Raw genomic sequence first — 144,179 nt, 5'->3', positions numbered from 1 at the left:
GGGGCCCACGCCTCCCGTGATACCGACCGGAATTCCAGGACGACGTCAAAGAGGGCAAGTGGCCTTATGACCGGTAAGGCTCCTCACGAACGCCTTACGAGTCCCCTTTGGCGCTCAAGCGATTCCCCATTCCGCCCCTCTTGTGATTCCCTCGGGAGGCCCGGCGGGTCTCCCAGGGTTTCCTCGAAACACAAATCGAAACAAAGGGAGAAAGAGAACTCGAGTTTGGTAAAACGAGAGAACATAGAGAAGAAATCCCCGCCCTTCTTCTCTTTTCAAAATGTTAAGCAAAGAGATCTTCGAGCCTTTGGTAGCTCAAAGTACAAAAGGGGAGGCCCTTGAGGGTTGCAACTTGAAACGCAATAAAGGAACAAGAAAATAGTTGCGTATGGCTCCTAAGATATGCACCGCCTCTGTCTCCCCCCAGCGCAGAGTATAGGGCTTCCACTAGGCGTGGGAGCGACTCCTTCGCGTCCTCGGGGGGGCCTGGGCGTATACAGCCTTGGCTCGTTATTACGTGAGAGTGTCACGGTGGGGGTGTATCTCGGAGGTCATGAGGACGCTTTGGCCTCACGAGTGTCCCTACCCGCGAGGCATAGGCACCTGATTCCTGTTGGGTCGGGCATAGCCATTGGTGGAATGTGTTGATTGCTTCCGTCTTCTCCCCAGCGTGGAGCATACGGCTGCCACTAGGCGTGGGAGGGACTACTCTGCATCCTCGGGGGGGCCTGGCCGTATACAACCTTGGCTCGTTATTACGTGAGAGTGTCATGGGATGAAGTAGGTTCTGGAAGGATTGAAGGACGATGCAGAGATGCTACGGGTTGATGCAGGTCCGGGGGACGCTTCGGGAGCCCCATGCCTCATAGGCGCGTGCCCCTCTTGTGGTCCCTGGGCTCGTAGTGGCGTGGCGTGGTCCGCCTGGAGCGAGCCCTCGAGCGTGGGAGGAGCCCCAAACGCTCGCTGGCCTAAGAGCGTGCCCAGACGATAGGTCCTAAGTCCCTATGGTGTTGCCCCAACGTGCCTCGCTGCCCCCCCAGGTTCCCAAATTGGTACCCTAGGCCATGCCCCCAGGACGGGCTAGCCCAACCTGAGGGCAACGTCGGGTACCCGAACACCCGCTCGCGATTGAACGAAGCACACACCAGCGACATGGGCGTGTGTTCCACCCTCAGTCCCTAGACGGGTGTCGAGCGCCCCGAAGGCAGGGGGATATACCACCCCGGCTTCCAGGTTAGCATTCTCTTGCCCGGGAACATGGGCGTGTGCTCCACCCTCCGTTCCCAGGCTAGGGCCTCTCGGCTGAGACACAAGGCTGCGTCCACCCTGTCCCAGGCGAGAGGTCCCCGGTCCCGAGACCCAGACGTCTGCCCGAAGCATCTCACGGACAGCAGGTGTGCCCCGCGAGGACATTAGCACTGGGTATCCCCGTGAAGCCACCCCCATGGTGCTGTTTATACCTATTTGCATGGGCTGCCAGTAGGGTCGCGCGTGCGCCAACTGCCGCAGTGATGGTCCGTGCTGCTTCCTCCATAACCGGGTCGTTTGCCCGCATAGTATCGTCGAACTGTGCGCGCCTCTTGGAGTTGATGTAGTCAGGCCTCCGGTACTCCCTCCTCGTTCCGTGAAGCATGCCGGGGGACGTTGGATGAAGCCTCCCCAGCACGGCCAAATCTCGTGCCTCCAGCAGCTCCCGCCGAGTCCCTAGTGGGGGCGGACCTGAGAGGGTGTTTGGGACGCACCCGCGTGGTTCCCCCGTGGTAGCCCCTGGCGATGCGGGCTGGCGAGCGTGGTTCCCACGGAGGCGCGCTTTGTTTTCGCTGACGATATCGCGCCCAATAGCACGCCTGAGCCCGCCGACGCAGCGGCGGCGGGCGGCGTGTCGGCGCCTAAGCTCATGCGCCACCAGGAGCGCGACATGTCTGTGCATCGGGTGCTGACAGACTCGAAAGGGGGAAGGGACAGCCTGGACACAACAAAGGGTCAGGCGACGGGGGAATGTCGCGTGGTTGGTGAGGGCGGCAGCCCCTGACGTTTTTATAAGCCTGTCCGTTGTGGATGCCGTCTCCCTACCATGATTGTGACCAGCTTCAGCGGGCCGAGCCCTAGGAGAGACCTTGACACACCACCTACATGGCACGCCAAATGTCGGATTTCGAGATCTACAAAACCCTAAAGATTTGAACTCAGGGGCGTGTACGAAGATCTCTCTCTCGCATGCCACACCTATCTCGCTACTCGCTGGGGATGGCCGAGAAGTCACTCCATGGTGAGGAAGACAAAGAACACGATAGTTTGCCCAGGTTCAGGCCGCTGGGAAGCGTAATACCCTACTACTGCTTTGGTGGATTGCCTCTCGTGGAGGTTGGTGGATGAACTAGTACAGTGTTGGTGGATGAACTAGTACAGTCTTGGTGGATGGCCTCATGGAGGTTCAGGCCGCTGGGTGGCCTTTGTGCTATGCCGATGGGTGAATGCATGAATCGGGTCCCCTGCTACAAAGTAACCTATCCACTATATATAGAAGCGGCCCGGGTCCTCTTCCCTTATCATAAGGGCGGGAAGGGATCCCACAATGGCCAATTTCAAGGGGAACAGGGGAACATGCTACCCTTGTCCAAAGGTGGTCTTTTCCTACAAAGTGGCTACCAGCGCTGTAGGGACAGGTCCAGGGATAACGTCCGTCTTGCTTGCGGGCTGCGATGGCCTTGTTGCACCAGAATGGAAACCTTTGGAAGATGCCTTGTAAACCCGCATACATCCTTCCCTCCTTTGCACGAAAGGGGAAACTGCACCGTCCTGCAATTCGCTGCTCGCATGTCCTTTCCCCGCGTCATCCTTGACTCCTCAGCCTGGGTCTTGCCTCGGAATCTCCGCGACTTTGGAGGGGTCCTGAGGAAGCCCCTTGCGAGTCTTGATGCTGCTCCTCCTCGCGAGGTTTGGCCCTTCGTGAGGACCTTGCCTTCAGTGGTGTCGTGCCTGATTATGCTTGCTTGATGAAGTGGGCCAGCCCTGGGACGCAAGCGGGCTGATCTAGGTACCCCCATTCCTAGAACGCAGACAAAACTGTCAGATGTGCACAACGTGATACATATTTCTCAACTAAGGATGTCTGTAACGAACCCCGATCAATAAGTAGCCCATGACAGTATAGAAGTACAACCAGACCTATCCTATCAGGAACACCCCGTGAGAATATTAGAGGAGGCAGAAAGGAGGACACGACAGAAGGTCACCAAACTATTCAGGGTATAGTGGAGCAACCATTGTGAGGATGAGGCCACTTGGGAAAGAGAGGATTTCCTGCAAAAAGAGCAACCGCAACTTCTTGACGACTGGCTGAAATCTCGGGGATGAGATTTTTTCTTAAGGGGGTAGTTGTTGTAACACCCAAAAATTTTAAATTTGATTTCTTGATTTTTGAGCTATTTTTTATGGATTTTCAAAAATTTGCTTTCATAAAAACTTTAAAGTTCTTTGAAAATCTCTTTAAGAAAACTTTTTAGAGCTTTCTTTCTCAACCTGCCTGGTTTAAAAAGTATTCTTTTGACCTCTTCTCAAAATGAATTGGTTTGGGAGAATATTTTGTTCTTTTGCAAAACCTAGGAATTTATTTCTATAGGTTCAATTATTATTTTTTACCTCAAGGTGTCCTTTTTCCTCCATCCTTTTTAGACCTTTTTGCACTTCTACAACATCTAGGTCTTCATTTTTATTTATTTACCAAAACTTTAGAAAGGTTGAACCACCCTTCATAGTTTATTTCTAATAAAAGAATTTTCTGTAATCAGTTTTGACCCCAGCAAATTTACAAAGGAACTCAGAGACTCCTTTGGAGTTTTGTACCCACACTCCTACCCTTAGAAGACCGTAGTACCCTCAACCTAGTTCACCAAAAACTTTGGAGTCACAAGTTTGAAAATTTCAAATTTCATTTGACTCAAGTTTGACCCAAAAGACTCCTTTTTTATTAAAAACCTGACTAAAACAGTTTCAAAAATCCAAAAAATGGTGTGCAGTCGCCTAATGAGAGACCACCCCAAAAACATTCAACTCATAATATTTTGTGCACGTGGCATTTTCATTTAATCAAACACCTAGCCTCAATTGTTGCCACTGTATATCTCCGAAACTGATTCAGTCAAAGATTCAGAGTTCAGTTCAGTGACAAACACCACAGTACCGACGCAAGAACCGATCGATTCTCTGCCGAAGCTTATCCATGCACCGCGCATCCCCTCGGACGCTTGCTAGCTCGATGGTGAGTTGGCCGAGCCGGCCAAGCTCCGGCAGCAGCACCTGCAACGGCCGCCACTGCTGATGGGGATATGTACCTAGGGTAGGGTCACATGCTTGACCTAAGTGTCCTACCTAAGGGTACCCCATTATTAGCTGGGAGGTCACAAAGAAGATTCTGACTGCATAGCCATGGCATCTAAAAGTCACTTGGTAAGAAGTCACTCGGAATATATTCCCTTTCATTCGAGAACCAACTCCCACTCGGAAGACACCAGTCGACACAGAAGACCAGAAGGCACCTCCAGGGAGGCCAACGGGCGAGCTTTTGGCTGATCATCATGAATAGCATTAATTACATACATACTTATAAGTAACATACACATTTAAACCCTATTGATCGAACCCTTAGATGTTGGGGCCTTGATGAGGGGTAGCGCACTATATATAAGCCACCGCTCCCCTTTGTCACAAGGGTTCGCACCACCTATAACACGCATTCCACACTGCAAGAGATCCCAAGCACTGGGACGTAGGGCGGTTACATCCATGGGAGGGGCATGAACTCATACATCTTGCGTACAAGCTTGTCGTAGCTAGGACTCTACCCTCTCCATTCGTACCCTACACCTGTACTGTCAGGTCCACTCCACCAGAAGTAGCTGCCTTGCGGCACAAGGAAAATTCAAGGGAATGTCCAAAGGACCGTTCCCCCCAAGAAGTCCAAGGGTCAGTCGGATGTTCTGGATCAGCCGTGTGTTGTCCACACGAAGAAAGATGAAGATGGCAATCTAATATTGCCTAAACACACCACTCATCAGTTTACACTTTTGATCCAACAGTTTAAAGAGGATCAGTCGAGTGGAAAAGATCCTGAAAAGGAGAACGACGAAGAAAAAGATGATTTCCGTGAAGTCCAAGCAACTCTGGTGATTTATGCTTACGTAGAGAGCAGGAGTCAACTAAAGGTCATCAACAGAGAAGTCAACTTGGCAGTATCCTCCACCACCACATACCTCAAGTGGTCGCAGACCCCCTTATCATTTGGTCAGTCGGATCACCCAGCTCATGTCCCTACTCCTGTTCGACAGGCACTGGTGGTTGATCCAGTTGTGGGGGGTGTTCGGATTCACAAGGTTTTGATGGATGGAGGAAGCGGGCTGAATATATTGTATGCAGAAAATCTTAAAGTGATAGGCATTCCGACGTCCCGACTCAGCGAGAGCACCATGCAGTTTCATGGAGTCATTCCCGGAAAGAAGTCCAAGTCACTCGGCCAGATTGCATTGGATGTTGTGTTTGGTTCTGATCAAAACTTTCGTAAAGAGAAGTTGACATCCGAGGTGGTTGATTTCTAGAGTGCATATCATGCCATCCTGGGTCGTCCAGCCTATGCTCATTTCATGGCCTGACCGTGTTACGTGTATTTGAAGATGAAGATGCGAGGACCCAAGGGAGTCATCACAGCCTCGGGCAATCAACACAGAGCTGAAGAGTGCTTGCAACAAGGCTCTAAAATTGCTGATCAAGAGATGGTTGTGGTTGAACTCGAGGAATATCGGAAGAATGCCAACCCTGCTGACCTGATGCGTTCCAGGAAGCCCGCTTCTGACTCCACTTTTCAGTCGGCAGGCGAGGTCAAACCAGTGAACATCCACCCGATGGATCCCAATGCTGCTTCGACAAACATATCTACAACACTCGACAGCAAATAGGAAGTCGAGCTCATACAGTTCCTTTGTGAGAACTTGGACATCTTTGCATGGAAGCCTGCTGACATGCCGGGTGTACCCAGGGAATTGGCTGAGCACCGATTGCGAGTGGATCCAAATGCAAAGCTTGTTAGAGAGCATCTGCGTCGGTCCGCAGCGGAAAAGTGAAAAGCAATCGGCCAGGAGGTGGTACGTCTCTTGGAGGTGAAGTTCATATGCGAGGTTTACCACTCCGAGTGGCTCGCGAATGTCGTCATGGTCCCCAAGAAGGACAAGTCCCTTTCGTATGTGTATTGATTTCAAGAAAATCAATAAGGTCAGCCAAAAAGATCACTTTCCGCTCCCCCGCATTGCTCAAATTGTTGATTCGACTGCGGGGTGTCGGCGTTTATCTTTTCTTGATGTTTATTCTAGTTACCATCAGATCCGTCTGTTTGGTCCAGACGAAATAAAAACGGCCTTCATCACCCCTTTAAGGTGTTTCTCTTATATCACCATGCCTTTTGGTCTAAAGAATGCCGACGCCACTTTCATGGGAATGATCCAGAAGTGCCTGCTCGATCAGATCATTCGGAACGTCGAAGCATATATGGATGATATTGTGGTCTAATCACGCAAACATTCTGACCTGTTGACTAACCTAGCCAACCTGAGGAAGTATGACATCAAGCTGAACCCAGATAAGTGCACTTTCGGAGTGCCTGGTGGAATGTTACTTGGTTTCCTCGTTTCCTAAAGTGGGATCGTTATTAACCCCGAGAAGATCGGCGCCATCGTCTCGATGCAAAGCCATGTGCTGGTGCACGATGTCCAGAAACTCACAGGTTGTCTGGCAGCGTTGAGTCGGTTCATCCCTCGCCTCGGTGAGAAGGCATTGCCTTTATACCAACTGATGAAAACATTCAATGTGTTCAAGTGGAATGACGAGGCGGAAGCATCATTTGTCGAGCTCAAAGCTCTGCTTTCCACCTAGCCGGCGCTTGCTGTTCCGCATAGGAAAGAACCTCTCATCTTATACATCGCAGCTAACAACCAGGTCGTCAGCAGGGTTCTGACCATCCAGCGAGAAGAAGGAAAAGCCTACAAGGTCCAGCGCCCAGTCTAATACATCTCTGAAGTATTGACCCCTTCGAAGAAAAGGTATCCTCATTACTAGAAGCTCCTTGATGGAATATACTTATCGGCGAAGAAGATGGCGCATTACTTCCAATATCATTCTATATCAGTCGTCAGGGATGCTCCACTATCAGAGATTCTTCACGATCGAGACAGCAAAGAAGATGGCGCATTACTTCCAATATCATTCTGTATCAGTCGTCAGGGATGCTCCACTATCAGAGATTCTTCACCATCGAGACGCATTGGGTCGTGTGGCTAAATGGGCCATTGAGTTGTCATATTTTGACATCAAATTTGAGGCAAAGAAAGCTATCAAGTCTGAGGCCCTTGCTGATTTAATGGCCGAGTGGGTGGAACAACAGGAACCAGCTCAAGTTTACTCGGCACACTAGACTATGTTCTTCGATGGCTCCAAAATATTTAATGGGTACGGTGCTGGTGTGGTATTGGTATCCCCAAAAGGCAACAAGCTCAATTATGTTCTCTAGATTCACTTCGATTCCTTCAACAATGAGGCCGAATATGAAGCCCTCCTCTACGGGTTGCGTATGGCCATCTCACTTGGCATCCGTCGCCTGATGGTATACGGCAACTCGGATTTGGTGGTCAATCAAGTGCTGAAGGAATGGGATGTCAGCAACCCCACCATGACTGGATACTCCAATGCGGTAAGGAAACTTGAGAAGAAGTTTGAAGGTTTGGAGCTTCATCCTGTTCCCCGAGTGAAAAACCAAGCACCTGATGAACTGGCTGAGATTGGATCCACTTGGAAACCTGTCCAGAGCAATGTGTTCCTGGAGCATTTGCATACTCCGTCGGTGCAAGAGGATCGTTTCACTGAAGAGCCCCCACAACCGGTGAGCACCTCCAATCCGACAGAGATTAACATCCTAGCAGTGGTTGATCTAGTTATGGAAATCCTGGTGATCACACCCGAATGGACAGTACCATACATTGCATACATCCTGAGAAGAGAACTCCCTAAAGACGAAGCTGAAGCTAAGCCGATTGTCCGCAGATCAAAGGCTTTTACTCTGATGGGTGATCAGTTCTACAGAGAAAGTATTGCCGGCGTAGCTCAACAGTGCATCTCCCCTGAGGAGGGCCAATTGATCCTGGAAGAAATCCACTCATGGACCTATGGCCATCATGCGTCCTCTCGCACTATTTTTACCAAAGCATACCGAGCTAGGTTCTTTTGGTCGCGTGCTAATGAGATGGCCAATGATATCATTGATTGCTATGAAGGTTGCCAATTCTATTCTAACCTGTCTGCAAAGTCTGCGTCTACCTTGAAGACCATCCCACTCATGTGGCCATTTGTTGTTTGGGGTCTGGATATGGTCGGCCCCTTCCAAACAGGTTGGAGTGGATTTACACACTTGCTTGTTTTGCAGTCGATAATTTTACTAACTCGATTGAAGCCAAGCCGATAAAGAAGTTGGACTCACACACCGCCATCAAGTTCATGAGAGAAATAACATTTTGGTACGGAGTTCCTCACAACATCATAAAGGACAACGGCTCTAACTTCGATTCAGAAGAGTTCACGCGCTTTTGATCTGCTCAAGGCACTTGGGTGGATTATGCGTCCGTCTCATACCCCCAAACCAATGGACAAGCTGAGCGGGCAAACGGCCTTATCCTTCAAGGGCTGAAACCGTGACTCATGCGGTACTTGGAGCATGTAGCTGGAGCCTGGGTAACTGAACTGCCATCTTTTTAGTGGGGCTTGAGAACAACCCCCAATTGGTCATTGGGACGCACACCCTTCTTCCTGGTGTATGGAGCTGAAGTTGTCTTGCTGAGTGATATCCTTCACAATTCGCCCCGTGTGGATTTGTACTCGGAAGCTAAAGATGAACAGGCACGGCAAGACGGAGTGGACCTCTTGGAGGAAGAGCATGAGATGGCCTTAATTCAGTCGACTGCGTATCAACAGGATTTTCGTCTCTTTCATGCAAGACATGTTAGGAGTCGAGCGTTCCACGAAGGCGATCTGGTGCTCTGAGTGGATCAATAGAGACCTCACAAGCTATCCCCTACATGGGAAGGACCATTTGTCGTCACCAAGGTACTGAACAATGGACCTTACAACCTATACAACCTCAAGAAGAGAGTCGACGAACACCGAGCTTGGAATGAAGACTTGCTCCGACGTTTTTATGCTTGACAACTAGTTGGATTGATGTAATGAAAGAGTTTACTGACCAATGTTGCTTGTTGAAGTCATAATTTCTACAATTTGTGTCGATTCCGATCGAGCAGTTTCACACCCAAAATATACTCCGAGTGAAGAGCAATCCTCTCACTCGGGGGCTTAGTTGCGAACATGTTTTCGCCTAAGTTAATCTTCTTCCGAGTGAATAACAATCTATTCACTCAGATGCTTAGATGCGAACCAGTCTTCGCCTAAGTATAGAAACTACTCCGAGTGAAGAGCAATCCTCTCATTCGAGGTCTTAGCTGCGAACATGATTTCTCCTAAGTTAAAACCCTTTCCAATGAATAACAATCTATTCACTTGAATGCTTAGCTGCGAACAAGTCTTCGCCTAAGTACAGAAACTACTCCGAGTGAAGAGCAATACTCTCACTTGGGGGCGTAGCTGTGAACATGTTTTTGCCTAAGTTAAAACCCTTCCGAGTGAATAACAGTCTACTCATTTGGATGCTGAGCTGTGAACCAGTCTTCGCCTAAGTATAGAAACTACTCCGAGTGAATAACAATCCACCCACTCGTGGGCTTAGCTGCGAACATGTTTTCGCCTAAGTTAAAACCCTTATGAGTGAATAAAAATCTATTCACACGGATTCTTAGCTGCAAACCAGTCTTCGCCTAAGTATAAAAACTACTCCGAGTGAAGAGCAATCCTCTTACTCGGGGGCATAGCTACGAACATGTTTTCGCCTAAGTTAAAACCCTTTCGAGTGAATAACAACTATTCACTCAGATGCTTAGCTACAAACCAGTCTTCGCCTAAGTGTAGAAACTACTCCGAGCATAGAGCAATCCACTCACTCGGGGGCTTAGCCGCAAGTCAATCGCCTAAGTTAAAATCCCAACGAGCCAACATCAACCAATTAACTTGGATGCTTAGCTGCGAACAAGTCTTCACCTAAGTATAACATATACTCCAATTGAAGGGCAATCGTTTCACTCGGGGGCTTAGCCGCGAATAAATCGCCTAAGTTAAAAACCCTTTCCGAATGAATAGCAACCTATTCACTCGAGAAATTGAAAAATCAAGCAAATTCCGAATGTAGATAAATTCAAAGGAATCCAATATGGATCAAAAGTCGTCCATGCTGACGAAAGGTACTCGGTTTGAACACGTGAACGAAGTTTTAACGATACAGAAACACTCGTCATTTCGAGGGGAATTAAAGTTTGGCAGTGATCATAGTTTCATCTAAAGTCTCACGAGGACTTGCAGGCTCAACGAATGTATCAAGGTCGATCCCATCGGGCAATGCGAGTCGACGCGTTGATGAAGGTCTCCATGAAATCTTCAAAATGGAGCTTCTTCGTATTTTCCACCTGGAGTGCCTTCAGCTTGTCTTCTCCTGCTTCCTTAGAATGGACTGTGATGAGTTAAAGGGTCACATCGGCTCCGCATCGCGCAACAGACTTCTTCCATGCCTCCACTCGATCGGGAATCTGACCCACGCGGCTCATCATAGATTCGAGATGAGTCTGTAAAGTGTGTTCAGGCCACAACTTCTTGTCAATCTTCCCCACAGCAGCTCGCAGTCGTGCAATGTACCCCTAAACATTCAAGAAGCGAGCCTTGAGACAGAACATGTCTACGGCCATAGCATCTTGAATAGGTGACTTGGTGGGATCCAGATACGGGTCCACCTCTTCAGTCTCCTTGTCAAAGTCCAGGCAGAATTCTCTGCGAGTGGGAAAATGAAAAATCAGTCACAATTCATTCGGTAAAGTTCGTCAATATTCACTCGATGAAAGAAGCATACCAGTAAGCATCGTGAGCATCTTGGTCAGGGAGTCCGTCAGAAACTTTTCCATAGCATTTCCCCTCTTCGCCATTTTATCATGCTTTTTTCCCATTCGAGTCATTCTTTCTTCAACTTTGTGATTCCTTCTTCCAACTTACCAATGTCCAAGAGCTTTTTCTCAGCAGCCTCGGACCTTTCCTTAACCTCTGCAAGGACCTTCTCCTTGTCTTCGAGCGTCTTCTTCAAGGCATCAAAGTCATTGGTCTTCACCACCAAATCCAGCTGAAGTTGGTTCTTCTTTAATTTCATCTTCGCGTACTTAGATCCAATCTCACATGCTTTCTGAGAAACATCAAGGGAATAATTCAGTCGACAATAGTATTTGTTGTACTTCCGAGTGGAGAAATACAGTTCATTCGACAAAATAGCGGCCCGCCTCACCCACCCAAGTTCTTAAGACTAATACCCTTCGTAAACGATCGACTTTAGTCTCGGGGACTACACCTAGTGGGTGCACTTAGCGTGACCCCACAGGATATGACCCACTCGACCAGGTCCGTCCTGGCCGAGTCATGAAAAAGAAACAAAGCGTGTTTTCCAATTAGCCCCTCCCAAGGCAAGCACTCGACAGCGGTCTGGGGGACTATACCGAGTGGGTGCACTCAGCGTGCGCCCACTAGATACAAAACCTGCCGACCAAGTCCGTCCTGGCCGAGTCAAAAACGGAGAATAACTTTTCAAATCAGACCCCTGCCGATGCAAGCAATCGATAGCGGTCTCGGGGACTACACCCAGTGGGTTCACTCATCGTGCCCCCACTTGAGTAAAGACAAACAACCACACAGCATACCCAGTGTGGGTGTAACATTAAGATTGACAATACTCAATCAGAAAGCAAGATTGACAAGATTCAATCGGAAATTAACTTACAATTGCACTTACTCGGATGTTCGCTTGAAACACCGAACCGGCATCATGTGCCAACTTACTAGCCTCGTATGCCTCTGTGGTCTGTTGCATCATCAGTCCAGCTTGAATCATAGCTTCTTTTGCGGCTCTAGTTTGATCCTCCAGAACATGTTGCATAGAATATGCAAGTGTTGACGGAGTCGGTATCGCAGCAGTGGTAATGGGATTTACTGGAGGAGGCACAGTCAACACAGCTGTCACAGAGTTGAACCAGTCGGAGGAGCTGTAATTAGAGTAGTCGAACTGGCTTGAGGAACACTCGACACAGGTGTTGTAGGCATAGCCTGGGTTTGCTCGGCAGCCGTACGCTATGGTTCTTGCTCATTATCCAAGAGAATGACGTCTGAGGCTATCAATCAACAGTGTCGGTTAGTTCAGTCGATGGATTCAATCTTGAAAACAGAGTAAAACAAATACTTATGATACCTTGTTGGGGAGCAGGCATGTCCACAACGTCTAAGTCCATGGGATCTTCTTTGGCCCCAACAGGCATCATCACCGAGGTAGTAGCTCTGGCAAGTAAATTTCACTCGGTCGTCAGAGACACAAAGAGTCACAATGACAAAACAAAGAAGGAGATGAATATTCACATTGAAGCAACTGGCACAACAATCTTCATTGGGAGCAGGGCCTTCCGAGGCTTAGGAGCATTAGGCTTAGGTTGCTTGGCAGCTTTTTGTGCATAGTCAGTCGCAACAGCTCTGTCGCGCTTCACTTTCCTGCTGCTGGATGCTAAGGTCTTGCTTGGAGCAGTCGTTGGATCACGGCGATGCTTGCACCATGATTCACGGCATGGAGGAGACTGATTTTCTTCCTCACTATCATCCGAGTCATCTTCACTCTCCTCGCCATCGTCAGTGTAGTCACCGTCAATGCTGTCACCTTCGCTTTCCCCTCCGATCTCATACTGATCCCCATTGGGTACGAGAGAATGAAAGTTTGTCCACTCCTATCAGGAACAAAAGCAGCAGAATCGGTCAGTCAAAGATTCAGCCAATCGACGAAGACATGAAAGTAATTATAAAGGATATAATGTAACAGGTTACGTGGTTTGTTCTCAGAAGAGTAAGGTGCAACCCGCTTGGATCCTATGGGATTGTCCTAGGGTCCCAGTGATGCTCTTGAGTCACTGGGCCACGGTTTCTTCCGAAACCTCTTCCGGGTGCAATTGAGTGGAATCCTCAGGGCCCGAGTAGTACCACATGGCATGGTCCCTCGCTTGGAGAGGCTGAATATGTCAAGCAAGGAATGCCTAAAGCACACCCATTCCCATCACTTCGCTTCGAACCAACTTAACCACCTCGTTCACCACCATCCCCACCTCAGTCTTCTCATCCTCGAACACGTTTATCGACCTAGGAGCAGTTGGACGCTCCAAGGTAAACGGAAGAAGGCCAGTCGACTTGTTCGGAGACGCAATATCATTGTAGTAGAACCTTGTCGACTGCCAGTTTCAGACTGACTCAGGAAGGATCACCTGGGGATACATACTTGTACTCCTTTTTTGGATCCCCAAATCTGCACATAACTAGGTTACGTGAGTCCTACTGTCACTCGGGTTCGCTTTCTTCACTCCTTGGGAGCGCACAGAGAAGATGTGTTTGAACAGTACGTAGCGAGGTGGACATCCCAGGAAGCATTCGCACAGCATGGCGAATACGGAGTGATAAGAGATGGCATTGGGAGGAAGATGGTGAAGTTGTGCTCCAAATAATAGAGAAAACAACGGATAAAAGGATGCGGGGGTACAGAGAAACCTCACTCAACGTGATTTAGGAGGAGGACTCGTTCCCCTTCACGGGGCTCCGACTCGACTGCTCCTTCTGGCAGCCTCCAAGACTTCTCGGCCACTATTCGATGCTCAACAAGCTCCAAGACGTCGTCCTTCCGTATCGTGGACGGGATAAAGTCTCCCTGGATCCACCCCGGCGGCAGGGCAAATAGGCCGTCTTGCTTCCTCGATTTCCCACCCTTATTCGCGCGCTCGAGCTTAGTTGTCTTGCTATTCGTCATTGCTGCGGTGACGGAGACGAACCAAACAAGAACCTGTGAGACGGAAGTGGGGGAGAAGCAAGGAATAATCAGATGGAGGCGCGGCCTCAACCCTAACGGCGGACAGATTTATATAATTGCCCGATTGAGTCACTGACTGGTGGACCCCAAGATATTTGCCTATCCAGATAAACGAGGAGATATGATGCGTGGTGATAATGACGGTGCAATAATCGAGGCATCGTTGCCCCACTTGCCCTGGTTGTTGTGTCATCCGCATGCAGCGCGCGGAACCCAAAATTTCGAATCCCGTGAAACCCGGACCTGACGAAGTGATTCGTCACATCTCAAGATCTCGTCAGTCACTCATATCAACTTCAAGTACTTAAATTCACTCGGACGTGCTTCGCAACAGAATGGATCAAGGTGATGACGAATACTTTAGTCGACATGAAGTTCTATCGAACCCGGAGGTATGTTCAAGATCAGTATGGCTCGGCAGAATCGGCATCGACCCCTTCCTCACTCGAACCCCGATCCATTCGGGGGATAATGATGGGGAGATGTACCTATGGTATGGTCACAGGCATCACCTAAGTGTTCTACCTAAGGGTACCTCATTATTAACTCGGAGGTCACAAAGAAGATTCTGACTGGATAACGATGGCATCTAAAAGTCACTCGGTAAGAACTCACTCGAAAGATATTCCCTTTCACTCGACAACCAACTCCCACTCGGAAGACACCAGTCGACATAGAAGACCAGAATCCACCTCCAGGGAGACAAACAGGCGAGAGTTCAGCTGATGATCATGAATAGCATTAATTATATACATACGTTATCAGTAACGTACACCTTTAAACCATATTGATCGAACCCTTAGATGCTGGGGCCTTGATGAGGGGTAGCGCAATCTATATAAGCCACGCCTCCCCTCTGACATAAGGGTTCGCACCCCGTGTAACACGCATTCCACAATGCAAGAGCTAACGAGCACTGAGACGTAGGGATGCTACCACCATGAGAGGGGCCTGAACTCATACATATTGCGTACAAGCTTGTTGTAGCTAGGACTCTGCCCTCTCCAGTCGTGCCATACACCTCTACTGTTAGGTTCATTCCCATGACAACGACAACAACATCGCCCCTGGTGCAGCCATGCACCGTCCGGCACCGCCCATTGCACAGGAGCCCTCCGCGTGTCCCTAGACCCAGATCGCGCCGCGTTTGCCGTTGCCATGCACGGGTAGCACAGAGCACGAACTGTGCTACCGTAGTGCACAGTGAGCACCGCTCTGTCGACCTGAGTCCTCCGTCGACGATCGATCAGCTTTAGGCCAAAAATGGATTCCTCTCGATGAGTAGGTACGAGCCGACCACCTAACCACCTGCCTAACACACTAGATCACCGAAATTGCTCGCCGGAATTAAAACCCATGGCACCTCTCTCGGGCGTCTATAAATAGAGCCCCTTCGAGCTGCCGAACCCACCACTCACCTCACCACACTCCACATCACTCTGAAACCTTGTCCAAGACAAAGGAGGGCCTTAGAGGGGCATTCTTCCCCAGCTCCAGCTGCCCCGATCCGCTTAGGGTTCCAGTTGGGTTCGATAAAGGTAATAAGAGGTAGGAGCCCCTGAGGCGTTCACAAGCTTCCTGGTGACCTCCTCATACTGAGCACCCCTTCGATTTGATTGCAGGCGAGTCCCTCGGTGAGTTCCGGAGGTGCCCGAAGCTGCCGTCCGCCGGAGCAAGGTCGCCATCGAGGTAGAGCCCCCCTTTGACCCCATCCACCTCTCACCGAAGCGCAGGAACATGGTGAGTGCGTATGTGCCCTTGGTTGGCTCTCTCCCTCCGTCAATCGCCGCTGGCGATCACCGCAATGCCTCTGGCGTCGGTAAGTTCGAACCTGACAGAGTGGACCCCATTTCAGGGTTCTGTCTTTTTAAAGGTTTTCCCTCAAAGGCGCCTTCGCGAGGAGCCGTCTTCGAAGCTGGTTAACGTATTTTCCTTTCATGCACTTTGAGTTTCTCAAACTAGCCCCTGGACAGATTATGTTTCATTAAAGAATAGTCCCTGAACTTGTTTTACTTATAACTATTAAACTACAACAACTTTTGAATTGATTGTTTTTGAACAATATTGCTCTAAGGGCCTAGTTTATTTTCAGATTCATTTAGAAATTATTAGGAGAAAGTAGCTAGGCCTCAAGTATTACGATGGTATTTGTTATATGACGTAAATTCCAACGAAGGAAACACTGACGTTAACTTCACCGAGCTTGATCTCGACTACGTGGAACCAACACAGCATGTTTGAACTTCTGATGTGTTGTTTTCTCACTAAGAAAATTTTAATATTCATCTATTGCATTATTCAAGCATATTGCATATCCTATAAATAATGTTAAAAAATATGACTATGGCAAGTGATGGTTCTGAGAGGTCGTGGATAACCTAGTCACGCGGAACGTGAAAGGTTATGGCCTGGTCATGACAAGTGCATAATTGTAATGGTAAGAAAGTGATAACTCCTGTACGACCTAGATCGAGTCTTGTCCGTGTCTTACTTTCTTTAACATGCTGCCACAATTTCCTGGATCAGGATTCGGTATAGTCGGTCGAAGGCCTTTTATCAGTCACACACCAAGTAGAGGGGCCGGGATGAAGGTATCCATGGCCCTAGACAAAATCCAGTCATCCACCCAGGTGCCATGGGCGTTTCAGGTCTTGGGTCGAGTGGGAGGGCACTTCCTTGTAGCGCCCGGTATAAATTTGATCCCATGCTAGTCGAGGTCGGGGCCTCCCCGTCTTATGGTTTTACCCTAGTAGCATAGTCCGGGTGAAGCCGGACTTCACCGGGGTAAAATGGGTGTGTGTTGGTTGTGAGTGTCTGCTTCTAAAATACCGTACGTGTGATTAGTCATATGGCCTATCGGAACCCGTGAGCTATGGGTAAAGAGTACATCCTCTGTAGAGTCAAAACTATTCGAGTAGTCTTGTCCACAGTTAGGGACAGTTGTTTGACAAGTCAAGTGTCGGTCTTAGAGTTGGTCCTTGGAGTACAAGTGGAGGAACAATAATGGTTGTGGATATCTAACAGTATTGTGGGAAAAAATTATTAACATCTTGGTTCTGAAATTATCCCGAAGGTTGGTTGTACCACCCGGATAATTCTTATTTTTTCTACGCCCTCTCCGTGGTGTCGCTAAGAGGCCCGACTGTGGCTTGTTTTTTTATTTTAATGCCCTTTCTATGGTGTCGCTAAGACACCCGACTGTGGGTTGTTATTTATTTTTATGCCCTCTCTGTGGTGTCGCTAAGACGCCCCACTGTGTCTTGTTATTTATTTTTATGCCCTCTCTGTGGTGTCGCTAAGTCGCCTGTTTGTGCCTTGTTATTTATTGTATGGCATGTATGAGGTGTCACTGAGACGCCCATCGATCGTAACTAACCCTTGTTGACCCGTGTCGAAAAGAAAAGTAAAAACTGCACCAATCTGATGTCTGCAGTTTTTACTTTTCTTTTCGGATATCTTGGGAGGATTACCGCCCAATTTATCCACTAACGTAATTTATTTCTAACGCATCCATTGGATAGATTATGACCAGAACCATGCATATTAATAATTGACTGCATGCATGTCATCTTTTGTACAAACTATTTGCGTGTACTTTTGGAAGTACTCTCTGGCTTGTTGATGTGGCCACATATTGATGAAGGAGACCTCATGGATGAGGAGTTCAATAGGGAGTCCAATGTATAGAGGAGTCCCAGTCAGTCATGCGATCCTGGAGTCTCTTGCTGTATTATTTCACCGCTTCCGCCACCACAAAATAAATTGCCAAGCCTCACTCTGATGCTTGGTGGATAGTAGTACTTGTCATGTCACATTACTCTGATGTGACGTGCGCACTACAGGAATCTGAGAATTTGTCGTCTGCCATGGCTGACAGCAAAGGGGGGAACCACGGTCGGCAAAGGCTTTGTCGTCCATCTGTAGACGACAAAAAAATATCCGGTGAAGAGTTTATTTGTCGTCTGGTTTAGTAAGGCGGACAACAAAGAATCTTTGCTACGAGGGGGCAGACGGCAAATTAAATGGGACGGCAGATCCACAGACGGTCCCGTTCAGTGTTAACGGCAGGCCTCCCCTCTTTGTCATCTGCCCTACTCCCTTTGCCGTCAGCCCCCTCATGGCAAAGGGGGCACCCAGCCCCTCTCTCTCCCCCCTTTGCCATCTGCCCTCCCCCTTTTCCATGAGGGAGGTGACGGCAAAGGGGGCACCCAGCCCCTCTCTCTCCCCCTTTGCCGTCTTCCCTTCTCCCTTTGCCATGAGGGGCTGACGGCAAAGGGGGCGCCCAGCCCCTCTCTCTCTCCCCTCTTTGCCATCTGCCCTCCCCACTTTGCCATGAGGGTGCTGACGGCAAAGGGGGCACCCAACCCCTCTCTCTCTCCCCTCTTTGTCGTCTGCCCCCTGATTTCAAAGGCTGAAAACATCCCTTATTTTTTTTTAATTATATCCAGCAATTTTCACAATAATCAGGATATATATATATTTGACAAAAATAAATTTGTTTCCGTACTCATAACCATATTAAAATAACTTTCATCCATAGTACATACATATTATGCAAGTTGCATCCGTACCAAACCATATATTACACAAGTTTTTATGAGGAGGAGAAGGAGGAGGACAAGGAGAAGTAAGAGGAGAAGAAGAAGAAAAGAAGAAGGACAAGAAGATGGAGACGGCGGAGGAGAAGGAGAAGGAGCTTCACTCCTCCTTCTCCTTCTTCTCCTTCTTCTTCCTCCTTGTCCTTCTCCTTCTTCTTCTCTCTTCTTCTTCTTCCTTTTCATTTTCCTCTTTCTTCTTCTCTTGTCCCCTTCTTCGGGCTAAATAGCTAATTATGCCTTTTTGTAGCTAACTATGTCATTTTGGAGGATAATTAGCTAAGTATATGTCATTTTTTATTAAATAGGCCATTTTGGAGGTAACTAAGCTAATTATGTCATTTAGGTGGAAGCCAAGCTAAGTATAGGCCATTCTAGAGCTAACTTGGGTAAAATATGTCATTTTGGAGCCAACTATGATTATTAAGACAGTTTGGAGCTAAATTGGCTAAATATGTCATTTAGATGGAAGCCAAGCTAAGTATATAATATTCATGAGCTAACCAAGGTTCTTATGCCATTTTGAGCTTATTATTTCATTTTTCGAGCTAAATTGGTCATTTTAATGAACTAACCAAGGTTCTTATGATGTTTTCACCTAACTAAGCTAATTATGTCACTTTGTAGGATAATTAGCCAATTTAGTTTTTGTTGGATGAGTCTAAGCTACGTAGAAGAAGAGAAAGAGAAGAAGCAAGAAGAGAAGAAGAAGGAGAACTAAAAGAAGAAATAGGAGAAGGAGGAGGAGAAGGAGAAGGAAGAGGAGAAGAAGAAGAAAAGAAGAAGGACAAGAAGAAGGAGAAGAAGGAGAAGGAGCTTCTCTCCTCCTTCTCCTTCTTCTCCTCGTTCTTCATCCTTCTCCTTCTCCTTCTTCTTCTCTTCTTCTTCTCTTCTTCTTCTTCCTTCTTTTGATTTTTCCTTTTTCTTCTCCTCTTGTCCCCTTCTTCGGGTTAAATTAGCTAATTATGCCTTTTTGGAGCTAATTATGTCATTTTGGAGGATAATTAGCTAAGTATATGTCATTTTTATTAAATAGACCATTTTGGAGCTAACTAAGCTAATTATGTCATTTAGGTGGAAGCCTAGCTAACTATAGGTCATTTCGGAGCTAACTTGGGTAAAATAGGTCATTCCGGAGCAAACTATGCTTATTAAGCCATTTTGGATCTAAATTGGCTAATTACATCATTTAGGTGGAAGCCAAGCTAAGTATATAATATTCATGAGCTAACCAACGTTCTTATGCCATTTTGAGCTCATTATTTCATTTTTGAGCTAAATTGGTCATTTTAATGAGCTAACCAAGGTTATTATGATGTTTTCACCTAACTAAGCTAATTATGTCATTGTGTAGCATAACTAGCCAATTTAGTCTTTGTTGGATGAGTCTAAGCTACGGAGAAGAAGAGAAAGAGAAGAAGCAAGAGGAGAAGAAGAAGGAGAAGTAAAAGAAGGAGGAGAAGGAGGAGGAGAAGGAGAAGGAAGAGGAGAAGAAGAACAAAAGAAGAAGGACAAGAAGAAGGAGAAGAAGGAGAAGAAGGTGTTTACCCATTTCAAACTCTCTCTGCTTTTTCCAGTTGTCGCAGTTGGGACAGGGGCACCATGTTTTTTGCTGGCGATTTGCAAATGCGACTCTCACAAACCCCCTGGTTTTTGTTAATCATTCATTGGTCATGTATTTCTGACTAGGGTGACCAGTGTACATCCAAGGATGATCACCCATGTTGCCTAGCTACCTATGGGCGCACAAGAAATAAATATATAATTCATCATCTATATTCATCTTCTAATCAAGTTTGTCAGTTTTATTACGTCCATGCAACCTACACGCTAATAGGTAAAGATAGGTCCTAATCCCACCCGAGTATGTGTAGATTGGGTTCGTTTTCCCATGCTCTGATCCAGATGCGACGTAGAATTTCGGCAGAACCTCCCCGCTGTTCTCCTGATACACGCCTCGGCAATAAGCAGAGAGGATGTGTACCCAGAGAACAACAGGGAGGCACTGACGAAATTCCTCATCGGATCTGGAGCACAGCATACGGGAAAACAAACCCAATCTACACATACTTAGGCTGTCCATGGATAACGTTGGACAATTCGAAAGGATGGCAGGTATAAATATGCAAAGACATGCATATTTATAGATGTCGCCCTTTCGAATGGGAGACGCATACTGGTCACGCATACTCATGATTGAAGAAACCTATAGCTAGCAAGTTTCATCAGCACGAAGACCGTAACAGAGAAAATTAAGGGGGTAGGAGGAGAAGTCATTTGTGCTCACCAACAAACGCAGGGGCGGAGCTCGTCCAACGCACGTGGAGGTCGTCGAACAACTACACATTGAAATTCACACGATCAACACAAATATGATGTTTTTATAATTAACATAATCGGAAAATATGTGGCCTAACTCATAATTTACAAAACTATGACCCCCGGCGGCTTAGTGGTGTCGATGGTCGGTGGTGTCGGGTGTCGGTGGCGTCGATGGTCGGTGGTGTCGGGTGTCAGTGGCGTCGGGGGTCACGGGTTAGGTGTGTCGGTGGTTGGGGGTCAGTGTCGTCAGGAGTCGAGGGTTACTAGCGTCGGGGGTTGGGGTCTTTTCGGTCAACAAGAGATTGAAGAGGTGTCGGGGGTCGTTGTTGGGGGTCAGTGGCGTCGGTGGACAGGGGTAGGGGGTCGGGGGTCGAGGGTTAGTGGCGTCAGGGCTCGGGGGTCGGGGGTCTACGGTCAGTGGCGTCGGGAGTCGACGGTCAGTGGCGTCGGGCGTCGGGGGTCGAGGGGTCAAGGGTCAGTGGCCTCTGGAGTCGAGGGTCAATGGCGACGGGCGTCGGGGGTCGGAGGTTAGTGGAGTCGAAGGTCGGGGGTCGGGGGTCAGTGGCGTCAGAGGTAGGGGGGCGAGGATCGGGCGTTGGCGGCGTCGGGCGCCGGGGGTCGGGGGCCGGGGGTCGGGGTCTTTTTTTTCTTCTCGTCTCTCCTCTTTTTCATCATCTTCTTCTTCTTGATCATCTTATTATTATTATTCGTCTTTTTTCTCCTCCTCCTCCTCCTCTTCTTCCTCTTCTTCTTTCTTTCTTTCTTTTATCTTTCTCCTCCTCTCCTCTTTCTACTTCTTCTTCTTCTTTCATCTAGTTTATTATTATCTTATTTTCTTCTAAGTTTTTTCTATCTATTTTTTCTTTTCTATCTACTTTTTCTATCTAATAAACTAACTATCTAATTTAACATAAAAAACAGAAAAAAAAACTAAACCTAGCACTAAACTACATATTCTTCTTGTACCTTTTCTGATTTTTATTTTATTATTCGGACATTCTAGCAAAAAAGAAGAAGAAAAAACAGGAACAAAATAAATATGAAAAACGGTACTAACCGGAGGGGAGGGCGCCAGGGTTGGGGGTTGTGGAGTCGGGGGTCGGGGGTCGGGAGTGAGTGGCGTCGGAGGTAGGTAGCGAGGATCGGGGGTTGGTGGCGTCGGGCCCCGGGGGTCGGGGGCCGGGGATCGGGGTCCTCTTCTTTTTTTCTCCTCTCTCCTCTTTTTCATCTTCTTCTTCTTCTTGATGATCTTATTATTATAATTATTCATCTTTTTTCTCCTCCTCCTCCTCCTCCTCCTCTTCTTCTTATTCTTCTTTCTTTTATCTTTCTCCTCCTCTCCTCTTTCTACTTCTTCTTCTTCTTCTTCTTCTTCTTCTTCTTCTTTTTTCTTATTTTTTCTTCTATTTTATTATTCTCTTATTTTCTTCTAAGTTTTTTCTATCTATTTTTGCTTTTCTATCTACTTTTTTTACCTAATAAACTAACTATCTAATTTAACATAAAAACAGAAAAAAAACTAAAGCTAGAACTAAACTACATATTCTTCTTGTACTTTTTATACTTTTCTACTTTTTCTTTATATTATTCGGACATTCTAGCAAAAAAGAAGAAGAAAAAACAGGAAAAAACAAAAAAATATGAAAAACGGTACTAACCGGAGGAGAGGGCGCAGGGGTCGCCGGCATAGGGGAGGTGATGTTGGGGCGGCGACCGGGAGGGAGGTGGGAGGGGGGCGGCGGCCGGGACGGTGGTGGGAGGGGAGGGGGCAGCCAGGAGGGAGGTGGGATGTGGGGCGGCGGCCGGGAGGGAGGTGGGAGGGGGGCGGCGGCCGGGAGGGAGGTGGGAGGGGGCGGCGGCGGCCGAGAGGGAGGTGGGATGGGGGCGGCGGTCGTGAGGGAGGTGGGATGGGGGGCGGCCGGGAGGGAGGTGGTGTTGGGTAACGTAGCATAAATTCAAAATTTTCCTACGCATATTCAGATCTTCCTATGGAGAGACCAGCAACGAGAGAGGGGTAAGAGCATCTTCATACCTTTGAAGATCGCTAAGCGGAAGCGTTGCTAGAACGCGGTTGATGGAGTTGTACTCGCAGCGATTCCGATCTAGTGCCGAACAACGGCACCTCCGTGTTCAACACACGTGCAGCCCGGTGACGTCTCCCGCACCTTGATCCAGCAAGGAGGAGGGATAGGTTGGGGAAGAAATCCAGCAACACGACGGCGTGATGTTGATGGAGAGACGAGGTCTCCCGGCAGGGCTTCGCCAAGCACCGGCGGAGAGGAGGAGGAAGAAGAGCAGGGCTGCGCCGAGAGAGAGGGAAAAACCGTGTGTCTCAATGGACAAAATTGTCCGATATATATAGGGGGAGGGGAGAGGGGGTGCCACCCCTAGGGTTCCCACCCTAGGGGGTGCGGCAGCCCCCCCCAGATGGGAGGTGCGGCGGCCAGAGGGGGGAGGAGGGGGTGGCGCACCATCTGGTGGGCCTTAGGCCCACCTGGCCTAGGGTTTGCCCCCCTTTTCTCTCCCTTGCGCTATGGGCTGAGTGGGGAGGCGCACCAGACCACCTAGGGGCTGGTTCGCACCCCCACTTGGCCCACCTTATCTCCCGGGGTCGTTACCCCCCTTCGGTGGTCCCCCGGGGCCACCTCCGGTGGTCCCGGTACGTTACCGGTGATGCCCGAAACACTTCCGGTATCCGAAACCATCCGTCCTATATATCAATCTTTACCTCCGGACCATTCCGGAGCTCCTCGTGACGTCCGGGATCTCATCCGGGACTCCGAACAACTTTCGGTAACCTCGTATAACAATTCCCTATAACCCTAGCGTCATCGAACCTTAAGTGTGTAGAGCCTACGGGTTCGGGAGACACGCAGACATGACCGAGACACCTCTCTAGCCAATAACCATCAGTGGGGTCTGGATACCCATGGTGGCTCCCATTTGCTCCACGATGATCTCATTGGATGAACCACGATGTCAAGGATTCAATCAATCCCGTATAGGATTCCCTTTGTTTGTCGGTATAGAACTTGCCCGAGATTCGATCGTCGGTATACCTATACCTTGTTGAATCTCGTTACCGGTAAGTCTCTTTACTCGTTCCGTAGCACGTCATCGTGTGACTAACTCCTTAGTCACATTAAGATCATGATGATGTTCTACCGAGTGGGCCCAGAGATACCTCTCCGTCACATGGAGTGACAAATCCCGATCTCGATTCGTACCAACCCAACAGAAATTTCGGAGGTACCCGTAGTGCACCTTTATAGTCACCCAGTTACGTTGTGACGTTTGATACACCCAAAACACTCCTACGGTATCCGGGAGTTGCACAGTCTCACGGTCGAAGGAAAAGATACTTGACATTAGAAAAGCTTTAGCATACGAACAATATGATCTAGTGCTATGCTTAGGATTGGGTCTTGTCCATCACATCATTCTCCCAATGATGTGATCCCGTTATCAATGACATCTAATGCCCATGATCAGGAAACCATGATCATCTATTGACTAACGAGCTAGCCAACTAGAGGCTTGCTAGGGACACATTGTGATCTATTTGTTCACACATGTATTACTGTTTCCTGTTAATACAATTATAGCATGAACAATACACGATTATCATGAACAAGGAAATATGATAATAACCATTTTATTATTGCCTCTAGGGCATATTTCCAACAGTCTCCCACTTGCACTAGAGTCAATAATCTAGTTACATTGTGATGTATCGAATACCCATAGCATTACGGTGTTGATCATGTTTTTCTCGTGGAAGAGGTTTAGTCAACGGGTCTGCAATATTCAGATCTGTGTGTACTTTACAAATATCTATCACTCCACTCTAGACATGGTCCTGGATGGAGTTGTAGCGGCGTTTGATGTGCTTCGTCTTCCGGTGAAACCTGGGCTCCTTGGCTATGGCAATGGCTCCAGTGTTATCACAGAAGAGTGTCATAGGACCCGACGCGCTTGGAACCACTCCAAGGTCGGTGATGAGCTCCTTCATCCAAATTCCTTCATGAGCCGCTTCTGAAGCAGCTATGTACTCCGCTCACATGTAGATGCTGCCACGACTTCTTGCTTGCTGCTGCACCAGCTCACTGCCCCACCATTCAACACATATACGTATCCGGTCTGTGACTTAGAGTCATCCGGATCTGTTCGAAGCTAGCGTCGACGTAACCCTTTACGACGAGCTCTTTGTCACCTCCATAAACGAGATACATTTCCTTAGTCCTTTTCAGGTACTTAAGGACATTCTTGACCGCTGTCCAGTGTTCCATACCTGGATCACTTTGGTACCTCCATACCAAACTTATGGCAAGGTTTATATCAGGTATGGTACACAGCATGGCATACATTAGAGAGCCCACGGCTGAAGCGTAGGGGACAGAACTCATCTTCTCTCTATCTGCTGTCGTGGTCGGCGACTGAGTCTTGCTCAATCTCATACCTTGCAAAACTGGCAAGAACCCTTTCTTCGAGTTTTCCATATTGAACTTCTTCAATATCTTGTCAAGGTATGTACTTTGCGAAAGACCTATGAGGCGTCTCGATCTATCTCTATAGATCTTGATGCCTAATATGTATGCAGCTTCTCCAAGGTCCTTCATTGAAAAACTCTTGCTCAAATAGGCCTTTATGCTCTCCAACATCTCTATATTATTCCCCATCAATAATATGTCATCCACATACAGTATGAGGAAAGCAATAGAGCTCCCACTCACTTTCTTGTACAGACAGGCTTCTCCGTAAACCTATATGAAGCAAACGCTTTAATCACCTTATTAAAGCGAATGTTCCAACTCCGAGATGCTTGCACCAGCCCATAGATGGAGCACTCGAGCTTGCACACTTCGTTAGCACCCTTAGGGTCGACAAAACCTTCTGGTTGCATCATATGCAACTCTTCCTTAAGGTTCCCGTTAAGGAACGCTGTTTTGACGTCCATTTGCCAAATTTCATAATCATAAAAGGCGGCAATTGCTAACACGATTCGAACTGATTTCAGCTTCGCTACGGGAGAGAAAGTCTCTTCGTAGTCAACTCCTTGAATTTATCGAAAACCCTTTGCGACAAGTCGAGCTTTGTAAACGGTTACATTACCGTTTGCATCAGTCTTCTTCTTGAAGATCCATTTATTTTCTATGGCTCGCGGGTCATCGGGCAAGTCCACCAAAGTCCATACTTTGTTCTCATACATGGATCCTATCTCGGATTTCATAGCCTCAAGCCATTTGTTGGAATCCGGGCCCGCCATTGCTTCTTCATAGTTCGAAGGTTCACCGTTGTCTAAGAACATGATTTCCATCACAGGGTTGTCGTGCCACTCTGGTGCGGAACGTGCCCTTGTGGACCTTCGCGGTTCAGTAGTAACTTGATCCGAAGCTTCATGATCATCATCATTAACTTCCTCTTCAGTCGGTGTAGGCGCCACAGGAACAACTTCCCACGCTGCGCTACTTTCCTATTCGAGAGGGGGTGTAATTACCTCATCAAGTTCTACCTTCCTCCCACTTACTCCTTTCGAGAGAAACTCTTTCTCTAGAAAGGATCCGTTCTTGGCAACAAAGGTTTTACCTTCGGATCTAAGATAGAAGGTATACCCAATAGTTTCCTTAGGGTATCCTATGAATACGCATTTCTCCGCTTTGGGTTTGAGCTTTTCTGGTTGAAGTTTCTTCACATAAGCATCGCAGCCCCAAACTTTAAGAAACGACAACTTAGGTTTCTTGCCAAACCATAGTTCATACGGTGTCGTCTCAACGGATTTAGACGGTGCCCTATTTAAAGTGAATGCTGCAGTTTCTAATGCGTATCCCCAAAATGATAGCGGTAAGTCGGTGAGAGACATCATAGATCGTACCATATCTAATAAAGTGCGATTATGATGTTCAGACACTCCGTTGCGCTGCAGTGTGCCAGGCGGCGTCAGTTGTGAAATGATTCCACACTTCCTTAGGTGTGTGCCAAACTCGTGACTCAAATATTCTCCTCCACGATCAGATCGTAGACATTTAATTTTTCTGTCACGTTGATTCTCAACCTCACTCTGAAATTCCTTGAACTTTTCAAACGTCTCAGATTTGTGCTTCATCAAGTAGATATACCCATACCTACTCAAATCATCGGTGAGAGAAAGAACATAACGATAACCACCGCGAGCTTCAACGTTCATTGGACCACACACATCAGTATGTATTATTTCCAACAAGTCGGTTGCTCTCTCCATTATTCCTGAGAATGGAGTCTTAGTCATCTTGCCCATGAGGCACTGTTCGCATGTGTCAAATGATTCAAAGTCAAGAGACTCTAATAGTCCATCAGTATGGAGCTTCTTCATGCGCTTAACGCCGATATGACCAAGGCGGCAGTGCCACAAGTATGTGGGACTATCATTGTCAACTTTGCATCTTTTGGTACTCACACTATGAATATGTGTAACATCACGATCGAGATTCATCAAGAATAAAACATTCACCAGCGGAGCATGACCATAAAACATATCACTCATATAAATAGAACAACCATTATTCTCTGACTTAAATGAGTAGTCGTCTCGCATTAAGCAAGACCCTGATACAATATTCATGCTTAAAGCTGGTACTAAATAACAATTATTAAGGTTTAAAACTAATCCCGATGGTAGATGTAGAGGTAGCGTGCCGACGGCGATCACATCGACCTTTGAACCATTCCCGACGCGCAGCGTCACCTCGTCCTTGGCCAGTCTCCGCTTATTCCGCAGTTCCTGCTTTGAGTTGCAAATGTGAGCAACAGCACCAGTATCAAATACCCAGGAGCTACTACGAGCGCTGGTAAGGTACATATCAATAACATGTATATCACATATACCTTTAACGTTGCCGGCCTTCTTGTCCGCTAAGTATTTGGGGCAGTTCCGCTTCCAGTGACCCTTTCCCTTGCAATAGAAGCGCTCAGTCTCAGGCTTGGGTCCGTTCTTTTTCTTCTTCCCGGCATCTGGCTTACCGGGTGCGGCAACAGCTTTGCCGTCTTTCTTGAAGTTCTTCTTACCCTTGCCTTTCTTGAAACTAGTGGTCTTGTTGACCATCAACACTTGATGCTCTTTCTTGATTTCTACTTCTGCAGACTTGAGCATCGAGTACAACTCGGGAATGGTCTTCTCCATTCCTTGCATGTTGTAGTTAAGCACAAAGCCTTTGTAGCTTGGTGGGAGAGACTGGAGGATTGTGTCAATTATAGCATCATCCGGAAGTTCGACTCCAAGTGAAGTCAGACGACCGTGTAAGCCAGACATTTTGAGTATGTGGTCACTGACAGAACTGTTCTCCTCCATCTTACAGCTGAAGAACTTGTCGGAGACTTCATATCTCTCGACACGGGCATGAGCTTGAAAAACTAGCTTCAGCTCCTGGAACATCTCATATGCCCCGTGTTGCTCCAAACGCCTTTGGAGCCCCGTTTCCAAACTGTATAACATGCCACACCTGACCAGGGAGTAGTCATCACTCCGCGTTTGCCAGCCGTTCAGAATGTCCTGGGCTGCTGCGGGAGCGGGAGGGTCACCTAGCGGCGCATCAAGGACATAAGCCTTTTTAGCTGCTTCAAGGATGAGCTTCAAGTTGTGAACCCAGTCCGCATAGTTGCTACCATCATCTTTCAGCTTGTTTTTCTCTAGGAATGCGTTGAAATTGAGGTTGACGTTGGACATCTACAATATTTATAAAGACAACTTTTAGACTAAGTTCATGACAATTAAGTTCATTTAATCAAATTAAGTATGAACTCCCACTTAAATCGACATCCCTCTAGTCATCTAAGTGATACATGATCCATGTTGACTAACCCGTGTCCGATCATCACGTGAGACGGACTAGTCACCATGGTGAGCAACTTCATGCTGATCGTATTCAACCATACGACTCATGTTCGACCTTTCGGTCTCTTGTATTCGAGGTCATGTCTGTACATGCTAAGCTCATCGAGTCAACCTAGGTGTTTCGCGTGTGTAAATCTGGCTTACACCCGTTGTATGCGAACGTTAGAATCTATCACACCCGATCATCACGGTGCACACTTAGGGGAATACGTTCTCGAAATTTTAAGAGGGATCATCTTATTATGCTACCGTCGTTCTAAGCAATAAGATGTAAAACATGATAAACATCACAATGCAATCATATAGTGACATGATATGGCCATTATCATCTTTGCTCTTTCCATCTCCATCTTCAGGCATCGCATGATCATCATCGTCACCGGCGTGACACCATGATCTCCATCATCATGATCTCCATCATCGTGTCTCCGTGAATTCGTCACGCCAACTACTACTATCACTACTACTATAGCTAACCGTTAGCAATGAAGTAAAAGTAGTAAGCACATGGCGTTTTATCTCATACAATGAATTAAGACAACTCCTATGGCTCCTGCCGGTTGTCATACTCATCGACATGCAAGTCGTGAAACCTATTAAAATAACATGATCATCTCATACATCATACATGCAAAATCACAACTTTGGCCATATCACATCACATGTCAAACCCTGCAAAAACAAGTTAGACGTCCTCTAATTGTTGTTGCAAGTTTTACATGGCTGATTTGGGTTTCAAGCAAGAACGCCTTCTTACCTACGTGACAGCCACAACGATGATATGCCAAATCTATTTACCCTTCATAAGGACCCTTTTCATCAAATCCAATCCGACTAGAGTAGGAGAGACAGACACCCGCTAGCCACCTTTATGCACGGTGTGCATGTCTGTCGGTGGAACCAGTATCACGTAAGTGTACGTGTAAAGTCGGTCCGGGCCACTTCATCCCACAATACCGCCGGAAAAGAATAAGACTAGTAGCGGCAAGCAAATTGACAAATCATCGCCCACAACTTTTGTGTTCTACTCGTGCATAGAACCTACGCATAGAAAACCTGGCTCGGATGCCACCGTCTGGTAACGTAGCATAAATTCAAAATTTTCATACGCATATTCAGATCTTCCTATGGAGAGACCAGAAACGAGAGAGGGGTAAGAGCATCTTCATACCTTTGAAGATCGCTAAGCGGAAGCGTTGCTAGAACGCGGTTGATGGAGTCGTACTCGCAGCGATTCCGATCTAGTGCCGAACAACGGCACCTCCGTGTTCAACACACGTGCATCCCGGTGACGTCTCCCGCACCTTGATCCAGCAAGGAGGAGGGAGAGGTTGGGGAAGAACTCCAGCAACACGACGCGTGATGTCGATGGAGAGACGAGGTCTCCCGGCAGGGCTTCGCCAAGCACCGGCGGAGAGGAGGAGGAAGAAGAGCAGGGCTGCGCCGAGAGAGAGGGAAAAACAGTGTGTCTCCATGGCCAAAAGTGCCCAATATATATAGGGGGAGGGGAGAGGGGGTGCCACCCCTAGGGTTCCCACCCTAGGGGGTGCGGAAGCCCCCCCAGATGGGAGGTGCGGCGGCCAGAGGGGGGGAGGAGGGGGTGGCGCACCATCTGGTGGGCCTTAAGCCCACCTGGGCTAGGGTTTGCCCCCCCTTTTCTCTCCCTTGCGCTATGGGCTGAGTGGGGAGGCGTACCAGCCCACCTAGGGGCTGGTTCCCACCCCCACTTGGCCCACCTTATCTCCCGGGGTCGTTACCCCCCTTCGGTGGTCCCCCCGGGCCACCTCCGGTGGTCCCGGTGGTCCCGGTACGTTACCGGTGATGCCCGAAACACTTCCGGTATCCGAAACCATCCGTCCTATATATCAATCTTTACCTCCGGACCATTCCGGAGCTCCTCGTGACGTCCGGGATCTCATCCGGGTCTCCGAACAACTTTCGATAACCTCGTATAACAATTCCCTATAAACCTAGCGTCATCGAACCTTAAGTGTGTAGACCCTACGGGTTCGGTAGACAGGGAGACATGACCGAGACACCTCTCTAGCCAATAACCATCAGCGGGGTCTGGATACCCATGGTGGCTCCCACTTGCTCCACGATGATCTCATTGGATGAACCACGATGTCAAGGATTCAATCAATCCCGTATACGATTCCCTTTGTCTGTCGGTATAGAACTTGCCGGAGATTCGATCATCGGTATACCTATACCATGTTCAATATCGTTACCGGTAAGTCTCTTTACTCGTTCCGTAGCATGTCATCGTGTGACTAACTCCTTAGTCACATTGAGCTCATGATGATGTTCTACCGAGTGGGCCCAGAGATACCTCTCCGTCACACGGAGTGACAAATCCCGATCTCTATTCGTACCAACCCAACAGACACTTTCAGAGGTACCCGTAGTGCACCTTTATAGTCACCCAGTTACGTTGTGACGTTTGATACACCCAAAGCACTCCTACGGTATTCGGGAGTTGCACAATCTCACGGTCGAAGGAAAAGATACTTGACATTAGAAAAGGTTTAGCATACGAACAATACGTTCTAGTGCTATGCTTAGGATTGGGTCTTGTCCATCACATCATTCTCCCAATGATGTGATCCCGTTATCAATGACATCTAATGCCCATGATCAGGAAACCATGATCATCTATTGACTAACGAGCTAGCCAACTAGAGGCTTGTTAGGGACACATTGTGATCTATTTATTCACACATGTATTACTGTTTCCTGTTAATACAATTATAGCATGAACAATAGACGATTATCATGAACAAGGAAATATGATAATAACCATTTTATTATTGCCTCTAGGGCATATTTCCAACAGGTGGGAGGGGGTGGCGGCGGCTGGGAGGGAGGTGGGAGGAGGGGCGGCGGCTGGGAGGGACGTGGGAGGGGGCGGCGGTCGGGAGGGAGAGGGAGGGGGGCGGCGGCCGGGAGGGCGGCGACGCGGGTGTCTGGGGAGGGGAGCTACGGCAACGGCGGGTGGGCAGACGACGGCGCGCGTGAGAGAGAGAGGGGGGTAGGCGGGCAGGGAGGGGTGCGGGGTGGGAGCCGTTAGGGCCATGCCCCCTTTGTCGTGTGCAAAGGGAGGGTGGCGGACGACAAAGGGGCGGGCTAGGTGGGGGTGCGGTTTCGGCCGTTTGGGGGGGGCTTTGACGTCTGCCCACCCTTTTGCCGTTCGCATAGGGCTGCTTTGTCGTCCGCCAGCGGGCGGCAAATAGGTGACCGACGGCAAATTAAACGTGTGCCATCAGCCACCTCTTTGCCGTCAGCACTATGACAGCTGACGGCAAAGAGTACCTTTGCCATGCGTCAGCAGACGGCAAAGGCAAGGCAGACGGAAAATTATGAATTCCAGTAGTGTGAGACTTGGACATGTTGTAATAAATTGTAGAGCAACCTCTACTCTACCTGTTTAACTTTAAGTACTACTGGTTTTATGTATCAAGATGAGTCTATCAGTGGGAAATATGTTTCTACACACGAGACACACATGGCTGATTTCCAATAAATTATTTTATTTGGAAACATGTCGTGACACATGGCGCATCCGTGGGCCGCCTGGGGAAGGAACTCCTAGATGGGGGCGCGCAGGTGCAGCACATGCGCCAAGCCTGTGTCGGGGCTGGAACGATGATCTATGGGACCAGCGAGGCCCCTTATGGCATAGGACGGCGGCGCGCTTGCACAAAGAGCATCAACAATCACATACAGAGGCATGGGTTTATATAGGTTCGGGCTGCTCAGGAGCATAATAGTCTAAGTCATGTGTTTGTCGTTTATTTGGGTGGAAGTCCAACTTACAGGTGAGCAACACCCTGACAAGGAGGCACAGGGAGTGCGGCTATGTGTGCAAATCGATAAAGTGTTGACGTTTCTAAAGGTAGCCATGTCCCTCCTTATATAGTGCAAGTGGTTACTACACTGGCAAAAATGTTCTTTTTGGAAGAGGGAATAGTGGCTTCTATAGCTGCCAAAACTGCTAACGGGAGCTACAATTGCGAATACATAACCCTGGCGGATTAGGACATGATCTTTAAATACACCATGAGGTGTCACACTAGTGGGGTCTCGCGGCAAGGACCATCTCTCCTTGTGTGTCGTTTGCCCAACTACCTCTTATTTTCTTGACATACCGCGGGACGGGTGTCATTAAAGTTGTTGCATGTCCGAGACTGCCGCTAGAGGACTCACACTAGACTCACCTAACTGCGTGCTCGCTCGATACCTCACTGATATTGACAACCAGACTGATGAGGTGGAGCGGGAAATATTTGGAGGGGTCTTGCCGGGCGTGATGGTAGTCGGGTCTTCTCCCTCCCGACAAGGTGGCTTGTCGGGGGCCTTATCTTGTAATTTCTTGATCATGGGCCTTGGTACCCTTCTTGTCCTTCCTTACCAAATAGTAGATGCATATTATCGCTATCACGATGAAGGCTCTGCATCGGAAGGGTATTCGAGCTGCCATCGTCGTGTCCGCTCGTATCCTATCCAATCTGCATCACCAGGATCCCTTCCTCTAAACGAGCGTCATCTTAGAGGACCTCGCCCTTGTAGTTCAAGAAAGGGAGCTGAGAACAGTGGCGTCAATGGTTGAGGTCGTGGTGCATTTGGAGAAAAGGAGGGATTTTCCCCCTCGTAAGCACATCTGGTTGACCGGTCGGTTCTTTTGCCCTGATGATGTGATAAGACAAAAGCAACTAATTGTTTGTAAGTAGGGTTCAGAGTGGAAATATGTGTTAAACGTGCAAATTTCTGCTCCTCTTAGCAGAATGAAAAGTTGTAATCCGATGATATTATTCCCGTGGTTACCCTTCTTGAAATATTTGCTTGGTCGAAGAATGCTTATTTCTCGACCTCTGCCCAGTTGCATCCATACCCTCAAAGCTGAGGCAGAATAGATGATGACTCTGTACTAGTCCTAATCGGGGTGAGCCTTCCAGAATAAATTTCTTATCTCGCAACGCAAGCTCTTAAGGGACCATTTTGAGGGGTAGTACTATAACAAACATTAGTTTGTTTCTTCTTGTCGGATTTCGGGCTCCGCAAAACCCTAAAGATTCGAAACCAGGGGCTAGTGCGGAGACCTTCCGCAACTTGGATTCGCCTAACTTGCTACTCGTCGGGGATGACAAAGAACTCACTCGATGGTGAGGAAGACATAGGACATGGCAGTATACCCAGGTTCGGGCAGCTAGGAAGCGTAATACCCTACTCCTGCTTTGGTGGATTGCCTCTCTCGGAGGAGGGCGGATGAACTAGTATAGTGCTCAGGAGCCTCCGGAGGCTGGGTGGCTTTGCATGGTGCTAGTGGGTGAATGAATGGATCTCGGGGTTCCTCTAAGAAGCAACCTATCCTCCATATATAGTGGTGGACCCGGTCCTCTTCCCTTATCATCTCTGTGGGAAGGGATCCCACAGTGGCCAATTTTTAAGGGGAACACGGGAACATGCTCTCCATCCCAAAGATGGTTTTTGCGTGCAAAGTCGGTGCCAATGCTGCAGGGATGGGCCCAGGGGTGACATCTGCCCTACTGGCGGGCGGCGACGACCTTGTTGCACCGGAATAGAAACCTTTGGGAGATGCCCTCGGAACACCAGTACGTCCATGCTCCCTTTGCACTAAAGGGGAAACTGCAGTGCCCTGCTGTCCGCTGCTCGCTTGTCCTTCCTGTGCGTCATCCTTGACTCTTGAGACGGGCCTCGCCTCAGAATCTCTACCACTCCAGAAAGGTCGTGAGGAGGCCCCGTGTGGGTCTTGATGATGTTCCTCCTCGCGAGGCTTGGCCCCTCGCGAGGGCCTTGTCTTGAGTGGTGCCGGGCCCGCTAGTTTGTGGTTGATGAACTGTGCCAGCCATGGACCGTAGGCAAGCAGGTCTGGGTACCCCCATTCCCAGAACGCCGACAGTAGCCCCTGGGCCCAAGGCGCACCTCGGCTGGCTTCTTGGCGAAGCCTTGGGGTGACCTGAAGCGTCGCGGGCCCAAAATGTCAGCGGGCCAGGCTTCACACGTGGCGCACAGCCATGTGGCTACACTCCCAGTTCATGAGGCGCTCGGAGAAGCGCCTGGTCAAACTGATGCGACATTAGAGTGCTGCTCCAGCCATCATTGCTCCTTGCAGACGCCTCCTCTTCGCACGCCACGTTGGCATTCTTCCACATGAACTACGTGGGCCCAAGAATGTGGAGGGGCACCAGTCTGCCCTCTGCGTATATTTAACCTCGCGAGGGTGATAAGGTCCACATTGCCTTCCTCTTCTTCATCTCCTGCCTCGAGCCCTGCACCCTCTCAGCATGGTGCCGGTAAAGAGGTTCTCCACTATAGAGAAGGGAAAGGCTTCCGCGGAAGGTCTCGCCGCTTCGCCATCCAAAAGGCGTAGCGGCCGCCCTGAGAAGTATGCGGCAGTGTCGATAGCGGCCTCCGGCGGGCGCGGCCGTGGTTCCGTCCGTCCTGGAATCACCATCGGCGGCGTCGGAGGTGCGCCGGTGAGCGTGAGCATGCGCGGTTGCCGGGTTGGGAGGTCGGCGGTGGCCACCCGACCGCCATGCCCGCGGCTCAATTCGACTGACACGATGAGGGAGTTCGTGACGTGGGTGGATATGCCGGAAATTGCGTCGCTCCACCTCCCAAGCTTCTTCGCAAAGGCGCTGCCGACCGGCGGGCTCCCATGCCTTTGGTTGTAGGCCGACGGCTGCTGCGGCGGGGCGTCCTGGGTGGAGGTTGAGGTCACCGCCCGCGGCTACGTGTACCTGAACCGTGGATGGCACATGCTTGCCTACGCTCGAGGTCTGAAGGGGAGGCGTTGCCTCCACTTCATGTAGGGAAGCGACGCTCTTTGTCAAGATCTTCGGGGGCGAGGGCAAGCATCTAGGCTGCTTCCTGGAGGACGCCGGCCGCGGCGATCCTGTAGATAGGCCCGCCTCCGGCGGTGTGGGTCGTGCCTCCGGTAGCGGCGGCACCACCTCTAGAAGGAGCCCGAGAAGCAGCAGCCCGAGCGGCAGCAGCGACAACAGCTATGACGAGCTGCATCGCCGCCACGCCCGGACCATGTGGGAGAGGACCCAAGCGCGGCGCCGCCCATCTGCTCCCATGAAGGAGGAGGAGTACACGTACTAGGCGTCCGCTCATGGGCGTCAGACGCCTGCAGCGGCAGAGTCCCTCTAGGACCGTCATCGCTAGTTGTCACCTCATTACTCCTGATCCTGCGTCCTTGAAAACAAGGGTAGGTCATTCAGGCATGTAATGGATTTGGGCGAACGCCCCTTTTGTTAGTACTGTTGCATCTAATAGGTTTGGATACTTAGCTGAGTGTGCTTGCAGTGAACCTCGTTGGTTGAGAGGCGTGATTATGGCTCCCGAGGGGCTTGTCGCTCGGTTGGCTCCTCCTCCTTGCGGGCGAAATGGGTCGATGCTCTATGTCGGTAGGCCCCAGTCCCGCACATTTCCCTGCCGCCGCGTGGTGCGACCCATTACCAAGGTTGTTCCTCATGGGGAAAGTCCCTGACACCCTAATACCGACCGAATGTACCTGGATAGCACCATGGTGGCCAAGTGGGTTTGCAACCGGTAATGATCCTGAGGCGCGATGCTCAGTAGCCCCCTTACACATTCAAGCGACTCTACATCGACAGGGCCCAGTCCTGCACATTTCCATGCTTTCGTGAGGCATGACCCGTTACCAAGGTCGTTCCTCATAGGGCCAGGCCTGAGCCCCCTAACACCGACCAAATGTGCCTGGACGGCACCAGGGTGGCCAAGTGTCTTTGCGACTGGTAAGGCTCCTAAGGCGCGATGCTTATGAGCCCCCTTAGACGTCCAAGAGCCCCCGCCGATTCTGCTTTGTGGTTTTGAAGGGTATGATTTCTGGAGATCCCAAGTCTGCATTCAGGAAGGTCTGCGTTGGCAGGTCCCGGTCCTGCACATTCCCAACTATCGCGAGGTGCTTCCCGTTACTAAGGTCGTCCCTCACGGGGCGAGGCCCTGACACCCCTGATACCGACCGAAGACGGCACTAGGGTGGCCAACTGGCTTTGTGACCGGTGAGGCTCCTTAGGCGCGATGCTCAGGAGCCCCTTAGGCGTTGAAGCTTTCCCAAGAGAAATAGTTGTTGCAAGAAAAGACCAAATTTTGTTCCCCCGCCAGGATGGTGCGCCGAGCCGTGAATGGGACTCTTGAGCGAGTATCAGGTGGCATGAGTCTGCCGACTCGTCTGTCAGTGCCATGCGACTTAGAGGAAGAGAGTGTGCTTGAAGTATGACAAAGAAAACATATTTTCATAAAGAATTCATTTGGAAAGGCCCCAAGTTCGGTTTCGTAAACATCAACAAATCCAAGCCAGAAATAGAAAATGAGAGCCGTGTCCGGCGCCTAATCTATTCACCGCCTCCGTCTCCCCCGAGCGTGGAGCATGGGGCTTCCACTAGGTGTGGGATGGATACCTTCCGCATCCTCACGGGGTCATGGGCGTATACAGCCTCGGCTCGTTATTACGCGAGAGTGTCACGGTGGGGGTGTATCTGGGAGGTCGCGAGGATGCCTTGGCCTTGCGAGTGTCGTTACCCCCAAGGCATAGGCGCCTAATTCCAGAAGTCATTGGTGGACTGTGTTGATTGCCTCCATCTATACCCAGCGCGGAGCATAGGTCTTCCGCTAGGCGTGGGTGGACCCCTTCCTCATCCTCGGGGGACCCTGGGAATATACAACCGCGACCGTTATTATGTGAGAGTCTCATGGGAAGAAGTAGGTTCCGGCAGAATTGAAGGACGATGCAGAGCCGGTGCAGAGTCAACGAAGAGGCGTTACGGGTAGAACTTCCAAAGATGTTGGATGTTCCAGGCGTTCTGGATGGGAACTCCATCATGAGTCTCAAGGCGCACGGCGCCAGGCCTAGAGACATGGGCGACTCTGTATGGGCCATCCCGCATGGGCAAAATCTTGTGCAAGCCCTCCCTGGATTGAACCCGCCTTAGGACGAGGTCGCCGACTTCATGGATCCTGGAGCGGATGTTGCGGCAGTGATAGCGCCGCATGGCCTGGTGGTACCTCGTGGCTCAGCATGAGGCCCGGTGGTGCGCCTCCTCCCCAAGCACGAGGTCCGTGCCCTGCGCAGCCTCTTGACACTCCTCGTCGAACGCCATGACCCGCAGGGACCGGTGCTTGATCTCGTAGTGAAGGACCGCCTCGGCTACGTATATGAGGAAGAATGGGGTTTTGCCGGTAGGCTTAGTGGCGGTGGTGCGGATGGGCCACAATACCTATGGGAGCTCGTCGACCCAGCCCCGGCGGCAAGCTTCGAGCTTCTTTTTGAAGCTCCTCACCTTGAGGCCTCGCAGGACCTTTGCGTTGGCACGCACCTCCTGGCCATTGTTGTGCGGATGGTCCACCGACGCGTAGCATATCTGCGCTCCTAGGTTAGCACAGTAAACCTTGAAGAGTTGACTGGTGAACTATGAACAATTGTCGGTGATGATGCGGTTGGGGACACCGAAGCGGCTCACGAGGCCCTTGACGAATTTGATGGCCGACCCAACGGGGATGGTGTGCACGGGCTCCACCAGAGAATTTGACGGTCGTCCACTTGGTGAATTTGTCGATGGCGACGTAGAGGTAGCGGAAGCCGCCCGCCGCCCGTGGGAAGGGCCCGAGTATGTCCAGTCCCCAGATCGTGAAGGGCCAGGAAAGCGGAATGGTCTGGAGGCCTTGCGCGGGCCTAAATGAACTGGCAGGACTCCCCAGATCGAACCAGCTCGGTGGCGTCGTCCAATGATGTAGGGCAATAGCAGCCCGACCTAAATGCCTTACCTACGAGCGTGCGCGAAGAGGAGTGATGCCCGCAGTCCCCTCCGTGGATGTAGGCTAGTAGTTCGCGCCCCTACTCCATGGAGATGCACCGCATCGCTATGTCATTCGGGCGCCTATTGTACAAGTCGCCGTCCCGCAAGCAGTAAGTCGATGCTTGTCGTCCTATGCTCTCCGTGTCTTCCTCCTTTTCCGGCAACGTGCCATGGAGCAGGTATATCCCGAGTTACTGCATCCAATCATCGGCTTGCGCCTCCAGGGCAAGGAGCAGCCGAGCCCCCGAGGGCTGACCGCAATCCGGAACCCCCGAGGGCAGTGCTGGGAGGAGCTCCTCTCCTCGTGGCCCCTGGCCCTCGGGTGATGGCGTCGCGGAAGGCTTGAGGAGTCATTCCTCGAAGACGCCTGGCTCTTGAGTCTCGCGATGCGACGATCTTTTGGCGATGTCGTCCGCCTCCTTGTTCTCGCCGCGCGGGACGTGCTGCAGCCTTAGGCCTTGAAAATATCTCTCAATCTTACTTACCTCTTGCAGATAAGCCTCCTGGTGCTCATCCTTGGGCGTGTACTCTTTTTTGGAGAAGTTGACGAGAAGCTGGGAATTGTCCATCACGGTGAGGCGCCAGATCCCCAAGTCCGCTGCCGCCGCCTTGAGGTCGGCGATGAGGCCCTCGTACTCTACTATGTTGTTGAAGACCTTCTACCCATGCCGGAAGCAGAGCTGTATGGCGTAGCGGAGCTTGTCTCTCGTTGGGGAAGTGAGCACGATTCCAGCCCCGGCTCCCCTATGCGTGAAGGCTCCATCGAAGTGCATGGTCCATACCTCAGGTGCCTCCTCACAGGGGGCAAGGGATTGGATCCCTTTAAGCCCCCAGTCCGGCGCGTCCGTCCACTCCGCCACGAAGTCCACCAAGGCCGCTCCCTTGATGACCCTGGTTATGCTGAATTCGATGTGGAAGCCCAGAAGGTCGATATTCCATTCGGCGACCCTTTCCGCTGCATTTGGGTTGTGCAGGATCTTCTCTAAGGGGTAGGCGGAGACAACCTTGATTGGGTGCCCCTGGAAGTAGTGGTGTAGCTTGCGCGAGGCAACGAGGCGCTCTAGAAGGAGCTTATGTTGCATGGGATAGCGTGAGTGCGCATCCCACAACATGTGCTAATGAAGTACACCGGGTCGTCGACGAGGATGTGGTCCTCCGGGGCATCAAGCTCCTTGGCTAGCTCAGTAGGTTCGAGCGCTCCGTAGTCCAGAGGAGGGGTCAGGGCCTTAGGAGGACCGAGCATCTGATGGCCCGACCCTGTGGTCTGAGCCTCAGGTCCCTTTGCCTGCAAGGGAATCGGAGTTCACGAGTCGTGCGAGTCCCCACACCCCGTGGGTGCGGGCCCGTCGGGATTTCCCTAAGTGATGCCCTTGCTAGTTCGCTCCTCCCTTACTGCCACCAACGCGGTGCTGCCGGAGTGGGGGTGGCAGCAAGGTACAGAAGTAGAGACCCCCGAGGGCGAGGTGCCACCATTACCGGCGAACTCGTGAGGTATTGCTTGAGTTCATCAAAGGCCACGTCGGCCTCCGGTGTCCATTAGAAGGCCCCCTTTCCTTTCATGATCTTGAAGAAATGCACGGCCCGCTCGTCGAGCTTCTCCTTGAGGGTTGGTGGCAGGACCCAAGGAGGTAACACACCCTGACAACTTCTCCATCTCCTTGAGGGTTGTGGGCGCGCTCATCTTGTTTATGGCACTGACCTTCACTGGGTTTGCCTTGATCCCCCATGTCAAACCAGGAAACCGAGCAGTTTGCCTAATGGGACCCTGACGACGCACTTCTCGGGGTTGAGCTTCAGTTTTACCTCTCTTAGGGTGGCGAAGGTCTCCTCCAGGTTTTCCATCAGGGTTATTGTCTCCCTTGACTTGACCACGACGTCGTCAAACTTGGCCTGTGCGTTCCTCCCGAGTTGCGGTCCCAGAGCGATGTGCATCAACCGCTGGAAGGTCGCCCCTACATTCCGCAGCCCGAAGGGCATGCACTCGTAGCAGTATAACCCACACAGGGAGAGGAAGGCTATCTTCTTGACGTCCTCCACTGCCATCTTGATCTGGTGGTAGCCCGAGAATGCATCCAGGAAGCACAAGAGATCGCACTCCATGGTGGAGTCCACGATATGATGGATGCGTGGTGGCGGGAACGGGTCCTGAGGGCAAGCCTTGTTGAGGCTCATGAAGTCCACGCACATACGCTCCTCCCCGCACTTCTTCGGGACAACCACTGGGTTGGTAACCTATTCCAGGTAGCGCACCTCTTGAATGACCCCTGCCTCCTTCAGTTTCTGCACCTCCTGAGCGATGAACGCCTGCTTCTCCGGGACTTGCTTGATTGCCTTCTGCTTCACTAGGCGTGCATTCGGGCACATCATGAGGTTGTTCTCGATGACGTCCCTCGGGACCCCCACCGGGTCGGAGGTGTTCCAGGCAAACGCGTCCTTGTTCGCCCTGAGGAAACACATCAATGTCTTCTGTTGGTCTTGGGGGAGGTTTGCGCCGATGGTGAAGGTGGGAGCATTTTATTGTTTCTTGATGACAAGTCACAGGTTCAAATGATCTTCAAGAACTGTGCTCGCAAAGTCGAAAATCAATTTGATGTGAAGATGAGGAAAGATCGGAGCGACAAGGGATCGGAGATCAAGAACACTAATGTGGCTACTTTTCTTGAAGAAGAAGGTATCTCATATGAGTTCTCGTCTACGTACACTCCTAAAAAAATGAAGTTGTTGAGAGGAAGAACCAAACTCTCACAGAGATGGCTAGAACCATGCCAAACTACAGGAATCAGCTTCTTTGCCGTCTGCCATCACAGGCGGCCAAGAGGACTCCACCGACAGCAAAGGTCTTTGCCGTCTGCCACTTGTCGGCGAAAATTCTGCGTCAGCCTACCACGACATTGTAGCTTCTTTGCCGTCAGCCTCACCGAAGCGGACGGCAAAGAGCTTTGCCGTCAGCTTTTCATAAGAGCAGTCAGCAAAGAGGTCGAGACGGCAGCCGAAAGGCGTTGCCTCCATTAGGGGCTAACGGAGGCTTTGCCGTCTGCCTCCACCTCCTTCCCCCTCCAGTCTTTGTCGTCTGCCTCGCCCTCTTCTTTGCCGTCTGCCTCCACCTCCCCCCCTCCACTCTTTTCCGTCTGCCTACCCCTCCTCCCCCTCCTTTGTGCCCTCTTCTTTGCCGTCTGCCCCCCCCAAGGAAGCAGACGACAAAGAGACTATATGGACACCCAGGGAGCGCAGCTGGGTGCCATGTGGCACCTTTGCCGTCGGTCAGCTGATGGCAAAGGCCTTTGCCATCAGCTGGCAGACGGCAAAGAGCCTGTATTGTCACATTTTTGTTTATTTTTTCTATTTCACAGCACATGTATATATAATTCATAGCACATATATGATAAATAGGTCACAACACATATATGATATACATATAAAGCTCATCAATGCCATTTGTTCATTAACGTACATCCCATATATCAAAAGAACGAACACATACAATGTTTCATCCATATATACATACATATAGTTTCACATATATTGTTCATCCATATATACATATACATATAGTTCCACATTGTTCATCAACTCAAATAAAAAAGGGAACTAAAGCACTCCAATGCCAGCTTCCATATATGTAGTACATCCGATATGCAAAATGGGAATAAGAAAGTCAAAAGAAGAAGAACAACAACATATAAAAGACAAATAAGCTAAATTGAAGAAAAAAGAGAAGAATCAATAAGAGAAGAAGGAGAAGAAAAAACAAGAATAAGGAGGAGGAGGAGGAAGAGGATGAGGAGAAGGAGAAGGAGAAGGAGGAGGAGAATAGGAGAAGAAGAAGGAGAAGAAGAGGAGAAGAAGGAGGGAAGAAGAAGGAGAATAAGGAGGGCTCCTTCTCCTCCTTCTCCTACTTCTCTTCTTCTTCTCCTCCTCCTTCTTCTCCTTCTCCTTCTCTTCTCTTTCTCTTCTTCTTTTTGTTCTTCCTTTTCATTTCTCCTCTTCTTGGAGCTAAATTAGCTAAGCACATATTTTTGGAGCTAAATGGGCTAATAATGTCATTATAGAGGAAAACAACCTAAGTATATAATATTAATGAGCTAACCAAGGTTCTTATGCCATTTTGAGCTTATAATGTCTTTTTGGAGCTCAATGGGCTAATTATGTCATTGTTGGGGAAATTCAGGCAACGAGAATATGAAACAGGAGAATAAAGAGGAGGAGGATAAGAAGAAGAAGAAATAAAGAAGAAGGAGGAAAAGGAGGAGGAGGAGGAGAAGGACTAGAAGGTCCTTGGCCTTCTCCTCCTCCTCCTCCTCCTCCTTCTCCTTCTTCTCTTCTTCTTCTTCTTCTTCTTCTTTCTTTTTATTTTTCCTATTTCTTCTCCTCTTCTCCTCTTCTTGGAGCTCAATTAGCTAACTATGTCTTTTTGGAGCTAAATGGGCTAATTATCCCATTTTAGAGGAAAACAAGCTAAGTATATAATATTAATGAGCTAACCAAGGTTCTTATGCCATTTTGAGCTTATAATGTCTTTTTGGAGCTAAATGGGCTAATGATGTCATTGTTCAGGATATTAAGGCAAGGAGAATAAGAAAGAGGAGAAGAAAGAAGAGGAGGAGAACAACAAGAAGAAGAAATATAGAAGAAGGACGAGAAGGAGGAGGAGGAGGAGAAGGACTGGAAGATCCTTGGCCTTCTCCTCCTTCCCCTCCTCCTCCTCCTCCTTCTCCTTCTTCTCTTCTTCTTCTTCTTGTTCTCTCTTTTCATTTTTCCTATTTCTTCTCCTCTTCTCCTCTTCTTGGAGCTCAATTATCTAACTATGTCTTTTTGGAGCTAAATGGGCTAATTATCCCATTTTAGAGGAAAACAAGCTAAGTATATAATATTAATGAGCTAACCAAGGTTCTTATGCCATTTTTAGCTTATAATGTCCTTTTGGAGCTAAATGGGCTAATTATGTCATTGTTGGGGAAATTAAGGCAACGATAATATGAAAGAGGAGAAGAAAGAGGAGGAGGACAAGAAGAAGAAATAAAGAATATGGAGGAGAAGGAGGAGGAGGAGGAGGAGAAGGACTAGAAGGTTCTTGGCATTCTCCTCCTTCTCCTCCTCATCCTTCTCCTTCTTCTCTTCTTCTTCTTCTTCTTTCTTTTCATTTTTCCTATTTCTTCTCCTCTTCTCCTCTTCTTGGAGCTCAATTAGCTAACTATGTATTTTTGGAGCTAAATGGGCTAATTATCCCATTTTAGAGTAAAACAAGCCAAGTATATAATATGAATGAGCTAACCAAGGTTCTTATGCCATTTTGATCTTATAATGTCTTTTTGGAACTAAATGGGCTAATTATGTCATTGTTGGGCAAATTAAGGTAAGGATAATATGAATGAGAAGAAGAAAGAGGAGGAGGAGGAGAAGAAGAAGAAATAAAGAAGAAGGAGCAGAAGGAGGAGGAGGAGGAGAAGGACTAGAAGGTCCTTGGCCTTCTCCTCCTCCTCCTCCTCCTTCTCCTTCTTCTCTTCTTCTTCATCTTCTTCTTTCCTTTCATTTTTCCTATTTCTTCTCCTCTTCCCCTCTTCTTGGAGCTCAATTAGCTATCTATGTATTTTTGGAGCTAAATGGGCTAATTATCCCATTTTAGAGGAAAACAAACTAAATATATAATATTAATGAGATAACCAAGGTTCTTATGCCATTTTGAGCTTATAATGTCTTTTTGGAGCTAAATGGCCTAATTATGTCATTGCTAGGGAAATTAAGGCAAGGAGAATATTAAAGAGGAGAATAAAGAGGAGGAGGAGAAGAAGAAGAACAAATAAAGAAGAAGGATGAGAAGGAGGAGGAGGAGGAGGACTAGAAGGTCCTTGGCCTTCTCCTCCTTCTCCTCCTCCTTCTCCTCCTTCTCCTTCTTTTCTTCTTCTTGTTCTTCTTCTTCTTCTTTATTTTCATTTTTCCTATTTTTTCTCCTCTTATCCTCTTCTTGGAGCTCAATTAGCTAACTATGTCTTTTCGGAGCTATATGGGCTAATTATCCCATTTTAGAGGAAAACAAGCTAAGTATATAATATTAATGAGCTAACCAAGGTTCTTATGCCATTTTGAGCTTATAATGTCTTTTTGGAGATAAATGGGCTAATTATGTCATTGTTGGGGAAATTAAGGCAAGGTGAATATGAAAGAGGAGAAGAAAGAGGAGGTGGAGAAGAAGAAGGAGGAGAAGGAGGAGGAGGAGAAGGACTAGAAGGTCCTTGGCCTTCTCCTCCTTCTCCTCCTCCTCCTCCTCCTCCTTCTCCTTCTTCTCTTCTTCTTCTTCTTCTTTCTTTTCATTTTTCCTATTTCTTCTCCTCTTCTCCTCTTCTTGGAGCTCAATTAGCTAACTATGTCTTTTTGGAGCTATACGGGCTAATTATGCCATTTTAGAGGAAAACAAGCTAAGAATATAATATTCATGAGCTAACCAAGGTTCTTATTCCATTTTGAGCTTATAATGTCTTTTTGTTTCTTTCCTCGCCATTTGTGAATGCGGCTTTCACGAATTCCTTTGTTTTTACAAACCATTCTTTCGTCAGCTCTCTCTGACTAGGGTGACCGGTATACATCCACGCACGATCACTCATCTTGCCTAGCTACTAAAGACAGAAGAAATATATTTATATATAATTTAACATTTATATTCATTGGTTAATCAGGTACGCCATTTTTATTATGTCCAGGCAACCTACACGCTAATAGGTAAAGATAGGTCCTAATCCCACCCGAGTATGTGTAGATTGGGTTCGTTTTCCCATGCTCTGCTCCGGATCCAACGCAAAATTTCAGCAGCACCTCCCCGCTGTTCTCCTGATACACGTCTCCGCAATAAATAGAGAGGATGTGCATCCGGAGAACAATAGGGAGGCACTGACGAAATTTCGCATCGTATCCAGAGCACAGCATACGGGAAAACGAACACAATCTACACATACTCGGGCTGTCCATGGATAATGTTGGACAATTCGAAAGGATGGCGGTTATAAATATGCAAAGACATGCATATTTATAGATGTCGCCCTTTCGAACAGGAGACGCATACTGGTCACGCGTACTGATAAATTAATTTAATTACCGAAATCTAGAAAGTTTCATCCGGAAACCGAGCCACAGTAAATGTAGGGCGAGGACGAAGTGAAATTTATACTAACCCACGAATGCAGGGGCGGAGCTCGTACAACGCATGGGGAGGTCTTCGCACAGCAGACCTCACAGCGACAAGACAACTATGACATGTAAATCCACCCGATCAACACAAATATTCTAATTATGTCATTTTTTAGGAAAACAAGCTAAGAATATAATATTCATGAGCTAACCAAGGTTTTTAGCTTATTATGTCATTTTGGAGGATAATTAGCTAAACAAGCTAAAAAATAAGAAGGAGGAGAGAAGAAGGAGAAGAAGGAGAAGAATCAGAAGAAGGAGGGCTCCTTCTCCTCCTCCTCCTTCTCCTTCTTCTTCTTTTTATTTTTCCTCTTTCTTCTCCTCTTCTCCTCTTCTTCTTCTTCTTCTTCTTCCTCTTATTTATATTTCTATTTTTCTTTATCCTCTTATTATACTTATTTTTTTTCTCTCTTCTTCTCCTTCTTATTTTTCTTCTTCTCCTCCTTCTTTTTTTTCTTCTCTTCTTCTTCTTCTTATTCTTCTTCTTCTTCTTCTTCTTCTCCTCCTCCTCCTCCTCTTCTTCTTCTCCTCCTCCTATTCTTCTTCTTCTTCCTCCAATAAACTAAATAACAACAAGTTAATTTCCCATGGCGGTGGGGGTGCGGGGGCTCACCGGCAGGGGCGGCGACGCCGGCGGTGTTTGGGCGGCGCCGGCGGTGTTGGGGCTGCGGGGCGGCGCCGGGACCGGTGGGGCGGCGGCGTCGGGGGGTTGTGGGGAACCAAGGCGGCGGCGCTTGGGGCGGTGGGGCGGCGGGGGGGGGGGGGGGCTGTGGGGCACCGGCGTGGTGTAGGGGGTGCAGGGATGGCAGCGTGGTAGTAGTAGCAGCGGTCGGGGTCGGGGGAGAGGAGGGGAAAGAGTGGACGTTTGAGAGAGAGAGAGAGGGTCGGGGTGGATCGGGACAGACGTTAGTAAATTCAATAGCTTTGTCGTCTGCTGGCGGACGACAAAAGGTCTAGACTCTTTGCCGTCTGCCTCAAGACTCTTTGCCGTCCGCTAGCAGATGGCAAAGGAACGACTCTAGTTTGACCTACCCTTTCCTCGGCTAGGAGGGACCAGCCCAAAACTTTGCCGTCTATTGTCCTCATCTTTGCCATCTGCAGCTGACGGCAAAGAATTGACTGATGGCAAAGACCTTCTTTGCCATCAGCCAGTTCTTTGCCATCTTCTTTGTGGGAGCTGACGGCAAAGACACTCTTTGCCATCAGCTAGCAGACGACAAAGATTTGGAAGACGGCAAAAAACTGATTTCCTAAATTTACAACAACTTCACTCAAAAAGTTGAAGAGATAGTAGATGTGAAGTTTGATGAGTCTAATGGTTGACAAGTAGAACAATTTCCAAAAAATTTAGGAGATAAGGAACCTTCGAAAGCCATTCAAGACTTGTTCATCAGCAAGATACATCCCAAGGAGGTGAAGGAAAGTACTTCATCAACTTAAGGGCAAGCTCGTACCTTGCTCCAAGGCAAACCACAAAACGATATAGAGGCATCCACAAGCAGTACACCACAAGATGAAGAGGATGAAGAAGTACATCACGATGATCCACCTCAACCTCCTTCACCACCACCCCAAGAAGATGTCACCTTCAACAATAAAGTATAGGAAGATGATGACGAGGAAGATCCACCATCCAACAAGCAAAAGCTACCACGAGTTCGAGAAAGAGTGAACAAGAATCATATGTAGAATAAATTCTCGATGAAATACAAACCGGTAGAATCACTCCGTCTTAAACACGTTTAGCTAACATTTGTGAGCATTACCCATTTATCTCTAATATTGAGCTTACGAAGGTAGAAGAAGCACTTGAAGACTCGGATTAGGTAAATTCCATGCACGAAGAGCTACCCAACTACGAATGGAATGAAGTGTGGACACTAGTACAGTAGCCCAAGGATGGGCACAACATCATTGATACAGAATGGGTGTTTTGGAACAAGAAATATGTGGATGTCCAAGTGCTATGCAACAAGGCACGTCTTGCAGCTCAAGGTTACACTCAAGTCGAAGGCATGGACTAAAGTCAGACTTACTCCCCCATTGCTAGACTTGAGGCCATTCGTATACTTCTTGCTTATGAAAATCACCATGATATTACTCTTTACCAAATAGATATTGAAAGTTCTTTTCTAAATGGTATAATTGAGGAAGAAGTTTATGTTAAACAACATCCTGGCTTTGTGAACCTAAGAAACCTAATCATCTTTATAAACTTTGCAAAGCTCTATATGGTATTAAACAAGGCACTCGGGCTTGGTACAAATGCCTAACGAAGTTTCTCATTGAAAAGGGTTTTGGGATTGGTAAAATTGACGCAACTTTGTTCAATGAAAGAGTTAATGATGAATTATTTTTGTGCCAAATCTATGTGGATGATATTATCTTTGGATGTACCAACACTCAGTTTAGTGGGAAATTTGGAAGGTTGATGTCCGAGAAATACGAGATGTCCATGATATGTGAGCTGAAATTTTTCCTTGGTTTGCAAATTAAGAAAATGAGAGAAAGTAAGTTTATCTGTCAAACCAAGTATACCAAGGACTTGATCAAGAAGTTAAACATGCAAGAATGCAAAGGTATGAAAACTCCCATGCCTACTAGTGAACACATTGACCTCACAAATGAGGAGATACCGGCTGATCAAAAGGTTTATCGATCAATGATTAGTTCATTGCTATATCTATGTTCCTCTCATCCCAATATCATGCTAAGTGTTTGCATGTGTGCCCGATATAAAGCATCACCCAAAGAGTGTCATCTTAAGGCTATGAAAAGAGTTGTGAGATACTTAATACATACACTAAACTTTGGCATTTTGTATCCCAAGGGATCTTATTTTAATATCATTGGCTATTCTCACTCAGACTATGCCGGAGACAAGGTTGCTGGAAAGTCCACCTCGTGTACTTGTCAATTTATTAGGAGACATCTTTTATCTTGGCCATCCAAGAAACAAAATTTGGTATCTCTATCTACCGTTGAAGCGGAATACATTGTCGCTGGATCATGTTGTGCGCAATTTCTATTGATAACAAAAACTCTTAAGGATTATGGCATACATGTGAAACATGTTGCATTGTTGTGTGATGATGAAATTACTATAAAGATTGCTCATAATCTCATGAAACATTCTTGAACTAAACATATTCAAGTTTTCCATCATTTCATTCATGATCATGATGCCAAAGGAGACATCAATCTCAAACATGTTTGTACTAAGAAAGAATTGGTTGATATGTTTACTAAGCTACTTGATGAGAAAGTGTTTTGTCACTTGAGGAGTGAGTTGGACATCATTGATGCTCCAAACTTGAGCTAGACTCACTTGTATGCATGCAAGGGTGTCACAACGTATGTTTTAACTCTTTTGACTAACTTAACATAGCTCAAAAATTTAGACCAATTAAATTTTTTGTGATTGCTTCGTGATGCTTGATGTGATTGTTGTTTGCTTGTATTTTAAATCACAAAAGTTCCTACTACTCTTTGGTCTCACCTTCTTGCCCAAAGTCTTTGACCAATGACCATATCATGTGAATAGGACATAGTGCTACTTTTACCAAAAAGTTTTTTAACTAGAAAGCATTTATTTGATTCAACTTTTAAAAAACCCCTCAAGTCAGGCTTGTGCTACAGGTCTTCAAATTAGGAAGATTTTTTGCCCCAAATATTTTATTTAAATCCTATTATAAAATAGACTTCCCAAAACCACAAAATTATTATTTTAGAAGTTATTTTTCTATTTATTTAAATATCTTTTTGTGAGGCTAGAAATGGTGTTTTATGAAGAAGAAATTACTTTTCTTGCTTTTAAAAAATTTGAGAAAATTTAGGGAAACTCAATGGACATATATATTCCATATATAACAGTTTAGAAACATGGTCATGTTCAAAATATTGGACAGAACCCTTCAACACCCTTTGTACCTATTTCAATCATTTGAATAATTTCTACAAGAAATATTCTAAATAAATTCCAACAAAACTATAGCAAGTCACACATGGTATTTGTGATGATATTGCCAAGATTCAACTCAAACCAAGTTTATTTGGTTCACCTAAATATTCCAAAACCCTATCTGTCCAGAACCAAATTTGAGCATCTCTACAATGCCAAGTGTCCATTTCAGATCAAATTTTGCGGACATGTTTTGATACTCTAATAATGCATCCACACAAGGCAGTGCGTCAAGGAGATCATATGAACTTGTCCCATGCCCCTCAAAACCACTCCTGCTGAATTCTGGAATTCGGAAACTTTACATTATAATGTTTATACAGTTGATCCTACAGTTTTTGGGCATGCTCTAATACTGAAATAATGCCACCACACCAGGTGGTGCATTAGTGGGAATTAATTTGTATGGATTTATCTACAGAAAGCCATATCTACCCATTTCTTTGGTTTTTCTAGTCTACATTGGAAACTTTCTCCAAGAAATCTCAAACGTGGTGTCCAGCCTCACTTTTACCAAACATAGGAGCCTGTTAAATCTAAGGGGCATTGGGTACACCTAGCCGCCGCTAAATATCATCAAACACTTTCTACCATAACCTAAAGGACAAGAAAAGTTGGCTCTAAGTTATTCTCCTTGTTCCAAGATTTTTACGACAACTTTTGCCAGCCCCTCATCAATTATTGGAGGGTAACTCCGTCTCTTTACCTCTCCTTTTTACTTTGGCAGCACCTCTATTACCCCTCTTCCATTATTTCTATTCATGAAAATGCCCCCAAATCTTTCCACAATACCTCTAGTGTGCTAATTCACCAACTCATACAAAGATATGGCATGCTCATGTGGAAAATATGAGCAGCGCTTCTCCAACTTGACTTTTGGTAGAAATGTAGCCTTGAACTGCAAGTGCTAGCTACACTCCTCTCACTGAGCTGAAACTTGGTAGTCTTGAAGTTCTTGCATAGCCACGGCTACTAGACATGGTTTCATCCCAATTCCCACCGAGTAAAAGCCCTTTTTCCTAGCGCCAAGTTTGTTGTTGCAAACATAACCAGGGATGAAACCCAGCCTAACCTACCCCATATATATGAGAACAAACTCCTCCATCACTCTCCTGCAGGCATGCCTTGCATGCGACATATCTTTGGCAGACCAAATTGTCACTATGGACATGAATGGTCATGGTGAACACTCCGCTGACATGCAGCAAATTCGCTCTACCAGGCCATCTCGTCCTGGAGCTGGTGTATGGCCTCCATAGTGTGTCCACACATGCAAGGGAATCCCCCTCATCAGCCCACGTCCCTCCCAGACGCTCAGAAGACCCCAAGGTGGCTCTGGAATGCGTGCTCTCCACGCATAGAGCATTCGAGGCGCGTCTGAGCCCCAATTCCTTGGCCCCTATATTCACCTCCCCTCCGAGCTCACTCTCGCACTCTACGTTACTACCCGATTTCCCACGACACGCCATGACCAGCCATTGGGGATCTCGAGCTCGGATTTCCCTCCACTTGCTGCCATGTCACCGCCCTCCCCCCTCCTAAATCATCCCCAACGTCGAGATCCTCTTCCATGCTTCCCATCCTGGCGTCTTCTCCTCGCCGTCCAGAAGCTCCGCTCCACGACGTTCATGCTCTGGGGCATCGTGCGTCTGAAGCCAAGGATGAACGACAACATCCTTTGCTGTCAGCCGCGCCATCACCATTGCACCTCTCCCCGGGGAGCGTGCACCACCCACGTGGGTGCGTCTCGGATCCCCGAGCACGCCGGTGGTTAAATCACCGAAAATGGTGGCCGGTGTAGCCGGCAACCACCATTGGACCCCCTGCCTCTCCCGCGACGGGAGCTTAAAGACGGCCCCGTCAGCCGATGGGCCTCGGCCGTAGGTTGGCAGTGGGGCTAACGGGTGGGCCAAGCCTTGTTAAATGGAGGCGAGAGCCGCTAGAGGCGGCCTTCTCCCAGGGAAGGCGTATTCCCCCAAGGCACCTTCAACGTCGCCTCTGAGCCGCCCGGCCGACCCATTTGTTATGTTGCGCTCAGTGCGCAACTTACCTTTTGGTAATTCCCTATTTCTTTTTATTTTCAAGTGGCACTATATAATTCACAAAATATTCATCTTAACTAAAAGCTAGGTATTTGAAGTTCCTAGGGTTTCCAAAAATCATGCTCTATCCAAAAATATATCCTACATATTTTCTTGCTAACTTTTCTGTATAGTTGAAAATTTAAATTCGAACTTGTACCATGAAATGCTCCACTTATAAAATTCAAAGAGGATTAAAATGAACTCCAAATGGAGTGGTTCAAATTTCTCGAGGCTCTCAATGTCATGCCCTATTTGTTTAGCCATGTTGAACATTTTTACCATGCACCTATTCTGTTGGATCTAATCAATGGACATTTTTCACTTTATTTCATGTTAGAAAACCATATGGAAAACATACCAAATCCAAACCAGTGAAACCACTTCCTAAATTATTCTAAAATAATCCCCTAATTGATAGTCACATCCACCCTTTTTTAGAAAATAATTTCCACCATTGTGGGGCGAGTGATTCCTCCATTTCCAACGTTGTAGTATTCCTGTGGGGCGAGTGATTCATCCATTTCCACCATTCAAAAATCTTCGGTAATCCACATATCTTAGAACCAGCTTTAGGAATTTTTCCTATGAATAGAGATGTCCAAGAAAAAATAAAACTCCTATTTCTAGAGTGTTCGGAGTTGGACGAGGAGCGTGAGAATACCTTGAAGACTTTGGTAAACCAGACAAACCGCCCTTTGACCATGTATAAGGAAATACTTTTCCGCTTGTCAAATATCTCTTCGTTCTAATGCATTGAATCATTTAAAACGGTGACCACCTTGGTGGGTTGTTTCCGACAACTCCTCGTTGAAACTTCTCTTTTGGCATGACCCTACCTTCCTATGAGGGTTGTGTTGGTGGGAAGTAGTTAGGTTGCTAGTGGTTTCTACGCAAATGGGATGGGATTATGCATGGTGGCCATAAAGGGAAGTGATTTCAAAGGTTTTATGAAAACCTCGTCGGGTGCCACTAATGCCCGAAGGAGATGTGTTGAGCCAAGTAACCACTAGATAAGGGAGTGGTACTCTGAGGCCAGATGTGTGAGTGGTTTTTAAAACCAGATTAGATTTAAGATTTGACAACCGTACCAACCTTACATGTACAACTACAATACCCCTTATGGGACGACGCTTTGCTAATTATTATGGTTGGTGCTAGTAGAGAGCCCGCATTACTAGTGGCAAGAGTGATGTGGTCACTCTCGAGATAGGGTCATGCCAAGAAAGCGCGACCATGTGTTGTATTCACAGACACCGGGCACATCGTTGTGTGCCCTTGTCGATGATACGTGTGATGTACATCACGAGGGACTACCACCAACAAGTGTTCTCTTTGCTAGTATCGGGATGGGAAAGGTGATGTTCCGGTACTTACCTCGGGTATGAGAAATGCAGCAAGTCATGTCCGACACGAAAGTTTCCCGAGTCTTCTGGGTAAAGTGTGCAACATGTGGAGAGTGTAAAACTATTCGAATAATCGTGTCCACAGCCAAGGACAACTGGGTGGTCCTGGTTAAACTATGTCCAATTGTTTTCACATAAACCAAGTGTGCGTGCGTGTGTGAGAAATATGGTTATGTGAGAAAGATGGCAGTAAGATTCATGAGCTAACTCACACGAATTAGCATGATGGGTGAACATGGGATGTTCGACACTTTGTTGATATTGAAATCTATGACTTGATCGTATAGATATCATTTACCTATTGATGCATGCCCTTACAAGCTAATTGATCATGAGATTGCACTCAAAATTTTCTTTCCGCAAATTACCTACTTAGTGCTAAATCATGCATTGTTATTGCCACATTCCAAACATGGGTTGCTTGCGAGTATATTCAAAGTACTCATTGGCTCGCCACTTGTTATTTCATTGACCACATAAGAGAGAAAATGATATGGTGAAGAATACCTTGTTGATGTTCCTTCGAGCTAGGACGCTTCCCAGTTAGAATTCCTGTCGGGTTAAGGCAGATGGCATGGGTTCACACTATCTTTGAGGATTTCCATTTCAATGTGTATGAAGACTTGGCCATAAGGGCCATATCCGAGCTAAATGGTATGTAATGGATGTAAGACTCTTGTTATTCGACTTATGTGCGTTTAGTGAGAAGTGCTCTCTAGGATCACTGTGCACGTGCATTTTGTGATCCCGACTTACAAGTCGGGGTCCCCATAGAGATGGTATTAGAGCCATCCTGAGTATAGGAAGCACTTAGTTAGCACGGACGTTAGTTAGTTGTCTAGATCCTTCTAAATCACATGAAAAACCTCTATATTTCTCACCCGACCTCAACTTTCAAAAGAAGCGAATATTTTGCCTTAGCACTTCCACCCTTATTCCCTTAACCTCCTCATTTGCTTTTTCAAAACATGAAAACGAAGCTAGCACCCTTATGCTCGAGACCACTAGATTCCTTGAAACCCTCACGGGTAACTCGAGGGGAAACGACCTTGCCAAATGATCACCCACATGTTTGGAAGACAAGATTGGCAACACTATGACCAGACGACACCAATAGAAGCTACCTTCTGGAGCAATGAGGACATCGAGACCCAGAAGATGGTGACACCCTCAACACTATCTGAGGATGAAGCAACCTTGGACTATGATGACTAGGACATAAGATATGCAACATCATGATGTGCATCACTAATAGAGCGACACTGTCCTTACCGTTGTTATGTCGACAATCGTCGATGGATGGGAACCTCGCCATTTGGTGTGCCTCACGATAGTGACCAGGAAAACGTTTCTCTTCACCCTGCTCTTGGTATCAATATTGTCATCAACGTAACTGACAAGTCGGAACTCTATCAAGCCATGTCGATTTCATTGCATAAAGGTTGTCCATTTGGAAATCTCGACGCCTTGGAAGATAAGAAAGCACTCACGGGGTTACGAAGACAACAGAAGACCATGTCCAACGACAACCACGAGGAACCACCTGCGTCGGTAGCTCACCAAACGAGAAGTTGTCAAGGACTCTTTCTATATCAACCCAAATCGCCTCGACGAGCAACAACAAGAGACATAGCGACACCTGAAGAAGACCCAAAAGACCAAGCGAATCCCTGACGAGACACGAAGTAAGCATGACTATTGAGTCTGAGAACCCCTAGGGTAGGATGAGTTGTGTATCCCGTATGCGAAGTCGAGTCCCTGTGATGGTTCAAAAGGAACCACGTTGTGTGTTGCTTGTTTTGCTTGTTTGTGCCTTGATATAAGTTGCACTTTTGCCCAAGGCAACTAGTACACGACTATATCAGCGGCCTCATCTTGATGTTGTGTTTAGCCTCTCAGCACTTGTTTGATTGCACTTGCACTATACTACCTCCTTAGGCACTCCCCTTTGTGCTACTTTTCTGCCTCCCTCACCTTCCTCGACAAACAAAGACCAGTAGGACAAGATACACCAAAGATCCACCTCAACAGACAACTAGCACTAAAGACTCTGAGTACAACTTGCTCAACCACATGCAACCCCATAGGGTTTTTCTTTTCCCTTGAGATTGGAAACCCCTACCTAGACCAACCTAAAACCTCACAAGCTTCCACAGCTAAAACGTCTGATCATGTGATTAAAACAAGGAATTGCCACATCACCCATTGAGCCCCGATAACCCCTGATTAGCACTGGGTTCATTATGGCACAAGTGATCACGGTGAATAAGTATCCTCATTCTTAAGCTAGCAACACGATCTTGAGGTCATAGGAAGGTTTGTTCTATGGGTATAAGACCAGTAGCCAATAATTTGAGGTAACTACAATAAGTGTCTCGCGGATGAAGCTAGATTCTCTTAGTGGATCGTAAGACCCTTAAGTTAGTAGGTGAACTTGGTGGAATAAGCTGATAAAGTAGCATAACCTACATATTCCTGGAGTAAGTTGGATTCAGTCGGGCAATTATGGTTACGAGCTAAAACTCTTGGTGGTATAACAAATTGACTTTGTCAAGTAGTAGTCATGGATTAATAATGACTTGGAGAAGCAAGTGGGAGTTCTCGTTCGCCATGTGATTTGAACTTAAATAGGTGGTCCTAATAGAGTGTCGATTGTAAATGATGCCACATGGTTCGGAGTAAATTGGACTTAGTCCGGTGATCTTGATCATGATACCATGTTCCTCCGTGGATAGTAGAAGTAATTGGAGTTGTCGAATTGATTTACAAATATATATAAGTGCGACCTTGGAGTTTAGTTGGTCATGGTATGGAAAGTTGGCGGATGTATTGTGATATAGTACTCACAATGATATGTGGATTAAAAGGGACTCCAGGTGATCATGTAGAACGCCATTTATATTGGATTTGTAGGAGTGATGGTTCAAGTGAGGATTCATGGGATTGGGGAACCAATTGATTGGAATCGTAGGAAGGAAACAAGATATTGGATTGGTACAATACATATTTCCTTAGCATAGGAATGTAGTACCTTAGACCCTTTATAATTTTACCAAACACTTGGGTTGTAGTACCCTAGCTAAGCTTGGCATCTTGTATGCTTCCCGAGGATTTTTACATAGGGATACACATGAGCTACTTATAGCATACTTATGAGGTGTTGGGTTAGTTCTACTCTCAAACCTTGGAGTTGGGTAGCATAAGTGATGTTGGAGTTGACTAATACAACAAGGGACCTTTTATGACACTGGACGATTTGGTTTGGAGGATACGGTAGGACTATTGGCATCTAAGAAAGTGTGCTCAAGGATAAGCTGATAGATGTTCACTCACATCCTAAATTCCTTGAAACCCTGAAGCGCTCCCTAGCCATAAAATGGCCGGATTGTGACCATAAGCTCTGGCTCTAAGTCGCTACACTATGGACAATACTCCAAATCGACCAACACTAAACCCCTGGGAAAGTGCCACATAGGACAAGTACCTCTTGTAATGCCCCAAGAGTGTAACTTGCCTTAATTGCAACCTTCTGTATGTGGGTCCATCATGTCAGTGTCATGAGAGATCAATGCATGTGTTATTTCATGTGTCACCTTGATTTGTTTTCCTTTGCATGCATGCATCCTATTCATTCCATGTCTTTGTGTTTTTGCCTTGTGAAACCATGTGTAATAGTGGTATGTAATGTGGTGATGTGTGTTGATATGTGTTGATAAGTGGAGTGTTGTGGTGTGGTGCAATTGAAGTAGGAAGCTCTATGTTAGTTTGCACTAGGGTTTTAAAAACCTTCTTCCTCTCTTTTATCTCAAGGTCAAGATCCACTTGCCCCATCCCTATTTAAAAAATGCCCATGTTTTAGTATGTTTTGTGGTGGATGTGATGCTAGGGTTTTAGTGATTTGAAACTATGTCTTAGTGGTGCAAATATGCACAAAACAGATCAACTTAATGCTGTTTTGTAAATATTTACTTGCTCCAAAAATCCCTTTTTCTTTTTATTCAAATAGGTCATAATTTCTTATGACCAGGGGTATTTTTATTTTATTGTTTTGTGCCATAGGTTTTCGTGGGAGTTTATTTTCTTTTGCTGGTGTTGGTTAAATAAGAAACCCAGTGGGTTTCTTTTCCCCTTAACAAGCGCCAGCATGGGCCTCTCTATCCCTCCCGAGGCCCATTCCTCCTCTTTGTTTCCCCGCGGCAGCCCAAGCGCGCACCTTCTCCTTTCTTCTGACGCCGTCGTTTCCGTGCTTGCTTTCCGTCAGAGCAACAGAGAGAGAGAGAGCGAGGGAGATTGACGCCGTGCGTCCCTTCCGCGCTCATATAGCCTCGGCGTGCGTGCCTAGTACCTAGAGTTCTGCGTCCCCCCTCCTAGCGCCGCCACCTCTCCTCCATCTCCTTCTTCCTCCCCAGGTAAGCTCTCTATAGATCAGGTAGCAGAGAGAGAGCGGTAGTGCGCCGCCGTCGTCCACCGCGCATCCATCGCCTCCGACGCCGGCCAGCATGTCAGGGAGCCTGGGGAAGGCCGCCGCATTCCATTCCCGTTGTCGTTGAGGTCGGGGAGCGACCACAACGACGGGTAGGACCTCGTCTCCGACACGTTCCCGGCGGTCCCGTACCCATGCGTCGTCTCTGCTTCGGTTCGGCAGCAGATCGGCTCCGGTTCTTCTTCAGGCTTCCTGTTACTTCCTCCCACCCCCCTAGTCCGGCAGGACCCTCTCTACTCCTTCCCCTCTGTGAGCCCAGCTCCTTCCTCCCACCCCCCTCGTTAGATGCAGCGTAGGGGATCGTTGTCGTTCCTATGTTTGGAGAGGAGTACGGTAGTTGCAGGTGTTGTTGTGTGTGATGTGTTGTTCTTTGTGTCTGTGCTCTGCTCGTCATGGCTCAGGGGATCGGCTTCCCACGCAGCAGGAGAGGTAGCATCGGTGACCCACCTAGAGTAGCAGTAGTGGTAGATGGCATGCTCCGGTGGCGTTGCTGCCGTCGTCGTCTCTCTGTGCAGGCGCAGCAGGGCGATCCATGTTATTGTTTGTGTTACCTAGTAGGACTCCTCCTCTCTGCCAAGATTCGTAGTGCAGCGTAGTGGCTTGCAGTGTATTGTGTTGATCACGCGGTCATGGGTTCGCGGCCCCGCGGTGCCACCCCCCTTTTTTTGGTGTTTATTTCGGCATAGTAGCGCAGAAGGATGGCTTACCTTACTTGACCTCCCTGTTTTGTCGAGCAGAGGAGCAATAGCAGAGTGGTGTGTTGCCGTGTGTTGGTAGCAGGTGGTCTTGGGTTCGAATCCCCACCCATTCCTTTTATTTTTGTTGCATTCTTATACTGTTTTGCACTTGTTTTCTTGCATAGTGCTCTGGTATGCTTGGCCACCTCATGTAGTATCTATTTTTAGCTCTCAATAGTAGTTTGCCTCTAGTATTTTTTTCCTAGCTTGGTAGAAATGCATGTGTAGGACTTTGTTGCATATGTGCATGTGTGAGCTAGCTTATATAGTGATGTGTGTATTAGTATGTGTGTGTTTTGCACTAGGGTAGTGATGCTTGTGCAAGTGAGTGAGTGTGTGTGTGTGTGGGTTGACCCCCTCCCCACATACTTTGTTGTGTAGGAATAGTGGTTCTTATGTGTGTGTCTATATATAAATGATCATGTGATGTTTGTGTGTGCAAGTGTGTGTGTCTATGTGTGTGTGTGTGACACCCACATGCCCAAGGCATGATGTGCCATGATGAGCACATGAGCAAGTTAGTATGTGTAGGTGTAGAGATGCATATGTGAGTGTAAGCTAGTGTATGTGTGATAACTAGCATGTGTAGGTGTTATTATGTTGTGCTTGATGCATGTGTGTGTGGTGGTGTGCTAAGGCAGATAAGCATGAGGTCTACCCCTCATGTGCACCATTGTATATGTGAGTGCGTGCAAGTGCATGTGAAGTAATGAGCTAGTGGAAGCACATGTGATGATGCACTATTCACCTCTGTGTGATTCCATGTATATTTTCTTCTTAGCTTTGAGCCCATTTGTTCTATGCAAGTGCCTATGTAATATATATGTTTTTGGGGTAGAATCATCCCAGGAATCCATTGGTCGAATCAGTTTTTCCTTTGGAACACTTTTTGGGAATGTCATATTTATGTTTTGTTCAATGTTTAGAGCTTGGTTCCATGTGATGTGATGAGCCCAAGAGGTTGTTTCCTTGTTGTGGCAGTAGAGGGTGAACCCGTCTACAACATGTTGGTTTTGTTTCATGCTTAGGAGTTCATGTGTGCAAGTTGTGCCTAGTCAAAGTAGGCATGTGGCTGAAAATTCCAGTTTAGTAAAAATCTGTGATTTTCACTAAGTCTGAGAAACTGCTTATATTTTCTTCCGCTGTATTTGTACTTGCAAAAGTTCATGTGTTTGGAATCAGCCCCTGCAATCAACTGAGAAGTTGTAGATTTTGTGCTTGTCTAGATCTCTGTCAATTTTCATTCCATTTGGCTTCGTGTAGATATTGTTTTGGGTGCTGTCAAAATGCTTCAGAGCATAAACAGCTAGTGGGAAACTGAGATTTTCACGAAATCCTTGAAAACTGGTATTTTTATCCAAGTTAGCAGCTGTAGATCTTTCTGTGTGATACTCCTTTGCATTATCTTTTTGCTCATGCTTGTAGAGCTTTTGAATAGCTTCTGCCACATATCCTATTTGGCACATTTGGGTGGTTGTAGGTGCTTTGCATGTAGCCCTCAAACTGCTATGTTGTTATTTAGGAAGAATGTATAGTTTTGATGTTTTGATGCTTGTGAGTGCATAGTTTTTGGTGTGGTGATATTCCTTGCACCAGCCCATCCATACTTGTTTGTTTTATGATATGGCAACCTAGGAATACCTTAAGTATGCCATTGGAGTGTGTTGTGATGGATTTGATCCTTAGGACTCCGTTTCTTGTTTCGTTGTTTCTGGTTGACCCGTAGCTTCGTTCGTAATGTTCTTTATATGTTTTTGCATCGTTTTCGCGTGACGCATAAGTTCATGTCATCCTCATGCATGTCAAGATAGTTTAGAGTGCAATTCTGTCCATAAGTTTGTAGTTTATTCTCATGCATGTGCTAGTGACTAGAATAGAGATGCATTTTCATTTTCATCTCATGCATCATATGCTTGTTGCATCTTGTTGTGTTGTTGTTCATTGTATGCTATTTTTATGTTGGGTAGCACCGGGATCGGAGAACGATTACGTGGATCCGGGAGAGTACGTGCAGGACGAACAAGAGCAGTTCCAAGCTGAGGACATCGCAAGCAAGATGATATGACCTTGGTTCCATCTCTAGACTTGTTATGCTAGATTCACGTTTCCTTCGTCATATGCTCGCTGCGTACCACTGAAATAATTTCCTCCTGATATTGCCATGAAATCGAAACACTTATCCCCTCCTAGCAAAACTTGAATGGCTAGGTAGGCTTGCTCAGCTACTAATGTTAGCGTTGCTAGTTGCAGGTGCATTGTCTCATGTGATAACATGAGTTGATATCATTATGTTAAATCTGTTATTTAATTAATGCACCTATATACTTCGTAAATAACGGAATGCCTAGCCTTTTGTTGTGTGTTTTGTTCCATTATTGTCGCCATTGTTTCCTGCTACCGGTGTTTGGTTCCATAACTGATCGCTCCTAACACGTTCGGGTTTGTTATAGGGACCCCCTTGATAAATCGCGTAGTGTTAAGACTTGTTCGGCAGGACCCAACATTGGTGTTAATTTGCTAATCACTTAATAATAATCTGCATAGGGAATAGCTACCCCGAGGAATTAATCAACAACCTGGACCAGTGCTCCTCATGAGTGTTGGTCTCACCTGAGCCATGTCCGGGGCCTCACTGGTCACCCACAGGTTTAGCCATCCCGATGTCTAGCTCATCCGTCGTGTCCTGAGACTAAGATACACGGATCTTACCGGGGTCGTCGACACGACGGGAGGTCCTGCTAGTCTTGTCTTACCTTAGCGATATATCTTGCGTATAGGAATCCCGATGAAGCTTTGGTTCTCCCCAGAGTTGAGGTTTTCCTCTAAGGAATCCGACGAGATCACGAGATTCGTGAAAGAGGATTACTTTACGGCCCGTGACCGTTTGTGATGGACTAGTTGGAGCACCCCTACAGGGTTTAATCTTTCGGAAAGCCGTGCCCGCGGTTATAGATAACTCGAACCTAATCTAATCAAACGGCCAACTGTGTGCGTAACCGTGGTTGTCCCCTTCGAAGTACTCTCCTCGATCGGGAACACGGTGGGGTTATGTTTGACGTAAGTAGGTGTTTAGGATCACTTAGTGATCAGCTAAATATCGACCGCTAGAATAGACCACCTTCAATAACTTTTTCTACGTAAGTTAGCCACCATAAATGCTTAGGATGCTGCAACTTAAATACTCAACCTTCATTACCTAATAACTAGACTAGTTCTGGAACCGAGGTCATAGATTGCTGAGTCCCCGTGGCTCACAGATTACTTCAACACACCAATAGGTACAGGTACGCCCGACAGGTGATCCCGATGGCACGCAGCTGTTGTGGCAGTACGGTAAGGAGAACGACCGCCTATACGTGAACTATCCAGAAGACTGAGGCGTGGTCATGATCATGGGCAAGCATGCGGGGTAGCATAGCCTTTTATCATGTTATGTAGTCCTTAGCGGAACTACCTTGTCTGAATAATTGTGTGATGTAAATTCTGATATATTCTATGAGATGGCAGATGAATCCCTATTTGTCATACTATTATTATGTAGGTGCTATGTTATCGTGCTTGCGAAACGCTTAGATGCGCTTCTTTCCATTTTGCGGCCTCGTTCCCTATATCGGAAAGGAACGCACCTTAGTCGTTACTGAAAGTGCGTTATATCGACTAGAGGGGGGTGAATAGGAGATTTTTAGAATTTCATCACTGAGGAAATTCCTCACTGATGACTAACTTACAGCGAAAATCATCAACACATAATTTGAGGAACATAAGGAGTTGAGGAATTAGAACCCGTTTCACAGCGAAGACAGTAGTTGATGACCGAGTTCCAACTGCTGTGACAGTTGTACATCTGGTTTCGAGCGGCTTGGTATTGAAACCAAAAGACACACAGTCCCGGGACACACAGTCCCTACCCTATTCTCCTTGCGCTAAGAACACACAGTCCTCGCCCAACACTCGTGGTAAGTCTTCAGGGCAGACTTCCAAACCCTCACAAACTTGGTCACCCGGCGATCCACAATTCACTGCTGGATTGCTCTAGACCATGACGCCTAACCTTCTCGAGGATGCACAGTCCTCAAAGGTAAAAGGCTTCAGTCCCACACAGGAACAACTTCTTCAGTGATGCTCAATGATTTGGTTCTCGGTTTGTAGTTTGGTGTTTGGGGTATTTCCTCACTGATGAATTACACTCGAAGACTCTGAGGAATTTGGGTTGCTCTTATGACAAGTGTCAGTTTCTAATGGACCAGCCCAACTAATGGTTGTGGGGGCGGCTATATATAGCCTGGGAGCATCCTGTCATGATTTGACATTAATGCCCTTAAATAATATGACTGTTGGTGTGGATAAGACCAATGATGTGGCGTGGCTATCGAAACGGTCGGGACCCTCAACTGTGATTGTCCTCATCTCACTCATATTCCTCACTTGAGGCTTTTGGTAGGATTAGGCTTGGGTTGGGCATCATGAGGAAATTCATTCCAATGTGTTACCTCGACCCCCTTTAACAATACGGTGTTCTTATTACTCAAGTGTGAAGAAAACAAAACAGAAAGAGTAAATCTTCATGCTTCAAAGTCTTCAGAATGATTTTCTTCAGGACATACCGAATTCCTCAATTTTAATATCTTCATGCGGAATATCAATTTCATCGTAAATTCTTTGCGATTCAAATCTGCAGCTTCAGACCAATTTCTTCAACCGAAGATATACATTTTTAGGGGTCGATATTCATCGAATATATCAAACTCCACAGTGACTTATAGATCCTGTGTACACTCAAGAACACATTAGATACTTAACCTATAAGTCTTCAAACCACCAAAATCACAAAGGGGCACTAGATGCACTTACAATCTCCCCCTTTTTGGTGGTTGATGACAATTAGGTTAAGTCTTCAACAGGGATAAACATATGAAGTGTAAATACTTATTTGAGGCATTTGAAATCAAGATTCAGAGAGACTCCCCCTGAACATGTGCATATCTTGAGGATTTTGCTTTTCTCAGCAAATGCACATTGATGATTTATATTATGGAGATCTCCCCCTGAGTCTTGTAAATCATGCATACATACGACATATAGTATGAAGAAATTGAGGATGCATGATGAAAAATGGTATGTGACGAATTCCAGCATGCGTGCATTAAAAATTTGAGGAATAAGCATGCGAAGAAAAACGTTCAAAAGCGTCAGAGTACCATCGGGCTTAAGTTATAACTCATTACATAAATAGTTCAGAAGAGCGAAGAGTTTGTTACTTAAATATAGTTCATAAGCCCCAAAATATCCCGCATGAAGACTAACTCTCAAGTTTCTCCCCTTTGTCATCAAGTGACAAAAAGGGACAAACTGAGGACTAGCGCCCGTGAACACTTTCACTCCTTGGCAGTTGATGAAGATGCGTGAGGATTCTTGGGAGCAGTCTTCTTCCTTGGACCGGTGGCAGTGTCTTGTTGTTCTTCATCAGATTCAGCAGTGCAGAATGAAGAAAAAGAACTGTCCTCAAGGTCTGGAACTGGAATTGGCCTGAATTTCTTCTTTGGTGGCCACGACTAGTAAAAGTCCCGCACAAACTCCAATTCTTCAAGTTCTGTCGGAGTCTTCACATGAGCAAGTGTGGCCCAGGTGCGATCAAAAACCTCATGAAGATAATGATGGTTAAGCTTCACAGCATTCTGCATTTCATTGAGGGTTTTCACAATGGCGCAGAACTAGCGTTTGACCCACTTGTGATTCCGATCCACCTTCTGGTGAAGACTGAGAAGAAGCTCTCTAGTATTCAGCACACGAGGAGCAACAAGACTTGGAGGATGAGTCTCAGTGTCATCCCATGAAGAGTAAGCTTCGGGCTCTCTGAACTTTCCATCAAGGGGCCTACGGCCTTCATCAATGATAGACTTGCCTTTTCCTTCAACAGGCTCGAAAGTCTTCTTGTTGACCCTGATAGGAGGCATATAATCAGCATGGTTGTTGAAATGAGCATGATAGTTGATGCCTGACCTTGTTCTGATGAATCTCATGATCCATGGAGCATATATCTTGTGGTCAAAAGGACACATTGCATTATCAGCCAAAGTCCTCAAGAAGAAATCATGGATGTTGATAGGGATACCATGGATGATATTGAAGAGGATATTCTTCATGATGCCTACGACATCTTCTTCATCATCATGGCCCTTGATCAGCGCAAGAACACTGCAGAGGATTCTGTAAATAGTCCTTGGTTCATATTTGAGATCATGGATGAGGAAAGTCGTTCTTGGTGGTTTCCCCTTAGCCAAAGGCTTCATGAGTACTTCCATCATCTTGTTAGGCAGCTCACGTTCATCATAAAGCTTCACGGCCTGCTCTGAGGGAATTGACACGTGTAGTTCACGTAGTAGCTCAATGGAAGGAGCCTTGTAGTGTGTTGTTTGCGTCATGCAGTCAAACACCCATGTGTTGATGTCTGTGGGATTCCCTGATATGTGAAGAGTTGCATAAAATTGAAGAATGAGCTCACTGTTCCAATGACAGATATCTAAGCACATTGGGAGGAGTCCAGCTTCATGAAGGACGTTGAGGACTGGAGCCAGGCATGGTATTTCTTCAAGCTCAACATGAGGAATATGCCTGTGCTCGAAAATCTTATTTCTTCCACACATCACAGAGGCATAGTAATTGAGCTGTGTCCTCGTCCAAAACTTCAGATGCTTGATGCGAGGCTTGTCATAGGGATTTTCTCCGATGAAGAACATGTGTTCTTGAAAGAAGGACTCCTTTTGAAACTTTGGCCGCTTGGAGAACGGCTGACGCTGGATGGGCTGAAGATTTTGCCGTTGGACCCGAGGGGAGACAACAATTGCAGACTCTGGGTTAAGGACGACGAAGGCATTGTCTGGGTTTGGTGCATTTTCCTCGGCATGGTCCTCAGGGTGAGGAATTTCATCAGCTTGAGCTTCAGGCTGAGGAGCATGCTCTTGTTCCGCTTCAGGCTGAGGAATATGGTCTGGTTGCGCTTCAGGCTGAGGAATGGGGTCTGGTTGAGCTTCAGGCTGAGGAATGTCGTCAAATGGAGCATCATGTTGAGGGTTTTGCTCCAGAGGAGGAATGGGTTCATCCTGAGCCTCAGTTTGAGGATCTTGCTGAGGAGGAGGAGTTGGGTCAGCCTGATCCTCAGGTTGAGGATTTTGCTCAGGACCGTGACTTTCATCAGGCTGAGGATTTTCACTTTGTTCTTCCTCAGCTTGCTTGCTGATGGAGCCAGATTCATCAGCTGGTGCAGCTGATCCTTGTGCAGTTTCTTCATGAGGAATGGAAGGCTGAGGATTGTCGTTAATGCGAATTTCCTCATCAGTGTGTTCCTCAGTTTTGGCATTCTTCATTTCCTCATCTGGCCCTTTCTCCTGGTCTTCGCTTGTGAAGGTAACCATTTGGTAAGAAGGAGCATTGTTAAGAGGCATAGGATCCAGTGGAGCATTTTCTTCAAGTGCTTTGAGGCGCTTGGCCTCAGTGTTTTCTTATTCTGAAGAGGCTTTTCTCTTCTTGACTTCCTTTTCAGCAGCCCTTGTGTTTTTCACGTCTCATGCAGACGGAGTCATCTTGTTCACCTTTGAAGCTTTTGGCAAAGGTGTTTTCTTAGCAGAGACATTTTCATCAGCTGGCTTTGAGGAACTAGCTAGAGCAGAGTCATCAGCTGGCTTTGAAGCAGCAGCTGGAACAGATTCATCAGCTGGCTTTGAGGAACCAGCTGGAGCAGAGTCAGTCTCACCAGCTGTAGCAGATTCATCAGCTGCATTTTCCGTGGTGATTTCCTAAATTGCCGGTTCATCCACACGGTTTCCTTGAGGGATTTCCGCAGCATGAGCAGTTTCATCAGCTGGTTCTTCAATCAGAGGCTGAGGAGTTGGTACTGGAGGGGTAGCTTTCTTGTTATAGTTGTTAACCGTGTCAGTAGCAAGTTTGATGAAACTGCTTTTGAGACTTTGATGGTCAGAATGATTGGAGTACTTATCTGTGAAAGTCTTCAACTCTGGCTGTGTGGACACAAGGTCATCAGGCGTCAGGTTGAGGAGATTCTGCCTGAGGAATTTCTCCTTCTTGAGCTTAGCAACCTTGCCCTGTTTGGCTTGCTGCTCCTTCCACTTTGCCTCATTGATGAATGTGGACACCATGTGGCTTATGCCTGGGGTTAGTTTCAAATCATCAAGCGGAGTGTTGGGGTCCTCATACCAGATATTGATGTAGTCGAGGAGGACTTTTCGGTCCATGGCCAATGGAATGGAGCTGCCAGAAGCTTGAGCTACCCTCTCTTGCTTGTTTCTCATCATTCCTTGCAGAGTTTCATCATCAAATTCATCACTACCTTCTGATGCAGAAGGGACCGTGATGATTTTTCTTGGGCTGGGTATGGTTCCTCTCCCTGCAGTCACCTTAGTCTTCACAGGAGTTGGTGAAGACTTTGTCTCCGAGCTTGTTGCAGATGGGAGTGAGGAGCTGGAGGTAGCGGGCAGTGGCTTCACTACCGGCTTCTGTTCAGGTTTTGAAGCCTGTGGTGGTGCTGAGGGTTTTGGCGCTGATGGTTTTGGTGCTGATGGTGGAGCTGTTTTCTCTTGAGGCCTTGAAGCCTTTGGTTTTGGTGGCACAAACTTTTGTTGAGGAATTGTCGTACGAGAAGTCTCTGCAGCAAAGGAAGTAGCTGCAGTTGAAGCAACAACAGATGATTCGTTCAATTTCCTCACAGCAGCCTCTGCCTGCTTCTTGAGCTTTGACAAGTGTTTTTCCTTTTCATCAGGATAGTCATCAATTGTTTTGAGGCTTGAGGGATCTATTTCTTGATAATCCTCAAGTGGAGCCCGTTTGCCAGGAGGCTTCAGAGCGAATTTCTTCGCATATTTGGGAGTGAAGAATCTGTACTCCTTCCACTCCTTAGCCCAGCGGCGTTCTATCTTCTGAAGCCGAATATTTCTCTTGGGAATAGTTTCATTTTCATTAGGAGTGCAGTAATCCAGGTATATATCCTCAGGGATATCTGCGGCAGTATTCTGCTCAAGTTTCTGGCCTCCCTTTTGCTTCCTGTCATCCTCCATTTTCTTCAGCTGATGATTTTGCTGATGAGATTGAACTCTTGAGGATTCTGATGAGAATTGAAGATTGTCTTCAAGAAACGCTGCAAATGAGTTAATTTGATGAGAACCGAGAGATTCATCAGCTGACATGTGTGTACGTGTGAACAGATTATAGTTGCGAGGAATTTGGAGAGGTCATATGCGTCCTTAGATTTGAAGAAAATGAAAAAATTTGGCAGTTGAGGAATTTGACCAGTGGTTGAGGAATTTGTCTAAGCATACTGTTCTTGGGTTCCAGAGTTGTACAAATCTGAAAATTCGCACAACTGAGGAATCTCATGACAATCTTAGATGTTTAGTGAAGTTCATCAATAGTTTAGTGATCGGCAGTGTTTGAGGAAAAGAAACGGATGGATTCTTGAGGAAAAACATATTTCACATCTCATAGGTAAAATAGTAGATCAAACTTCCTGTAAAAATAGGGTTTTTATTTACCCTAGATGGCGTGCACGAAGAACAGAGAAGAGTATCAGGAAAAGCTCTTTCAGTGCGTGTCCAATGCACCCTAACTCGGCAGCAGAGGACGTCTACGGCGGCAGTGGACAAGGATGGTCCGACTCCGGCGTGGTTTCGGCGACGGAAAAGGTGAGGCAGTGAAGCTCTTCTTCGCCGGCGTCGAGACTTCCAGCGGTGGCGCTATGGTTCGGAGCTTTGCTGTAGCAGGAGGGCGATGGAACGAAGAAGATTTTACCGAGGGAGATGGGGACATATTTATAGCCATGTGGTAACTGTTGGCGCGAAAATATCGGACCAAATAGCCCCTTCCTCTACGACTCCGCAGGACACGTGTAGCTCACGAGAGAAGCAGTGGAGATCGTGGAGATCGTGGTTATCCGAACGAGGAAAGTGGGGTTCAGTTACTATGCATTAAAAAATACTTTTGAAGATTTGAGGATTTTTTTACAAAATCATTAGCTGACAAGGATGCAGTCAGGATTTTGAAAAAAGTTTCAAGTAGAACGCATATGAAGAATTGAATAGACTGGATGAGAATAGCATAGAGGGAAAGTAGGGTCCGATGACATTCACTTAGATGAAATATCAAATTGAAGAAATAGCTATAAGTGAATGCTGTTGAGGACTTGAAATCACAGTCTATCTAGCTAAACAAAAATCATCTAGTGCTTTTGAAGATTTGAATAACTTGAGGATTTTGCGAGAAATCGTCACTATGATGAATTTCAGTTTTGACGAAAAACGATTTTGAAGAACAACTATTTTGAAGAAAATCAAATTTTGAAGAATTGAATCTTTGAAGAAATTCAGCTTGAGGAATTTCACGTTGGGCAGTGGCGTGACCCACCATATAAGAATGTTGATTACTAACGCTGCGTACAATTGTCGTAGGGCCCTGAGAATCAATGTCTTCGTTGATTTCTTCACACTCAGAGTGATATTCTTCATCAGTTGAAGAAAATCGATTCATCATGTGTTGCACATCTAAGTCATCAATTTTGCATAAGTGTTAGGATGGGTGCATGTTTTTACAAAACATTTGAAGATTCTAAGATATTTAGCTCACACCGCAACTTGCAAAACCTTTTCTCATCCAAGGTCTTGGTGAATATATCTACCAGTTGATCATCAGTCTTCTTATGGTTGATGAGGATATTGCCCTTGAGAACATGATCCCGAAGAAAATGATGACGAATCTGGATGTGCTTGGTCTTTGAGTGTTGTACTGGATTTTATGCAATCTTGATTGCACTCTCATTGTCGTAGTAGAGAGGCACATTCTTCATGTTGATGCCGTAGTCCTTGAGGGTTTGCTTCATCCATAGCAATTGAGCACAGCATGAGCCAGCAGCAATGTACTCAGCTTCGGCAGTGGAGAGTGATACGCAGTTCTGCTTCTTTGAGGACCAGCAAACTAGTGCTCTTCCGAGGAAATGGCATGTGCCAGAGGTTGACTTGTGAACCACACGGTCACCAGCATAGTCAGAATCAGAATACCCTACCAGATGAAGATTTGAGCCCTTGGGGTACCTTAATCCTAGTGTTGGTGTGTGAGCTAAGTATCGAAGAATATGCTTCACAGCCTTATGGTGTGATTCCTTCGGTTTTGCTTGAAAACGTGCACACATGCAAACACTAAGCATTATATCTAGCCTAGATGCACATAAATACAATAAACAACCAATCATACAGCGATATACCTGCTGATCGAATTCTTTACCATTTTCGTCAGTGCAGAGGTGGCTGTTGGTAGGCATTGGAGTCTTGACACCTTTGCATTCATGCATGTCGAATTTCCTCAGAACAACCTTGAGTTATTTGTCCTCTGATATGAAGATTCCATTGCGTTATTGACGAATTTGAAGAACTAAGAAGAATTTCAGCTCCCCCATCATAGACATTTGATATTTTTCACTCATCATGTGAGCAAATTCATCACTGTACCGTTTGTCAGTACAACCAAATATAATATCATCGACATATATCTGGCACACAAATATCTCATTATCATAGGATTTAGTGAAAAGAGTTGGATCGAGTGAACCAGGTTTGAAGCCTTTCTTCATGAGGAATTCCTTCAATGTATCATACCATGCCCGAGGGGCTTGCTTGAGACCATAGAGCGCCTTTTTAGTGTGAAGACTTTGTCTGGATTCTTTGGATCCTCAAAACCTGGGGGCTGAGCAACATATACTTCTTCCTCAAGCTTACCATTGAGGAATGCACTTTTCACATCCATTTGATATAATATGATGTTATGATGATTACCATAAGCAAGTAGTATTCGAATAGCTTCAAGTCTAGCAACAAGTGCAAAAGTTTCATCGAAATCTATTCCTTCAACCTGGGTGTTGCCTTGGGCTACAAGTCGTGCCTTATTCCTGACCACTTGACCATCCTCATCTTGCTTGTTTCGGAAAATCCACTTGGTTCCGATGATATTGTGCTTGCGAGGATCTGGTCGTTTGGCGAGCTCCCATACGTCATTCATCTTGAATTGAAGAAGTTCGTCTTACATAGCTTGGATCCACTCCGGTTCTAGGAAAGCCTTAGCAACTTTTGAGGGTTCTGTGATACATACAAAGGAGAAATGCCCACAAAAGTTAACTAAGTGTGAAGCTTTTGAGCGAGTGAGAGGACCTGGCGCGTTGATGTCATTGTAGATTTTGTCAAGTTCCACTTCATTTGCAATCCTCGGATAAGCTCGTTGAGGATTTCGTCTGGGCCGAGGAATTGGTTCTGGAGCAATTTCCTCAGGAGCACCTTCTTGATTTTCATCAGTGATGGGGATGATTTCTTCATCAGTTTCCTCAGTGGGAACACTGTCTTCAGTAGGTTTAAGCTTTATTGCTTCCTGAGGAGACAACTTATCTGGATCATAAGGCAATTGCTCTATTTGCAAGCCATTAGTTTCATCGAACCGCACATCTACAGTCTCAACAACTTTGTTGTGATAGTTGTTGAAGACTCTGTAGGTGTGCGAGTCCTTTCCATAACATAGCATAAAACCCTCATGTGCCTTAGGTGCAAATTTTGAGCTATGGTGAGGATCTCTAATCCAATATTTTGCACCGAAGACTTTGAAATAACTTACATTGGGTTTCTTATCAGTGAGGAGTTCATATGAGGTTTTCTTGAGGAATTTGTGAAGATATATGCTGTTGATGATATGGCATGCAGTGTTGATTGCTTCAGGCCAAAAGCGACGAAGAATCTGATATTCTTCAAGGATGGTTCTTGCCATCTCAACCAGAGTCATGTTCTTCCTTTCCACGACACCATTCTGTTGAGGAGTATAAGGAGCAGACAATTCGTGACTAATACCAAGTTCATCAAGATAATCATCAAGACTAGTGTTTTTGAACTCTGTTCCATTATCACTCCTGATATGTTTGATATTGATGCCGAAGTTCATCGAGGCCCTTGAAGAAAATCGTTTGAAGATTTCCTGCACTTCAGTTTTATATAAGATGATATGCACCCATGTATATCTGGAATAATCATCAACTATGACGAAGCCATATAAAGATGCTGCATTTGTTAGTGTGGCATAGTGAGTAGGTCTAAATAGATCCATGTGAAGAAATTCGAATGGACGAGTAGTGGTCATGATAGTCTTCGAGGGATGCTTGGATCTGGTTATTTTCCCAGATTCACATGCACCGCAGAGATGATCCTTGAGGAATTTGACTGATTCGATCCTGATGACATGCTTCTTCTTCGCGAGCGTGTGCAAATTCCTCATGCCTGCATGACCGAGTCTTCGATGCCACAGCCACCCTTCTGACGTTTTTTTTAGTAAGGAAGTGGGTGGTTGAGGACCTGTAGGGAAATCAATAATGTACAAATCCCCTCTTCTGACACCTTCGGATACTTTGGATTTTTCAGATTCCATGATCACAACACATCTATATATACCAAAGATAACAATCATATCAAGATCACAAAGCACCGAGACTGACATGAGGTTAAATCCAAGGGATTCAACAAGCATCACTTTGTCCATATGCCTATCCTTGGAAATAGTCACTTTGCCAAGTCCCAATACCTTGCTTTTACCTTTGTCAGCACATGTGATTTGCTTCAGAGGTGATGGAATTAGTGCCATATTCATCAGCAAGCTTTTATCACCAGTCATGTGATGTGTGCAGCCACTATCAAGAACCCACTCAGTACTCTTGGGTTTGTCATCCTGCAGATGAATTAGTACAGCTTACCATCTCATATGCTTCATACTTGAAGAATATGATATCAATTTCATCAGATAGGAATTTCATCATAATAGAATTATAAGGACGTGTGAAATATTTCTATTTCATCAATATTAGCTTGCGTCCTATCAAGTATTTCCTCAGGTCTCTAGCAACTTCTTCAGATGATGATTTTCATCTGGAGACCTGACATGCAGAAGTGATTAGTTCAATTTCTTCACCACCCACATCTGAAAGGGTGTTAAAGCATTCATCATCCTGCGAGCACCATATGAGAAAGGGGGCATTGAAGCTAATGCAATTCTCTTAGCAGTAGGGGGTTAAAGTACTCATATGAATATGCAGAGAACTGGTTTGAGGATTTATGAACATAATGATTTGAAGAGTAATGCTCATATTCATATTCCTTGTAGTTTCCCTGCATGTTAGAAGCATTAGCACGGGTACGAGCATAGTTTTGACCAGTTGAGGATTTTAATCCTCTTGAAGACTTTGGTCCTCCTGAGCTATTTGATCTGGGGTTCAGATTCTTCATTAGTGGTGTCATGGGGACATTCACCTGAAGATTTTCAAGACAACTTTTGAGAACCCATATTTTCCTCAGGGGAGGGCCATTCTTGAAGTTAGTTCCAACATATCGAGCAAATACTTCACCAGCTTGATTTTTGAACAGTTTATAGTTGGAGTCAAATGACTCATCTGAGGAATAGGATAATTCACATGAAAATCAAGTTAGATTGGATGGATCAAAAGGAGGCCCAGTAGTAGCAACCCATGAGGTTTTGGGATACTTCTCAGGTTTCCAATAAGATCCATCAGCATTCAATTTCCTCTCAAAGGTAATTCCTTCTTTCCTCGGGTTCCTGTTCAAGATCTGCTTTTTGAGCACCTCACAAAGGGTTTGATGTCCTTTGAGACTTTTGTATATGCTTGTCACATACAATTCCTTCAGCCATGCGTTTTCATCAGTGAAATTTGTGTTTTCCTCAAGTGAGGAATTTGACACTACAGGAGCAGTTGAAGAATTTGTAGCAATAGAAGCATTTGATGATTCTGGTGAAGAATTAGCAATTTCACGTTCAATGGATTTAAGACATGGAGGAATGAATTCAGCTTGAGCAGCGCTGATCTGTTGAGCTAGTAATGAATCATTTTCCATACGAAGATCATCATGAGAAATCCTCAACTTCTCTAGATCAAGCATCGTTTGAAGAAATTCATAGGAAAGTTTCTCATGATCAGTGAGGAGTGTGGCATGACGATCTTGAAGATTATCAAATCTAGACTAAAGACTTTTCACATCTTCAGTGAGGATTTAGGTAAGATTCATTTCATCATTCAACAGATCATCGCTTCTATCTAGCAGTTTCTGAAGCTTTTCCAGGGTAGTTCGTTGTTTAGTGGCAATGATAGCAAGTTTACTATAACTAGGTTTTTTATAATCATCAGGTTCACAGTCACTTGAGTCAGAGGAGCAAGCATCATTCGGTACCTTTGAACCTTTTGCCATGAAGCAGTAGGTTGGAGCGAAGTCATCAGCATAGTCATTAGTGTGGATGGTGTTATCATCTTCTTCAAGGTTGAAGATTGACTTGCTCACGAAAGTGGTCGCAAGTGCAAGACTAGCCTGTCCGGAATCTGAGTCTTCATCAGAACCCACCTCTTCATCACATTCCTTTGATTCGGCCTCGGAATCCATTTCCTTGCCAATAAGTGCCCGAGCCTTTCTGAAACTGGTCTTCTTGTGCGATGAGGAGTTTGAACATGAGGATTTTGAATATTTCTTCTTCTTCTTCGAGTCATCAGAATTGTCATCCTTTTATTTCTTCTTCTTTGATTCCTTTCCCCAACGGGGACAATCAGCAATGTAGTGACCTGATTTCTTGCATTTGTGGCAGGTTCTTTTCTTGTAGTCCTTAGATGAAGATTCTTATTTCCTCATATCTCTTCTTGAAGATTTACCGAACTGGCCACGTCGTGTAAACCTCTGGAATTTCCTCACGAGCATTGCAAGCTCCTGTCCAAATTCTTCAGGATCACCAATGCTATCATCCGAGTCTTCTTCTTCAGATGAGGAAATTGCTCTAGCCTTCAGCGCACGTGGTCTAGAATAGCTTGGTCCATATAGGTCTCTCTTTTCTTCTTGCTGGAATTCATGAGTATTGAGTCTTTCGAGTATATCAGCTCGATCAAGCATCTTGTACTCTGGTCTTTCTTGAATCATCAGAACTAAAGTATCAAATGAAGAATCCAAAGATCTTAGCAGTTTCTTCACAACTTCATGATCAGTAATGTCTTGAGCTCCCAGTGCTTGCAGTTCATTTGATATGTCAGTGAGCCTATCAAAGGTATCTTGGCAATATTCATTGTCAAACCTCTTGAAGCGATTGAAGAGATTGCGAAGAACATCAACACGAGAATCACACTGGGTTGATACTCCTTCATTTACTTTGGACAGTCTTTCCCAGATAAGTGTTGCTGAGCCCAAAGCACTCACTCTACCAAACGGGCCTGGGCTCAGATGGCCATAGATGATATTCTTCGGTTGAGAATCAAGTTGCTTGAATTTCTTCACATCAGCAACAGAGATACTAGCAGAGATGATGGGGACGCCATGTTCCACAATATACCAGAGATCATTGTCAATAGCTTGTAGATGCATCTGCATCTTGGTCTTCAAGAAGGGAAAGTTCTTTCCTTCGGAAGTAGGACATGCTGCAGTAACCTTAATCATGCCTGCAGTCGACTTAACTAAAACTCCAGGTGGTTAAACCAAAATCACACAGAACAAGGGAGTACCTTGCTCTGATACTAATTGAAAGTGCGCTATATCGAATAGAGGGGGGGGGTGAATAGGAGATTTTTAGAATTTCATCACTGAGGAAATTCCTTTTGATGAAATTCTTCACTGATGACTAACTTACAGCGGAAACAGTAAAGGATCAGGAGTGCAAAGTTTCACTACAACAGTTTTTCAGGATAAATAATGTGAAAACAGATTGCACAGTAAGCAGGCACGCAGAAAACAGATGAGGATTAACTTGCGTGAAGAATTTGGGGTTGAGGAATTTTAGAGAAAGTCTTCAGCAAATTCTTCAAACAGTGATAGTGAAAATCATCAACAGATAATTTGAGGAATATAAAGAGTTGAGGAATTAGAACCCATTTCACAGCGAAGACAGTAGTTGATGACCCAGTTCCAACTGTTGTGACAGTTGTACATCTGGTTTGGAGCGGCTTGGTATTGGAACCAAAAGACACACAGTCCCGGGACACACAGTCCCTACCATATTCTCCTTGGGCTAAGAACACACAGTCCTCGCCCAACACTTGTGGTAAGTCTTCAGGGCAGACTTCCAAACCCTCACAAATTTGGTCACCCGGCGATCCACAATTGACTGCTGGATTGCTCTAGACCATGACACCTAACCGTCTGGAGGATGCACTGTCCTCAAAGGTAAAAGGCTTCAATCCCTAACAGGAACAACTTCTTCAGTGATGCTCAATCACTTGGTTCTCGGTTTGTAGTTTGGTGTTTGGGGTATTTCCTCACTGATGAATTACTCTCGAAGACTCTGAGGAATTTGGGTTGCTCTTATGACAAGTGTCAGTTTCTAACGGAGCAGCCAGCCAGCTAATGGTTGTGGGGGGCGGCTATTTATAGCCTCGGAGCATCTCGACATGATTTGACATTAATGCCCTTAAATAATATGACCGTTGGTGTGGATAAGACCAAGGATGTGGCGTGGCTATCGAAATGGTTGGGACCCTCAACCGTGAGAGTCCTCATGTCACTCATATTCCTCACTTGAGGCTTTTGGTAGGATTAGGCTTGGGTTGAGCATCATGAGGAAATTCATTGCAATGTATTACCTCGACCCCCTTTAACAGTACGGTGTTCCTATTACTCAAGTGTGAAGAAAACAAAACAGAAAGAGTAAATCTTCATGCTTCAAAGTCTTCAGAATGATTTTCTTCAGGACACACCGAATTCCTCAATTTCAATATCTTCATGAGGAATATCAATTTCATCGCAAATACTTCGTGATTCAAATCTTCAGCTTCAGACCAATTTCTTCAACCGAAGATATACATTTTTAGGGGTCGATATTCATCGAATATATCAAACTCCTCAGTGACTTATAGATCATGTGTACACTCAAGAACATATTAGATACTTAACCTATAAGTCTTCAAACCACCAAAATCACTAAGGGGCACTAGATGCACTTACAGTTACAAGTTGGTAATCAGAGACTTACGACCATAGGAGCCTTTATGTGATCGTACTTGGCCGAGTCGTGTCTAGTAAAATGTTTTGAGTCTTAGTTATATCAGAGAGTAGGATTCTTTTTTCTCCTCTTCCATGCTCTGGTGAGGTTCCCGACTTAGGAATTCTTAATTCTACTCCTCTTCTCGTTCAAAAAAATTTTAGCATCACGCAGGTATTTTTGAAATCTATATGATTTTGATGTGAGAGAGTTCTGTCTTGGTGCCTCCTGTCTGCCTTGATTTCTTCCGGGGAGTTGAGCTCCTGTGGATTCTTGTGCACATCGCCATCATTCAGATTTTTGAGTATATCAGAACGAAGGATGTTCGTAATTGCTTCAATACTAGTGTTGGCAAGATAGCGCCGATGTCCCCAGTACTGGTGCAGATTGTTCGGGAGTACTGCCATACTTTGTATCGTTGTGATCACGAGGGTCTGTTGTAGATGAAGGTTCGAGATTCTCGTTATGTGTTGATGGATGTGATACAGTGGACAGGTTACTATAGGAGTTGTGTGAATATTACTGCTTGTATCCGTGTACCAGATTGCATGACCATATATTTTGGGAATTCGTAGGTGGGATATCAAATAGTGACTTATAGGACAATCTTCCTACAGATGCATGATGTGAGGTTGGGATTCGACATTTAGTGGGTATGTTTGTTCATGGTCGTCTTACATCGGTTCTCGTTGTGTCTTAAAGAGTCCTTGTAGCTCGCTACGACTCGGGGATACTTCTTAAGTCGTGTGCACTACCTTGCACAGGATGGCTACTGTAAATTCGAGCCCGTGCGATCTTATCCGCGAAGATATCGGATGAAATCTCAATCATATGTTTGTTCCGACCAGTTCTAGCTCATACTTGTTTGCAAGTGGTCTTAATCAGAATTTTGTCGACAGTCACTTTGAGGAAGCATTCTTACTATTTTGTTCGAGTGCTATTGCTATATTCCTGTTCAGATATTCTTTCCTTTTTGATTCAGCTATACCTACAATTTATTCTGTGGGCTAATGTGTTGTCCGTCTTCAGGATGGCTCCACCAACTCTTCAGAATCTAGGGCGTGAGGATGTGCCACCACCACCTCCTCCTCCGGAGAATCCTTCTCCGCCGCCGCCTCCTCTTGCATAGGCTTGGCAAGCGGTGATGGCTGCTACAAATGCAAACACTGAGATGCTGATACAGTTGTTGCAAGAGAGGACTAATCAGCACCAAGGCAATTTCTAGCATGGTGGCAATTAGTTTGCTAATCTGAGTTAGTTCCTGTCAAGTCAGCCGAAGACTTTCACTTCGTGTGACCAGCCGCTTGATGCTGAGGATTAGATCCGTGACATGAACAAGCACTTTGAATGCAGCAATGTTCGTCCTGAGGATTTCGTCAAGTTTGCAACATTCCAGCTGAAGGGGCAAGCATCTATCTGGTGGCAACAGTTGAAGGATTCCAGGGGTGCTAGAGTGATCACTTGGGATGAGTTCTGATGTGACTTCAGATCCCACTACATTTCGTCCAGCTTTGTGGAGGAGATGCGTGAGAAGTTCAGGCGCTTGAAGCAAGGTGGTAACTCCGTGTACAAGTACAACGTCGAGTTCCACGAGCTAGCCTGATACGCCTTGCAGGATATCCCTGATCAGAAGAGCAAGATTTATCAGTTCAGAGGTGGCTTGAAAGAAGATATGCAGTTAGCTCTCGCTTTGCACGATCCTGAGGAGTTCGATAAGTTCTACAACTTAGCTCTCAGGGCTAAGGCAGCTTTGCTCAGGGTGGAGAATTCTAAGAAGCGCTTCAGAGATTCCAGCTCGTCTTCTACTCAGGTGGTTCAGAAGCAACAAAAGTTTTGGGTGTGTCCTCCTCCTCCTCGGCACACGCAGCAGTTCAAGCATTCTGGTGGCCGTGGTTCTTCCCACCCACCCAACTCATCTTTTCAGCAGAGATTCCAGCAGTAGAAGCAAGGGCCTCCTCACACATAGTACCGTCAGCCAACAGATGTTACTTGTCACAAGTGTGGGCAGAAGGGTCACTATGCCAATAAGTGCACTTCTCAACTCCGTCTTCCGCCTCCTCCTCCAGGCAAACCTCTAAGAAATTCTCTCGTGAAGTTCAACCCCAGGTCTTCTCGAGTCAACATGGTGAATGCGGCTGAGGCAGAAAAATCGTCAGATGTGATCATGGGTAACCTCCTCGTCAATGATATTCCTGCTAAAGTGTTGTTTGATTCTGGTGCTTCCCATTCGTTCCTCTCCATTGCATTTGCATCCAAGCATAATGTTCATGTTGAAGAGCTTCCTAGACCGTTGTTAGTAGTTTCTCCAGGCAAGTTCAGGCATGCTAGTACTCATGCTCCAGATGTGTCTGTCAAGATGGGCAGTTATTCTTTTCTGGCGTCTCCTATTGTTCTCGGCAAGTTTGACATCAATTTGATCCTTGGTATGGACTGGTTGGCCATGAACAAGGCATCGATTGATTGTGAAGCTAAAGAAGTGAAGCTTACTCACTCTTTGGAGGACGTGATTATATTCGCGACGCGCGATGATACAATCCGTCTGTTCTCTTTGAATGAAATGGGTGAGATTAATAGTATTTCGCAAGTCCCAGTGATCTGCGAATATGAAGACGTGTTTCTAGAAGAGCTTCCAGGAATGCCTCCGCACCGAGAAGTTGAATTTGTCATTGAGCTTGAACCAGGAACTGAGCCTGTGTGCAAACGGCCGTACAAATTGGGTCCAGAAGAGTTGAAGGAACTTAAGAGGCAACTCGATGAGCAGGAGCGTTTGGGTCTGATCAGACCGAGCTCGTCTCCGTGGGTCTGTGGAGTTCTGTTTGTCAAGAAGAAGGATGGCATGGACCGTTTGTGTGTCGATTACCGTCCATTGATCAAGAAGACAATCAGGAACAAGTATCCACTTCTGAACATAAATGAGTTGTTCGAGCAGTTGAAAGGGGCTAAGATCTTCTCCAAGCTCGATCTCAGAATGGGCTATTATGAAATTCGCATTCTCGAAGAGGATATTCTGAAGATCGCTTTCAGGACTAGTTTTGGCTCGTATGAGTATACGGTCATGTCTTTTGGTCTAGCAAATGCTCCTCCGTCATTTTGTCGAATGATGAACTACATATTCTCTCCATTCAAGAATGAGTTCGTCTTGCTGTATCTCGACGATATTCTGGTTTTTTCAGAAACTGAGGAAGAACATGAAGAACATCTCAGATTGGTGCTTGATAAGTTGAGGGAGCACAAATTCTATGCCACGTTTTCCAAGTGTGAGTTTTGGTTGAAAGAAGTCGTCTATCTTGGGCACATCATCTCTGCCGAGGGAATCAAAGTTGATCCGTCGAAGGTGCAGGCCATTGTTGAATGGGAGCCTCCGTAGAATGTGAAGCAGCTTCGAAGCTTTCTCGGGTTTGCAAGCTATTGTAGAAGGTTCGTTGAGAACTTCTCCAAGATTGCTAAGCCTCTCTCTAATCTTCTTCAGAAAAGTGTGAAGTATGCTTGGTCTCCAGAGTGTCAGTTGGCCTTCGACACACTCAAAGAGAAGCTCACCTCCATTCCAGTCTTGGTTCCTCCGGATGATTCCAAACCTTACCAAGTGTTCTGCGACGCCTCTCTTCAAGGTCTTGGTACAGTTTTGATGCAAGAGAAGAAAGTGGTTGCTTATACCTCCAGGCAGTTAAAGCCGGCGGAGAAGAATAATCCTGTGCATGATCTTGAGCTGGTAGCAGTGGTACATGCTCTGATGACTTGGAGACACCTCTTGTTGGAAAGAAAGGTTGAAGTGTTCACCGATCACAAGAGCCTCAAGTACATCTTCACCCAGCCTAACCTGAATCTCCAGCAAACTCGTCGGGTGGAAATGCTCCAAGATTTTAATCCGAGTGTTGAGTGCACGCCAGGGAAAGCTAATGTCATGGCAGATGCTTTGATCAGGAAGGCTTACCGCAATAGTCTCATTCCGAAACCTCTCCAGCCTGACCTTTGTGAATCTTTCAGAAAGCTCAACCTCCATTTAGTACCTCAGGGATTTCTTGCAAATCTTCATATCTCTCCGACCTTGGAAGATCAGGTCCGAGCAGCACAACTTCTTGAGGCAATGGTGAATAAAGTCAAGATTGGCGTCGCAAATGGTCTTCCCAAATATAAGTGCTTCAGTGTTGATGCCAGAGAAACGTTGTTTATTGAGGATCGTCTTGTCGGTCCGAAAGATGATCTGAGAAAGGTAATCGTGGAAGAAGCTCATAACTCTCTGCTCTCTATACATCCAGGAAGGTCCAAGATATATCAGGACTTGAAACAGACCTTCTGGTGGACTCGCATGAAGCGTGAGGTTGCTCAGTTCGTAAATGAATGTGATGTATGTCGAAGGGTGAAAGCAGAGCATCAACGTCCGGCAGGGCTTTTGCATCCATTGCCCATTCCCGAGTGGAAGTTCGGCCATATTGAGATGGATTTCATCACCGGTTTTCCAAAGTCCAAGAAGGGTAATGATGCCATCTTCGTCGTCATCGACAAGTTGAGTAAAGTGGCTCATTTTCTTCTAGTCAAGGAATCCATCTCCGCAGCTCAGCTTACAGAGCTGTACACTTTCAGGATAGTGTCTTTGCACGGCGTGCCTATGATGATTTCTTCGGATCGTGGAAGTATCTTCACTTCCAAGTTCTGGGACTCTTTTCAATCTATGATGGGCACGAAGATACGCTTCAGCACAACTTTTCATCCTCAGACTAGTGGTCAAGTGGAGAGAGTCAATCAGGTCCTTGAGGATATCCTGAGAGCCTGTGTTATCTCTTTTGGCATGAAGTGGGAAGACTGCCTACCTTTCGCCGAGTTCTCGTATAACAACATTTATCAAGCTAGTTCAGGCAAAGCTCCATTTGAAATTCTCTATGGCAGGAAGTGCCGTACCCCGCTCAACTGGTCTGAGACCGGCGAGCGTCAAATTCTTGGGAATGACTTGATAATAGAAGCTGAAGAGATGTGTTGGGTCATTCGGGATAATCTCAGAGCAGCTCAGTCCCGTCAGAAGAGCTAATATGATAGCAAGCATCGTGACATGTCTTATGAGCTTGATGACTTCGTCTATCTCAAGGTGTCACCTATGAAGGGTATGCAGCGCTTTGGCATCAAAGGCAAGCTTGCGCCTCGTTTCGTTGGTCCTTTCAGAGTTTGGGAAAGAGATGCGACCTTGCGTACCAGCTCGAGCTCCCGTCAAACTTTGCAAATGTGCATGACATGTTCCATGTCTCTCAGCTCCGGAGATGCTTCAAGACTCCTGAGTGCACTGTTCATCTTCAAGACATCGACCTTGAACCCGACCTATCCTATCGTGAGCATCCAGTTGTGGTTCTTGAGGCGATTGAGCGCAAGACCCGCAACAAGACTGTCAAATTTCTCAAGGTGCAATGGTCACACCATTCCGATAAAGAGGCCACTTGGGAACGCGAGGATCACCTTCGTTCTGAATTCCCAGAGTTCTTTCAGTCTTAGATCTCGGGTCGAGATCTTTTTGTAGTGTGGGAGAGTTTGTAATGACCCAAGAGTGTAACTTGCCTTAATTGGAACCTTCTGTATGTTGGTCCATCATGTCAGTGCCATGAGAGATCAATGCATGTGTTATTTCATGTGTCACCTTGATTTGTTTTCCTTTGCATGCATGCATCCTATTCATTCCATGTCTTTGTGTTTGTGTCTTGTGAAACCATGTGTAGTAGTGGTATGTGATGTGGTGATGTGTGTTGATATGCGTTGATAAGTGGAGTGTTGTGGTGTGGTGCAATTGAAGTAGGAAGCTCTATGTTAGTTTGCACTAGGGTTTTAAAAACCTTCTTCCTCTCTTTTATCTCAAGGTCAAGATCCACTTGCCCCATCACTATTTCAAAAATGCCCATGTTTTAGTATGTTTTGTGGTGGATGTGATGCTAGGATTTTAGTGATTTGAAACTATGTCTTATTGGTGCAAATATTCACAAATCAGATCAACTTAATGCTGTTTCGTAAATATTTACTTGCTCCAAAAATAACTTTTTCTTTTTATTCAAATAGGTCATAATTTCTTATGACCAGGGGTATTTTTATTTTATTTTTTTGTGCCATAGGATTTCCTGGGAGTTTATTTTCTTTTGCTGGTGTTGATTAAATAAGAAACCCCAGCGGGTTTGTTTTCCCCTTAACAGGTGCCAGCATGGGCCTCTCACTCCCTCCCGAGGCCCATTCCTCCTCTCTGTTTCCCCGCGGCAGCCCAAGCGCGCACCTTGTCCTTTCTTCTGACGCGGTCGTTGCCGTGCTTGCTTTGTGTCAGAGAAATAGAGAGAGAGAGCGAGGGAGATTGATGGCGTGCGTCCCTTCCGTGCTCATATAGCCTCGACGTGCGTGCCTAATACCTAGGGTTCCGCGTCCCCCCTCCTAGGGCCGCCACCTCTCCTCCATTTCCTTCTTCCTCCCGAGGTAAGCTCTATGTAGATCAGGTAGCAGAGAGAGAGCGGTAGTGTGCCGCCTCGTCCATCGCCTCCGGTGCCGGCCAGCATGTCAGGGAGCTCAGGGAAGGCCTCCGCGTTCCATTCCCGTCGTCGTTGAGGTCGGGGAGCGACCACAACGACGTGCACGACCTTGTCTCCGGCGCGTTCTCGGCGGCCCCGTACCACTGCGTCGGCTCTGCTTCGGTTCGGCAGCAGATCGGCTCCGGTTCTTCTTCAGGCTTCCTCCTCCGCCGGGACCCTCTCTACTCCTTCCCCTCGGTGAGCCTAGCTCCTTCCTCCCTTCCCCCTCATTAGATGCAGTGTAGGGGATCGTTGAAGTGCCTCTGTTCGGAGAGGAGTACGGTAGTTGCAGGTGTTGTTGTGTGTGATGTGTTATTCTTTGTGTGTGTGCTCTAGTCGTCGTGGCTCAGGGGATCGCCTTCCCACATAGAAGGAGAGGTAGCATAGGTGACCCATGTAGAGCAGTAGTAGTGGTAGAAGGCATGCTCCGGTGGCGTTGCTGTCGTCGTCGTCTCTGTGTGCAGGCTGAGCAGGGCGATCCATGTTGTTGTTTGTGTTACCTAGTAGGACTCCTCCTCTCTGCCAAGATTCGTAGCGCAGCGTAGTGGCTTGCAGTGTATTGTGTTGATCAGGCGGTCGTGGGTTCGAGGACCTACGGTGCCACCCCTTTTTTTGGTGTTTATTTCGGCACAGTAGCGCAGAAGGATGGCTTACCTTGCATGACCTCCCTGTTCTGTCGAGCAGAGGAGCAGTAGCAGAGTGGTGTGTTGCTTTGTGTTGGTAGCATGGGGTCTTGGGTTCGAATCCCCCATTCCTTTTATTTTTGTTGCATTCTTTTACTGTTTTGCACTTGTTTGCTTGCATAGTGTTGTGGTATGCTTGGCCACCTCATGTAGTATCTATTTTTAGCTCTCAACAGTAGTTTTCCTCTAGTATTTTTTTGCTAGCTTGGTAGAAATGCGTGTGTAGGACTTTGTTGCATATGTGCATGTGTGAGCTAGCTTATATAGTGATGTGTGTGTGTTAGTATGTGTCTGTTTTGCACTAGGCTAGTGATGCATGTGTGTGTGTTAGTTATGCTCATAAGTAATGAACCTGAGCATAGCTTGTGCAAGTGAGTGAGTGTGTGTGTGTGTGGGTTCACCCCCTCCCCACATACTTTGTGGTGTAGGAATAGTGGTTCTTATGAGTGTGTGTGTATATATATAGTTGATGATGTAATGTTGGTTTGTGCAAGTGTGTGTGTATGTGTGTGTGTGACACCCACATGCCCAAGGCATGTTGTGCCTTGATGAGCACATGAGCAAGTTACTATGTGTAGGTGTAGAGATGCATATGTGAGTGTAAGCTAGTGTGTGTGTGATAACTAGCATGTGTAGGTGTTATTATGTTGTGCTTGATGCATGTGTAGGTGTTATTATGTTGTGCTTGATGCATGTGTTTGTGTGGTGGTGTGCTAAGGCACATGAGCATGAGGTCTACCCGTCATGTGCACCATTGTATATGTGAGTGTGTGCAAGTGCATGTGAAGTGATGAGATAGTGGAAGCACATGTCATGATGCACTATTCACCTCTATGTGATTCCATGTATATTTTCTTCTTAGCTTTGAGCCCATTTGTTCGATGCAAGTGCCTATGTATTATATATGTTTTTGGGGTAGAATCATCCTACGAATCCATTGGTGGAATCAGTTTTGTCTTCCGAACACTTTCTGGGAATGTCATATTTCTGTTTTGTTCAATGTTTAGAGCTTGGTTCCATGTGATGTGATGAGCCCAAGAGGTTGATTCCTTGTTGTGGCAGTAGAGGGTGAACCCCTCTACAACATGTTGGTTTTGTTTCATGCTTAGGAGTTCATGTGTGCAAGTTGTGCATAGTCAAAGTAGGCATGTGGCTGAAAACTCCAGTTTAGTGAAAATATGTGATTTCACTAAGTCTGAGAAACTGCTTATATTTTCTTCCCCTCTATTTGTGCTTGCAAAAGTTCATGTGTTTGGAATCAGCCCCTGCAATCAACTCAGAAGTTGTAGATTTTGTGTTTGTCTAGCTCTCTGTCAACTATGATTCCATTTGGCTTCCTATGGATATTGTTTTGGGTGCTGTCAAAATGCTTCAGAGCATAAACAACTAGTGGGAAACTGAGATTTTCACTAAGTCCCGGAAAACTGATATTTTTGTCCAAGTTAGCAGTTGTAGATCTTTATGTGTGAAACTCCTTTGCATTATCTTTTTTCTCATGATTGTAGAGCTTTTGAATAGCTTCTGCCACATATCCTATTTGGCACATTTGGGTGGCTGTAGGTGCTTTGCATGTAGCCCTCAAACTGCTATGTTGCTGTTTAGGGCATAATGTATAGTTTTGATGTTTTGATACTTGTGAGTGCATAGTTGATGGTGTGGTGATATTCCTTGCACCACCCCATCCATACTTGTTTGTTTTGTGATATGGCAACCTGGGAATACCTTAAGTATGCCATTGGAGTGTGTTGTGATGGATTTGATCCGTAGGACTCCGTTTCTTGTTTCATTGTTTCCGGTTGACCCGTATATCCGTTCGTAACGTTCTTTATATGTTTTTGCATCATTTTCGCGTGACGCATCTGTTCATGTTATCCTCATGCATGTCAAGATAGCTTAGAGTGCTGTTCTATCTAGAAGTTTGTAGTTTATTCTCATGCATGTGCTAATGACTAGAATAGAGATGCATGTTCATTTTCATCTCATGCATCATGTGCTTGTTGCATCTTGTTGTGCTGTTGTTCATTGGATGCTATTTTTATGTTGGGTAGCACTGGGATTGGAGAACGAGTACGTGATTCCGGGAGAGTACGTGCAGGACGAACAAGAGCAGTTCCAAGATGAGGACATCACAGGCAAGATGATATGACCTTGATTCCATCTCTAGACTTGTTATGCTAGATTCACGTTTCCTTCGTCATATGCTCGCTGCCTACCACTGAAATAATTGCTTCCTGATATTGCCATGAAACCCAAACACTTATCCCCTCCTAGAAAATCTTGAATGGCTAGGTAGGCTTGCTCAGCTACTAATGTTAGCGTTGCTAGTTGCAGGTGCATTGTCTCATGTGATAACATGAGTTGACATCATTGTGTTAAATCTGTTATTTAATTAATGCACCTATATACTTGGTAAATAAAGGAAGGACTAGCCTTTTGCCGGGTGTTTTGTTCTGTTATTGCCGCCATAGTTTCCGGCTACCGGTGTTTGTTTCCATAACTGATCGCTCCTAACACGTTCAGGGTTGTTATGGGGACCCCCTTGATAAATCGCGTAGTGTTAAGACTTGTCCGACAGGACTCAACATTGGTGTTAATTTGCTAATCATTTAATAATAATATGCATAGGGAATAGCTACGCCGAGGAATTAATCAACAACCCAGACAAGTACTCCTCATGAGTGTTGGTCCCACCTGAGCCATGTCCGGGGCCCCACTGGTCACCCAGAGGTTTAGCCATCCCGATGTCTAGCTCATCCATCGTGTCCTAAGACTGAGATACGTGGCTCTTATCAGGGTTGTCGACACGACGGGAGATCCTGCTAGTCTTGTCTTACCTTAGCGATATATCTTGCATATAGGAATCCCTGTGAAGCTTTGCTTCTCCCCAGAGTTGAGGTTTTCCTCTAAGGAATCCAACGAGATCACGAGATTCGTGATACAGGATTACTTTGCGGCCCGTGACCATTTGTGTTGGACTAGTTGGAGCACCCCTGCAGGGTTTAATCTTTCGGAAAGCCGTGCCCGCGGTTATGTGGCAACTTGGAATATTTGTTAACATCCGGTTATAGATAACGTGAACCTAATCTAATAAAACGGCCAACTGTGTGCGTAACCGTGGCTGTCCCCTTCGAAGTCCTCTCTTCGATCGGGAGCACGGTGGGTTATGTTTGACGTAAGTAGGTGTTCAGGATCACTTAGTGATCAGCTAAACATCGACCGCTAGAATAGACCACCTTCAATAACTTGTTCTACGTAAGTTAGCCATCATAAATGCTTAGGATGCTGCAACCTAAATACTCAACCTTCCTTACCTAATAACTTGACTAGTTCTGGCACCGAGGTCATAGATTGCTGAGTCCCTGTGGCTCACACATTACTTCAACACACCAACAGGTACAGGTACGCCTGACACAGGTGATCCCGATGGCACGCAGTTGGCGTGGCAGTACGATGAGGAGAACGACTGCCTGTACGTGAACTATCCAGAAGACTAAGGCGTGGGCGTGATCGTGGGCAAGCATGCAGGGTAGCATCTCCTTTTCTCATATTATGTAGTCCGTAGCGGAACTACCTTGTACGAACAATTGCGTGATGTAAACTCTGATATATTCTATGAGATGGCAGATGAATCCCTATTTGTCATTCTATTATTATGTATGTGCTATGTTATCGTGCTTGCGAAACGCTTAGGTGCGCTTCTTTCCATTTTGGGGCCTCGTTCCCTAAATCGGAAAGGACTGCATCTTAGTCGTTACACTGCTGCTCTCACACATACGATGAGCATAGTGCTTGTGTGATAATTGGAGAAATATGGTGTCATCCTCATAGATGGCAAGCTTATTTATAAAAGAAAAGTGAGAAGAGCCTTAGTCCTGTTTGGATAAGCCCCCACAACCACGATCACAACGCCTCTCAAGTGTAATGTTTTACCTTGAAGAAGATGAGCTCCTGGAAGCACCCTTCATGCAATAGAAGGCAATCCTACCCAAACAAGGTGAAGAACCACCACGGCTCACAAGCCACATGCACTAAGTGCAGAACAATGCATGCATTTAGCACGTAACTGATTGCCTCATTAGCCCCCACAAAATTTTGGAAAGGAAACATTTTTGGGTATTTTATGTTTAAAGAGTTGCTGCCGACACACTAGAACCCACTCACACACTATGTACATGCCTAGTCATCGTGGTCGCCGCCGCCGCGGAGAGCCACCACTCGAGTAGAAGCATCACGGAGATCCTCATGGATGATCGCGTAGAGTAGCATTGAAAGCCCGATCAGCGCTGCGACTGCTCTAGCTAGGAGCATAGTAAGCCACCTAGGAATCTCATCCGGCATTAGAGCCTCGCTTCGAGCTCCTGCAAGCAGAAAATAAGAAAGAGGAAGAAGTAGGAATGAGGCCAGGTCTGAGGAAGAAGAGCAGAACGCCATGGTTGTTTTATAGTTCGAGTTCGGTATAGGACTGGTGAACTCCACCACCGTTGCTCATCGCTCGATCGCTGGTGTTCGAAGGCGAATCCGCAAGCAGTACTTATAGGGCACTGGCCCGCAAGGTGAGTGCACGATGTGCGAGCAGCTAGTGCGTCGCGCACTACTGGAATATGGCCCTAGGTGCCCTACGTGCTAGGTGCTGCAAGTGAAGAAAACATAGAGAGCGTGCAAGGGATAGGTGGAAGAGGAGAGTCGAAGGAAGGGAGAGGAGACTGGCAGTGGGCCCTGGGTCCATCTCTCAGCAAGAGAGAGCCCTATGCTCTCTAGTACGATAAGCAAAATTTGGAGTTTGAAATTTTTCTGTTTCCAAAAAATGTCATAGCCCTGAACACCAACGTCTTGATTACCCAACCGTAGAACTTACTCATAGCACCAGTATCACACCTCACCTGCACCGATCATCAGCATTTTTACGGTAACCACGTCAGACCGCGTGTTTAAATACTTCGTTTTCATATTATGAGCACAACATAGTCGGAGAAGACTTTTGCAACCACCTTAGCAAATCTCGAGGACGAAATTTTTCTTAAGGGGGTAAGGTCTATCACTCCGTGTGTTTTGACTCTCTTGACTAACTTATAATAGCTCAAAAATGAGGACCAATTAAAACTTTTTTGAGTGCTTGTGATGCTTGATGTGATTGTTGTTTGCTTGCTTGTTTGATTCTGTTTTAAATCACAAAAGTTCCGACTACTCTTTAGGCTCACCTTCTTGCCCAAAGTATTTGCCTAATGACCATACCATGTGAATAGGACATAAAGATAATTTTACCAAATATTGTTTTAACCAAAAAGCATTTATTTGATTTACCTTTTCAAAACTCCGTGAAGTGAGGCTTGTGCTCCAAGTCCTCAAATTAGGGAAGATGTTTTGCCCCAAATATTTTATTTAAATCCTATTATCAAAAAGACTTCCCAAACCCGAAAAAATATTATTTTAAAAGTTACTTTTCTATTTTATTTAAATACCTTTTTAAGGCCAGAAATGGTCTTTTATGAAGAAAAAATATTTTCATGTTTTTAAAATATTTCAGGAAAATTAGGGACAGTGAGTGGACATATATATTCCATATATAAGAGTTTAAAGACATGCTCATGTTCAAAATATTGGACAAAACCCTTCAAGACCCTTTATGCCTATTTCAATATTTTGAAATATTCCTACAAGACATTTTCTCAATAATTTCCAAAAGAAATATAGAAAGTCACACATGATTATGTGATGATCTTGCCAAGTTTCATCTAAATCCAAGTTGATTTGGTTCACCGAAATATTCCAAAACCCTATCTGTCCAGAACCAATTTTGAGCAACTCTAGATTGCCAACTGTCTCCAATTGTGCTCAAATTTTGTGGACATGTTCTGATACTTTAATAATGCATCCACACCAGGTGGTGCATCAAGGAGATCAGATGAACTTGTGTCCCAATCCCCTCAAAACCACTCATGTTGATTTTTGGAATTAGGAAACTTTTCATTATAAAGGTTCTCCAATTGATTGCAAACTTTTTGGGCATGCTCTAATACTCAAATAATGCCACCACACCAAGTAGTGCATTAGTGCGAATATATTTGCATGGGTTTATCTATGGAAAGCCGTTTCTACCCATTTCTTGGGTTTTTCAAGTCTACATTGGAAACTTTCTCTAACAATGCTCAAACTTGGTGTCGAGCCTCATTTTTACGTACCATAGGAACCTGTTAAATTTCAGGGGCATTGGATACCCCTAGGTACCCCTCAACATCATCAAACACCTTCTTCCATAAACTAGAGGACAAGCAAAGTTGGCTCTAAGTTATTCTCTTTATTCCAAGATTTTGACCACATCTTTTTCTAGCACTCTACCACCCGCGGTAACTTTGCCATGGTCCCTGTTGAATAATTGCACGGTAACTCCCTGTCTTTACCTCTCCTTTTTTTACCTTGGCAGCACCTCTTTTACGCCTCTTCCGTAATTTCGGTTCATGCAAATGCCCCCCCATCTTTAGACAACAAATCTAGTGTGCCAATGCATCATTTCAAAAATGATATGGCATGCTCGTGTGGAAAATATGAGAAGACCTTCTGAAACTTGATTTTTGGAAGAAATGTGGCCTTGAACTATAAGTGCGAGGGCTACTAGACATGGTTTCATCCCAATTTCCCCAAGTGAAAAACCTTTTTGATAGCCCCAAATTTGCTCCTGCAAACTTGCCAGGTATGAAACCCATCCTAACCTACCTCATATGAGACCAAAGTCCTACATCACTATTCTGCACACATGCCATGCATGCCAGACATCTTTGGTTGGCCAAATTGTTACTGTGGAGATGAATGGTTTTGGTGACCACTCTGCTAGCATGCAACAATGGCGCTCTGCTAGGCTTTCTCGTCCTGTAGCTGGTGTCTGGCGTCGATAGTGTGTCCCCACATGCCAAGGAATCCCCCTCATTAGCACACGCTCGTCACCGATGGTTAGAAGACCCCTAGGTGGCTCTAGCATGCGTGCTCTCCATGCAGGACAGCATCCGAGGCGCGTCCTCGCTCCACTTCCTCTCCCCCTCCATTTACCTCCCGTCCGACCTCACTCTCACACCCTAGGCTACTCTCCTCTTTCGGAAGTAACCTCGTGAGCGACCGTTCGGGCTTTCGAGCTCGGATTGCCCTCCCATGGCCGCCATGTCGTCATCCGACCCCCTCCTAGATCCTCCCCAACCCCGAGCTCCTCCTCATTGCTTCCCAGCCTGTCGTCTTCTCCTCGTCATCCAGAAGCTCCCCTTGTCCCCGTTCCTGCTCCGGGGTGTCATGCGTCAGAAGCCAAGGATGGTTGGCAGCCTCCTACGTTGCGAGCCGCGCCATCAGGGTTGCACCTCTCCCGGGGGACCGTTACCACCTAGATAGGTGCGGCTCGGATACCCGAGCACGCTAGTGGTTGAACCGCCAAAAATGGTGGCTGGTTGCGCCGACAGCCACCACCGGACTCCCTACCTCTCCCATGATGGGAGGTTGAAGATGGCTCCGTCAGCCGACGCCCCCCCCCCCCTGTCGGTTGGCTAGTGGGGCTTATGGGTGGGCCAAGCCGCTAGAGGCCACCTTCTCCCGGGGAAGTCGTATTGCCCTGGGCGCCTTCGACGTCGCCTCTGAGCTGTCTGGACAAGCCACTGGGCCGACCCATTTGCTATGTTGCACCTAGTGCATACCTTAGACTTTTGGTAATTCCCTTTTTCTTGTTTCTTTCCCAGTGGCACTATATAATTCATAGAAAATTTAGTTTAACTCCAAACTTGGTAATTCAAGTTCCTAGGAGTTTCAAAAATCTTGCTCTATGAACAAATATATGGTACATACGTTTTTTTTCTAATTTTTATGGATATTTTGAAATTTAAATTTGAATTTGAACTATGAAATTCCCCACTTGTAAAATTCCTATACGATTCAAATCAACTCCAAACATATTGGTTCAAATTTCCAAAGGCTCTAAATGTCATGCCCTGTTTCTCTAGCCATGTTGAACATTTTTACCATGCACCTATTCTGTTGGATCTAATCAATGGCCCTTTTCCCATTTATTTCATGTTATAAAATCATAAGGAAAACATCCCAACTCCAAATCCAGTGAAACCACTTCCTAAATTCTTCTAAAATCATCCCCTAATTGATAGGCACATCCAGTCTTTTTAGAAAATAATTTCTGTAGGCTTCTTGTGGGCCGAATAATTCCTCCATTTCCACTGTTCAAAAATCTCCGGCAATCCAAATCTTTTAGAACCAGCTTTAGGAATTTTTCCAATGACCAGAGATGTCCAAGAAAAATCTCGGATTATCCAAATCTTTTAGAATCAGCTTCTTTGTGGGGCGAGTGATTCCTCCATTTCCACCGTTGAAAAATCTCTGGCACATCCACTCCTGTATTTAGTGTACTTTTCTTTCCTTCTTGATCTGTGGCTTATCGTTGTTATTTCCGACGATAGTTGATGAAGTAGACACAGTGCCCGGAGTTGTACGAGAAGCGTGAGAAGACCTTTAAAAGTTTCCTGAACCAGGCAAGCATCCCTTTGACCATGTCGAAGAAACTACATTTATGCATGAAAAATAGCACTTTGTTCCGATGAATTGAATTGTTGAAACGGTGGCCACCTTGGTGGGTTGTTTCCAATAACTCCTTGTTGATACTTGCACTTGGGCATGACCCAACCTTCCTATGAAGGTTGTGCGGGTGGGAAGTAGTTAGGTTGCTAGTGGTGGCTACGCAAATGGGATGACATTATGCATGGTGATGATTAAGGGAAGTTATCTCAAAGGTTTTATGAAAACCCCATCGGGTTACACTAATGCCCGAGGGAGATGTGTTGAGCTAGGTAACTACTTCATAAGGGAGTGGTACACCGAGGACAGATGTGTGAGTGGTTTCTAAAAGTGGATTAGATTTAAGATTTGACGACCATCCCAACCTTACAATTACAACCCCAATATCCCTTATGGGACGGGGATTTGCTAGTTACTATGGTTGGTGCTAGTAGATATCCTACATTACTAGTGGCTGGAGTGACGTGGTCACTGCCGAGATGGGGTCGTGCCAAGAAAGGGTGACCATGGGCTATTTCCACAGACACGGGGCACACCATTGCATGCCCTCGTGGAAGATACGTGGCATGTACATCACGAGGGATTGTCACCAACGAGTGGTCTCTTTGCAAGTATCGTCATGAGAAAGGTGATGTTCGGGTACTTACCTCGGATATGAGAAATGTCGTGAATCGTGTTGTGACATGGAAATTTCCTGAGTCTTTTGGTTAGATCAATGAAGTATTCGAATAGCCGTATCCACGGTCAAGGAAGGTTCGGTGGTGCTACTTAAACTTGAGGGAACAATATAAGATGTGTCAAGAGGGGGGTGTGAATAGACTACTTTTCAAGATAAAATTCCTAGCCTAACCCAATTTCATGGAAGGCAGAAATGTAGCAGTTATAACAATTCTAGTACATCCTACACATGCTAGTCAACATATATAGCAACGGAAAAGTAAAGACTTTGCACATTTAAAGGAGTAGAGTTTAGGAGATCAAACGCAAAGAGGTCAACACAATGATTTTTGGCATGGTTCTGATAGGTGGCACTATCGTATGTCGATGTTGGTGGAGACTTCAACCCACGGAGGGTAACGGCTGGGAGAGTCCACAGAGGGCTCCACCCATGGATGGTCGAGAAAGAAGCGGCCTTGTCTATTACACCATGGATTGCGGACACGGAGGACTAGCCTTGCTCATGGTAGATCTTCACGAAGTAGGCGATCTCCTTGGTCTTACAAACATCTTGATTCAACTCCACAACATGAAGTACGAGGCTCCCAAGCGACACCTAACCAGTCTAGGAGGCACCACCCTCCAAAAGATAATAGATGTGGTAGATCAATGAACTCCTTGCTCTTGTGATTCTAAAGATAGTCTCCTCAACACAAAATCACCCTCTCACAGAATATGCATGGATAAGAGAGGTTGATTTGGTGGAAAGCAGTTTGGGGAGGCTAGAGATCAAGATTCACATGAATTGAGTGGAATATCTTGGTCTCAACACATGAGTAGGTGGTTTTCACTCAGAAATGAATATGGATATGAAGTGTGTATTCCCAGTGCTTCTCCCACGAATGAGAGATGGGTGAAGGGGTATATATAGGTAGCAGCCAAAATCCATCTGTTACACACAAAGTGGCAAACTCGGTGACACCAAAGTTGAAAACTCGGTGGTACTGATTAGCACAAAGGTGTGGACTTTTGAATCCTGGTGAGACCGATATACGAAACTTGGTGGCACCGAAAGATGAAAGTTGGTGATACTGAATTTGTGTATGTGGATTTTGACATAATGGTTATGTGGGAAAAATTATTGAGTATTTTGGTGGCTAGCTTCGAGCACTTAAGCAAGCAGTTCATTTTACAACCTCACCCCTTTTAATAGTATTGGCTTTCCTATGGAATCAAATGTGATTTCTCACAAATTTTAAATGAAAAGTCTTATAGCTTGAAGCTTGAGCCAATATTATTCCTTTCTTGCAGCAAGGGGTATCTCCACATAAACCTTTAGCCAAAGCTCTCTGTGGACTATTCGTGAAATATCTAGGTAAAAGTGTTAGTCCTAAAGACAATGTATGTAGTCATGAATTATAAAAATTACCAAGGGAGCATATGTGCTTTCAAAACTACGTCCAGTTTTTTTGTATAAACCAAGTGTGCGTGCGTGTGTGAGAAAGATGGCACTAACATTCATGAGCTAGGTCAGACAACTTAGCATGATAGGTGAACATGGGATGTTTGACCCTCTGTTGATGTTGATATATGTGACATGTTCGTTTGGGTATCGTTTACCTATTGATGCATGCCTTTACAAGCTCATTGATCATGACATTGCACTCAAAATTGGCTTTCCGCAAATTACCTACTTAGTGCTATAACATGCATTGTTATTGCCTCGTTCGAAACATGGGTTGCTTGGAAGTACATCCAAAGTACTCATTGGCTTGCCACTGGTTATTTTATTGACCAGGTAAGACAGAACAGGAGATGTTGAAGAATACCTTGTGTCGATCCTACAAGCTAGGATGCTTCCTAGTCAGAATGCATTTAGGGTTAAGCTAGATGGCACGGGTTCATGCTATCTTTGAAGATTTCCGTTGCAATGTATATGAAGACTTAGCCATAAGGAACATATCCGAGCTAAGCGGTCGTAATGGATGCAAGACTCTTGTTATTCGGATTCTGTGTGTCTAGTGAGCATTGATCTCTGGGATCACTGTACACATGCATTCGGTGATCACGATTTACAAGTAGGTGTCCCCATAAAGGGCATGATCTTACTTGACTATTCCATGACGCTATTGATATGACTCAATCTTATACCTTGGAAATATAATCTCCCTTGTATTGCATCTAATCTTTTCTAGGTACTTTGATGAACCTTACTCCACAAGACTGCCAACAACTCATACCACAAGCAATCTTGTCATCGCCAAGTATGAACAATCTTTCTATGATGATGGAGGAAGAATACAACACAAAACATATCCTTAACAACTATTTGTCGAACAATTTCACTCTTGTCATTTGTATATGTAATCTTCTTCCTTGCATGACTAACCCATGTAGGTGAGAAGTGTACCCAAATTATCAAGGATTGCTCCCAACTCAAGATTATCTTCATCTAGATTGAACATCCACAATAAGTACACCTACATGCTACGTCGTCTACATCTATCAAAGTATGTATCCTTCAAAATCTTTACTCCAAGTCATGTGATAAAGAAACTCAAGCTATACGAAGACATTAAAATGCGTATAAGAAAAAGGGTAACCCCATTTTGAGCTTAATGATAAGTATGACCTATGATCAAGCATTTTTTGCTTGCCTCCTTAAGTCAACATACTATAATATAGGTGACCTAATCGCCGACCATCATCTAGATGAAGTTTCGTGTATGGTTCATGTTTTAGTTTCATGCTTTCTTGGAACCTGTCAATTTCCATCTGGTTGAAAAAATTCGTAGCAGATATGTTAAGAAGTTTTTGGAAAAATGTGTCAAGTATTTCTAAAAACTTTGTTTGACGAAATGTCCAAGAATGTTTTTGCCAAGTTTCTGTTTGCAACATGGACCCTCTGAATTAGGGAAATTGGCTTCATTGAAATAGCAAATATAACGCCAATGACCTATTCAATACTACCAACAAGGAACATTTCGGTGCTGTCTTTTTCATCCCGAGCCCTAAGATCCACTTTGGTTCTACCGTCATGTTATGCCTCGGAGTCTATGACTTTAGATATTCCTTGAGTTCTTTTCCATACTCTCAAGGACCCCTTGCACTCTGACCCATTTAGGAAGTTAATGCCAAAGGGGAGAAATATAAAATCTTATGCTCACCCAGAAGGGGAGTAATATTCAAGGGGCAGAAATATTAAGTTCACCCAAAGTGGGATTAACACTAAATTAAGAGAGAGAGAGATCAAATATATGTTTCCTAAAAGAGTGTGACTAAAACACATCTCACCCTACCTAGTTCCAATATCTAAGTGCTAAGATTCAGAGGGAGAGGAGAAACTAATGTTCATATTCAGGGGAGAAAGTTCTAAATGCTCTTGCATACATATTAATCTTAACAAATTCTTTTTTCTATATGTCTTCTATAACTTTGGATTCTTTTGCATTTGGATGATAACAATACTCTTGCGTTATTTAAAATTGTTTTTTCAGGTGTGTTTCTACTTTTAAAATGCTCAAGAACTTCATGGCAACTATATGCATCATGTCCTAGTTCACGATGATCTCTTGCTTATTGCACATATTGTTTGCAAGAGTGAGTATTAAACATGAAGACACCTTAGTCACATATATTTGTTTCATATAGCCATGGTACACACGAACTATCATGTCCCTTCTAGTATGTGTGTGTCCATGCATTCCAAAGCAACTATTCCTTAAAGGGGATTACACAAATTTAGGGGGAGCTTGTACTAGTCATGTATCCTTCGAATCTATCATATATTCCTGTGTGTCTTAATTTGAAGATTTTATTGTATGTTGTCAGCAATTACGAAAAGGGGAGATTGAAAGCACATATACTCCCTTGGTGGTTTTGATAATTCATGACAACATACTTGTCTCTTGGACTACTAATTTTATCTAGTTTATTTCAGATGAAGTCCACAGAGAGAATATGTTGGATTGTGAGGAGAAGCCCCAAGGAGAGATAAGAATAGGATTGGCCAAGCTTCAAGTTTCAAGACTCTACATTTTTCTTTTATGTGAGGAATCACAATTGAGTCGATAGGAAAACTAACACTATTACAAGGGGATGAGGTATCTATGATGATTTGGTTGCTCAAGTGCTTAGAGTTAGCGACCAAAAACCCTCATGAAATTCTTCCATAAATATTTTGTCGAAAGCCTAACATTCAAATTCGGTGCCACCAATATTTCCACAATCGGCCCTACTGAGTTTTACCATAAATAGAATCCAGAGCCAACCCAACCATCACAGTGCCACCAAGTTTAGTTTTGGTGCAAACGAAAAATAATGACAAACTCCTCGTAGCCATTTGCTGAAAATCAGAATTTATGTTTTTTGCAATCGGTGCCATAGAGTTTTGATAACTGCCTAGGCAAGCCAAATCGGAACCACCTAAATATATATATCGGAGTCACCAAAATGCCAAAAGTTGCAACAATTTTCAATAGTCAATGCAACCAAGTTTTTTTCTTCGGTCTCACCGAGTTGGGTGGTCATGTTGTAATGGTTGGATTTTTTGAGATGCCGATATATAACGATCCACCTACCTCTCACTAACAAAGGAAATACTCAGAACAAACCAACAATTGCCCCATCAATTTTTTGAGAGAGAACCACTTAGTCATGTGTTGAGATCAAAATATTCCACTCCAACCATATGGATCTTGATTTCTAGCATCCCCAAGTGTTAGTGCACTAAAGACTGGGTCCCTAGTGCCCCAGACTTGTGCACGGGCATAAAGGGCCCCTGACGGCAGGGCGTGGCAGAGTCCAGACAAGATGCACCCCCAAGATTACCAAGGCCCCGACAAGCCTGCCTTACTGGGAAGATAACCAAGGCCATGCCCATTTAGAAGGCGTGATGAACCCACCAGGCACGAGGCCTCGACAAACCTCCTTTGTCGGGATGACAACCAAAGCCCCCGACAAGCATCCTTGGTGGGACGAGGACCCAAGGCCCCGGCAAGCTCCCTTGCCGGGATGACGGTCTAGGCACTGAAGGACTACCGCCCTTGACACAGTGTCGCTGCATTCCCCAAGCGCCAGCGCGGCGTCCAGGTGTTGAAACACCTGTACACGTGTCTTCACCAACACGTTGTAGACAAAGACAAGACGTGCATTTAATGCACCTAACAGCGGTAGATGGATAAGCACCGCTCTAGGTTCACTGTACACTACAAGAAATATGGTCGATAATGACCCACCATTTTGGTCAAAAAATCATCATTGGTATCATATTATGACCTTTTTTTGACCAAATTCAGAGCGTCAACAGTTGGTCGTTAAGAATAAACAAACATGACCTTTTTAATGCTTTGGTCAAGTATTCTTTGACCAAAACAATTAGGTCATAAAATCTTTGAGCAAGTTTTTTGGTCATTACATGTGTACGTGAGCCACGCAGGATCTGACATGGCATAAACCACGTGGCTAATAGATGACATGGCAGATCAACAACGACTGAAAAATAAGGTCACAACTTTACTAGCCTTGTTCAAATCAGGCACCTAAATGGGCTAGGCCCAACAATTCATCCCATTTTTTGTTCGGATTTCATTTTTTGTTCTGTGTTCATAGACCAATGTTTGATATTTCAGCCCATTACTATTTTTTATCTAGGACGACGCCTTATTTTTGCATAGTTTTTATATGCTGGGCATAGTAGAAAATTCCAATGAAAAACACATTATGATCAATAGTTCCATTCATTTCAGCAATACACATCATGCCTAATACTTTACAAACATGCATCACATAAAATAGTTCAGCCTTCAACTCCAATAAGTGTTAGTATTGTACAGTCAATATATTGCACACAGCTGAAATCACTGTGGCTTCAACGAAGCACATTAAAGAACACAAATTAAATTATTCACAACGTCGCCCGTCTTCCACTGTTCCACTTCATCTGAGTAGCCAATTCTAAACTAAGGGACATCCCGACATTAAAAAGGATCGCAAATGAAAAGAACATACAGACGGGAAGATTGTGAGGTCAACACACATTAAAGTGAGGTTAACACAAGTATTATTTCCAAATCATACAATGCCAACCTAAAATAAAATTCCAGCATGAAACTATACTTTTCTAGATGCACATCAAGTACTATTTTGACTTGACCACAACAAGTATTGACCAATTTGAGAGTCCACTTCCATACGCTATCACGTAGTAGGGAAAAGTAACTTTTTAGGAACCGGAGGAAAAAAAACTTTCCTTTCATAAGACGCACAGGATGAGCCCAAGTCAGATACATATAAAAAGTGCAACAAAGGAATGCATGCCTAATAAATGACCTTACGGGGAGAAAAAACCTCTGGAAAAAAAATTGGAAGAAAAACTAAACACACACACTTAAATCTGTCAACCCAGCCTCCTAGCATGTATATGTGCATAACCTCTTGCATTCCTATTCCATCTAAAGGATGAATAACAATAATAAAAGGATAGTGAAATATTAGAGATATTAGCTACACGGACAAACGTTCAACTCCATAAATAGGATACAACCCAGTTTTTGTATGAATTTCGAAATAGTAAATAAAATAAATATTAAATTAGTTTTCTTTAAATAAATTTTTACCTATATGGTACACTGTTAGAATGGTACATTGCATCAATAATCCCTAGTTAAATAAATATGAAAGAGTAAGTATACCATGATTAGAATTTTACCTACACAATTAACCCATAGTTAATCTAATCTGGCAGAACAAGCACCAAACTAAAAATGTTAATCTACATCATTGGGCCATAAATTATGTAATCTGGCAGAACAAGCACCATCTCTAGTAAACAAAAAAGTACTAGTTTTTTCAAATCTACAAATAACAAATACTAATAAACTCACTCTCCAGGAATCTCTAATTACATTGTGTAATGTATATTTTGTTAACAACAAGCACCACCCACACATTTAATATAATCAAACCGAGCAATTATCAAAATATGAATATTAAACTCTACATCTATTATAATATTACCCTAATGCATTATATATAATACTAATATTGTTGGATTTTACTTCAATTTATCTCAAAAAACAACTTACTTAAATTTTGATTAGACAATGTATCAAAGGAGATCTAGAGTAGTGCGGCGTTTTGTAGACTAGGCTACATTGTGGCTGGTATTTTTCAAAAGTCTGAAAATGCTATTTGTAAATTTTTGGAAAACCGATCTTTTTTGCATGAACATATAGGTGTTCCGAGCTACACATGTATATAAGGACAATTATTTTAGAATTTATTTGTGAAGTGGAAACAAAATTTTCCGCCAAAAATTAAAATGTCCCACTAATAATTATATAGCAATTATCAATTTACCAAAAATCAACCTAATTAAATTGTATTAGTCTGGCTAATAAGAGCGCTTTATACGCAAAGTACCCCAGTTTCCGTTTGATAGTACATCTATCGAACGTGCTTAACGATAATTTATTATACTAGCATCTTTGTGTCTAATCATGACGTGCAAAAAGCTTCTGCCCCCATCCCTCATCTAGTACCTACCTGTCAGGTCAATTATTGTTTTTAACTACCCAGCTGTACGTGAACTCATCTCTCGAGCAAACCAGCTTCGATATACTTGGCTACATGTGCGGATAATTGTGCCAATTTCATACCGCTACACAACATCATAGTTGCTGACACGACGAGAGAACGGGGGACAAAAGCTGACATGAACAAATCGCGAGGCCAAATAATCGAACGAGATAATGTCCGATGTGTCGCTCGTGACCCATGAAATCACTCTCATGTTGGATTCAACTAATGAGACAAGTGATGGCACATATAGCATTTTATGCTTTCAAGCCATCTATGCTTATATTTTCTTGGTAAACAAACTCAAAATTATATTTGGTGCAAAGATAATGAAAATGGATGAGTAAAGGTGCAACAATGAAAGCTAGATATTAGTACCAAGTACTTGGTTTAGCATGGTTGGACATATTGGTTTGTAGGAAATACATGTAGCATGGTTTAATCATCTTTTATAAAGATCAAAAAATTTAATAATAAATTTTTATATATGATATAGCTAGCAAGGGATGAAAAGAAAAAAACATAGGTAGATAAAATCAAAAAATTTAGAAAAATATTGAAACCTGTCTCCCCCTCTCTCTCCTCGGGTCCCTGACCGCTCGGGCCCATGCGTGGGCTGGTTGGTTGGCTGGCCAGCTGGGCCGGCCAAAGCCACAGGCCGACTCAGGCCTGAGCCCCAACCCATTTTCTTTTTTTGTTTATTCTGATTTCAAATGATTTTTATAAAAATAATTATCCAATATATTTTTATTATTCTTCCACCATAATTCCTCTAAAAATGAGTAGTATTTAACAAAACCTTTTGAACAATTTTGCGACAACCGTTCTGTTTTATTTAATTAAAAGGCTAATTTGGAATAGTTTGCTTTTGTTAAAATACTATTAAAAATAATCTTTCCACTAAAACCACAGACAAGTATTTTTAAAATAACAATATGGATTTATCAGAATTAAACAACATTTTTAGAGTGACTTTGTGATCTGTTTTTGAGTGAGCTACTAATTGCTTTTTATTTAGTACGACGATGGAAACCACGCTTGACGAAGGAGTTGTACTTGAAGACGTGAAGACCCCGGATACTTAGATGATCAAGGCAAGCAACCCTTTGACCATGTTTGAGCATATGTTATATTGCATGCTAGTAAAGCAAATACTCCGATTGCATATGATCACAAGTATTCGGTAAATCATTGAAGTGATGTTACCGATGGCTCCTCCAGAGCACTTGCATTCTGAGCATGATCCTACCACCTATGAGGGTCACGCTAATATCATGTTGACAAGTAGAACTAAGCATAGTAGAAGCATGAGCATGATGATGGTATAAATCAAAGGTTTATGAAAACCCCGTCGGTAGCCACTAATGCCCGAGGGTGGTGATGAGTTAGGTGCCCACTTTTGGTGAAGTTGTGCACCGGGTATTCTAGTGTGAGTGGTTTCAGAAATGGGAATAGATTTATGATGTGTCGACCGTCCCAACCTTACATGTGCGACCACGTTACCCCTTTATGGGACGGGGCTTTCTTGATTACTCTGGTCGGTGCTAGCAAAGAGCCACATTACTGGTGGCGGGAGTGACATATGGTTACTCTCATGACGGAGTCGTGCCAGGTGTTGCTACTAGGCCGTTTTTACGTATTCCGGGCACACAGTTGGTCCCCGCATGTATGATACTGTCAAGAGTCGGTGCTTGTAAGACGTACATCATGTGGGCTGGGTACCAATCGAGCGGATCTCTTGTCTAGTATCGTCAGGGGAAATGCATTGTTCGGGTACTTACCTTGGGTATGTTATATACCGCGAGTCGTGGATGACACGGAAGTTTCCCGGATCTCGTGGGTACAGCGTACAACCTCCGCAGAGTGTAAAACTATTTGAATAGTCGTGTCAACGATCAAGGACAGTTGGGTAATCCTGCTTAAACTATGTCTAGTCGTTTCCACATAAACCAAGTGTGTGTGAGTCTATTGTAAATGGTGTTAATACGAAAGAGTTGATATGGCGAAGTTTGGTGACTTGGCATATCGAGTGAACTCGGAGTGTTCAGCCCTTGACGGATATGTTGATATCTATAACATGGTCTTATATATACCATTTATCTTATGTTGCACATTCATGAACATGTTTATTTACGGTCAAGCTACTATCCACCAAAACTGCATATTACTTGTTATTCTACCAATTGCATGATTCATATCATGGGTTGTTTGCAAGTACATTCAAGTACTCGTTGGCTTTCTACTTGTTATATTATTGACCAGACATGGAAGGACCAGAGTTTGGACAAGAGTACGTCTTCGGAGACGGCCTTGTGAACAAGGATGCTTCCCATTCAGAATGTCTGTTGGAGTAGGCTGATCACATGGGCACCCGCTTAGCCCTAAGATTTCCGCTACTAGTTGTATCAGTGTGATTTGGCCTTATAGGCCCTACCTTGTGAACTTGACCTTATCGGTCATGTGTTGTAATAATTTGGCACTAGAACATAAGACTCTTATTATTCAGCATCTGTGTGTTCTGTGAGCATTGATCTTTGGGATCACTGAGCATGTTCATTCAGCGATCTCGACTCGTAAGTCGGGGTCCCCACAGAGGTGGTATCAGAGCCAGCTTGACTGTAGGAAGCCTTAGGTAGCATGAAGGATAGCCGAGACGATTAGTGCACTTAGCCCTTACACTTAATATTTTCTGCACCCACCAAAAATTTATAACCCTCTCCTACAACCTTGTAGATGGTCGCCGTACCTGAGATGCTTCTGGAGACGGGCTTTCCCCTACTTTTTGGAGATAGCCACGATAAGTGTCAGGTACGCCGCACACCCATCTTCCTCTACCACGAGCACTGGGTCAACGCCGACACCAAGGAATATCACGTGGACGTGATAGTGAAGGCTTACGACTCCCCAACTAGTTGGTTCTTGGAAGGACCACAGATGGAGAATCTGATTTTGGTAGTGGAGACAGCCACACGAGAGGCGCTTGTGCGTCCATGCAACATCCTTCCCGAGATGGTTAACGAGCCAACTACTCGCCACCTGCCTTTTATTAAGGACGGTGTTAGGGCATATTCTGTTCTAAGTAGTTTCAGTGATTGATGATAGCACCTCTGCGGACTAATCGTGTGCATTGAGCATTTCAGATAATACATCATGGGGCACAAGATGATTCGTCGCCTCTCGGTGTTGTTGGAGCACGGTGTTTCCTACGGTTCTCTTTGGTAGTGTTGAGTGGTAGGAAATCCGTACTATTAAGAGGGGGTCTGCGTCGGAAAGGTTTGGGTGGAATCAACTCACGCGTGTGCACATTTTATTTCCACCACTTTCTCTTTGCGGCAATGGAGCACCCGCTTGGTCTTTCAAAGTGGTTGCAAAGGGTCCAGAGGTAGTACCACTTAGGCTGAGTGGTAGTACCGATCGCTAGCGGTAGTACCGCTCCAGATGAGTGGTAGTACCGCTAGCTGACCGGTAGTACCATTCCAGTCGAGCGGTAGTACCGCTTAGGGATGGTAGTACTGTCGCGGTTTTGTCACGGCAGATGTCCTCGTGAAAGGACTTAGTACTGGAGCCATCGCACCTTGGTGGCGACTCTAAGGGGTTAAGCAGGAGAAACACGGCGATTTACCCAGGTTCGGCCCCTCGAGAGGAGGTAATAGCCTACGTCCTGCTTTGTGTGTATTGATATGGATTCGATTACAAGGGAGGCGTAACTCGCCTAACCTAGCACTTGATGATTTCTAACCCCCCCCCCCTCTGTCCCCCGGGACTCGCCTTTATATACAGGTCGATCCCCTAGGGTTTACAAGGATTCTTTCCTTCCTACAACTCGTGACCCCTGCGGTTTCTAAGTCGCCATCTTCCGAAGCTTGGAGACCTTCCAAGAGCCACAACCGTCATACAACCTTGATTCGGCCACAACGAGGCCCAACTAAATGTTTGGGTGAATCGCCCAATGGATGACCCGGCCCAACTAGGGCGGGTCATCCACAGGTAATATCCCCAACATTAGGCCCCAAATTGACTTGAACCTTTTAGCTTCATGCCAATATTTTTTCTCCATTAAAGGCGATTCATTCCCTATTTTTTCCTTCATCTGTCAAAAAATTGCAGACCCGCCATTGCTTCCTGGATATTGAAAATTCCTTGAGTCGCCAGATCCTTACCAATCGGCCTTTTCTTACTCCCTCTTTTTTAGGAAGATCACCACAACTCCAACGGATCTTTAGCGCATCATCATCCCGAAATTTTCGGCGCACATTTATAGCGAATCTTTTATCCCCCGACGGTTCCCGCCCATGGCTCCTCGATTCCAGCACCTGCCTCGATAAATAGGCCCGGGGAGGAAACAGAACTGTCACTTCCCACCTACCAGTCCTGTCACCTTCCCCCTCACCGGCGCAGCGAGGAAACCGCATCGTCTCGAGGAACACGCCGCCGTCCACGCCTTCAACCTTCATACGAAGAGTTCTGGTGCTACCTGTGGGCGTCGGCCATCGCCCATCCTCGTGCTGGAGTCATCACCTCTACCACCATCTTCTTCGACCGCACCACCGTCGGTCACCTTGTCATTCACCACGAACCTTGCCGCCGCCGGAAGCTTCTTCGCTCGACGGGACGTTCGCGCTTCTTCAACAAACCCCGTCATCACCGGTTCTTCTCACCCGATAGTATCAGGTTAGGCCTTTATTCACTTTTTAGGAGTAGATTCATTCCTTGCTTGAACTTCCGCCATTGCCGTACCTTTGAAGCTTTACGCTCATAATCGCTTATCCTTTTCGAATCGATTAGCACGAGTGCCGATTGGATAGCCAGTGCCCCGAATACCTTTACTTATCCGCTGTACTCGCGAATCTTTGGACACAATGTCTCCACCAAACGAGGGGCATCACTTGATAATAAACTGTTCGTGCCCAGTTATATTCCGTAGATTTTCACATTTGTCTGGTAGATCCACTCCTTATTTACTGTTTGCGAAAAGTTGTTTGTAGTCTTCACCCCCTAGCGCTTCAGGACGAAACGACTTTACCATTCTCAGAGCGTAGCCTTTGGGAATAACCATACTTCCATAAGTCGCCATAATAACCCAACTCGGCCCTTTGGACTGGCGGGTTAAATCTTTCTTTAATCAAAGTATTCGGCGGGTTAAATGAACCGATTCCATCCCATATAGTAGGTGTGCAAGATATGTAATATCATACTTTTTACTTACTTGTAGCATGGGCGCCGTCTTCAAGAGTGAGTGGCTTCGTACCAAGGTTGATGACACTGTTTTCGCCAATTATGTGAAAGCGGGCTGTTTGGACTCTCAAGATGCCATTGGCTGGCGCACCGGGTTAGGAGAAGATCTCCCTAACCCCAAAGAAGGGGAGATAGTAGTTTTTGTTGAACACCTGGAACGAGGTTTTAAGCCGCCCGGATCGAAATTTCTTAGGGACGCTTTGACCTTTATGAACGTCCGACTCCAGGATCTGGGACCCAACTCCATAAGCAATTTGAGCCAATTCCAAGTTCTTTGTGAAGCTTATCTGCGGATCGAACCTTCTGTCCCCCTATTTTGGTATTTTTTCCATCTGAATCGCCAGACGGAATTCCACAATGGCCCCAGTTTGGAACTCGGCGGCGTCAACGTCCAGCGCCGTAGGGATAGTCCGTTCCCTTCACTCACCATGCCTAGCCATCCCAAGGGCTGGGGCGAGTCTTGGTTTTATTGTCAAGAGACGTCTCCGGCTGGTGAGAACAAGCTTCTGGGTTACAGGCCAACTCGCCTTCCGGTCAACTTCAAGCTCCCAGACAAGCTTACCGAGGAAGAGGAGTCGGAGTTCATCCCCATACTATCTGAGCTAAGATCCCTGACGAACAATGGTCTTACCGGGGTCGACCTAATCCGCTGCTGGGTTGAATGGCGCATTCTCCCTCTGAGCCGCCGAGATGGTCTGATGTGTGAGTTTGACGGCACCCTAGATCATCCTCAATGCTACTTTCACACAGCTTTAACGGAAAAGGACATTGTTACCATCATCAAAAAATTGACTGGCGAGCCTGCGGGAAAATGCGGCCAAATCGGCCTTAAGCCGTTTTGCAAAATTAACCCAGCGCCCAAGGTAACCAAACCTGACTCGCCCTCGGTATTTATCCCTTATGCTTTACTGCTACCGTGGTTTCGTAATATATGCCATTTCAGAAAGGCGATAAGTTCTGGTCCAGGAGACCCAAAAAGCAAGCCATGAAAAATGTCAAGCCGCCTTCTAAGAAAGCCAAGGGTAAAGGAAAATTTGCTGCGGCTGAGCCATCCGAAGTCGACGAATCTCAAGTCGGCGATGCACTTTCAGAGGTACAAATCCGTCCTCTTTTCACTCGCCACCCGTCACTGTTTAACCTTTTATTTACATCTTTCCCTTTCCCTGAAATAGAATGAAGATAACGAAAGCCAGGAAGACTCTGTTGAGGTAATTTCCGTTTCCTCCGATTCATCTCCTTCTCCACCTAAGCCGGCCAGGCGAATTTGTGGGAAAGTTCCCCTCTCTCATCCAAATGCTTATCTGGACCCAAATTTCCTACTGAAGAAAGCACAACACGCCTCAAATCGGAAAACGCGAAGTCACTCTGGCGACCTGGTATCCGGCCTACCGGCAACAAACAAAAGAAAACCAAGCGAGGTACTCTTTATGAATAGCCATTCTCCATTTCTCTTTGGGTCACGCTTGTAACCCGCCTGTATGATTGACATATAACTATTTTGCAGAATTCTCCTCCTACCTCGGGCGACTCAGTGATGTCAACACTTCCGCCAATGATTCGAGTTCCGGGGTAAGTCTTTTGATAATCTTGTCATGACCTTTAAGAATAATGAACTTTCCAATTCCTTAACGTGCTTATTCTCCTTTTTTGTAGGGCACAAGCCAAGAAGAGGAAAACCAGCGGATCAACTCCTGACGCAGCTCCAGACCCCATGAGGGAAACAACTCCAACTCCGGATCAAGCTGAGCCCGCGACTCAAGTAGATCTCCCTAAGTCGCCGAGAGAAGCAATGGACGCCCCCAAGCCGCCGAGCCCATTGACAACAATGGAAGACCCAGATGCCGTGGTTATTACTGGCTCTGGCTTTTCTAAACCGGCGGCGACAGTTTTATCCAAACATGTGGCATCCTCTTCCCATGGCATTCCCGAGTCTGGACTTTGCAAAGAAAAATTGTCCGAATATGCAAATTTGGATTTTAAGGAACTCTGCTCTGGCTTCGCAAGCCGCCTGGAGGCAAGCTATGAGTTGGAGAAAAACCTGCTGCAGATGCTGAACAAAAAAAATGAGGTAAGTTTGTAAGCTTTGCTATGCTCCATTACTCCCATTAACCCCCAAGGGCCGGGTCATCAATAAAAACGATGAGCCGTGTCTTAAAATTGTTAGAAAAACATCTTGCGACCAGTAACCCCCAAGGGCCGGGTCATCAGTAAAAAGATGAGCCGGGTCTTGATTTTTGTATAATTTTGTCTGAAAAAATTATACATTAGCCCCCAAGTGTCAGGGATATTGCTTTGCAGTAATTCTGAGACTTGCCCTTATCTTAAATTTTTAAATAGGAAAATCTTGCTCAGACCGAATCAGCGCTGGGCGACATAAAGAAGAATTTAGCTAATCAACAAGACGCCCGAACTCAGTCGGAAGAGAAGTGTCAATTGGCTCTGGCCGAACTCGTGAAACTCAAGGCCGAGTTAAAAAAGGCTCAAGCTGATCAAAACGCCGCCTTGAAGAGAGCAGAGAAAGCTGAAGCTAAGCTGGCGACTGTTCAACAGGAGTTATCCGGCTTAAAACGTCATATCTCCAACATGACGCAAGCCGTCTTTGGTAAGCCTTACTTAAATCTTCAACCTCATCCCCCTTTTTTTCTTTTTTCTTTTACTCATAATACTGATGTTAAGTCGCTAATCATCATAATTCAGGTCCAAGAGCCGCCAACCTGCAAGAAGACTGTGTGTTGATGCTGAAGGCGATTTATACGCTGACAGAGCAGCTGTACACAGGCAGTGTGTTGACCGTCAAAGCTGTGATGGGTGCCAAAGAACCTATTACTTCCATCAAGAAGGTACTTGGATGCTTGTCTACACTTGCCCCCATATTGGCGAGTTAACTTCGTCAGCCGCTCGGAAAGGTGTTCTGACTGCCCTGAGTCGCTGCTTAGCGTATGCTCCAGAGATTAACTTAGAAGAAGTAGCCGTTGGCTTCCCTCAGCTCAAGGACGATGGATCAGAATTTGTTGAAGAGGATTACCAAAAAGTCGTCAAGGATTCTCGACTGGCTGCAACTCAACTCGCCGCAAGCCTTGATTTAACAAAATACCAGGCGGCTTACGATAGCAAAAATAAGAAAGTCAGCTCGCCAACCTTCGTGACGACCAGCCTAACTCCTCGACGGCCCAAGAATCCTTTCGACTTGGAAGCAGACTTGGCATCAATTCTGACCGACGAAGACGACTTTGCTGCTTTGGCCAGATGCAATTGGGTATTGGGCGATTTTCAAATCGAAGTTGGCCATAGCTCACGCCAGGATGATCCCGAGGCGTTAGCGAAGTAAACTTTATTAAATTTGGCCTGCGAGCCATGTAATAGGTCCTTTTTCCGCAAGTCAGTACTGTTTTTAATGATACCTTCTGCGAAAACCCTTATATCGTCCTTAAGGCGATTTGAAATATTTGACCCGCCTTAATGCTTAATTCGCCAAGGATGGAACAATTCTTATCACCCTCCTGTCTTAAACTTTGAAAACATCATATGTGAAAACAAATAAACTATGGATATTTTCAACAAGCATCAGAAAGAAAAGGCTTAAGACCTTTAGGACTATGACACAACGAAAAATAGCAATAATAATTTCGTCGGCTCATAAGGTCGCGACAGGGGGAGGCGAGTCAGAAAGCTCGTGCACCCACCCTAAATGCAGGTTTCGTCGGCTCATAAGGTCGTGACAGGGGGAGGCGAGTCAGAAAGCTCGTGCACCCACCCTAAACGCAGGTTTCGTCGGCTCATAAGGTCGCGACAGGGGGAGGCGAGTCAGAAAGCTCGTGCACCCACCCTAAATGCAGGTTTCGTCGGCTCATAAGGTCGCGACAGGGGGAGGCGAGTCAGAAAGCTCGTGCACCCACCCTAAATGCAGGTTTCATCGGCTCATAAGGTCGCGACAAGGGGAGGCCAGTCAGAAAGCTCGTGCACCCACCCTAAATGCAGGTTTCGTCGGCTGATAAGGTCGCGACAGGGGGAGGCGAGTCAGAAAGCTCGTGCACCCACCCTAAATGCAGGTTTCGTCGGCTCATAAGGTCACGACAGGGGGAGGCGAGTCAGAAAGCTCGTGCACCCACCCTAAATGCAGGTTTCGTCGGCTCATAAGGTCGCGACAGGGGAAGGCGAGTCAGAAAGCTCGTGCACCCACCCTAAATGCAGGTTTCGTCGGCTCATAAGGTCGCGACAGGGGGAGGCGAGTTAGAAAGCTCGTGCACCCACCCTAAATGCAGGTTTCGTCGGCTCATAAGGTCGCGACAGGGGGAGGCGAGTCAGAAAGCTCGTGCACCTACCCTAAATGCAGGTTTCGTCGGCTCGTAAGGTCACGACAGGGGGAGGCGAGTCAGAAAGCTCGTGCACCCACCCTTAAATGCAGATTCTGTCGACTCATATGGTCGCAACAGGATGACACAATTTGCTTTTTGATAGAGAAGCCCCCAAGTCGGGGAAAATTTTATTACTTCATAGTGAAACTGAAAAACTTACAAAGTGTAAAGCTTAAGAGCTTAAGTGTAGTAAGGCCGCAAATGGGCAATATTCCAGGGGCGAGTCGACTCAGCCTCTGTGGTAGGTCGATTAGGCCGAAGATCCACCAAATAGTAAGAGCCATTGCGGAGGTTCTTGCTGACGACGAACGGCCCTTCCCAAGGGGGTGACAACTTGTGCATGCCCACTCGATCTTGTATTAGACGAAGCACTAAGTCGCCTTCCTGAAAGGTCCGACTCTTAACCCGGTGACTATGATAACGCCGCAGATCTTGCTGGTAGATAGCCGAATAGGCCGCAGCCAGGTCACGCGCCTCCTCCAAGGCATCCAAAGAATCTTGACGCGCCAGCTCATTATCTTGTTCCACATATGCGGCGACTCTAAGGGAGTCATGCCTTATGTCCGTAGGAAGAACAGCCTCTGCTCCATAGACCAAAAAGAAAGGGGTGAATACCGTGGACCGGTTCGGGGTAGTCCGAATACTCCACAGTACCGAAGGTAACTCTTCAACCCAACACCCTGGAGTCCTTTCCAAGGGAACCATGAGTCGGGGCTTGATCCCTCGCAAGACCTCCTGATTCTCCCGTTCTGCTTGCCCGTTAGATTGCGGGTGAGCAACCGCAGAAATATCAAGTCGGATATGTTCCCGACGACAAAAATCCTGCATCGCCCCTTGGGACAAGTTAGTACCATTATCAGTAATAATGCTGTGCGGATATCCAAACCGGAAAATCAGCTTCTTCAAAAATTTGACCGCTGTCTCCGCATCGCAGGCTCCAACAGGTTCCGCCTCAACCCACTTGGTGAATTTATCAACCGCCACCAATAGGTGGGTCTTCTTGTTGGAGGACATTTTAAAGGGGCCAACCATGTCCAGCCCCCAAACTGCGAAAGGCCAAGTAATGGGAATCATTCTCAATTCTTGAGCCGGCACGTGAGCTTGCCTCCCATAACGTTGGCACCCTTCGCACCGACGAACTATGGCTTCTGCATCTGCGTGAGCCGTCAGCCAAAAGAAACCATGACGAAAAGCCTTTGATACCAAAGAACGTGACCCGGCGTGATGTCCACAGTCTCCGGAATGAATGTCATTTAGGATCGCGCATCCTTCTTCGGGGGAGACACATCGCTGAAAAACCCCAGAAGCGCTCCATTTATACAACTCGCCATTAATGATGACCATGGATTTGCTGCGCCAAACGATCTGGCGAGCCAATACTTCGTCGGTGGGTAACTCGCCGCGAGTGAGATAAGCCAGATAAGGGAGAACCCAATCCGGAATGACATGGAGAGCTGCCACGAGCTGAGACTCGGGATCTGGTATCGCCAATTCCTCCTCTGAGGGTAAGACCACGGATGGCTTATGCAAGATATCCAGAAAAACATTAGGGGGAACCGGTTTTCTCTGTGAGCTGAGTCGCGCGAGGGCGTCAGCTGCCTCGTTGAGTCGTCGGTCAATATGGTCCACCTGATACCCATGAAAATAACCCGCTACGTCAGACACAACTCGTCTGTAAGCCGCCATCATGGGATCCCGTGAGTCCCAGGTACCCGAAACTTGTTGCGCCACCAAATCGGAATCGCCAAAACACCTGACTCGTGTTAGGTTCATCTCTTTCGCGAGTCGTAAGCCATGAAGCAAAGCTTCATATTCCGCCGCGTTATTAGTGCAGGGAAACATGAGTCGGAGAACGTAACAGAACTTATCTCCTTGAGGGGATACTAACACCACACCAGCCCTCGAGCCTTCCAGCTGCCTAGATCCATCAAAGTAAATAGTCCAGTAGGTAAGGTCAGGCCAGTCTTCCGGAACCTGTAGCTCGGTCCAGTCGTTCACGAAATTAACTAGTGCCTGGGATCTGATAGCTCTGCGGGGAGTATACTGTATGTGATGAGACCCAAGCTCTATCGCCCATTTGGCGATTCGCCCTGTTGCCTCCCGATTCTGGATAATATCACCAAGGGGAGCAGAGCTCACCAGTGTGATCGGGTGCTCCTGGAAGTAATGCTTAAGTTTTCGACTCGCCATAAACACCCCATAGACCAGTTTTTGCCAATGCGGGTATCGCTGTTTGGAAAGAGTTAACACCTCGCTGATAAAATATACTGGGCGTTGCACTGGGTATTCCTTCCCTTCTTCCTTTCTTTCAACGACCACAGCCACACTTACTGCCTTGGAATCCGCCGCGATATACAGAAGCATAGGCTCCTTTTCAGTCGGGGCTGCCAGGACCGGCGGGTTAACCAATTGGCGTTTTAGGGCCTCAAGCGCCTGGTCTGCCTCATTTGTCCACACGAATCGATCAGACTTCCTTAATAATTGATAAAAAGGAATCGCCTTTTGCCCTAGGCGACTCACAAAACGACTTAAAGACGCAATGCGACCTGCCAGCCTTTGAACTTGATTAACATTCGCCGGCTTTCCGAGAGAGGTAACCGCTTCGATCTTGTCCGGGTTAGCCTCGATGTCACGCTCCGATACCAAGAAACCCAGCAATTTTCCTGCAGGTACACCAAAAACGCACTTGGTAGGATTTAACTTCATCTGATATACCCATAAATTATCAAAAGTCTCCTTAGGTCTTCAAGTAGTGTCTCCCCCTGGCGGGTCTTGATCACAATATCGTCGACATAGGCATGGACGTTGCGACCAATTTGGTTATGAAGACAATTCTGGATACAACGTTGATAAGTCGCCCCCGCGCTTTTGAGTCTGAAAGGCATGGACACATAGCAAAAGGCCCCGAAGGGGGTTATGAAGGCCGTCTTCTCCTGATCTTCCACGGCCATCTTGATCTGGTGATATCCTGAATAGGCGTCCATAAAACACAATCGTTCGCATCCCGCCACCGAGTCAATGATTTGATCGATGCGGGGAAGAGCGAAAGGATCTTTGGGACAAGCCCTGTTGAGGTCTGTGTAGTCAATGCGCATACGGAAAGTGCCATTCTTCTTGAGTACCAACACCGGGTTAGCCAGCCATTTGGGGTGAAAACTTCCACGATGAACCCGGCGGCTAAAAGGCGGGCGACTTCTTCTCCAATCGCCTTGCGTCGTTCCTCGTTGAATCTGTGAAGGTACTGCTAGATAGGTTTGCATTTTGGGTCAACGTTAAGATGGTGCTCAGCGAATTCTCTCGGTACACCAGGCATGTCAGAAGGTTTCCATGCGAAGATGTCCCGATTCTCACGGATGAATTCGATTAGCACGCTTTCCTATTTGGGGTCCAGACCCATCCCAATGGTAAACTGCTTGGATGAATCACCAGGCACGAAATCAATTGTCTTAGTGTCATCCGTCGGTTTGAACTTGAGGGGCGACTCAGAATCTGTAGTCGGCTTCTTGAGTGGTGACATGTCAGCCGGGTCAACATTGGCCCGATGGTGCTTGAGCTCTTCCGCCGCACAGGCGACTTCCGCATAAGCCGCGTCCCCTTTTTCACATTCCTTTGCGATCCTTCTATCTCCATCAACCGTGATGGGTCCTTTAGGACCATGCATTTTGAGCTTGAGGTAGACGTAGCACGGGCGGGCCATGAAGCGGGCGTAAGCCGGTCGCCCGAACAGCGCATGGTATGGCTTTTCAGCTTGACCACCTCGAAGATTAGAGACTCCGACCTGTAATTTTGCACAGTTCCAAACGCTACTGAGAGCCTGACCCGGCCTATGGGATAAGCCGACTTGCCCGGGACAATTCCGTGGAAAACCGTGGTCGAAGGCATCAAGTCTTTCTCCAATAGATTCATCCTCTGGAAGGTGTCGAAGTATAGGATATTGATGCTGCTGCCACCATCCATTAATACCTTTGATAGGGTGTAACCCCCCACTTGGGGAGCCACGACTAATGCCAGGTCGCCCGGGTTATCTATTCTTGGCGGGTGATCCTCCCTGCTCCATGTTATGGTCTGTTCGGACCAGTGGAGATATCTGGGAATCGCTGGCTCAGTTACACTGTACGCCCGGTGACTTACCTTTTTATCACGCCTGCAAGCATTAGTGGTGAAAATGTGGTACTGCCCATTACTTAGCTGTTTGGGATTGCCGCGGAAGCCCCCATTGTCATCCTGGTCCTGTGGAGCTCCCTGTGGGGGCGGCTGCTGGAAAACTCCCGGCGGGTTGTACCGCCGCTGGTGGTGCACCGGGTACTGGCCGCCGCCTGTTTGCGGGCCTCCCTGAGCCCCCTGTTCGGGAAAGCCGCCGAAGGGGTTCTGCCTTTGGTTGGACACGGCGAGTTGGTCCTGGCGCCGGTTTGGATCTTCGTTTTGGCTCTTCTTGATTGCCTCCGCCCGAAATTCTCGCATCACGAAACAGTTTTCCCAAGAATGACTCGCCGGGCCGTCAGCCGTGGCATGGTGCGGGCAAGGGCCCTTGAGTAACTCATCATAGTTACGCGGCCTTTTCCCACTTAAGCCCCGGTTCTTCTTTTTGCCATCATTAGCATTGGTGTTGTCGACCAAGTCCGAGGGCTCCTCCTGCGGTCTACGCTTGCCATTGGTCCCCTGATTGTGACGGTTGCGTCCCTGGAAACGGGTATGGTTTTTGGACGACTCGCCCTTTTTGGGCGAGTTAGCCTTGCCATCCTCGCCGGGATCCTTAGTATCATCGGCCTCGGCATACCTAGTGAGGGTGTTCATTAGTTCGCCCATGTCTTGGACCTTCCGTTTGAGTTGCCCCAACTTCTGTACTAAGGGCTCGTAATGACAATTGTGCTCGAGGATGAGCACAGCTTCAGCCGCCGTAATACCACCTGACGAATGAATAATTTCTGCCACCCGCCGCGACCAATGGTGGGCCGATTCGTCCGGGCGTTAAACACAGTGTTGTAGATCGACAATCGTCATTGGACGTTTGCAGGTTCCCCGGAAGTTTTTGATGAAAAACACTATGATGCTCTTTTAACTCGGCCCAGGACTGGATGGAATTGGGAGGCAAATTTTTCAACCAGGTGCGAGCCGACCCCTCGAGCATCGTAGTGAAGTATCGGGCGCTAACCGCCTCATTTACGTCGAGCATGTCCATGGCAATCTCGTAACTCTCGATCCATGACGTTGGTTCGAGGTCTGGTGTATAATTAGGCACTTTCCTTGGTCCCTTAAAGTCTTTGGGAATCCTTTCGTTCCGAAGGGCCGGGGATAAGCATGGTACCCCAACTCGCCCTCCGCCCCCTACGAGGGGGGCCGGGGCGTCTTGGATATTCAGGAGATCTCGGCCCGGCGGGTTCCGCTCGGGCGGGTTGTCCTGCGGGAAGTGTCGCGGCCCACTGTTTACGGCAGGCTGGTCCTCCGGCCTGCTCCTGGTATAGCTTGCCTGAGGGGTGGAGTGCAACCTCTCGAGGCTATGCGAGAACTGGGCGTTTTGGACCACCGCTGTTTTCAACATCTCGATGGCGTTCCTTGCTTCAATCTCAGCTAGGGTGTTGCTGTGAATCGGAAGGGACTCCAGGTGGCGAGTTGCGGCAAGCACGTTATCCACCGGGTTGGAGAAGTGGCCTTGAGGGGTCCTGAAACGAGGAATTTGACCCTCAATCGGCTGAACCGGCGGGTTAGGTGGGTGGCCCGGTCCTCCTACCGGGGCGGCTCCCATCCCGGGGGTTCGGGGAGTGTCGAACAGACGGGTCGGGTTGAGGTCATGGGGAGGGCGACCCTGGTGTCTCCGCTGATGGACGGCGTCGGACGCGCGCTGCTGTCTTTCGAGCCGCCAGTTGTCAGTGTTTAATCGCATCCTTTCGGCCGTGATTTGGGCTTGTCGAGTCTCGATCCTGGCGGACTCCATCTCAGCATCCTGGTGGGCCTTTGCCACCGCCTCTCTGAGCTTTTCTAGCTCTGCGTTTATCTCCTCTTGGTTCTGTGGCGTGAGGGGAGTCGCCATTAGTCTCGTGATTTCCGCCGCTAAATCCACCAGGACTGCGGATGCACTTCTGGATGTCCCGCCGGTCCCATCGCCTCCGGTAGGGTTTTGTGCGGGTTGAGTTGCCCCAGCCATGTAGATGGCGATCTGGCGGCGGGTTCGATCAAGGATTTCCGGATCCATGGCCAGCGACAAGCCTCCGAGACCGTCCCATGGAGAGACCGGATGGAATCTGAATCGCCCATGGATGACTCGTCGTCAGAGTTGACCGGGGTAACTTCCTGAGTCGCCAAGTGTTCTAGTTCCTCCGATCCCTGCGTGAACCCCACAAAGAACGGGCGAGTTAAATTTTGTGTTATGACTGGGCGGACGTACCTGGCCGGCTCGACGATGTCGGTGGAGATGTCCGGCTCAGGAACGGATGATCCGATCATGCCGATGAAGATGTTGATCTTGCCGAAGGGGACCCTGTAGCCAGATTCGATCGAATTCGCTTCAGGTCCCCATCGCTGGTTGTCGATGTAGGTTATCCCGTGGTGGCTCCGAGTCATGAGCACCGTCGCGTAACTCCCAAACCCTGGTAGGGCTCCCTTTGAGCGGTTGTACTTCGTCAGACTTTTTGCGTATACTCTTCCAGCGTGGTAGGCTTGGTAGTAGTATTTCTACTACCATGGCTTTGTGTCAGCCTAGGGGTAGTACCGCTCAGTCCTGGCACTAGTATCGCTTGGGCTTGCGGTAGTACCTCTCCCTCTAGGCGGTAGTACCGCTAGGGACAACATTAGTACCGCTTCCCCCAAGCGGTAGTACATCTAGGGGCATGCTGACAGTGGGTTAATGGTTGGACTTGTTCCCACACTATATAAAGGGTTCACGTACCTCACGAACCCTACCTTTGACCCTCCAAGACTCCATTGTTGCTCCCTAAGCTCCATGTCCCCGATCTCTCTCCCTAGCCAATCAAACTTGTTGATTTCCTAGGGATTGGTTGAGAAGGCCAAGATCTACACTTCCACCAAGAGAAAATTTATCCCCCCACTAATCTCTTGCGGATCTTGTTACTCTTGGGTGTTTGAGCACCCTAGACGGTTGAGGTCACCTCGGAGCCACATTCCATTGTGGTGAAACTCCGTGGTCTTGTTGGGAGCCTGTTGGAAGTATGCCCTAGAGGCAATAATAAATTAGTTATTATTATATTTCTTTGTTCATGATAATCGTTTATTATCCATGCTATAATTCTATTGATTGGAAACACAAATACATGTGTGGATACATAGACAAAACAATGTCCCTAGTAAGCCTCTAGTTGACTAGCTCATTGATCAAAGATGGTTAAGGTTTCCTAACCATAGACAAGTGTTGTCACTTGATAACGGGATCACATCATTAGGAGAATGATGTGATGGACAAGACCAAAACTATAAACGTAGCATATGATCATGTTAGTTTATTGCTACTGTTTTCTACATGTCAATGTATCTGTTCCTATGACCATGAGATTATGCAACTCCCGGACACCAGAGGAATACTTTGTGGGTTATAAAACGTCACAACGTAACTTGCTTACTATAAAGTTGCTCTACATGTATCTCCAAAGGTGTCTATTGGGTCCGCATGGATCAAGACTGGGATTTGTCACTCTGTGTGACGGAGAGGTATCTCCGGGCCCACTCGGTAATACAATAACACAACAAGCCTTGCAAGCATTGTGACTAAGGAGTTAGTTACGGTATCTTGTATTACGGAACGAGTAAAGAGACTTGCCGGTAACAAGATTGAACTAGGTATGGGGATACCGACGATCGAATCTCAGGCAAGTAACATACCGAAGGACAAAGGGAATAGTATACGGGATTATCTGAATCCTTGAGATAGGGATTCAACCGATAGAGATCTTCGTAGAATATGTGGGAACCAATATGGACATCCAGGTCCTGCTATTGGTTATTTACCAGAGAGTGTCTTCATAGTTCTCGAACCCGCGGGGCTGCACTCTTAAGGTACGGTGACGTTTCGGTATAGTTGAGTTATATGTGTTGGTGACTGAAGTGTTTTTCGGAGTCCCGAATGAGATCTCGGACGTCACGAGGAGTTCTGGAATGGTCCGGAAATGAAGATTGATATATAGGAAGTTGGTATTTGGATTCTGAAGGTTTTCGGGCATTGCCGGGAGTGTACCGGGAGTGACGAATGGTTTTCGGGGGCCCACTAGGTGGGTCCACCATGCCCCAAGGGGTCCACATGGGTTTATTGGATGTGCAATAAGGCATAATGGGCTGACAAAGTCATCCAAGGAAAGCCCATGAAGAAAAAGTGGAAAATCCAAAAGAGTTGGGAAATTGAGGAAGGAGTCTTAATCTAATTGGGATTGGAGGAGGACTCCTCCCTCTTCCACTTTGGCCGACACAAGGGAGCCTCCATTGTGGCGCCAACGCTGCCCCTCCCTCCTCCTATATATACTAGAGGTTTAGGGCTTTTTGAGACACAACTTTGCCACGTGCAACCCTATACTTCTACTTTGTAGTTCTTCCTCTAGATCGGTTTTCTGCGGAGCTCGGGCGGAGCCCTGCAGGAATAGATCACAACCACCCCAAGAGCGCCGTCGCGTTGCCGGGGAACTCATCTACATCCCCGTCTCTCTTGCTGGATCAAGAAGGCGGAGATCGTCATCGAGTTGTACGTGTGCCGAACTTGGAGGTGTCGTCAGTTCGACACTTGATCGGGACGGATCATGAGACGGTTCGTGGGACGGTTCGTGGGACGGATCATGAAGACGTACCACTACATCACCCGCGTTTATTAACGCTTCCGCTTAGTGATATACAAGGGTATGTGGATCCGATCTCCCTCTCATAGATGATCATCACCATGGTAGGTCTTCGTGTGCGTAGGAAATTTTTTGTTTCCCATGCAACGTTCCCCAACAGTGGTATCAGAGCTAGGTTCATGCGTAGATGTAATCTCGAGTAGAGCACAAAAGTTTTTTCGGCATTGATGTTTGATTTGCTTCCCTCCTTAGTCTTTTCTCGATTTTGCGGTATTGTTGGATTGAACCGGCCCGGACCAACCTTACTAGCACGCTTACGAGAGACCGGTTTCATCGACTAACATGCAACTTGTTGCATAAAGATGATTGCTTGGTGTCTGTTTCTTCAACTTTAGTTGAATCAGATTTGATCGAGGCGGTCCTTTCAGAAAGGTTAAATAGCAATTTGCATATCACCATTGTGGCTTTGCGTAAGTAAGTTGCGATCATACTAGTGTTGGAAATATGCCCTAGAGGCAATAATAAAATGGTTATTATCATATTTCCTTGTTCATGATAATCGTCTATTGTTCATGCTATAATTGTATTAACAGGAAACAGTAATACATGTGTGAATAAATAGATCAAATGTGTCCCTAGCAAGCATCTAGTTGGCTAGCTCGTTAATCAATAGATGATCATGGTTTCCTGATCATGGGCATTAGATGTCATTGATAATGGGATCACATCATTGGGAGAATGATGTGATGGACAAGACCCAATCCTAAGCATAGCACTAGATCGTATTGTTCGTATGCTAAATCTTTTCTAATGTCAAGTATCTTTTCCTTCGACCGTGAGATTGTGCAACTCCCGGATACCGTAGGAGTGCTTTGGGTGTATCAAACGTCACAACGTAATTGGGTGACTATAAAGGTGCACTACGGGTACCTCCGAAAGTGTCTGTTGGGTTGGTACGAATCGACATCGGGATTTGTCACTCCGTGTGACGGAGAGGTATCTCTGGGCCCACTCGGTAGAACATCATCATGAGCTCAATGTGACTAAGGAGTTGGTCACACTATGACGTGCTACGGAACGAGTAAAGAGACTTACCGGTAACGAGATTAAACAAGGTATAGGTATACCGACGATCGAATCTCGGGCAAGTTCTATACCGACAGACAAAGGGGATCGTATACGGGATTGATTGAATCCTTGACATCATGGTTCATCCGATGAGATCATCGTGGAGCAAGTGGGAGCCACCATGGGTATCCAGATCCCGCTGATGGTTATTGGCCAGAGAGGTGTCTCGGTCATGTCTGCCTGTCTCCCGAACCCGTAGGGTCTACATACTTAAGGTTCGATGACGCTAGGGTTATAGGGAATTGTTATACGAGGTTACCGAAAGTTGTTCGGAGTCCCGGATGAGATCCCGGACGTCACGAGGAGCTCCGGAATGGTCCGGAGTTAAAGATTGATATATAGGACGGATGGTTTCGGATACCGGAAGTGTTTCGGGCATCACCGGTAACGTACCGGGACCACCGGGACCACCAGAGGTGGCCCCGGGGGACCACCGAAGGGGGGCAACGACCCCGGGAGATAAGGTGGGCCAAGTGGGGGTGGGAATCAGCCCCTAGGTGGGCTGGTGCACCTCCCCACTCAGCCCATAGCGCAAGGGAGAGAAAAGGGGGGGGCAAACCCTAGGCCAGGTGGGCCTAAGGCCCACCAGATGGTGCGCCCACCCCTCCTCCCCCTTCTCGCCGCCGCACCTCCCATCTGGGGGGCTGCCGTACCCCCTAGGGTGGGAACCCTAGGGGTGGCACCCCCTCTCCCCTTCCCCTATATATATCGGGCACTTTTGGCCATTGAGACACACGGTTTTTCCTCTCTCTCGGCGCAACCCCGCTCCTCTCCCTCCTCCTCTCTGCCGGTGCTTGGCGAAGCCCTGCCGGGAGACCTCGTCTCTCCATTGACACCACGCCGTCGTTCTGCTGGAGTTCTTCCCCGACCTCTCCCTCCTCCTTGCTGGATCAAGGTGCGGGAGACATCACCGGGCTGCACGTGTGTTGAACGCGGAGGTGCCGTAGTTCGGCACTAGATCGGAATCGCTGCGAGTACGACTCCATCAACCGCGTTCTAGCAACGCTTCCGCTCAGCAATCTTCAAAGGTATGAAGATGCTCATACCCCTCTCTCGTTGCTGGTCTCTCCACAGGAAGATCTGAATATGCGTAGGAAAATTTTGAATTTATGCTACGTTCCCCAACAGTGGCATCAGAGCCAGGTTTTCTATGCGTAGATTCTATGCACGAGTAGAACACAAAAATTGTGGGCGATCATTTGTCAATTTTCTTGCCGCTACTAGTCTTATTCTTTTCCGGCGGTATTGTGGGATGAAGCGGCCCGGACCGACTTTACACGTACACTTACGTGAGACTGGTTCCACCGACATACATGCACATCGTGCATAAAGGTGGCTAGCGGGTGTCTGTCTCTCCTACTCTAGTCGGATTGGATTTTATGAAAAGGGTCCTTATGAAGGGTAAATAGCTTTGGCATATCATCGTTGTGGCTGTCACGTAGGTAAGAAGGCGTTCTTGATAGAAACCCAAATCAGCCACGTAAAAATTGCAACAACAATTAGAGGACGTCTAACTTGTTTTTGCAGGGTTTGACATGTGATGTGATATGGCCAAAGTTGTGATGTTGCATGTATGATGTATGAGATGATCATGTTATTGTAATAGGTTTCACGACTTGCATGTCGATGAGTATGACAACCGGCAGGAGCCATAGGAGTTGTCTTAATTTATTGTATGAGATGCAACGCCATGTGCTTACTACTTTTACTTCATTGCTAACGGTTAGCTATAGTAGTAGTGATAGTAGTAGTTGGCGTGACGACTTCACGGAGACACGATGATGGAGATCATGGTGTCACGCCGGTGACAATGATGATCATGCGATGCCTGAAGATGGAGATCGAAAGAGCAAAGATGATAATGGCCATATCATGTCACTATATGATTGCATTGTGATGTTTATCATGTTTTCCATCTTATTTCTTAGAACGACGGTAGGATAATAAGATGATCCCTCTTAAAATTTCGAGAATGTATTCCCCTAAGTGTGCACCGTTGCGAAGGTTCGTTGTCTTGAAGCACCACGTGATGATCGGGTGTGATAGATTCTAACGTTCGCATACAACGGGTGTAAGCCAGATTTACACACGCGAAACACCTAGGTTGACTCGACGAGCTTAGCATGTACAGACATGACCTCGAATACAAGAGACCGAAAGGTCGAACATGAGTCATATGGTTGAATACGATCAGCATGAAGTTGCTCACCATGGTGACTAGTCCGTCTCACGTGATGATCGGACACGGGTTAGTCAACATGGATCATGTATCACTTAGATGACTAGAGGGATGTCGATTTAAGTGGGAGTTCATACTTAATTTGATTAAATGAACTTAATTTTCATGAACTTAGTCTAAAAATTTGTCTTTATAAATATTGTAGATGTCCAACGTCAACCTCAATTTCAATGCATTGCTAGAGAAAAACAAGCTGAAAGATGATGGTAGCAACTATGCGGACTGGGTTCGCAACTTGAAGCTCATCCTTGAAGCAGCTAAAAAGGCTTATGTCCTTAATGCGCCGCTAGGTGACCCTCCCGCTCCCGCAACAGCCCAGGACATTCTGAACGTCTGGCAAACGCGGAGTGATGACTACTCTCTGGTCAGGTGTGGCATGTTATACAGTTCAGAAACGGGGCTCCAAAGGCGTTTTGAGCAACACGGGGCATATGAGATGTTCCAGGAGCTGAAGCTAGTTTTTCAAGCTCATGCCCGTGTCGAGAGATATGAAGTCTCCGACAAGTTCTTTAGCTGTAAGATGGAGGAGAACAGTTCTGTCAGTGAGCACATACTCAAAATGTCTGGGTTACACGGTTGTCTGACTTCACTTGGAGTCGAACTTCCGGATGATGCTATAATTGACAGAATCCTCCAGTCTGTCCCACCAAGCTACAAAGGCTTTGTGCTTAACTACAACATGCAAGGGATGGAGAAGACCATTCCCGAGTTGTACTCGATGCCCAAGTCTGCACAAGTAGAAATCAAGAAGGAGCATCAAGTGTTGATGGTCAACAAGACCACTAGTTTCAAGAAAGGTAGGGGTAAGAAGAAATTCAAGAAAGACGGCAAAGCTCTTGCCGCGCCCGGTAAGCCAGATGCCGGGAAGAAGAAAAAGAACGGACCCAAGCCTGAGACTGAGTGCTTCTATTGCAAGGGAAAGGGTCAATGGAAGCGGAACTGCCCCAAATACTTAGCGGACAAGAAGGCCAGCAACGTTAAAGGTATATGTGATATACATGTTATTGATGTGTACCTTACCAGCGCTCATAGTAGCTCCTGGGTATTTGATACCGGTGTTGCTGCTCACATTTGCAACTCAAAGCAGGAACTGCGGAATAAGCGGAGACTGGCCAAGGACAAGGTGATGATGCGCGTCGGGAATGGTTCAAAGGTCGATGTGATCGCCGTCGGCACGCTACCTCTACATCTACCGTCGGGATTAGTTTTAAACCTTAATAATTGTTATTTAGTACCAGCTTTAAGCATGAAAATTCTATCAGGGTCTTGCTTAATGCGAGACGGCTACTCATTTAAGTCAGAGAATAATGGTTGTTCTATTTATATGAGTGATATGTTTTATGGTCATGCTCCGCTGGTGAATGGTTTATTCTTGATGAATCTCGATCGTGATGTTACACATATTCATAGTGTGAGTACCAAAAGATGCAAAGTTGATAATGATAGTCCCACATACTTGTGGCACTGCCGCCTTGGTCATATCGGCGTTAAGCGCATGAAGAAGCTCCATACTGATGGACTATTAGAGTCTCTTGACTTTGAATCATTTGACATATGCGAACCGTGCCTCATGGGCAAGATGACTAAGACTCCGTTCTCAGGAATAATGGAGAGAGCAACCGACTTATTGGAAATAATACATACTGATGTGTGTGGTCCAATGAACGTTGAAGCTCGCGGTGGTTATCGTTATGTTCTCACTCTCACTGATGATTTGAGTAGGTATGGGTATATCTACTTGATGAACCACAAATCTGAGACGTTTGAAAAGTTCAAGGAATTTCAGAGTGAGGTTGAGAATCAACGTGACAGAAAAATTAAATGTCTACAATCTGATCGTGGAGGAGAATATTTGAGTCACGAGTTTGCCACACACCTAAGGAAGTGTGGAATCGTTTCACAACTGACGCCGCCTGGCACACCGCAGCGCAACAGAGTGTCTGAACGTCGTAATCACACTTTATTAGATATGGTACGATCTATGATGTCTCTTACCGACTTATCGCTATCATTTTGGGGATACGCATTAGAAACTGCTGCATTCACTTTAAATAGGGCACCGTCTAAATCCGTTGAGACGACACCGTATGAACTATGGTTTGGCAAGAAACCTAAGTTGTCGTTTCTTAAAGTTTGGGGCTGCGATGCTTATGTGAAGAAACTTCAACCAGAAAAGCTCGAACCCAAAGCGGAGAAATGCGTATTCATAGGATACCCTAAGGAAACTATTGGGTATACCTTCTATCTTAGATCCGAAGGTAAAACCTTTGTTGCCAAGAACAGATCCTTTCTAGAGAAAGAGTTTCTCTCGAAAGAAGTAAGTGGGAGGAAGGAAGAACTTGATGAGGTAATTACACCCCCTCTCGAACAGGATAGTAGCGCAGCGCGGGAAGCTGTTCCTGTGGCGCGTACACCGACTGAAGAGGAAGTTAATGATGATGATCATGAAGCTTCGGATCAAGTTACTACTGAACCGCGAAGGTCCACAAGGGCACGCTCCGCACTAGAGTGGTACGGCAACCCTTTGATGGAAATCATGTTGTTAGACAACGGTGAACCTTCAAACTATGAAGAAGCAATGGCGGGCCCGGATTCCAACAAATGGCTTGAGGCTATGAAATCCGAGATAGGATCCATGTATGAGAACAAAGTATGGACTTTGGTGGACTTGCCCGATGACCGGCGAGCCATAGAAAATAAATGGATCTTCAAGAAGAAGACTGATGCAAACGGTAATGTAACCTTTTACAAAGCTCGACTTGTCGCAAAGGGTTTTCGACAAATTCAAGGAGTTGACTACGAAGAGACTTTCTCTCCCGTAGCGAAGCTGAAATCAGTCCGAATCATGTTAGCAATTGCCGCCTTTTATGATTATGAAATTTGGCAAATGGACGTCAAAACAGCGTTCCTTAACGGGAACCTTAAGGAAGAGTTGTATATGATGCAACCAGAAGGTTTTGTCAACCCTAAGGGTGCTAATGAAGTGTGCAAGCTCCAACGCTCCATCTATGGGCTGGTGCATGCATCTCGGAGTTGGAACATTCGCTTTAATGAGGTGATTAAAGCGTTTGGGTTCATACAGGTTTATGGAGAAGCCTGTCTGTACAAGAAAGTGAGTGGGAGCTCTGTAGCTTTCCTCATACTATATGTGGATGACATATTATTGATGGGGAATAATATGGAGATGTTGGGGAGCATAAAGGCCTATTTGAACAAGAGTTTTTCAATGAAGGACCTTGGAGAAGCTGCATACATATTAGGCATCAAGATCTATAGAGATAGATCAAGACGCCTCATAGGTCTTTCGCAAAGTACATACCTTGACAAGATATTGAAGAAGTTCAATATGGAAAACTCAAAGAAAGGGTTCTTGACAGTTTTGCAAGGTATGAGATTGAGTAAGACTCAGTCGCCGACCACGGCAGCAGATAGAGAGAAGATGAGTTCTGTCCCCTACGCTTCAGCCGTGGGCTCTCTAATGTATGCCATGCTGTGTACCAGACCTGATATAAACCTTGCCATAAGTTTGGTAGGGAAGTACCAAAGTAATCCCGGTACAGAACACTAGACAGCGGTCAAGAATATCCTTAAGTACCTGAAAAGGACTAAGGAGATGTTTCTCGTTTATGGAGGTGACGAAGAGCTCGTCGTAAAGGGTTACGTCGACGCTAGCTTCGACACAGATCCGGATGACTCTAAGTCACAGACCGGATACGTATATGTGTTGAATGGTGGGGCAGTGAGCTGGTGCAGCAGCAAGCAAGAAGTCATGGCAGCATCTACATGTGAAGCGGAGAAAATAGCTGCTTCAGAAGCGGCTCATGAAGGAATTTGGATGAAGGAGCTCATCACCGACCTTGGAGTGGTTCCAAGCGCGTCGGGTCCTATGACACTCTTCTGTGATAACACTCGAGCCATTGCCATAGCCAAGGAGCCCAGGTTTCACCGGAAGACGAAGCACATCAAGCACCACTACAACTCCATCCAGGACCATGTCCAGAGTGGAGTGATAGATATTTGTAAAGTACACACGAATCTGAATATTGCAGACCCGTTGACTAAACCTCTTCCACGAGCAAAACATGATCAACACCATAATGCTATGGGTGTTCAATACATCACAATGTAACTAGATTATTGACTCTAGTGCAAGTGGGAGACTGTTGGAAATATGCCCTAGAGGCAATAATAAAATGGTTATTATCATATTTCCTTGTTCATGATAATCGTCTATTATTCATGCTATAATTGTATTAACAGGAAACAGTAATACATGTGTGAATAAATAGATCAAATGTGTCCCTAGCAAGCCTCTAGTTGGCTAGCTCGTTAATCAATAGATGATCATGGTTTCCTGATCATGGGCATTAGATGTCATTGATAACGGGATCACATCATTGGGAGAATGATGTGATGGACAAGACCCAATCCTAAGCATAGCACTAGATCGTATTGTTCGTATGCTAAAGCTTTTCTAATGTCAAGTATCTTTTCCTTCGACCGTGAGATTGTGCAACTCCCGGATACCGTAGGAGTGCTTTAGGTGTATCAAACATCACAACGTAACTGGGTGACTATAAAGGTGCACTACGGGTACCTCCGAAAGTGTCTGTTGGGTTGGTACAAATCGAGATCGGGATTTGTCACTCCGTGTGACGGAGTGGTATCTCTGGGCCCACTCGGTAGAACATCATCATGAGCTCAATGTGACTAAGGAGTTGGTCACACGATGACATGCTACGGAACGAGTAAAGAGACTTACCGGTAACGAGATTGAACAAGGTATAGGTATACCGACGATCGAATCTCGGGCAAGTTCTATACCGACAGACAAAGGGAGTCGTATACGGGATTGATTGAATCCTTGACATCGTGGTTCATCCGATGAGATCATCGTGGAGCAAGTGGGAGCCACCATGGGTATCCAGACCCCGCTGATGGTTATTGGCCAGAGAGGTGCCTCGGTCATGTGTGCCTGTCTCCCGAACCCGTAGGGTCTACACATTTAAGGTTCGATGACGCTAGGGTTATAGGGAATGGTTATACGAGGTTACCGAAAGTTGTTCGGAGTCCCGGATGAGATCCCGGACATCACGAGGAGCTCCGGAATGGTCCGGAGGTAAAGATTGATATATAGGACGGGTGGTTTCAGATACCGGAAGTGTTTCGGGCATCACCGGTAACGTACCGGGACCACCGGGACCACCAGAGGTGGCCCCGGGGGACCACCGAAGGGGGGCAACGACCCCGGGAGATAAGGTGGGCCAAGTGGGGGTTGGAACCAGCCCCTAGGTGGGCTGGTGCGCCTCCCCACTGAGCCCATAGCGCAAGGGAGAGAAAAGGGGGGCAAACCCTAGGCCAGGTGGGCCTAAGGCCCACCAGATGGTGCGCCCACCCCTCCTCCCCCTTCTGGCCGCCGCACCTCCCATCTGGGGGGCTGCCGCACCCCCTAGGGTGGGAACCCTAGGGGTGGCACCCCCTCTCCCCTTCCCCTATATATATCGGGCACTTTTGGCCATTGAGACACACGGTTTTTCCTCTCTCTCGGCGCAGCCCCGCTCCTCTCCCTCCTCCTCTCTGCCGGTGCTTGGCGAAGCCCTGCCGGGAGACCTCGTCTCTCCATCGACACCACGCCGTCGTGCTGCTGGAGTTCTTCCCCAACCTCTCCCTCCTCCTTGCTGGATCAAGGTGCGGGAGACGTAACCGGGCTGCACGTGTGTTGAACGCGGAGGTGCCGTAGTTCGGCACTAGATCGGAATCGCTGCGAGTACGACTCCATCAACCGCGTTCTAGCAACGCTTCCGCTCAGCGATCTTCAAAGTTATGAAGATGCTCTTACCCCTCTCTCGTTGCTGGTCTCTCCATAGGAAGATCTGAATATGCGTAGGAAAATTTTGTATTTATGCTACGTTCCCCAACAACTAGATACCCATAGCACCAATAAATTAGATGACGTCTAACTTGTTTTTGCAGGGTATGCATCTGATGTGATATGGCCAAAGACATGATGTGATATATTGGATGTATGAGACGATCATGTTATAATAGTTAAATATCGACTTGCAAGTCGATGCTACGGCAACCGGCATGAGCCATAGGGTTGTCTTTAAACTAACGTTTGTGCTTGGAGATGCGTTTACTATATTGCTAGGTTGTAGCTTTAGTGGTAATAGCATAGATAGCACGACAACCTCGATGGCGACATGATGGTGGAGATCATGGTGGGGCGCCAGTGAAGATGAAGATCATGCCGGTGCTTTGGTGATGGAAATCAAGAAGCACAAGATCATGGCCATATCATGTCACTTATGAATTGCATGTGATGTTAATCCTTTTATGCACCTTATCTTTGTTAGAACGACGGTATCATTATAAGGTGATCCCTCACTAAAATTTCAATATAAAATTGTGTTCTCCCCGACTGTGCACCATTGAGACAGTTCATCGTTCCGAGACACCACGTGATGATCAGGTGTAATAGACTCAACGTTCACATACAACAGGTGCAAAACAATTGCACACGCAGAACACTCGGGTTAAACTTGACGAGCCTAGCATGTACAGACATGGCCTCGGAACACAAGAGACCGAAAGGTCGAGCATGAATCATATAGTTGATATGATCAACATGGAGATGTTCACCACTTAAACTATAATCAACTCACGTGATGATCGAACTTGAGTTAGTGGATTTGGATCATGTGCCACTCAAATGACTAGAGGGATGTCAATTTTGAGTGGGAGTTATTAGTAATATGATTAGCTAAACTCAATTATTGTGAACATAGTCAAAAAAGGTCTTTGCAAATTATGTTGTAGCTTGCGCTGTAGCTCTACTGTTTTTATATGTTCCTAGAGAATATTTAGTTGAAAGATGATAAGTAGCAATTTTGCGGACTGAGTCCGTGAACTGAGGATTGTCCTCATTGTTTTGCAGAAGGCTTATGTCCTTAATGCACCGCTCGGTGTGCGGAACCTCGAGCGTCGTCTACGGATGTTGCGAACATCTGACATACACGTTTTGGATGACTACGTGATAGTTCAGTGCGTAATACTTAAACGGCTTAGAATTGAGGCGCCGAAGACGTTTTGAACATCACTGAACATATGAGATGTTCTAAGAGATGAAATTGGGATTTCATGCTCGTGCCCTTGTTGAGAGGTATGAGACCTCCGACAAGATTCTTTGTCTACAAAGTAAAGGAGAAAAGCTCAATCGTTGAGCGTGTGCTCAGATTGTCTGAGTGCAACAGACGGTTGAATCAAGTGGGACTTAACTTCCAGATGAGAGAGTGATGGTTCTCCAAAGTGACTGCCACCAAGCTACTAGAGCTTCGTGATGAACTATAACATATCAAGGATAGATATGATGATACTTGAGCTATTCGCAATGTTTGACACTGTGAAAGTAGAAATCAAGTAGGAGCATCAATTGTTGATGCTTAGTAAAACAACTAGTTTCAAGAAGGGCAAGAAGGGATACTTCATAAAACGGCAAACCAGTTGCTGCTCTAATGAAGAAACCCAAGGTTGAACCCAAACCCGAGACTAAGTGCTTCTGTTATGAGGGGAACGGTCACTGAGGCGGAACTACCCTAGATACTTGGTAGATGAGAAGGCTGGCAAAGTCGACAAAAGTATATTGGATATACCTGATATTGTTGTGTACCTTACTAGTATTCCTAGTAGCACCAGGGTATTAGATACCTGTTCAGTTGCGAAGTGTTAGTAACTCGAAGTTATAGCCACGGATTAAAAGGATACTAGCAAGGGTGAGGTGACGATGTGTGTTGGAAGTAATTCTAAGGTTGATGTGATCAAATATCGCACGCTTCCTCTAACATCGGGATTGGTGTTAAACCTAAATAATTTTTATTTGGTGATTGCGTTGAGCATGAACATGATTTGATCGTGTTTATTGCAATACGATTATTCATTTAAAGAGAATAATGGTTATTCTATTTCCTTTGATAATTACCTTCAATGGTTTATTGAATCTCGATCGTGGTGTTACACATGTTCATAATATTGATGCCAAAAGATACAAAGTAGTAATCATAGTACCTCTTATTTATGGCATTGCCACTTGAGTCATGTTGGTATAAAATGCATGAAGAAGCTCCATGCTGATGGATCTTTGTACTCACTCATTTTTGAAACGTTTGAGACATGCAAACCATACCTATTGGTATAAACGCATGAACAAACTCCATGTAGATGGATCGTTTGGTCTCACCTGAGACAAGAAAATCATACCACATGGGCAAGACGACTAAAGGCCTGGGTTTCCAGTGAGATGGAACTAGAAAGTAACTTATTGGGAGTAATACATTTGGATGTATGCAGTCCAATGAGTGCTGAGGCACGCAGTGGATATCGTTATGTTCTTATTTCACAGATGATTTGAGTAGATACTGGTGTATTTGCTTGATGAAACACACATCTGAATTATTAAAAGGTTCAACTAGTTTCAGAGTGAAGTTGAAGATCGTCGTGACAAGAGGGTAACATGTCTATGATATGATCATAGAGATGAATTTCTGAGTTGCGAGTTTGGTACACAACTAAGACAAATGTGAAAATTGTTTCACATCTCATGCCACCTAGAACACCATAGTGTGATGGTGTGTCCAAATGTCATATCCGCGCCCTATTTGATATGGTGCATACTATGATCTCTCTTATCGAATTACCACTATCGGTTATGGGTTATGCATTAGAGACAATCACATTCACTTTAAATAGGGCACCACATATTTCCGTTCAGATGACACCGTATGAACTATGGTTTGAGAATCCTAAATTGTCGTTTCTTAAAAGTTTGGGGCTGCGATTCTTATGTGGAAAAGTTTCAGGATGATAATCTCGAACCCATAGCGGATAAATGCATCTTCATAGGACACCCAAAACAGTTGGGTATACCTCCTATCTCAGATCCGGAAGCAAAGTGTTTGTTTCTAGAAACGGGTCCTTTCTCGAGGAAAAGTTTCTCTCGAAAGGATTGAGTGGAAGGATGGTTGAACTTGATGAGGTTATTGAACCATCACTTCATCCAGTGTGTAGCAGGGCGCACGAAGTTGTTCCTATGGCGCCTACACCAATTGAAGTGGAAGCTAATGATAGTGATCATGAAACTTCGGATCAAGTTACTGCAAACCTCGTAGGTCGACAAGGTCACGTACTGCAAAAGAGTGGTACGGTAAACCTGTCTTGGAGGTCATGTTGTTCGACAACAAATGAACCTACGAGCTATGGAGAAGCGTTAATCGGCCCAGATTCCAGCAAATGGCTGGAGGCCATGAAATCTGAGAGAGGATCTGTGTATAAAAACAAAGTATAGACTTGGGAATTACTACTTGATGGTCGTAAGACTATTAAGTACATATGGATCTTTAAAAGGAAGACAAACGATGATGGTGAAAAGTCACCATTAAGGAAAGCTCGACTTATCGCAAAGATGTTTCCGACAAGTTCAAAGATTTGACTATGATGAGACTTTCTCACTCGTAGCGATGTTGAAGTCTGTTGGCGTTATGTTAGCACTTGCTGCATTATTTATGAAATATTGCACGTAGGATGTCAAAACGTTGTTTCCTCGACGGTTTCCTTGAGGAAAGGTTGTATGTGATACAACCAGAAGGTTTTGTCGATCCTAAGGATGCTAACAAGTACGCAAGCTCCAGCAATCCTTCTATGGACTAGTGCAAGCATCTCGGAGTTGGAATATACGCTTTGATGAGATGATCGAAGCTTTTGGGTTTATACAAGGTTTATGAGAAACTTGTATTTCCAAAGAGTAAGTGGGAGCACTATAAAATTTCTGATAAGGATATGTGGTTGACATATTGTTGATCAGAAGTAATGTAGAATTTTTGGAAAGCATAAAGGGTTGTTTGAAATGAATTTTTCAAAGGAAAAGATGGATAGAGCTAGTTGAACATTGAGCATCAAGATCTATAGATACAGATCAAAACGCTAAATATAACTTTCAATGGAATGCATGCCTTGACAAGTTTTTGAAGGAGTTCAAAATAGATCAGGAAAGAAGGAGTTCTTGGTTGTGTTGTAAGGTGTGAATTCGAGTAAGAGTCAAAGCCCGACCACTTCAGAAGAAAGAGAAAGGATGAAGGTCGTCCTCTATGCCTTAGCCGCAGGATCTAAAGTATGCCATGGTGTGTACCGCACCTGATGTGTGCCTTGCCATGAGTCTGTCAAGGGGTACAAAAGTGATCCAGAATGGATTACTGGACAATGGTCAAATTTATCCTTAGTAACTAGTGGACTAAGGAATTTTTTTCGATTATGGAGGTGACTAAAGAGTTCGTCGTAAAGGGTTACATTGATGCAAGCTTTGACACTAATCCGAATAGCTATGAGTAGTAAACCGAATTCGTATAGTGGAGGAGTCATTTGGACTAGTTCCAAATGGCACGTAGTAGGAGCATCTACGGGATAGCATAGAGATTTGTAAATCACACATGGATCTGAAAGGTTCAGACTCGTTGACTAAAACCTCTCTCACAAGCAAAACATGATCAAACCCTAGGACTGTATGGGTATTGGATTCGTTAAAATCACATAGTGATATGAACTAGATTATTGACTCTAGTGCAAGTGGGAGACTGTTGGAAATTTTCCCTAGAGGCAATAATAAATTAGTTATTATTATATTTCTTTGTTCATGATAATCGTTTATTATCCATGCTATAATTGTATTGATTGGAAACACAAATACATGTGTGGATACATAGACAAAGATGGTTAAGGTTTCCTAACCATAGACAAGTGTTGTCACTTGATAACGGCATCACATCATTAGGACAATGATGTGATGGACAAGACCCAAACTATAAATGTAGCATATGATCGTATTAGTTTAGTGCTACTGTTTTCTGCATGTCAATATATCTGTTCCTATGACCATGAGATCATGCAACTCCTGGACACTGGAGGAATACCTTGTGGGTTATCAAACGTCGCAACGTAACTCGGTGACTATAAAGGTGCTCTACAGGTATCTCCAAAGCTGTCTGTTGGGTTGGCATGGACCAAGATTGGATTTGTCAATCCGTGTGACGGAGAGGTATTTTGGGGCCCACTCAATAATACAACATCACAACAAGCCTTGCAAGCAATGTGACTAAGGAGTTAGTTATGGGATCTTGTATTACAGAACGAGTAAAGAGACTCGTCGGTAACAAGATTTAACTAGGTATGGGGATATCGACGATCAAATCTCGGGCAAGTAACATACCGAAGGACAAAGGGAATAGTATACGGGATTAACTGAATCCTTGACATAGAGGTTCAACCGACAGAGATCTTCGTAGAATATGTTGGAGCTAATGTGGACATCCAGGTTCTGCTATTGTTTATTGACCTGAGAGTGTCTCAGGTGATGTATGCATGGTTCTCGAACCCGTAGGGTCTGCACACTAAAGGTTCGGTGACGTTTCAATATAGTCGAGTTATATGTGTTGTTGACCGAAGTTTTGTTCGGAGTCCCGGATGAGATCCAGGACGGCATGAGAAGTTCCGGAATGGTCCGGAAACGAAGATTGATATATAGCAAGTTGGTATTTGGATTCCGGAAGGTTTTCGGACATTGCTGGGAGTCACGAGTGGGTTCTGAGGGCCCACTGGGTGGGACCACCACGCCCCAAGGGATCCATGTGGGTTTATTGGATGCGCAATAAGGCATAATGGGCTGAAAAAGTAAACCAAGTAAAGCCCATGAAGAAAAAGTGGAAAATCCAAAAGAGGTGGGAAATTTAGGAAGGAGTCCTAATCCAATTGGTATTGGAGGAGGACTCCAACCTCCTCCACTTCGGCGGACACAAGGGAGCCTCCCTTGTGGTGTCAAGGCTGCCCCCTAACTCCTCCTATATATACTATAGGTTCAGGGCTTTTTGAGACACAACTTTGCCACGTGCAACCCTAAACCTCTAATTCGTAGTTCTTCCTCTAGATCGCTTTTCTGCGGAACTTGGGCGAAGCCCTGCAGGAATAGATCACAACCACCACCGAAGCGTCGTCGCGCTGCCGGTGAACTCATCTATATCCCCATCTCTCTTGCTGGATCAAGAAGGCGGAGATCGTCATCGAGATGTACGTGTGTGGAACGCGGAGGTGCCGTCCGTTCAGGCACTTGATCGGGACGGATCACGAGACGGTTCGTGGGACGGATCGTGGGATGGTTCGTGGGACAGATCATGAAGACGTAGCACTACATTAACCACATTTATTAACGCTTCCGCTTAGCGGCCTGCAAGGGTATCTGGATCCGATCTCCCTCTCGTAGATGGTCATCACCATGATAGGTCTTCGTGTGCGTAGGAATTTTTTTTGTTTCCCATGCAACGTTCCCCAACAGAGTCTCCAAGCTTTGTGTGAAGATAGCCCCAACCTTGTTTGTAAAGGTTCCGTCGCTGCCTTCAAGGGAACCCATAGTGGAATCACGGCACCTTGCATTGTGTGATGGCATGAGGAGAATACGGTGGCCCTAGTGGCTTATTGGGGAGCATTGTGCCTCCACACCGCTCCAACGGAGACATACTTCCTGTCAAAGGGAAGGAACTTCAGTAACACATCCTCGTCTTCATCGGTTCCACTTGTGGTTATCTCTTACCTTTACATTGTGTATGCTATTGTTGTACAGTATTTCTTACTTGATTTAGTGGTCATAGTAGGTAGCATCATATAGGTTGCTCACCTAGTTATTATTTCAGAGAACCTTTATGTTGCGAACCCTAACTTGTTAAGAAAAGCTAAAAATTGGTAGTTGCATATTCACCCCCTTCTAGTAAACCATATCGATCCTTTCAATTAGTATCAGAGCCACGCCTCTTTATTAAGGGTTTCACCACCCGAAGAGTATGGATGACGATGAGGAGGGACTCCATGGACCACCCGAGGCTGTGGCCTTGACTTCAGTCACAAGGGACGACTTGAATGCGGCTATGGCGAACCTGAGGACGTCCTTGACGAACGAAGTCAAGAGCATGCTTAAAGAGTTACTTGAGGGGAGTAAAAGTTCTCCCGAACCCGCCAACACGGATTCGGAGGCCAATTCCTCCAAGGAAGCGGCTAAAGGTATGCAACCTTCTTCCCCTCTCGACAATAATGGGACTGGAACCTATGCCTCGGTTCCACCTCCCCTAGTCTATGGAGGACCGGTTCCTACATCGTGTATCAATCATCTTGGTCCTCCTCCAAAGCTTGTTAAGGGTGATTTTGCTAGCTGGGTGGTTTCCATTAAGTCTCATTCGAATCATAGCTCAACAAACTTCTGGAGAATCATTAAGCAAGGCTACTATCCGCAAGACCCAAGCAACCTCACTCCAAGAGAAGAAGCGGACAATCAATATAAAAACTCCGCATTATTCATTATCCAGTCCGAAGTGCCTCCTGAAGATCTTCCTCACTTGCGCCCCATCACTCGGGCTAAGGACTGTTGGGAGCACATTACGGTGTTGTACATGGGAAGCTCAAGCATTCAACGGTCCAACTATGAAGTGGTTCTTGATGACGCTGATGAGTTTGTGATGAAGGAAGATGAGGATCCTCAAGATCTCTATCAAAGGGTGACTGCTATTGTTGTTGCCCTCAAGGATCATGGAAGCAATGATGTGGATGACACATGGATCAAGCGCAAGTTTGTCAAGGCCATCATGCCATTCAACAAAACCATGTCATCCCTTATTAGCCAACGGCCAGATTTTCACTCCTTGTCCTCAAGTGAGGTGTTGGATGAATTCATTGCAATGACTATCATGAACAAGACTGCTGATAATGCTCTTGCTCGCATTCCGTCAAAGACAGCTTCACCCAACCTTGCCTTAAAAGCCAAGGCTGCTTCTGAAGAGGAAGAAGAGGAAGGCTACCCTAAAGACACTAAGTATGCTTATCACGAGCACATGGCTCTTGCGTCAAGGCAATTCTGGGGCAACAAGAGAAACTCAAGGCCCAATTTCTCCAAGAATAACTCAAGTGGGTTCAAGACCAAGCAGCGTGTGAGGACATGCTATAACTGCAGCAATGTGAGTCACTTCGTGGAAGAGTGTCCCTATGAGAAGAGGGAAGACAACGGTGGCAAGCTCATTCGCAAAGACAAAGCCAAGTCTTTCCCAAACAAGAACAACTTTGTCAAGAAACCCCACCCAAAGGGTATGGAGGCACTTGAAGAGTACCCCTCCGATGATGATGACGATGATGATATGGTGTCAACGACTATTGTAGCCATTTCCACCCCCTCTCCCAAGGTGTCTCTCTTTGGCGCCCCAACGATAACCGCATCGCCAAGTGCGTTATGGCCAATGGTATCGATCAGATAATGCCCAGCATTAAGACCACCATCACTACTTCTCCTTCATTGTTAAACCATGTTGATGTTAGTGATGTTGTGGAACTTAATGAGCATGATTTTGACAATTTTTTGTGTAAAATCAAAGGAGAATCCAAGAATCGCTTTGTTTCTCTTTTGGAACAACTAGGTGAGGCTAGTGACCTTATCGAGTCTCTTGAGCAGACTATCTCCGACATGCAAGGACATAGTTGTGACTATGCCGATGAGATTGCTGAATTATCTATGGCTTTAGAACAAGAGCGCAGTCTTCGTTTGGCTCTTGAGGAGTCACACAACAATGATTGTGCTAAATTACAAAAGGAGCTAGATCACGCTATTGTTCTTACACGTGTGCTTAAGTCTGAAAAGGCTGCACTTGGGGTTGTCCATGACAGACTCAAGGAGGAGTTCGATACACTTGACAAGGCCTACGAGGTCTTGAAAGGTGCTCATTTCTCCCTGAAAGAGTCTCATGATCAACTCCAAGCAAAGCTTACCAAGGAGATCTCTACCTGTCCTGCCTTTGTTATAATTGATAATGCTTGTGCAACTAACCCTTGTTGTGAGCATGTACATCTTGTGGAGGAAAATGCTAAGTTGAAGGATCAACTTGAGAAGGGCCTTGTGTCATGCATCCAAGGTGAGAAGAACCTAAACGACCTTTTGAGTAATCAAAAGGGAGTTGTAGGAAAGGAGGGACTTGGACTTACATCCAAGTCGGAAAGGAAAAGGAAGAACAGGAACAAGCGATCTCCTACCCTCATGGACATATTTGTCAAAGAGGGCAAAGGGACTCAGAAGGAGAACAGGAACAAGGTAGAGGATGGTATTGTCAGGAAGGGCAAAACCATTCCTACAAACACAGCTGGCAAATTTAATCCCTCTTATGGTTTATGTCATGCTGGTGATGGGCATGTTTATGCCAGATTTGTTGGTCCTTACTATGAGTCCATTGAATGGGTTATTTGGGTTCCTAAGACCCTTTTTTCTAACATCAAAGGACCCATTCAAAAATGACTACCTAAAACCAAGCCTTGATCTATTGCAGGAGTTTCCTTCCGGTGGGGTGTCATGGTTGCTCAATAGTGGGGCAACAAATCATATGACCTGAAGCTAGGACTTAGTGGTGGACGTGCATCCTTCCCCATCTATGCCCACCCATGTCCAATTTGTTGATGCTTCAACGTCCAAGGTATTTGGATTTGGTAAGGTGGTCATCTCTCAAGAGTTATCTATTCAGAAGGTCATGCTTGTTGAGTCCCTTGCTTACAATTTACTTTCTCTTTGTTAACTTGCAATTATGGGCTTTACCACATTCTTTAATCTTGATACCGTGGTCCTTTTGTGGAGCAAGACTCTTAAAGTAACCTTTGTTGGATATATCGAAAATGCTCTCTATGTGGTGAACTTTTCACAGCGACCCACTAAGACTCCGACTTGTCTAATGGCTAAAGTTGATGTGGGCTGGCTTTGGCATCGCCGACTAGCTCATGTCAATATGAGATATTTGCAAAGTCTCCTCAAAGGGGACCATGTCCGTGGACTGACGAATGTGAGTTTTGCAAGAGATCGTGCTTGCAGTGCATGTATTGAAGGGAAGATTCACGAGACTGCTCATCGTCCCACGACTCTCATTTACACTAAGAGGCATTTGGAGCTCCTTCATATGGATCTCTTTGGCCCTCCATATTTAGATAGTCTTGGGGGTAGAAAGTACTGCTTGGTGATTGTTGATGATTACTCAAGATACACTTGGGTATATTTCTTCAAGAGGAAGATTGAGACTCAACAAACCGTCATCAACGTTCCTAATGAAGCTCAACGTCAACATGAAGCAAAGATTTTGATGATTAGAAGTGACAACGACATCGAGTTCAAAAAATACACCCTCGATGAGTTTCCTAGTGATGAGGGAATCAAGCATCAATATTCAGCACCATACACCCCTCAACAAAATGGTGTGGCGGAGAGGAAGAATCGGACGTTGATGGACGCGGCAAGAACAATGATGGCGGAATTAAAATCTCCGTATAACTTTTGGGCCGAAGCCATCTACATAGCATGTCATGCATCCAATCGGCTCTATCTCCGCAAAGGCTTGAACAAGACCCCATATGAGATAATCAGTGGAAACGAACCCAACCTCAAGTACTTCAGGGTATTCGGGTGTAAGTGTTTCATTCTCAAGAAAGGTGCCTGTTTAGCTAAATTTGATTCTAGAGCTCAAGAGGGCATTTTTGTTGGTTATGCCACAAACTCTCATGCCTACCGTGTCCTCAACAAGTCTACCGGGCTCATTGAGGAGACGTGTAACGTGGAGATTGATGAAAATAATGGCTCCCAAGTGGAGCAAAGTGGTCTTTGTGATGTAGGTGATGAAATTTCTCCCCAAGTCATAAGAAGAATGGGGATTGGTCAAATACTCCCCATTGAGGAACCCCTTGTGGCCGAAGGAGAAGGAGAGTGCTCTACTCAAGTGGAGCCATCACCTCGCAAGCCCCACACGCTTCTGATGAACAAAGAGAAATCCCTCAACCAGCTGAACAGGATCAAGGGCAAGATCAACTACTCGAAGATGGTGATGCACCTCATGATATCCAAGTGCTTACACAAGATTCCGAATCTGCTCAAGATCAATATAAAGTGCAGCCACAGGATCAGGATCAAAAGCAGCCACAAGATCAAGAACAAACCAGTGAGCCTGCTCAAGACGAAAATCAAGTTGATTAGGATGTTGCTTCTCAATTTCCTGCTGCAACACCTAAGAGGGGTCACGGTGCCAAGGAAGGATCAAAACTCAAGGCCAAGCAACGTAATCAAGTTGATGCTCCCCAGTTATCAAGCACGGAACTCTTGGAGCATCGCGCAACCAAGATTGCATCCAAGCTGAGAGTCAAATCACATCTTATGAAGAACATGCTTGGAAGTTTAAAAAGTGGAGTACCCACTCCTCAACAAATTTTAAACTTTTGTGAGCATCACTCGTTTGTTTTGTATTGTGAACCTCAACATGTACAAGAAGCGCTCGATGATGAGGATTGGCTTATGGCCATGCATGAAGAACTAAACAACTTCGAGCATAATCAAGTCTGGAAATTAGTGCGAAGACCAAAGGAGGAACATAATGTCATTGGGACCAAATGGATCTTCATAAACTAGCAAGATGCCAATGAGATTGTGGTTGGAAACAAGGCGATATTGGTGGCTCAAGGCTACTCCCAAGTCAAGGGTATCGACTACGGTGAAACCTTTGGCCCCGTTGCTCGACTAGAATCTATTCGCATGCTGCTTGGATTTGCATCTCATCATGATTTCAAATTACACCAAATGGATGTGAAAAGTGCTTTTCTTAATGGTCCTTTAAATGAGTTGGTATATGTCAAAGAACCCCCGGGATTCGAACATCCCAAGCTCCCCCAATCATGTATATAAACTTAATAAGACATTCTATGGCCTTAAACAAGCCCCAAGTGTGTGGTATGAGTACCTTACCGAGTTATTACAAGATCGTGGGTTTGAAATTGGGAAGATTGATCCCACTCTTTTAACCAAGAAGGTCAAAAAGGATTTGTTCGTATGCCAACTATATGTTGATGATATTATTTTTGGTTCCCCTAACGAATCTTTCAATGAAGAATTTGCTGCACTAATGACCGAGAAATTTGAGATGTCAATGATGGGTGAGTTGAAGTTCTTCCTCGGGTTCGGGATTAAACAAGGTTTAGAAGGAACCATCATCAAACAAGCCAAGTACACCCAATACATGCTCAAGAGGTTCGAGCTAGAGGACGTCAAGCCAGTCAAGTTTCCCATGCCAACCAGATGCAAGCTTGACAGTGATCCCAATGTTAAAGAAGTGGATCAAAAGGTATATCGCTCCATGATTGGATCCCTTCTTTAGCTTTGTGCATCTAGACCGGATATCATGCCGAGTGTAGGGATTTGTGCACGGTTTCAATTTGCACCAAAGGAAAGCCATTTTATGGCTGTCAAACGAATCTTTTGATATTTGGCTCATACCCCAAACTTTGGCCTACGGTATCCCAAAGGAGCAAGCTTCAACCTAGTGGGATATTCTGACTCAGATTGGGCGGGAGACTGTGTGGAGAGGAAGTCAACTTCTGGAAGATGTCAATTTCTTGGTCGTTCGCTGGTAAGTTGGTCTTCAAAGAAGTAGAACTGTGTCTCGTTGTCTTCCACTGAAGTTGAGAATGTTGTAGTTGCGAGTTGCTGCGCACAGTTGCTATGGATGAGGCAAACTATATAGGATTGTGACAAAGTGCCTCTTCTATGTGACAATCAAAGTGCGATCAAGATTTCCCTCAATCTGGTGCAACATAGCAAGACCAAGCACATTGATATTCGCCATCACTTCATTCATGAGCATATCAAGTGTGGTGATATTGAGGTTCACTTCATCAACACTCAAGAGCAACTTGCAGATCTTTTCACTAAGCCCCTAGATGAAGCAAGGTTCTGGGTGTTAAGGCATGAGCTAAATATCATTTTTTCAAGTAATGTGGATTGTAAATAGGCACTCTGCACCTCATTCCACATTATATCTCGTTCTAGGTGTAGGCATGGACATACGGGGAGTGTTGTTCTCTCAATGAACATTCCCTCCCCCATTATGCATAAATCGATCTAGTCTTTCACAATGTCCATTATTGACGGCACTTGTGCTTCAAAGATGAGCGTTGGTCATGAACCCAAGGATAATTCTTCACGGTGTCATACCTTTTGTCTCAAAGATAGGTGGCTCCGGCCACCTCCCCCTCCCTCCTGGTAAAGGAGGGTTGTAATATTGCAAGTCAGTATATTTTGTCTTTGTCTTTTCTCCGTACTGACTGGTATGTGTCCATAGTGTTTTCTCGGTGTTCTGGCAATTTCTGGATTTTTCTGTATGTTCTGGAGAGGTACTACCGCTAGGGGGAAACGGTACTACCACTAGTGGGAGCGGTACTACCGCGATGAACCGAGCGGTATTACCGCGATGACCAGCGCGGTACTACCGCTGACTTGGGAGAGCGTCTGTAAATCCTTAGGGGGAGCAGTACTACTACCTCATGCAGTACTACCGTGATGATCCCAGCGGTACTACCGCCAAGACTCGAGCGGTACTACCGCTAGGGAACGAACGGTACTACCGCTTTGCCCGATCGGTACTACCACCCTGCCCGTGCCCTGGGGGTATATAAAGAGAGGGGTGCTGGTTTTCCTTGCCCCGTTTGCTTCTTCTTCGTGGAGCTCTCCCTCTCTGCCTCGAGATTCCCCAGATTTGATCTTCCTCCACGGCGCTTCTCCTCCCGTTCCAGTAGGAGGGATTGCCCCTCCTCCTCCCTCCTCCCCCGTGTGCCATGGACTCTGGTACTATCCCTATCCCCCTTGTGTTGTGTTGATGTTCTTGGATCTAGGGTTAGGGATCGATGTATTGTCTCCATTGTTGTGGAATGATTTTGTTTCATACATGGATAGGAGGAGAGATGTTGGGAAGTGCCTCTATTTGCGTTGTTGCATAGGATCTGCATAGTTTTGGGTTTAGATCCATAGTTTTGTCTCTTAAGTTTTTAAATCTGCAGCTTTGTGGTTAGATCCATTCTTGTTCTTCCTGATCTTTAACCACACGGTACAACCGCCCTGCCCCGAGTGGTACTACCGCTAGCTCACGGTACTACCGGCCTACCCGAGCGGTACTACCGCTCGTGGACGGTACAACCGCCCTGACCGAGCGGTACTACCATTCGTGGAGAGGTACTACCGCCCTGGCCGAGCGGTACTACCGCTAGCGCTCGATTTGCTCCCTATGCTTGATCCTACTTGGGTTCTTGTGTGTTTTCTCCTTGTACTGGATGTTTCCATGACTTCTATTGTCGTTTCCACATGTTTGTGTTGCGTGTCTCAGGTGGTGGCTCCCGTCGTTCCAACCCAGTTCGCAACATCGAGTCCAAGAGGTACCGCAACACTGAAGAACCGGAAGGTTCCCGTCCTCCGTAGCACAACGTCAAGAATACCGTATCAAAGGACAAGGAGTCCACCATTGACTATGACACTATGGCTCCCAAGGAGTTTGTGAGGCGCCGAAAGCAAAACCCTTATGTCAATGAGAGGGAGGTGTTCAGGGGTGGATAGATGTTCTGGACCAAGCAGCGGCTCATGATCTATCAAGATGTCGTCCTGACTAAGAAGAAGAAATTTGTTCCAATGCAATGGATTGATCTTAATCATCTCCGGAAGGATACTGAATATTTTGGAGAGGCTCTGCGTAGGATTGAGCAGCTGGGTATTGAGGATATCATCAGTTTTCACTATGACTTCGATGCAGAGGTAGTGGCTCAATTCTATAACTCTGTCTTTTTCCATAATGATAAGAACCTCTCTTTGACCTGGATGACTAATGGAGAGAAGTTGACTGGCTCTTGGGCTGATTTCACGAAGCTTTTGAGGATCAAGTTTACTGGGCTGCATAATTTTGTTGGCATGCGTCCTCATCGCAACCCTGATACCAACCCCAAGGAAAAGCTGATGCCTTTCTATGTCAGGAAGGGTGTGCTCATTCCCTTATTGGATACCATGCATCGGGTCTTCCACAACACTTTGTTCCCTTGGGTTGGTAACAAAGACGAAGTTCACTCCTATCTGGTAGACATGCTCCTGATGTGTCAAGAAGGACTGACACAACCCAATGGGCCACTCGATGTGGCAAATGTGATGTTTTGCGACCTTCAGATGGTCATATACAACCGTAGGGTCCCCATCTGTGGGCCTTACTTGTTCTACTACATCAAGAGTAAATGGGTTGAGACCTTCCCTGGCAGGGCCTTTCCTGCACCGACACAGCTCTTCATCCATAATCTCATCAAACTGCACCACAAAGATAAGTGGGCCAACACCTCCACTTCATGTTCTACTACTCACATGGAGGCTGAGGAGGAGACTGCTTCTGTTAGGGCTGAGGGCGGCCCTGCTTCACAGACCCGTTCTTCTGCTGAGCCATCTTGGGCCAAGAAGCTAAGGCACAGATGGGGTCCCTCAAGGACCAGATGAGAACCTTGTTTTTCCTGCAGGGAAAAGGACAGTATCTTACTCATGTGGCTCAGAAGGAGAACCATCAGCAGAATAAGCACCTATCGAGGACGCTTGATGTGCACGTCTCTAGTGGTTATGAGGATGTCATCACTCCAGAGGCTGCCTGGATGCAGGCTAGAGACTACCAGTGGGATGGGACTGATCACAAGGTGTCTGACAAAGAAGATGCAGCAGGGTCTGATCACGACGAGCAGCAGAATGATGATGAGAATGATGCGGACACTAGGGATGTGTCTGCTGAGGATGAATGAGCCACCACCTGTGTTTGCGTTCTCTCTGCCTTTTTGGTGTACTGATGCAAAAAGGGGGACAGTGTGTTAGAGATTTGCCTTTGGTTTTTCGTTCGTGTTTGAGTCTTTCTTTTCTGAAATTGGTTGGTTTAAGTCTGTTGGATATTTTATTATGTGTGTGAAAACTCTTCGTCATATGGT

This window comes from Hordeum vulgare, chromosome 3H (genome assembly GCF_904849725.1).
Source record: "Hordeum vulgare subsp. vulgare chromosome 3H, MorexV3_pseudomolecules_assembly, whole genome shotgun sequence".
Lineage (NCBI taxonomy): Eukaryota > Viridiplantae > Streptophyta > Magnoliopsida > Poales > Poaceae > Hordeum > Hordeum vulgare.
This window is presented reverse-complemented; position numbering follows the sequence as displayed.